The sequence below is a fragment of the Megascapheus bottae genome, chromosome 5 (genome assembly GCF_031878675.1).
Source record: "Megascapheus bottae isolate mThoBot1 chromosome 5, mThoBot2.hap1, whole genome shotgun sequence".
NCBI classification, from domain to species: domain Eukaryota; kingdom Metazoa; phylum Chordata; class Mammalia; order Rodentia; family Geomyidae; genus Megascapheus; species Megascapheus bottae.
In genome coordinates, this window is record NC_143513.1 from 77,753,863 (window position 1) to 77,867,949 (window position 114,087).

Below are 114,087 nucleotides of genomic sequence, written 5' to 3' on the forward strand. Positions count from 1 at the left end.
GAATCGCTTACTGTTGGACAGGCAAAGGTTTCCAGGGAAATGTTTGTCGTCTGAGAAGAAGTAGTACATTCTCCTGACAGAATTCTGTTTGCAGGAGGATGAGGTAGTTCTGGAGTCTGGGCTATGCCCCAGAAAGGGCAGGTCTAGGCAGGAAAGATTTGAGGTAAAGGACTGGAAAAGAAGAAACTATGAAAGGAAAGGTGTGAGGAATTGAGCGCTGAAGTCAGTCTTGGCCAGTCTCACTTCGGGAGAAGTTCTCTATCTACAGCTCTGGCCCAGGCAAAAAGCATTCAAAAGGAACATTTCTGGGCGGGGGACACTTCCCAGTGTGGAGTGTGGCACACCAAGGTGTCTCTGTCTGGATACTTGCCTGTCACCCCATCATCTGCATGGAGGAAAATAGATTGCTCAAAAATGTCCCAGCTTGTCTCTCATTTGGCTTTCCCTGTTGTTGTTGTTTCAAAACAAAATGTGTTATAATTGTTCCACCTTGAAACAGGAAGTAAAAGAAACAGCCATCCACTGGATTTGGGAATGGCTCAGGAGTGAGCAAGGATCCAAAGAATAACCCCATGTTGTTACTTCTCTTTTGGCCTTAGTGTCTGTATCTGTACAATGGGACTAATAGGAACTAACATCTGTCTGGCCGCCAGTGACTTGTGTCTGTAATCATAGCTACTCAAAAGACCGAGATCTGAGGAGCGAGGTTCAAAGCCAGCCAGGCAAGAAATTCTATAAGACTCCTAACTCCAGTTAACCAGCGGCAAAAAGCTGGAAGTGGGAGTGTGGTAGAATCATGGGTTTGTGGTACTAAGGGTTGAATCCACTGCCTCACCCGTGCTAAGCAAGTGCTCTATCACTTAAGTCCACCCGGGATGGCTCTTAAAACGTCAAATGTCCACAACTAAAGCACCTAACCTCCAAAACAAATATTTCAAAGTTTTTATCTTCTCTTTCATTCTTTCCTTCATCCAGGCAGAATCCTCTCCTCGACAGTTAAAATGGGTCAGGGCTGATAGGCCAATGGGCATCTTCAGAAGTCCTCCTCCAAACTGAAGAATGCAAAGCAGAAAAGGGTCTCCTTACACCCAGGCCTCTCTAGGGAAAGCTGCTGTTTGCATCGCCTGTCTAGACTCTGCAAATGAACCAGTGATTTATTCAAACTAACCATTAGTGACAGGTTATGCCCTAAGTGCAGCTAGGACCCTGAGTGAGGCAAAGGTCGATTGGAAAAGCAGTGGCATGCAACTCCCAGAAAAGACTAAGGACCCCATAAGCCTCTTCTCTCACCTCACTATTCAGCAGAATAATGCCTAAATCTCATGCCCTACTCATAGGTAATGCGAAATTGTTTGCTTACCATTGGATTCAGAGGCCCAGAAAATGCCTTGGAAATGTCAAACTAGTCACTTGAATGTCTATCATATAGAGTTCTGCCTCCCTCAACCTTTTCCTCACCTCCATAACCTGTACTCAGGAATAATAGGACTTCTCTATCAACAGTACCAAGGACAGGAGAGGGAACACATTTCTCTGCACTTGTCTAAGGTGTAAAGATAGAAACAAGGGAATAGATAAACGTCAAGTGTGAGCATGATTCTGGAAGTAATTAAGGCACATTAAAAAAAAGAAAAGAAACGAAAACTTTATGTAACTTTGCCAGTCCCTGAGGTATCTTGAAAAGACAGGGTAACTCTTTTTTGTTGTTGTTGTTGTTTTGCTGGGGGTTTTGGTCAGTTGTGGGACTTGAACTCTGGGCCTGGGCACTGTCCCTGAGCTACTTGGCTCTAGGCTAGCACTTTTCCACTTTGAACCACAGCCAGTTTTCTGGTGGTTGGCTGGAGATAAGAATCTCGTGAACTTTTGTGCCCTATCTGGCTTTGAACTGCAATCCTCAGATGTCAGCCTCCTAAGTAGCTAGGATTACAAGTGTGAGACACCAGTGCCCCGCCAAGACAGGGTAACTTTAGCCAATTAGTGCCCAAACAATCTTGATAAATATATCCCAATATCCCAAGCTCCTTACACAAGAGCATACACAGCCTGAACACATGGACCAGGCTGTCTTGTGTAACCTGGAAAAAAGGAAATGTATTGTCTCCTTGGAAGACCTTAACATATCTTTCGATTCCCCATAGCCTTGACCCAAGAGTCACTATGGCATGGCATAGAAAACACCTAGATAGATCAGCCTATAAATTAAGATTAGCAAGATGAACAAATCAACTAAAATTACCTGCCCTACATTAAGGATAGCTATGTGTAGTGTTTTACACTTTCTATTAAGTTTTGCTTGACTTTGGTGAAATTTAATTTAATACAATAAAAATGAAATGTCTCCAAACACTACAAGAGGCTATTTTAACCATTTCTTAATCAATTACATTTATTACAATGCTATTGCCTTCTCATTTTACCCTTCATGAATTCCTCAGTCAATAATTTCTATACCTGTGTTCCAATATCCAAGAGCAGGAACTCAATTTATATTGTTGGTGCTGGTTATATTCATTATACCTAGTAGCAGAAAAAGTTCTGCTACTATTTTTTTTTGCTTACAAAGGTCCATTAACTAACAATAAATCTGACAAGTCCTGATCTAAAGAAATTATTTTCAAAAAGTCAGACATTGTAGCCATCACAGTGGCAAACACCTGTCTAAGAAACCTGGAGGAAAACAGATTCTGTCCTTTAAAAATAATTAGTAAAGAACTGAGGTAGATACTATGTTATCTCTCATCTCTTTTGCTGTCCCTTGGTTATCTCATATTGTTACAGTATCTCACTTTGTTATCTGATATATTGGATTTATTTGTATTTGGTTATTTGAAATTGGATAGGGAAGGGGGGAAAACCAAGAGGGGGGGAGGGTAATGGAGACCAAGACATGTGAAAGGGTATCAATATATGTGAATTAATGCACCTTCTATCTGGCAAATATCATGTAACCCTTTTATTAATTACAATAAAAATATATTAAAAAACAAAAACAAAAAAAAGAACTGAGGTAGAGACCTAGAGGGTTTCATGGTATCCCAACCACCTAAGAAGTCCAGTAAAATCCACCTGCCCCAAAAGTATCAAATACTGTGGACTAAGTCTCCACAATCTCTGGTCCCAGGAAGGGTCATTTCTGACCACTCACTGTTTTAAAGCTTCTGCATCTGTTCAGCCATGCACCCTTCTAGCACTTTCTGCCATCCTCTCTTCACAGTACCATTTCAGCTTGATCTAGTAACAACAACAACGAAATGTATAGAAAAAATTCTTAAGAAAATAAATTTAATTGAGCCTAACGTTGTAAGACCAAAGAGCAACACAGTAGGGTGTTACCAGCTGACTCATAAAGTGAGCCCGGAAGCCAGACATGGTGACACATGCCTATAATCCCATCACAGGATAAAAGGTTATGGTTCTTCTTATCTGGTAAAACGACTAAAAGCAAAAGGACTGGGGTTCAAATGATGAGTACTTGCCTAGAAAGTTCAAGGCTCTAGTTTAATCTCAATTCTGCCCTCTACCAAAAAACTGGGCTGAACAACCTACTTATATAACCAGAGTCTATGGCAAAAGAGTTTGGGCCAATTACTTAGATCTTTGTGCAAATGAAGAATTTTGTTTGCACCAATCACAGGCTTCTGCTGACTAGAAGTGCTCTCCTTTCAGCCTGAGTAGAAATGTTTGCAAGGCCACGTACAGTTATCCAAAGTTCAGGATGGCATAAAGTCTAGTGTAGCCTGTTTACAACAGTCGTAGCTGAGACAGCGCCTTATGGAGCCAGAGTTTTACTTTGGCAACAATCAACTATGGTTTCTGTGTCTGTAAGAGTTTTCAAAGCTGTTTGGGCTGACACAAAGGGAGTCTGGCTGACCGTTTGGCTGAGAGTCCTTCATGTAAGGCAATCAGAAAACTAGGGACTCTCTAACACTGCTTGGCCAAGGAATGAGATTTGACTGTCTTGTAGCAGAATCGTTGTGAGAAATTCCTAAAAGTGTGCCTCACACCTGGAAACACTAAATAGTGTTTATTATTCAGGACTAGGAGCTATTATTTTGATGCCTATTACTCAACTGGAGCCAAAGGCGATGTTTGGACCTCTGGCCACTAGATGGCAACCTCCTCATTTCTGTAGTACACATCTTTTGAGGTGGTATTTGCAACTGGAGATTCAACAAACCACCATTTAAGTACATGAATTAACTGATAGTATGTTTTCCTTTGCCAAAAAGAGAAACAAGGTCTCCTATGAAAATTTTCATTGTTTTCTTTTGAAATTCTACTCAGTAGACTTTCACCCAGGTACTGGCTGTCATATGTGGACATTACTACAAAGTCCTATGTAGAAGCTGCTCTCCATCAAGACATCCCAATCTCTATGATTTGTAAGAATTAAAGTCAAGTCCACTCCAGTCCCTTCAGGGGCCAACTCCCTGTCCTTTGCTGTCCTTTTCTGACTCCTCTCCCGCTAAAGAAGATGACTTCACCATTGTCACATTTGCCACAGAATAACTCAAAAGGGATAATAATCGGTTCAGCAAAGTCAACAGATATTTACTGAGCAACTATATGTATGGTATGCATAGGGATAGAGGTAGCACAGCTCACATATGGAGGATATAAAGATAAATAAGAATTAGAAGTAAGCTAGCTACTCAGAAGGCTGAGATCTGAGGATCGAGGCTCAAAGCCAATCCGGGAAGAAAAGTCCATGACATTCTTATTTCCAATTAACCACCAGAAAACTGGAAGGAGTGCAGTGGCTCAAGTTGCAGAGAAGTAGTCTTGAGCTGAAGAGCTCAGGGACAGCACCCAGACCCAGAGTTCAAGCCCTATGACCTATTCAAAAAAAAAAAAAAGATATAGCTATCCTTATCTGTTCAGAGCCTCAGTTCCTATAGTTCCAGTTAACAAAGTAAAAGAAATGAATGGTGAATGTGGTATAATATGATGCTTTGAGAGGGAAAGACAGGCTACGCTCATATAACTTTTTATAGCACATTGCTAGTACTCTTCTATATCATCATTGGTTATTGTTCTCAATTCTTACTGTCCCTATTTAATAAGGTAAACATTACCATAGAAAACCCACAGCACAGATAGGCTTTTTCAAACAGCCACTAAGGATCTGGAAACATATCTTGTGGATAAGGGAGAAGCTATTATAACCTTTGACATTCCACAAAATAGGCAACATTTATCCTGTGTTGATGAGGACGTGAGGAAACTTTTCATGAGTGTCAGATAGCTGTCATTCTGGACAGTAACTTATTGGCATTTGGTGAAATAAAATACCCACCTACCAACTGACTCAAAGATCTCTTCTTAAGTTCCATCCCAGAAAAACTCTAGCATAAGTTCATGTGGGAACACAATAAGGATTTCCATGAATTATTGTGAGGAAGCCATATGAACGGATCAAGAATGTGTGGTAGATAGCCAGGATTAAACATGCAATGGGCCAAATCAGTGAGAGAGATATATCAGCAGTCAAGTGGGGAGATGTGAAAACTAGACTGAAACAAGCAGCACAGTGTCATTTATAATAATGAAAAGCACATTATAAGAGGTCATGTTTATGCCCATAGACATCACCAATCACAATGGCACAATTGTCTAGGAGACACACACCCCATGGAATAACACCAAAGTTAAACATTTAGCTTCTACAGTACTTGAGTTCAAGTCCTGACTCTACCACTAACTTTCTGTCACCTTGGTCAAGCCTTTAACCTCTCTACACCTCAGTTATTTTGTATGAAAAAATGGAAATTAACAATAGCAAGCACTGTTGAGGGCCACTGTAATGATTGACTGAGTTCATATATGGTACTCAAAAACTTCCTGGCTCCAAGGGCCAACTGTCATTATTATTGATGTTATCCATAAAAGTATGAGCAGGTAAAGAGAAAAGTAAGATCTTGGGGAAAAAAACAAAAAGGAGAAGGTTAGTCGGGCGTGGGGGTCGTATTCCCAGCATTCAGGAAGCAGAGGCAGAGGATCATGAGCCTGAAGACACAATGAGAGTAAGGTAAGGTGGTGCTGGATAATGAGACAATGTCTTGGGAAGAAAACTGTAAGTATGTTACAGTGAGCTATGAATTAAAGGAAATGAGATTCAATTCAATTAAATTAAAGGAAACAACTACTCTCTCTACCTGCAATTCAAGATACATCCATGTCATCCTTCTTGCTGGCATTCACAGCATGTGGATGATACTGATGATTTCAAATACAATATGTTAAGGTGTGTGATGGTAAAATGGCATGCGTGACACACACACACACACACACACACACACACACACACACACACACACACGAGAAACACTTGACCTAGTCTAGAGGTTCCCAGAGGCAATCTGGGAGCCAGGAGTTTGGCCTAGTGGTAGAGTGCTTGTCTAGCATGCATGAAAACCCAGGTTCAATTCCTCGGTATCACATACACAGAAAAGCCGGGAATGGTGCTGTGGCTCAAGTGGTAGAGCACTAGCCTTGAGGAAAGCCCAAGGACAACAGTGCATAATTTAGAATATAGTCAAGCCAGCCAGGCACCAGTGGCTCACACCTGTAATCCTACCTACTCAGGAGGCTGAGATGTGAGGATTGTGGTTCAAAGCTAGCCAGTCCATAAGACTCCAATTAGCCACCAGGAAACTGAAGAGCTCAGAGACAGTGCCCAGGCCCAGAGTTCAAGCTCCATGACCAACTACCAAAAAATAAAAAAATAAAGAAAAAGGAAAAGAAAAGAAAAAGAAAGTAGTCAAGCCCTAAGAATAAATTACTACAATGCAAAGACTCCAGTTGGGCATCCCCACCATTTTTTAATGTGTCTTCTTGGAAGGTAGTCCTATTTCTAAAGCCAGCTGCCTGTACATCATCAGTCAATTGTGTTAAAGTTCTAAAGAGGCATTTCCTTCCGGATTTTCTCAGAATATAGAGAATAGAGAGTTTACTCCTTGATAACACTCATAAAAGTAAAGAAATCAAGATCTGATTTCACAGAATACTATAAAGCAGAAGGGGCAATGGTAATGCCCGCTTTTTACATCAGAAGTCCTTGGAGTAATTGGTTTATGCTGACAACCTACTTACTTTCACTGACATGCCAGTGCAGACTACTAGCCACTTTGACAGAAAGAAAGCCACATAGGAACATTTAGGCACATAGACTAAATCTGTACCTAGAATGTAACTTTTACCCCAAATTGGGGGAAAAGATTAATGGTTCAAGAAATTAGATTTGATATGACAAACCCACAGCTAGCATTATACTTAATGGTAAAAAGTTAAAGCTATTTCCTCTAAAATCAGGAACGAAACAAGGATATCCACTTTCTCTACTCCTCTTCAATATAGTATTAGAATTCTTAGCCAGAGTAACAAGGAAATAAGAAAACATAAAGGGGATTCAAACAGGGAAAGATGAAGTAAAACTTTCCCTCTTTGCAGATGATTAATACAGATGATTCTGTATTTAAGGAGCCCTATAGACTCCGCTCCCAAGTTACTTGAGCTGATACGAAAATTTGGCAAAGTAGTATAGTATAAAATAAACCTTCAAAAACCAATGGCTTTCCTGTATGCCAACAATGACAAATGTGAGGCTGAAATCAGGAAAGCAATATCCTCAAAAAAAAAAAAGACCTTAGGAATTAACCAAGGAAGTAAAGGACCTCTATGATGAAAACTTAAAAGACCTGAAGAAGGATATTAAAGCAGAGCTAAGACAATGGAAAAACAATCCCACTCCTGGGTATTTACCAAAATGTCCACAAACAAGGACATACTAAAGGACATACCAGCACAACGATGTTCATTGCAGTATTATTTGCCATAGCTAAAATATGGAACCAACCCAGATGCCCCTCAGTAGATGAATGGATCAAGAAGATGTGGTACTTATACACAATGGAATTCTATGCTTCCATCAGAAAGAATGACATTGCCCCATTCATAAGGAAATGGAAAGACTTGGAAAAAATCATATTAAGTAATGTAAGTCAGACCCAAAGAAACATAAGCTCCATGGTTTCCCTCATTTGCATAAGCAGTACAGATCAAGATTCTCCTAGAAGATGACCACAATAGATCAACAGCTATGTGGATATGACCATATTAGATGAGGATAAGCAAAGTGAACTCCAGGCTTTCGCTCTCCCTCTCCCTCTTCTCTCTCTCTCTCCCTCTCTCTCTTTCTCTCTCTCTTTCTCTCTCTCCCTCTCTCTCCCTCTCTCTCCCTCTCTCTCCCTCTCTCTCCCTCTCTCTTTCTCTCTCTCTCTCTCTTTCTCTCTCTCTCTCTCTCTCTCTCTCTCTCTCTCTCTCTCTCTCTCTCTCTCTCTCTCTCTCTCTCTCTTTCTATCTCCTTTTTGTTTGGTTTAGTTTCTTTCCTTATTGTTTATCTCATGTTGTATCTGACTTTGGTACCTGGTATATTGTATATAGATTTATTTGTTTATTTAAAATAGGGAGGGAAGGGGAAAAGCAAGATTATTGGGAGGGGTGGGGGCAGGAGAATTGAGAGAAAAGCATTGGAAGGGGTATCAATGTTCAAGAAGTAATGTACCCACTATGTGATGTATGTAACTGTAACCCCTCTTTACATCACCCCGACAATAAAATACAATTGGAAAAATTAAAGTACTTCACTTGAAAAAAAAGGAATGAGGTGTGATCACTAGAGAGCTGAAAATATGGGCTAGGTTTGTTCATTTTTCCTCATAGAATGAATACAAAAATAAAAATACTTGAGAGGCCTGAAATTTGCTTAGGGATTGACCTTGCAAGCAAAGAAGGAAAATAGCAGAAATTCCTACAGCACAATACATACAGACAGAACTAAATGTTCTATTTTCTAACATTTCTGAAACCAAGAGCAAGTAAGAAAAAGTAGATAAGGTTTGGAAACAAAGGAAACAGCTCTCGTGGACTCATGTTAGGTCCAACCAGAGCCAAAGGGGACTGTGAAGGCACACTGCTACCTCCACCACTTACAGAACTTATGACAAGGTCATCATCAATCAAGTGGAGATAATGGCGATGCTGAACAGCCACTGAGAGATGTTCATTTCTTTCAAAGTTAAACACGATGAGTAGTTCCAAAAAATGTGGGGCCTATACACAACAGAATTTTCCACAGCCATTAGAAAGAATAGCATCATTTCATTTGCATGGAAATGGAGGGACCTAGAACAAATATTAAGTGAGGGAAGCAGAGCCCAGAGACACAAACAGCGCATGCGTTCTCTCGTATGTGGACATAGATCTAAAATGCACTGGGCCATGATAAATTATACAAGACTCACACACAGTGAGGCCAAAGAGGACACTCTTAGGAGAGGAGCCAAAGGTGCAATGCCTATGGGCAGCTGATCATATGCAATAACATTTATCTAAGAAATGGAAACTCCAAGAAATGGAAACAAGAGGCTTTGTTCTTTGATGCTGATTTTTCCTTTCTTTTCTTTTTGTCTGGTTTGTTCATTTATCTGCCTTTGGGGAGGTAAAAGGAGCACAAAAATGGAGGGGCACAGGATAAATAAAAGCAGCAGGGGTACCTAGCAGGTACTATGTTGAAAATGAACTATACAACTTGTGGGTGGAGACAAGAGGAAAAACTTAGGAGAGAGTGAGGGGAGGGGAGACATTGTCCAAAAAGAATTGTACTCATTAGCTGACTTATGTAGCTGTAATCCCTCTGTGCATCACTTTTATAGTAACAATTAAAGATTAAAAATAATTTCCATTAGACCAAGTAGTAATTCTACTCCAAGATATAGACACCCCCCCAAAAAATATAAATATATGTTCTGGGACAGGAATGTGGCCTACTGGTAGAGCGTTTGCATAGCATGCACAATGCCCTGGGTTCAATTCCTCAGTATCAACTACACAGAAAAAGCTGGAAGAGGTGCTGCGGCAGTGACAGAGCCCAAGGACAATGCTCAGGTCACATGAGTTCAAGCCAAAAGACAAAATGTATGTCCCCCACCAATACTTAACTTGCAAATATACACATTCATAGTGTTCCACAACTCAGAATAACACCAATGTCTATCAGCTGGTGGATGCATAAAGAAAATGTGGAACATCCACACAGTGAAATATTTTTCAACAATAGAAAATAAGAACTACTGATATATACTACAACATGGATAAACCTGGAAAGCACTATGGCTAATCTAAGTATTCCACTACAAAAGATTATAATATTGCATAATTCACTTTATATGAAATGTCAATAAAAGGGCAAATCTGTAGACATAAAGGAAGATCACTGGTTTCCTGGGGTCATAAGAATGACTATAAACCAGCCCCAGGTAGCTTATGGGATAATGGAAATGTCCTAAGCTTGTATGATCATGGTCATGATCATACCACTATGAAACACATTGAATTGTACACTTACAATGGCTGTATTTTATGGTACATAAATAAAATTGCTGGAAAAAAATGGTCGCTATTCATGGTATTGTTGCTAAGGATTAAACTAGTTAATATTTACAAAGCTTGTAAAACAGTATCTGAAATATAGTATGTTTGGTATGTGTTTGCTAAATAAAAGTAAATATTTGTGGCTATGTGGTTATCACAGTAGCATGTTAAGAACACTTCTTGTATGGTTTCTATGTTTTCTATCCGTCTGAGTACATGAGCGATGGAATGACTCCATTTCTATCAAATGTAAATTTTTATGAAATGACACAAAGCTTGAAATCATTCAAATAGACTATAAAGCTAGTCACATGCCCTAGTCTCTACCTGCCCTGACTTCAGCTTTATCTCATATTGCCCTCTTCCAAATCCTTTACCTGAAGTAAATTTCAATTCCTCAGGACTCCAGACAATAAGCTTTTGTATACATTGCCGTCTCCAAATGAAATACTACCATTTCTCCTGTTGTGCCTTACACTAGATGTGTGTGTCCTAACAAAATCACATGTTAATATCCTAAATCCTGAGCTTGGCACTGGTGGCTCCTATCTGCGATGCTAGCTACTCAGGAGCTGAGATCTGAGGATCATGGCTCACAGCCAGCCCAGGCAGAAAGGTCCATGAGACTCTTATTTCCAAATAATTACTCAGAAAAAGCTAGAAGTGGCACTGTGACTCAAAGTGTAGAGTGAACCCAGCCAAGTCCAAGCCCCAGGACCAGTATAAAAAAAGAAAAAAATATTCTAAGGTCCCAAGTAATACTCTTTTTTAATATATTTTTGCCAGTCCTGGGCTTGAGCTCAGGGCCTGAGCACTGTTCTTGGACTTTCTCAAGGCTAAAGCTCTACCACTTGAGCCTCAGCACCACTTCTGGCTTTTTTCTATGTATGTGGTACTGAGGAATTGAACCTGGGTCTTCATGCATGCTAGGCAGTCACTCTACCACTGGGCCAAACTCCTGGCCCCAAATTTCTGCTTTCTTATAAACTACCTAGTCTATGAACCCCTGTAAGAACAGCATTGATTAAGATTCTCTCCATTTTTCTTATTTTCTTCTTATTCTTCAAGTCTTTGTTTAAGGTCATGATGTCCAAGAAGTTTCCTCTTTTTTCTCATAGTCCTCCATTCACACACACACACACAAACACACACACACACACACACACACACACAACACAACACACATGCATACACGCGCACATGCATAAGTACATTGCACATTAGTTTGTTGAATGTTCCAAACCAAATTCTTCCTTTCCAACTGCCACATCAAGGACCATGTATTTGTATCTCCAAAGTCTCAGAATAGTGAATAAGGCAAACAAGATACTCAGTGGAACTTAGTGCCGTGTTACTCAATCAGGGGTGACTCTGACACTAGAAGACCTGTGACCACACTGTCACCTCAGAAAGGGTTCTTGTGCTGGTTTTCATTTAACCTCCATGCTCACTGCCGGCTTTAGGAGAGACTGTAATACCTGCAGTGCTAGCTACTCAGGAAGCTGGGGTCTGAGGATCATGGCTCACAGCCAGCCCAGGCAGAGACTGCTAATCTCCTTGTTATATTTTCCTCCATCTTCATCTAAATGTAATGATGCAAAGTGGGTGGCAAGGGGGTTATTTGTATCTAGTGAGTAGAAGCCAGAGATGGATACTACAAACGCATCCTGTGAGAACCATGACAGCCAGCTGTAACCAAGAATTAGTTCACCACATATCTAGGGCTGAGGTTGAGAATGATTGCAACAGAATAGTGGTGGAAAATGTGTTGCCTGTGAAATCACCCGGTACATGATGAGACCAACACGTATGTTTTTTGTCTGCTGCTCAACGTGCATCTGCCTGTACTGGTAATTTTCTTTGGACTTCAAATGATATTGTCAATATACAAATGGCCCTTGACATTCCCGCAATAGAAGAACAAATGGAAGTGTTGATTCATGAACAAATGAATCCATTTTTAGACCTGAATTTAAAAATAGTTCTCAAAATTCCTTTCAAATTCTCAGATAGTTTCTGATGAAAAATCTTTCCAAATTTCTTCCCATTTTCTTAGCTAGTTTGTGTGAGTATAACAAAATATCAGATGCAGTTAACTCATAAAGAGAAAATATTTATTTAAACCCCAAATTGTGTAGTCTCATTGCTTTGGGCCTTCGGTGTATACTGGGTGGTGACAGTTAAGAACATGGAGCTGTTGAGATCTAGAGTTAGGAAGCAGAGAGAATAGGGTTGGAGATGGGGGGGGCGGTGAATGAGTTCAGGGTCCTACAATCCTCTTCAAGGGCACATGATCAATGATCAAACGACCTCCCATAAGGCCCTACTCCTTAAATGCCCACAACACATGCTGCTGGGGGACCCGGCTTTTACATGTGCCATTAGGGAGACATTCAACATTTCAACATTCAAATTATAGAATTTTCCCACATTTGAACTTCGTTTCTGTAATATTACTTCCAAAGAATTTATGATGGGGCCGGAGCTTGGCCTAGTGGTAGAGTGCTTGCCTAGAATGCACGAAGACCTGGGCTGGATTCCACGGTACCACATACATAGAAAAAAGCCAGAAGTGGTGCTGAGGCTCAAGTGGTAGAGCTCTAGCCTTGAGAAAGTCCAAGGACAGTGCTCAGGCCCTGAGCTCAAGCCCAGGACTGGCAAAAAAAAAAAAAAATATGATGGGCAAAACATCAAGACTATTTCACTAGGTGGCACTGTGCAGGTTCTCTCCAGACACAGTCCAGAGTCCAGAGTCAGTGAGGTGTCAGTCCTCAGCTGAAGAGTTGCCTCAACTAGACTTTGGACCATTAGCAAAAAAAAAGCGGGGGGGAGGGGGGAGAAGGGAAGGGATAAAAAACAGGAAAGGAAAGAAGAGCGGAATTACAGTGGCTTTAAAGAGCGTATGAAAATCATGTATGATCCCTAATAGGTATTTTTTGTTTCTGTTCAAGTTCATATATACATACCACAGACCCATATCATCATATTCTACCTGTTGTTTAGAATGAAATCTTGTTAACTTATTCCCACTTACACACACACACACACACACACACACACACACACACACACACACACACACATAGAAGGTCTCCAAATCTGATCCTCCTAATTTCCACCTGTAATCCCAGAGTGGCTGGGATTACAAACCTGAGCTACTGTGTTCAATTTCAAAAGGGATTAAGCACACACAAAATCAATACATGTGATTCACTACATCACCAAAATCATCTTAAGAGATATAAAAGAAACATTTTTAAAAAGCCAATATTATTTCATGACTAAAAATTAATAACCTCATTAAAAACCTATAATAATAGCCTCATATCACATTATATTGCGTAGACAATCCTGTATATGTCATCAATTCTTTCATATGCTGAATCATGGCTTGCTCATTTGCAAAACAATGATATAATGTTGAACTGTCCTCCACAGAGGTTGTACTAATGTACACCCCCACTGGTTACTTCAGATCCTTTACATGAATGCTCATACACACTGCGTCATCAGGGTTTGATGTTAGTGAGATTGAGAGATAAAACCAAATTAATGTGGATTTAACTGACATACTTCATAATGTATGAACACAAGAGCTTCTTTAAAAAAATCTTCAATTGAAAAGCATCTAAAATTCATTTCTGTTTCACTTGCCCATTTTTCCACTGGATTTCTTTCCCTTTAATACACTGAACTTTAGCTGTGAGCTTTTTTTTTTTTTTTTTTTTTTGCCGGTCCTGGGCTTGAGCTCAGGGCCTGAGCACTGTCCTTGGACTTTCCCAAGGCTAGAACGTTACCACCTGAGCCTCAGCACCACTTCGGCTTTTTTTGTATGTATGTGGTACTGAGAAATCGAACCCAGGTCTTTGTGAATGCTAGGCAAGCACTCTACCACTAGGCCAAACTCCCAGCCAGCTGTGAGATTTTGATTCACAGAATTTTTTTTATCAGTCTTTATATAACTTACTGTATTTCCCAAGCAGATTTCTTAAAAACTCGTATGCCACTGGATGTGTCAATCATTTAAGTTTCTGCACCTGGCATTACAGTTAGCAAGGCTATCTGTATGTCCAATTTTTATAAACTGTTTTTTCTTTTTGATTGTAATTAATAGAAGGGTTACATTATATTCACCAGATAGATGGAACATTTCTTAACAATCATTGCTTCCCCTTCTCGTGCTTTTGTCCCCATTCCCTCCCCCACCCACTCCCCTCATCTTGTTTTCCCCCCTTCCCTATCCAATTTCAAATAACCAAATAAACATATATATAATATATCAGATAAGAAGGTAAGATGAGAAATAACAGTGCATTAAGAGCAACAGTCACACCTTATATGGCTCTTGTTTCGATATCTTGGAGGTCCTTTCATTTAGCCTCATCCTATATGGCCTCATGTATCTAGTAAACTATTTTTTATAAGTATCTATTTTTAACTATTAAATACTGAATCTGTTTAGAGATAGATGTTCCAAGTATAATATCTGACATAAAAGCCCAGCTATATGTTCTTCACACCTCTCAGATGCTGCAATACCATTTATTCTATAACTCATCTTTGACTTATTTGAAAAAGCAACTTATTTACTTGTGCCAGTATTTCTTGTTTCAACAGTTCTGATCAATATCTCATGTTCAACTAAACAAGCAAGAAGTCAATAGCATGTGACTAACTCTGTACTTCCTGTGAGAAAAAATTGCAAGCTAAGTTACTAAGGTAATAAATTGAAAGCTAGGAGTCTCCTCTTATCTTATCCAACCACAGGAGTCCAATCATAGGAGCTGCACCCAATCACCAATAGCCAAGCTTCAGCCAGCCACAATCCACTGCTGACACTGTTCAAATGAAGGAAAACTCACACCACAATTGTAGGCTGTACTGGTTGACTCAAAGAGGTGACACTGACCAAGATGCAAAATAATAATATTTAATATTTAGTAATAATAAAATGGCATATGAAAGGAGAATGGGGATTTTGCAGTAGAGAACCTTGAAAGTTGCTCCACCTTAACCAGATTATCAACTTCGTCATCATCACAAGTCACACTGATGTCACAGGCTCTCTGGTGAGATGTGAGGAGAAGGACATTTCATCACCATGGTATTCTCCAAAATCCATAACTCCAGTCTACTACTGAGAGAATCTCTGACAAAGAGGAGGAAGTATTCTACCAACTAGCTGATGGGTATTTCTCAACAGTCTCAAGATTATCAAACACAAGGCCAAGAAGTGTTCCATAGGTAAGAGGAGACTAGAGGAACATTAGTAAGAAAACTGAATAAAGTCTGCAATTTAATTAATAACAATGTAGGTATTCATTTCTTAGTTTTATTATACTGTATCTATGTATTATTCACCTTAGGAGAAGCTGGGTAGAGGAACTTTCAAGAATGCTTTCCTCAAATCCAAAACTATTTCCAAGTATAAAGGTTTTTCTCTTGCATTTTTTTGGGGGGGGTCACTCGTGGGACTTGAACTCTGGGCCTGGGTGCTGTCCCTGAGCTCTTAAGCTCAAGTCTACTGCCTGACTCCACTTCCAGCCACAGCACCACTTCCAGTTTTCTAGTGGTTACTTTAGTGCCTGGCCTGGCTTTGAACCATGATCCTCAGATCTCAGCCTGGTGAGTAGCTAGGATTACAGGAGTGAGCCACCAAGCCCGGCTTCCCTTGCATATTTTTAAGTTGATATTACAAGAGAAAAATGAAAGTACAAATTGTTCAGATTCAGGATTTGTTAACCAATTAATTTACAAATAGGTATCATTTCTCATTCCATTTTGTATGTTCTACTCAGTGTTAATCCGTTTTCTATTACTTTAACAAATACTATATAATCAGTTTATATGGGGAAAAGATTTATGTGATGTGAAGTTCAGGGTATCAATTTATATTTGATGATCCTGTTGTTGGGGTGAGGGGGTAGGGGTGCTATGGCAGGGCACTACCATCAGGGAGGAAGCAGAAAGTCAAGCAAAGCCTCCTGACTCAAAAGAGGCAAAGAAGCTGGCCTGGTGGCTCACACCTGTAATCCTAGATACTCAGGAGGCTGAGGTCTGAGTATCAAGGTTCAAAGCCAGCCCGTGCACTAAAGAACGTGAGACTCTTATCTCCAATTAACCACTAGAAAACTGAAAGTGGGGCCATGGCTCAAGGGGTAGGGCAGTAGCCTTGAGCTGAACTGCTCAAGGACAGCTCCCAAGTCCAAAGTTCAAGCCCCATGACCTCTCCCACCCCCCCCTCAAAAAGAGACAACAAAGAGAAACAGATCAGCTTCCTACAATCCCTTACAGGGTACACCCCAGTCCCCTTCGCCAGTGGTAACCTTCACCAAGCCGCCCTTCTTAAAGCTTCCACTATGGTGGCTGTGCTGTTCTGATTATGTAACTCTTTTGTTATCTGTGCCAATGGTTAGGGCCAGTGCACTGTCCCTGAGCTTTTACCCTCCAGGCTGGTGATCTGCCACTTGAGCTATATCTCTACTTCCAGTTATTTAGTGTTTAATTGGAGGTAAGAGTCTCAAGGACTTCCCTGCCCAATCTGGCCTTGAACCACAATCCTCAGAAGGTAGGACTAGGGGCATGAGCCACCATCTCCCAACTGTTTGGGACACAGCCTTTAACATATGGACCTTGGGGAGACATTACAGAGGAACCTGCAGTCTATCCCCCGTCCAGAGACTGGTTTGGTCTTGGTACTGATAGTCTAGAACTATTTCCTAGTGAGATAAGTGAGAAATGGAATCTGTTCTGGGCTACTATATAAAATAATTTTAGGTAAATTGAATGTGATTTTTTTAAAGTTATATATCATTGTCATAAAGTCTCAGCTAACAAGATGTAGTTGCAAACACGAGTTCCCCACTCTTCCGACAACCCCTGCAAGCAGTGAGGTTATTCCTGCCCCACCAGCCCTGTCTCTCTCAGTCTCTCAACAAATAGGTGAACAAACACTTCCTCAGCTTTTGCTGCTCGTGACAAGTGGCCTTCCAGGATCAGAACGCATGTGTGACACACCAGGCATTAACTGGAACTTATTCTCGAGAGACACGGTAGCTTTCTGGAAACGACTTGCTGAGCTCTTCTCCAGGATGCAGTTACTAGATCGATCGGGCCTCTGCACCCCACTTCCCTGGTCCCCCAGAGATGCAGCTGCCCGCGGATTGGGGGAGAGGTCTAGTGGCGGGCCAAAGGCGCACGGCAGAGGAGAGGCCCTGAGCGCGACACCCACCGTCCGTCCCCCTCGCCCCCGATCCACCCAGAACAGGGGCCCAGTGGAGGCCACCGGCCCTCCCCGCCTCGCCTTCCCCGAAACTCCTCCTCTCCCCTCCCGCCGAGCCCCGGGGCGGGGATTCTCCGGCGGCTGCGCGCTGGCGCCCGGGGCGGGGCGCGCTGGGCCGGGGCGCGCCGGGCCGGGGCGCGCCGGGCCGGGGCGCGCCGGGGTGGGGCGGAGCGGAGCGGGCCACGGCGGGCCGGGGCGGGGCCTGTGCGCCCCCGGACCTGGAGACCTCGCGCGTTGTCTCCCCGAGGCTTCACTGTCCCTCGCCTTCACCCGCCGAGGCAGCATGGGGCCCGGGCCGCGGGCCCTGGAATTCTTCTACGATGTCATGTCCCCCTACTCCTGGCTGGGCTTCGAGGTGACCTGGAGGGGCGGGGAGACCCGCCGCGGCCTGGAGGGCGAAGGCACCGCGGGGCACCCACCGGCCACAAGTCTGAAAAGTTCTGGCCGGGCCTCGGGGTTGGGACAGGCAGAGCGTGTCCTGGCTCAAGGTCACTCGGTGCCATCGCTGGCTCCAAGTCCAGCCCAGGCAGGGCGGCTTCGGGAGTTCAAAAGAGCACAGGGGGGTCACTAAGGAGCCGGGGGGAGGGGAATCCAGGCCACCGTGGATGTATAGAAACCATCCACAGGTGCAAAGACCCGGGCATCTGGAAGCGCGGAGCGTGCAGCCTGGGCGCCCTTTGCTCTCGGCTGAGCCCCCTCCCCGGGCCCGTCACTTCTGAGGTCTGCCACAGTGGCTCTCCTTTGCCCTCTACACGGACAGGTCCTGTGCAGATACCAGAAACTCTGGAACATCAACCTGAAGTTGCAGCCCACCCTGCTTGGGGGCGTCCTGCGGGACAGTGGTAAGGCGGGGGAGAGCCCTGAGGCAGGGGGGAGAGGGGCGCGGGAAGGGCTGTCACCTGCAGCCCTGTGAGGGACACCCAAGGCGGGCCTGCCAAGCCCCAGAGTTTCCTCTCACCAACGGACCCAATCTCCACCCCCAGGAAACGAGGCGCCGGCTCTGGTGCCCGCCAAGGCTCGGTACATAAAAAATGACATTCATCTCCTGAAAGAGCATTTCCAGGTGCCCATGAATTTCCCCGAGAATTTCTTCACTGACGTTGTTAAAAAAGGTAAAGAGGCGGCGGGGTGCGACTGGGGTCAGCGGTGAGCAGAGCAGATGACTGCAGGGCCAGGAAGCAGGGACTAACTCGGGCTAAGCGCTGGCATGGGAAAGCCATTGTTGGGGACATAAAGGAGAAGCCAGGCAGGGCAATTCAGTTATGTGACATTTGTGTGAAAGGCCACAAAGTGACTTAGCCCAGGGAAACCCAGCACCTGGGATGAGCTGGTTCCCCAGCTGAAGAGGAAAGAGAAGCCCCACTCACCGTGTCTGTGCACCCCTTCTCCTACCTTCCCCTCCACCCCACACGCACCAGGAACTGTGTCCGCCATGCGGTTCCTCACTGCAGTCAACATGGAGCAGCCACACATGCTGGAGAGGGTGTCCAGGGAGCTGTGGATGCGCATCTGGTCACGGGTAAGGCTGGGCGCTGCCAGTCTGCTGTTGGCAAGCTGGGCTGGCCGCCTGACTTGCCCAGCCACTTTACAGAATGGCTCCCTGATAGTGTCTTCCTGCTGAGTGTTCTCTTCTTCCCAGAATGAAGACGTCGCATCGCCCCAGAGTATCCTGGAGGTGGGTACCGCATCTCCACCCACCGGGGGCACGAGGGAATCTGACAACTGCAGGCTATGGGGGTTAGAGAAGAGACTCATTTTCCCATTGTACGAGAAAGGTCATAGTGATTTGGAGAGAAAGAGCATCTGTGTCTGGGGGGACAAATGACTGAGAAGCTGGAGCAAAAGGATTCTTAAAAGAATTTCTCATCAAGCACTCCTGGTGGCTTACATCCATGATCATGATCCTACTTACTCAGAAGGCTGACATCTGAGGTTGGAGGTTAGAAGCTAGCTTAGGGAGACAAATGTAAACACACAGAGAGTGGTAGAACACCAGCCAACCTTGAGCAAAAATATTAAGCAAAAGCGTGATGCCCCTGAGTCTAACCCTCAGTATTAGCAGCAAAAGAAAGAGGGGAGAGGGAGAAAAGGGAAAGAATTTCTCCAAGGCTAACAAAGTAGTTCAGTGTGAAGGGTGTGTGCTTAGCATGCATGAGACCCTGTGCTCAACCCCTCAACCACCCCCAAAAATGGAAGAAAGAAAAGAATGTCTTATTGTAGAAAGAAGTAATGCAAAGTACAGAATACATGACAGAATATATGACTATTTGATGCAGGGGAAGAGATGATCAACTTTGCAAAACCCCAGATGGGGACAGAACTCAGCCTCCAATGACCAACACAAACTTTACCAACATACACAGAGTAGAAAACCAGAGACTGAAAAGACCAAGAAGGGGAAGGGACAGGAGCCAGAATTATACAGACACCATGGCAGCAAACTGAAATTGCTCAAAACACTAAAATCCATGCCAGAGACAGGGGCTTCAAATACAAAATGTTCAGTCAGGAAATTCAAAACAATACTTTCCCTCCAGTTTACAGGAGAGAGGTGAGGCATATTCATGTTTAATACATGAAATGGTAAACCACACCAAAGTTAAATGTGCACAGAATGCTCAGTACATCTTCTAGTGTCTTTATTTCATCAGAGAATAAGCATAATTCTATTTAACATTTTCCATGACATTTTAAACCCTTTTTTAGTATGCCAGTCTGGGAGCTTGAACTCAGAACCTGCATGCTTTTTCACTCAAAGTTGGTACTCTTTCACTCGTTTAGCTTTTTGGTGATTGATAAGAGTCTCGCAGTTGGGCACTGGTAACTCATGCCTATAATCCTTGTTACTCGAGCGGCTGAAATCTGAGGATCGCAGTTTAAATCCTGGCCAGGCAGGAAAATCTGTGAAACTCTGGAAGTGGAGTTGAAGCCCAAGTGGTAGAGTACTTGAGAAAAAAGCTCGGGGACAGCACACAGGCTCTGAAGTCAAGCACCAGAACTTTCCCTCTCTCTCTCTCTCTCCCTCTCTCTCTCTCTCTCTCTCTCTCTCTCTCTCTCTCTCTCTCTCTCTCTCTCTCTCTCTCTCTCTCTCTCTCTCTCTCTCTCTCTCTCTCTCTCTCTCTCTCACACACACACACACACACACGCCCGGGCTAGTTTTGAACTGCAATCTTCAGATCTCAGCTTCCTGTGTAGCTAGAATTATAAACATGAGCTTACCATGCTCATTTTTAACTTTTTGAAAGTGTAGGTGCATTTCCACATAGCATCCCACATACCAGCCTTATTTTTGCTCGCTTGTCCCTTCCCTTACATTGAGCATTTGGTCTGTGACACAAATCTCTTATTTAACCTGTCGTTGACAAAACGTCATGACCTCCAAAAGTAGGACATCAAATCTCAATAGTAGGCTTACTCTAGCACTACCTGGAACACCCAGTACCAACCCCACTCCCTAGGGGTCTGATGTCATTCTCTAGAAAATGCCCTACCTATGATATGACTTTCTCTTTTTAAAGTAACCTAAGTTGAAAACCACTGATCCAAAACTTCAGCAACCAACCTTAAATGGAAACCTTTATCATCCTCGTGAAACCAGGCAGGTGACTGTAGCCATGATCTTGTTCCAAAATCCAGAGGAATTAGAACCCAGTCCTTGATTCTAAACAGCCTGCGATATTTAGAAATTCTGAGGAGTAGGAAGGAAATCAGTTGGGACTTGAATTCTGGGGACTTGGAATCTAGCATTGCTGCTAACAAGCTCTGCAGCTGTGCACAGGTGACACATTCCAACTCATCTCTTGTGAAAGGAGGAGGTGAGTCCAGCTAGTCTCTGTCCTCTGGCATTCACTTACCTCTGTGCCCCCTGATCTCTCTACTGATCTTAAGACTCTGAGGCAGGGAGACAGTTTCTCTCAACAAGAATAGACTGTCACTTGGGGTGGCTGAAGGCCTTACCAGGAAAACCTGAGCACAAAGACAGAAACAACTGGAGCTTTCTCATGAGCTCACAACCACAGCAAGGATGCAGCTGTGTTCTCTGCCATCCTCCCAGGCTGCAGAGAGAGCAGGTTTGTCTTCAGAGCAAGCTCAAAACTTCCTGAAGAAAACATCTACAGCAGAGGTGAAGAACAAGCTCAAGGAGACCACCGATGCAGCCTGCAAATATGGGGTGAGAAACTGCTCTCAAGTCCCACCGTAAAGGTAGACAGTAGTGTGAGGCACTTCACTCTTTCCCCAAAGTCTTTTCTCCAGTTCTTCTCAACAATCCCCGTTCTTCTCTTTTCCCCTACCTGAACCCAAGAAGGGGAAGGGAGGGGAGGGCAGGGGAGGGAAGGGAAAGGAAGGGAAGGAAAGGGAATGGAAGGGAAGGGAAGGGAAGGGAAGGGAAGGGGAAGACAAAAGCCAGTTACTGTGTTACAAAGGTGGAACCTGAGGCAGGCCAGCTTCTTAGCAAAGATCCCTTCATTGGTTTTTCTCCTGTACCATCCTCCCCATCACATGTTTCCTGGAAGCTCCCCCCCCCACCCCGCCCACCGATACACACTTGGTATATTGCCTTCTCTCTACGCTCAATAACTTTCCTCCAGGCCTTTGGGCTCCCTACCACTGTGGTGCATTTGGATGGCAAAACCCACATGTTATTTGGCTCTGACCGCATGGACTTGCTAGCGCACTTACTGGGTAAGTTCAAGTTTCTATTCTGAGCCTTCATACCACCCTTACTCTCACCATCCAGGAGGAAGAATTCAGAGTAAGTCCTTAGCACTTCCAGCACGGAAGCAGTGCTACTCAAGGTTGGGTATCAGGGTGGGGAGAAGGGTAGGAGGGTGACTTCCTACTACAAAGAAGAGAAGGAAGCTGCTGGAGCTTGAAGGCAGGCACTGTTCATTCTAGAAAGCCCGAGGGCTCTGTGGGACCCTCTCCTGCTGCCACATAGCCTGTGAATACTAATCTTCTTTATCCAGGAGAGAAGTGGATGGGCCCTGTGCCTCCAGCCCAGAGTTCCAAACTCTAAGATTGCCCAGAGTACTGGGACAAACCAGCGACATACCAGCTGCACCACTCCGGGCTGTCTCAGCTGCCTGCCCCTACAAATAGCCCATCATAAGTCCTGGCTGCCTTTACTTCTGCACCTTACTAAGTGCCTTTTGGAGAATGCCAAATCCTGCTTTCCCACAAAATAAAGCTAATGCCAACAGGCAAAATATGACAGTCTGGGTCTGCCCTGTTAGTGTTGATGTATACTTGTTCCTGTAGTCGTATCTGGCCCACTCCAGTGGATGGGGCAAGAACTCTTGCCAGACCTTTAACATCTTTTGGTCCAGGGTGGGAACTGTCCCCATTTCTCTTACTCACCAACCCACTGATCTCTGTCAGGGAAAGAAAACAAAACCGCGTGAGCTTAGCAGCTAACCAGCTTGCCACCTTACCAGACACATGATGTTACCAGGACTGGGCTCAGAAACCCAGTAAGGGAGAACAGTGAAAGGAGTCAGAGGATGGCCCAGCTTGGACCCAAATATTTAATCCAGGTCCAGTGACACAGACCAATAGAACCAGGGCAAAGTTAGTGCACAGAGACTTGGGGAAGTTCCTCACCCCTTCTTAGTTCTTGGCTTACCCACCATGCAGATGCTGAGAGCACCTCTGAGCCCGTTTCTGGCCGGAGGTTCCTAACTCATGTGCCCTCCAAAGTACTTTAGCCTTCCCATCCTCCACCCCCAATTGTGAAACACTATCCAAAGTTAGTGCTTCTGTTACTGCCAGAATCCGTTCATCAGAATCCTGAGTTCCTGACTTTCAACAGCACATACACTGCTATGGGAAATTTATTCTGAAACTGGGCCTATATTGGCACACCTGTTGGAAAGGAGTCCCCAAGGCTTCAGTAGTGCTGGAGGCCTTGAACAGCCAATGCCAGCTTCTCTTTGTCCCCTCCCTCTGGTTTTTCTCATCTCCCATCCCATTTTCCCTTATTGTCTCCCATTACTTTTTGCTTTCTTCCTCTCACTCCCTTTTCCATGATTCCTATATCACTCAGATTTAAAACCTGTGTTCTCTATGCCCAAAGTATAACTCCTCCCTTTTTCAAAGAAGTTTATAACATAAAATTATGGGAAAATGTCCAATCTTACAAACTGAAGAGGCAAATTAAAAAGGTACAGTTCCTCATAGATGAGAGCTGCTGGAGCCTGGAGTGTAGGAAGTTTTATGAATAAAGGTTACTGACTCCACACTGTGGCTTTTGTTTTCTTCTCATTTCAAAAATTGTGATGAGGGTGCCAGTGGCTCACACATGTAATCCTAGCTGCTTCAGAGGCTGTTAGCCTGAGATACCACCTTACCCCAACCGGAATGGCCAACATTCTGAACTCAGGGCAGGGATGTGGAGAAGGAGGAACCCTACTGCACTGCTGGTACAGCCACTCTGGAAAGCAGTTTGGAGGTTCCTGAAAAAAAACTAAACCTTCCCTACGACCCAGCCTTTCCACTCCTAGGCATCCAACCTGAGCATCATAACCCGGCATATGATAAGGACACCTGCGCAGCCATGTTCATCTCTGCACTATTCATAATACCCATGCGATGGAAACAACCCAGATGCCCCACTACAGATGAATGGATACAAAAAATGTGGTGTGGGTGAAGGAGTTTGGCCTAGTGGTAGAGTGCTTGCCTAGCATGCACAAAAACCCGGGTTCAATTCCTCGGTACCCCACATACATAGAAAAAAAGCCGGAAGTGGTGCTGAGGCTCAAGAGCTCTAGCCTTGAGAAAACCCAAGGACAGTGCTCAGGCCCTGAGCTCAAGCCCAGGACTGGCAAAAAAAAAAAAAAAGAAGTGGTGTATATATACAATGGAATTCTGCATAGCCAACAGACAAGATAAAATAATGACATTCAAGGGGAAGTGGATGAAATTAGAGCAAATCAGGTTGAGTGAGGCAAGCCAAGACCAAAGGAACAAAAAGTACATGGTCTCCTTGATATGTGGATATTAAATCCAAACAGTACAAGAGTGATGACTCAATAATCGGGTACTCAAGGTCATTGACATGAATTTGGAGATCTAGATATATAAACATATATATGGAGACATAGACATATAAATCTATGATGGGATATATATTCTATAGACATATTGATAATACTATATAGATCAATAGGTATCTATGACATACAAACTCCCAGCTTACTTTTAATTCTGTTCTTAAATCTATGTGCCAGTGATTGACATAGAGATTCCATTCTTGAATACTTGTTTGTTAAACTTGACAGTTGAAATATGATGTAAAAAAATCAGTGTTAGGCCGGGAGTTTGGCCCAGAGATAGAGTACTTGTCTAGCGTGCACGAAGACCCGGGTTCGATTCCTCGGTACCACACACATGGAAAAAAGCTGGAAGAGGTTCTGAGGCTCAAGTGGTAGAGTGTTTAGCCTTGAGAAAGTCCAAGGACAGTGCTCAGGCCCTGAGCTCAAGCCCAGGACTGGCAAAAAAAAAAAATCAGTGTTAATAAAAGCTTTTAATAAAAAAAAAAAAGAGGCTATTAGGATCACAATTCAAAACCAATGAAAGTGAACGAATCTGAAAGCTTCGTAGTATCTCCAACCAAAAAGCCAGACATGGGCCGGGAGTTTGGCCTAGTGGTTAAAGTGCTTGCCTACCATGCACAAAGACCCGGGTTCGATTCCTCGGTACCACATACATAGAAAAAAAAAAAAAGCCGGAAGTGGTGCTGAGGCTCAAGTGGTAGAGCTCTAGCCTTGAGAAAGTCCAAGGACAGTGCTCAGGCCCTGAGCTCAAGCCCAGGACTGGCAAAAAAAAAAGCCAGACATGGTAGTGAACCAGTCTCAAACAAAAAAAAGTGACAAAAAGAAAAAAGTGTGACTACACAGCTGGGTACAATGGCTGGATTGCACCTTGTAATAGCTACTTAAGAGGCCGAAAATAGGAGAATCATGGTTCAAGGACCCTTTTTCAAACCCTAAGCAAGGTGGCACACATCTGTCATTCTAAGCTATGTAAGAGGTTGAGATTGGTCCCAAGCCAATTTGAGATTTCATCTCAACAGAGGAAAGCCGGACACAGTGGCATTAACCTGCCATCCTACCAACAACAAGAAACCATGCAAGCACATACTGAGCTCTAGCTTAAAAATAACTAGCTAAGGTTGGAAGCATGGCTTAGGGTTATCACACAAACTTAGTGTCAATCCCTGCGTACTTTCAAAAAGTAATGAATTAATAACCAATAGCCTTTCTGCTGCACATCATGATAACCATAGTTAGGACATATCGTATAGGTCCAAATAGTTAAAGCAATGCTTATTAAATGTTATCAACTCCAAAACGGTAGCAACATTATAGATATGTTAATCATTCTACAATGTAAACACATTGTTCCCCATAAACATAATCAGTATTTGTCAAAGATAAAAAAAATTAAAATAACAGTACATACCACTCAGGGGGGAAAGGATATGATCAGATTATATTTATAATTCTGTGAGGTTCCATATTTCACCCTATGCCTCCCATTCTATGCACGTGAAGCCAGCACAGAAGCTTGCAATCTACACAGCCTGTGACCTTACAACTGGCTTAACGCTTCCTGTCACTATGTTGAAATTATAATTTAGAGAAAGTTTTGAGACACAGTCTTACTGTATCCTGGCTGGCCTCACACTTAGGGTTCTCCTATCCCAGGCTTTCGAGTATTGGGATTAAATGCATGCACCACATCTCACTCCTCAGGATTTTTTTAAATTCATGGACCTGAATTTTCACTTTCACTGGACCCACATACTACATGGCTGTGGCTGAGCTTGTAACCACTTAATATATTCAGGGCAAATGCTTCTCAAAGAAATGAAGCAGTGCAAAACAGTGAGAGAAAGGGAAAAACCAAGGAAGCTGCTACAGAGTAGAAGCCAAGCAAAATCAAAGGAACGGAGGGGAATGGCACAGAGTAGGAAAGACTAATGGAGATTTCAAGAATGGATGCTGTTGGAAGGCAGGGAGGATGAGAATGAAAGTGGGGTCTGGGTGGAAGACTGGCATTTGGGGGGGCATTACTCATCATTTTTCTTCTCAGAAGTCACAGTACTTCATTCAGCTGTTCTTCCCAGGCACCAGAAAAAGTGGAAGAGGTAGCCATTCAAACCCCAGGAGGGAGAGAAAAGGCTGGAGGCCAGCGGCACTCCTGCTTACTCATTCCCTGACTTCAGCCCAGCATAGGAAACCCCTTTAATGAATATATGGAAAATGAAAACTCTCGGCTTTGATAAGATCAGCTCATCTTTTGATTTTGTCTTTGTGTGGTTTGTGTGTGAATGTGTGTGCGTGTGTGTACACTAAACAATAAAGATGTTCATAGCATATAGCATATGTTAGAACTAATATATACATATCAGTTATAAGTATACATAAGTTCTACATAATTAGCTATGTAACATTAATTATAGTGTCCTTTAGAAACTAACTTTTTTCTTTTTTTTATTGTAATTAGTAAAAGGGTTACATGATATTTGCCAGATAGAAGGTGCATTAATTCACATACATTGATACCCTTTCACATGTCTTGGTACCCATTTCCCTCCCTCCCCCCACACCCCCCACTAGAAACTAACTTTTAAAAAACTGTGAAATAACCAACCCCTAAATAATTAACTACAAAAGAGAGACAGGAATTACTTACATTTTGAAAGGAATGACTGCACTTTCATGTGATACCATTACAGCAGTGATTTATTTCCACTATCGAGAGTTTCCTTCATTTATCTTAATATTTATTTCTTACACCTACATTTGAAGTAAAAATCAAATACACAAGTCAACATTCTAATAATGGTACCATCTCTAGAGAAAAATTCTACTTCCTTTATCAACTTAGTCTATTTTCAAGGGAGTAGCTGGTTCTAGAAAGTATCAGAGCTTAAAAAAAAAGGCTTGAAAAGGAAGGAGAAAAGATTTGTGCCAGAGAAAGGCAACTGAAAGAGAATGAACCTGGTATGTATATACACGTATTTGTTTATTTGAAATAGGGAAGGGAAAAACAAGATGAGTGGGAGGGGGTGGGGGAGGGGAAGTGGGAGAAAAACATGGGAAGATGTAACAATGTTCAAGAAGTAATGAATCCTTGGGGAGTTTGGGCTAGTGGTAGAGTGTTTGCCTTGCATGCTCCAAGACCAGGGTTCGATTCCTCAGTACCACATACATAGAAAAAGCCAGAAGTGGTGCTATGGCTCAAGTGGTAGAACTCCAGTCTTGAGAAAGTCCAAGGACAGTGCTCAGGCCCTGAGCTCAAGCCCAGGACAGGTAAAATAAATAAATAAATAAGAAGTAATGGATTTACTACATGACGAATGTAACTGTAACCCTTCTATACATCACCCCACAACAAACTTTTTAAAAAAATGAGAATGGAAGGGTCAGAATATGATCATAAGTCATTGAGTCAGTACCTATTCACTGTTAACCAATAAATGATAGGGCAGGTAATTATTCAGTCAATACTGCATGCCAATTACTGAGATAATCCTCCCTGGGGATTCTTGATCCTCACCCTTCCAGGTACTCAGTCCCTCCTCTGAACGCTTGTACCTTGCTTCCAGCACTTGTCACTGTGTACCTTGTCTCCCTGCAAATATGTTGCCTCTCTGCTCCATTGCAGGCACCCTAGAGCATCCACACAGGCAAGTGAAGAATAAAAAAGGAAATTCCCCAATGTAAATCTCACAACGCTTGCTTCAAGTGTGGGGATGTAAGCCCTTCTGCAATGTCAATGACACTCCTACAGTGTCAGAGAGAGACAGAAAAGTGGATTCCTTGGAGGATAATTTAGTTCTCCTTAAAAAACTTTACCTCAGGGTTGGGAGCATGGCGTAATGGTAGAGTGCTTGCCTAGCATACATGAAGCCCTGTGCTCAATTCCTCAATACCACAGTGCCAGAAGTGGCACTGTGGCTCAAGAGGCAGAGTGCTAGCCTTGAGAAAGCCCAAGGACAGGACCCTAGGATTACAGGCATGAGATTCTTGTTTCCAACAAACCACCAAGCTGGAGGTGGAGCTCAAGTGGCTCAAGTGGTAGAATGTTAGCTTTGAGGAAAAAAAAAAGAGTTGAGACAGTGCTCAGGCCACGAGTTCAAACCCCAATACTGGCATACTGGCACTAAATAAGTAAATAAATAGAAGTATTTCTGGTATGTTTCCAATGGCATTCAAAAAGAAGCTCTATGTATCAACTTTTTTTTTTTTTCATAGTGTCTCTACAGGTAGAGTGTGCCAGAAAATACTTGGAAACTGCTTCTGGGAAATGGAACTGAAGGCTGAGGTTTCAAGGTTTAAAGGACACTTGCTCATTAAAATCTTTTTAAGTATTTATCCTCTCATTATAGATTATATTTAATTAACTAAAATAACCATAATTTAATAATATATATTATGTACATAACACTGATACTTTCTCAGATAGTGTCATTAATCATTATTTAATTCTTTCAAATGAGTGCCTTATCTCTCTATCACAAAATCCTGAAGACCCAAGCTAAATGTGTTACCTCTCCTAGGTAGATATGCTTAAGAGATTAGCCTAGGGGTTGTGTACAATATAAGCATACAGAAGTGCCACTGTGAAACCAATTCCCTAGCACAGGATGGTGCCCCCTGCCGGTGTCAAACAGATGTGCCCATTAAACGCAAACCATGTTTTGGTCACAGATCAACAGGCCACAGGAGGGAGCAGGATAGGAAAGGGGTGATAAGCATAGACTTATTTTCACTGATTTACAGTTCAGAAACTGAAGCTCAGAAAGGTTATGTAACTTACCCAAGGTCATACAACTAGGAAGCGGTGTAATTGACATTTGAAACCTGGTTCAGCCATCTCCAAAATACACACATGCCTAACCCTGATGCTTTCTGTTTGCTGGTATTTAGGGACATGTGCATATGGGACTCTGGCCAGTATCAGTAGACATTTCCTACAAAAACAATGCTTCTGTTGTTGTTGTTGTTGTTACTGAGCAACCACACTCACACGTTCTCAAATGTCAGTACAGCTTTAGGCAGCCTTGTGATAAATACCCAAGCTTGCTTGGCTGCCTGAATCCTGTTCACTCCATTCTTTCCTAATGAGCATTGTACAATACGAAAACCAGGAGCGATGGTGATACTATGTATTTATCCTTCAATATCAAAGGATTGACAGAAGCAGCCAAGGTGGTTAATGAACAGAAAAATACGGTCATATTAAAAAGGTCAAGAATCTGAGTTTGTTTATGCAGTAAACAAAATGTGACAAAAAATGATAAACAGATCAGATGCCTGTTACCAAGAATCCAATGAGATTGTGTACTTGAACCTAATCATAATTTCAGCACAAAGATGTGTTAATATCTGTGACTCTCACCATTCCTTTAAGCTTCCTGCTTTGGGTTCTCCAGTCCCTCAGTCTTAATTAGCAATCTGATACAGACTCTGAAATCTTCATTTCCCCATCTTGCCAGATGTATCAGTAGCCTTACTTTACCTTCCAATAGTCTCCATTATTGTCCTTACTGTCTGAAGAGCAGCTTTCCGTTAAGATGCCAAACAGTGAGGAAAATCACAATTAACCAGTTCTTCAGGGAAGATCAGAGTAACAATAACAGTATAGCACACACATTTTGTTAAGTTTCCATTTGCAAGAACAGACAAAACGACTGTTTAGAGGGGGATGACACAATAAAAGCCACAGATCTGGCTGGCTTGGATTGTAGGTTCAAACCTTGACCTTAACCCTGCCATCTAGGTACCTTAAGTTTCTGACTTCATTCATAAAATGTACATGATTATAGTGACTACGTCCTATTATATCATATACATCTTAATTTCTTAATTTGCATGTCTAACAAGTGAACAGTGTACACTAAACATACTACACTTATAAAGTGGACCCCAATTCAGAAATACACAAAATAGAAATAAGCACACTGTGCAGAGGCATCCAAATCTCACCTGCAGCCTGGCAGTCCTCTCCTCTTCTCCTTGTCCTGCTTTCCTATAACTCCTTCATGATCCTCAAGACAAGGTGGCAATAGTGGGCACAGAGAAGCTAGTGAGTCTTCATAGACGTGTGTGAGACAGACAAGTAGAAAGTAAAATAACAGAGTTATATATTCACATTCATATCGTGCTTCAGATACAAATTTGAAGAATTTTTAAAAGGTAAAACTCTTGAGAAATATTGGGCCATATTTGTTTAAGGCAATGAAGACTTGCATATCAATATCTATCAAAAATGGCATATAGCCAGGAGCTGGTGACTCATGCTTGTAATCCTAATGACTCAGGAGGCTGAGATCTAAGGATCGAAGTTCAAAGCCAGACCAGACACAAAAGGCCTTGAGACTCTTATCTCCAATTAACCACCAGAAACAGGAAGTTACATTGTGGCTCAAAGTGGTAGAGTGCTGGCCTTGACCTGAAGAGCCCAGGACAGTCCCTAGGCCCAGAGTTCAAGCCCCACAACTTACAAAAAAAAAAAAAAAGCACACAATTTATTTTCCTCTCCAAACTCATAATTTGACCCCAAAAAGGAGAAAAAAGTACTTCTAAGATGTCCTGTGCATTATTTTGGAATAGCTTTATTGAGATATAATTCACCCTTTGGAAGTGTGCAATTCAGTGAGGTTCTTTTTTAGTTTATTCATAGAGTTCTGAAAGAATCACCAATCTCTAATTCTGAGAGTCTAGTTTTTGTCACTCCACAAAGAATCCCATTAGCAATTAATTATTCCTCATTCCTCCCTCCTCCCTATGCTGGTCCTAGCAACCTATTTTTTTTTTACTCGCGGTATCACTTTTAATGACCAAGAAAATTAAATAAAAGAGTTGAAATTATACCTTGTTTTGATGAAACAGTACATGGTTGTTAGAAACTACTTAAAGGGTGGGAGCACAGAACATGTACTTAGCATATGCAAGACTGTGACACAACATAGCAAAGAGAAAGAAAGAAAAATTACTAAAATAAAGATTATCAACAGATAACATTTAAAGCTTTTTAAAGATACAGAATGATGAATATATCCGACTCAAGTCTGGTTTGTATATATACAGCCTGAAAGGAACTGTTAAATATTTAATGACTACATTAGGATAACTATAAATCATTTTTCTGTAATTTTGAAATATGTTGGAACATTTAATTTTTTAACAAGTGCTATTTTAAAAAACATATAAAATTCTTGGAACAGAGAATATGCTAAATCCTTAGCCATAAAATCCTACCTCTGATTTAGGTTTGGTTCTTACTACAATCAACAAATGTATTTTACTCTCCTCTGTCAATCAAGATCTTTCCGTTACGAAGGTCCCAGTTCTCCCACACTGCGTAAGTAACCCTCACACTGTAGAAACTCAGGTCCACACCCTTTGCTTTCTTGCCCCTTACTTAGCTCTACTTCTCTCTCACTTCTTAACAAAACTCACTAACTTATGATATGAGCCAATGAACCTTTGCCAATTTCCTTCTACTCATACATTAACTGACAAACAAAAACCATGATTCCAACCATACTTTCCTCACTAATAGTAAGTAAATAGGTGCAAACATAAATGAGCTGGATGTTGTGGCCATAGGTCTGATGAAGCAGGAGGATTATGAGTTTGAAACCACTATGTGCTCCATAGCAAGTCTGAATCTATTCTAGGCTGTATAGCTTGCTCTGTATCCTAATAACAATAATAATAATAGTAATAATAACAACAAATATTTTGTTTGGTGTGAAGACAATTGCTCTCTTCCACCACCCTCCTCCCCATTTTTACTTTATATAAGGTACACTTCATGTAGACACTATGGCCAAGCAATCTGAAATTTCACTACCACAACCACCACCACTAACACACATACACACACACACACACACACACACACACACACACCTGTACACTGCTACAACAACCCTGCCTAGCCCCTTGCAACTGTCCCTAGGGATCCCAGGCTGTATTTCTGCCTCAGCATCTACAGTTCCCCTCTGGTGGAGCACAGTCAGGTCTCATTTGGCTCAAGGACAGAGCCCCTCTCAACCTCCCTAGAACTCCCTCACAGACATACCGCCTGCTCCACAACTACAGTGGCTCCAGGATCAGCAGGTACCGTGACACTGCCTGCAAGAGTGACTTCTAGTAAGAAGTTCTACTGACCAGAGCTTACCCTGTGTCAAGAGCTATGTTCATTTCACAGATGAGTGGCATTTGACAACTCCCCAAAAAACTTGAAGTGGAAGAAAAGTACATAAACAGTGAAGTAGAATGTACTAGAAAAGGCAGAAACAGAGGAAGGAAGGATTGTTGTGGTTGCACAATAGGTACCAACTCTGAAGCAGGTATGGCTTGATGGGGAGGTAAATTGTGAAGAATCTAGTTACCCAGCTGAGAAGCTCACAAGAAACTAGGAATGCATGGAGTGGCAGCACAAGCAGGGCACACTGTAGCCACAGCATGGTTCATCATGTGCAAAACACAAAAGCACAGCGTGATCTACAGAGATTCAGTAAGCCTCACCTCTGCTCCCAGTTACCTGGAAAACACTGTATATTCAAATAAAGTATTCACACAGACGGCATACTACTCAGGGCTGTGATTACAAGGTACACTAAGAGGGGAGAAGGAAAAGTTACTTCTACGTTGGGTCCTAAGTACAAAGATCATGGAAGTTGGGGGGGAGCTTTCTTATGAGGGTGGGTGGAGTAGAAATCAAGGTGCATTAGTAGCAGATCAGCCTTGGAGAGAAAGGGAGAGGGAGGAGGAAAGACTAGACAGGAAGAAGGGATTGGGGCAGAACTGAGGGTGGGACCAGTGGGCTCCGCCTCCTCCCCCTGCTCTCCTGCTGGCTGACCTGGTTTCTGCCGGACACCGGTGGAGGAAGGTGAGCAAAGACTCCTGGAGCCACTGTCAGAGGTTAGGTAGATACCCGGGCAATAGGGCCTCTTAGTACCCAAGGCTCAGGGAACTGAAAGGCTGGTTGGGGATTGGGGCTGCCTAAGAGTGATTGCTCTGTGTAGGAGAAAAGACAAGGCCACCCCTGTCCCCATTCTCACCCCCAGACCTTGTGTTGACTCCTGGCAGGAAACTTGAAATCTGAGGCTAGTGAATTAGGTGGATGGATACTGGGGTGCGTCTGTAAGATACCAGGTACAAAAGATCGGAATGTCATGAGGGTTAGAACGCCAGGCCTCTATACCGATTCTTACTGAAATTTTCCATGACTTTGTTGCATCTAAATACACTTTCTCCTTCTAACCGGAGCACAGGCTGACTGAATGGTGAGGGAGATCAGAACACCAGGGACAAGGGTAAGTGATACACCCTCTCCTCTTCTCTCCAAAAAGATCAGGCAGAGGGCCTCTGGGAGGTGGAGGGTGGAGGTCCTTCCAAAGGCCTTACAGAGAAAAGGGCAGGGCCTGCCCCATTACCTGGATTCCAAAGATGCTGATATATCCTGAGGCCACAGGCCTGGTGGTTGTCACCTGATCCTGTGTAGTGTAGAAAAAAGCTGGGAGGGAGGCCATAAGGAGCCAGGCAAAACCATCACACAATAAACCTAGTAAGGCCTGCGAATCAGAACCTCTAGCCTTGTCCCTATGCTTTCCCAAAGACAATGATAACTAAACAGAATTATGGAGCTGAAAGAGACCCCATGGGATTTGAAATTAGAGAAGGTGGAGCCCAAACAGAGGAGTTTACTCTGCTGGTCTTGGTGTCTGACACAACCATGATGCCAAGTGCTGGTTTACACATAACTGTGTTTTTTTGCAGGTGCCCTGTGAGGGGTCATGGTGCCAAGCCAGTTGTGGGGGAGACTGAAGAAACCATTTCTCTTCTTGAGCAGTGCCTCCCTCCTCCTGGGGCTGGTTTTGCTGGGCACATGGCCAAAAGTTGCCCCTGCTGCGTATTTCTTTCTCAGCCTGGCTGGCTGCTTCTTCTTTGCCTGTCTTCTGGCCTGTTCTCTGGAATGGGGGTTCCGGTCAATGCAAAGATCAATACAGTCTATACAGACAGAGAGCCCAGGGTCCTCAGGAAATGCACGGTGAGTTTAAGGGGCCAGGAGGATGTCAGGAATGCACATTGAGCCCCTTCTGCTATCCTTTTAGTTTCTGAGGCACAGACAACTTTATTCTGTCACTGGTCAGTGACAACAGGGGTCAGGAACCAAGAGCGTGGTCTTCTGTGAATAGGAAGCAAAAACAGAAGAGAAAAAAAGGGCTCCTGTCAGCAAGCCATTAACAACATTATGCCTCTTCTTTCAGGGACAATGCAGCTTTTGAGGTACCAACTTATGAAGAGGCGGCGGTGGTGTTGGAATCGCAGGGCCAGCCCCAGCAGTTGGATCAACCACCTCCTTACAGCAGTGTGGTCATCATTCCAGGACAGGATGAAGGACAGCCTACCCAACCAGAGAGGTCTAGGACAGGCCGACTGGACAGACGAGTGGGCTCCGAGGGAACTATGACCCAGGCCGGGAGCCCAGGGAATGCTCTCATCAGCCTCCGCATGCGGGGACCGCGGGTGGTGTCCACTGCTCCAGATCTGCAAAGCTTGAGGGTGACCCCCGCCTCGGAACCTCTTACTCCACCCCCTGCCTACGATGTCTGCTTTGCGCATCCGGATGATGACGATAATGTTTTCTATGAAGACCACTGGACAATCCCCTAAGTGACTCTAAGGATGTAACTGTTTCTCCTCCCAGATTCCATCTCGTTTGCCCAGCATCTGCTCGTGCCTACTACATCAGGAACAGTCTGGACCTCACAAATGGGGCTTTGGGCCCAGGGCCGAGACAGGGCTTGTGGGGTAGGCCCTCTGCGGTGGAGATGTCTGGCAACCTGTGATGACCGACCACCCACTGTCCAGCTGCAGGGCCAAGGGTGAGGAGATCCGGAGATGCTAGGGAAGAAAAGAAGTAGCACATGCATGACAGACAGCATTTTCCCATCTGTTCCAGAAGCCGGGTCTCTCTTCAGAACTTCTTCGTTAAGGGACGATTCCCCTGAGACAGTGGATCGCTTTGCACAAGGCCGCGCTGCTGGTACGTCCCATTAAATAACCCAAACAGCTCCACCGCCTACTGTGTTTTCAATACAAGGTAAATAACCCAAGAAAAGGAAACCATGCCACCCACACTTCATTGGGACCACGGATGGACTTGGAGGGTCAGCTGTGCCTGCGGGCAGGGAGGCCCGATCGCGACCAAGCCAGCCCCGAGAACACCCGGAGGAGCGCCGCCCCGGCCCCACCGAGAACGAATCGCTATGGGCGTGGCGGGAAGAGCGGGAGGGGCCCGAGGGAATCGACAGCCAATCGGATCCCCAAGATTTCTATTTTTCCCGCCCCTTCCGGTTCCATCCTAAGCCGCCCCGTACCGCCTTGGACGGCGCGCTTTTCCCAGAGAGCGTTCTGCGCTTGCGCACGGCAGCGGCGAGGTGGTAGTGGGTGGGGCCTCTCCCCAGCCTGGCGTCAGGAGGGCAGGACGCATGCGCAGCGCACGTCAGTGGGGTGGGGACGCGGAGGAAGCGGCGGCCTCCGGTTTGTTTGGTTTGTGGGCGGTTCTCTCACAACCCCGGGAAAAGCGGGGTTATGGCGGCGCCGCGCGCGGGTTCCCTATCCGCCCTGCAGCAAAACGGGGTTATGGCCGCTGACCGCAGGGGCAGGTGAGAAGGGACACAGACCCAGAGGGCTGTGGTGGGACTCACGGAGCGGGCCGCGGCCGCTGACCGCGGACAGGCCCCGCCGGCCCCGGCCCTCGGGGCCCCGCCGGCCCCGGGGTCCCCGCTTCCTGCCGCGGGCGGGTCCGGGACCGAGCCCGCGGGTGGTTCCCAGCCCCCCCCCCCCGCGCGGGCGGCGGGCGGACCTCCGGGCCTCCGCCCCAGGGCCCAGCCCGCCCCGGCCTCCCTTTGTGCAGCTTCTCCCTGAGGGTCCCTCGGCGGGGCTCCGTCTCTCTCTCTTCCTCTTCCTCCCTTTAAACGTCCCCCGTCTGCTTCTCCAGTCCCTGAATCCCAGGAGCTGGGGTTTCTCTCTTCGGGAGACCCGCAGACCTAGGTGCTGGGCCGGGTGTGCGTTTGACTTGATGGCTGTCCATCTCCCGCCCGGATTTCCCTGAAAATGACCTCCATATATATATAGAGAGAGAAAGCATTGCACACAGGCTCTGGAGATATATATTGAAAGCATTGCACACAGGCTCTGAGATTGCACACAGGCTCTGGGATGGATGTATATATATATATATGTATATATATATATATATATATAGAAAGCATTGCACACAGGCTCTGGGATTGCACACAGGCTCTGGGATGGATGTATATATATATATATATATATATATGTGTGTGTATATATATATATATATAGAAAGCATTGCACACAGGCTCTGGGATTGCACACAGGCTCTGGGATGGATGTATATATATATATATATATATGTGTGTGTATATATATATATATAGAAAGCATTGCACACAGGCTCTGGGATTGCACACAGGCTCTGGGATGGATATATACATATATTGAAAGCATTGCACACCGGCTCTGGGAGATATATATATATATATTGAAAGCATTGCACACAGGCTCTGGGATATAGATAGATAGATAGATTATATAGATATATTGATAGCATTGCACACAGGCTCTGGGATTTGAGTTCTCGGAGAGGGGAGACTAGCAGGTTTTCTGGGTCCCTTGGCCCCTGCCACCCCCACCCCTGAATGACAGGACCCTAGAGGACGCACTATAATGAGTCCTGGCACCGGGGAGACCTTTAGAAGGACACAAGATCAACAATTTTGAGAACTCTTCCTCTTCCCACGGGGGTCCCAGAATGCAAGATGACTAGAAAAATGGACACTTTCAGAATCTCCTCGTATAGAGCTGGGGAGATGGATGGAAACTGGTGAGAAACGGGAAAAGGAATGACATTGACTGAGATGCCACCCACTCACACGTTGACCACTGACACCTTGAATGGAAACTCCATTGTACAACTACTTAAAAGACCATTAAAGAAAAGAAAGACTTTATGTAAGGAGTAAGAGTGCCGTGTGGACGGTGCTTCACATAGAAACGAGTGGATGGTTGGGTGACAGTTCATGCCTGGAACTAAAGAGAGTTCAGAATTGGGAGTCGCTGAGTGAGTGGTGAGTCTGGATGCAATTGCTGAAGGCAGAAGGTGTTTGCTTTGGGATCCCTGGTACAGGATCAAGATTAGACTAGACCCAAGTTCCTCTGAGGAAAATTATAGTTTATAGGAGGCAGAGAATTCCTAAAGAGAGTAGGGTGTGGAAACCAAGGAAAGACAATTTCAAGGAGTTGATGTTACTAAACTTAAAGAATTCTGCACTGTTGCTTATATGCCCTAAGGAAATACCCAGCAACCAGCACTATCACAAGTATACTAGAACTTCTGTGGGTCATTGTTACAGTTTTGATGCCTTTCAGCTGTGAGTTGTTACTGTTGTTTTGCTGAGAATGGGACTCGAACTCAGGACCATAAACTCTCCCTTGGCGTTTTCACTCAAGGCTGGCATTCCACCACTTGAGCCATAGCTCCAGTTCCTTAACGTGGTTCTTTGTGTACGTTTTGTTGCAGCAGGTCTTAGTGAAGGCTTGGGAGTGACAGTATTCTGAACACCTCTGCTTTAGGATCCCACTTTTGGCCTTCTTGGGTCTCTGAGTTCCTCCTGCTTTTCTGAGTACATATATAAGCCCGGGGCATCAACATTTCACTGAACTTTGAAGATACATGTTTTTCTTCCACATTTCATTGTCTTTGAAATCAAGGTGCACTTAAAAACAGGTTTAAGGTTATAAGTGAAACCTTCTGTATCTTTCTCATATGGACCCCAGGCCCTGAATGTGATCATGTACTTGAAAACTAAGGAAACTGAAGAGCTCTGAATCTATGTGTATATTAGCTAAATAGATGATGTGTATTAGATCTGGGTCTTCTTAGTTCACAAACAAATTGGTCTTTGTAGCCATATTGCTAAACTAAGGAATCTTGGAATAAAGTTTTCTCTACTTTTAATTAAATTACTAAAATAATTTAACCATTACTTGCACTCACCCTATGATTTCAAGTTTCATTGTGTTTGTCATACGTTTCTACTGTGTGTGTGTGTGTGTATGTGTGTGTTGTGTTTTTAAATCATACTTTCTACTTATCCACAACTTACAGGATTCTGATAATTTCTAGTGTTATTTCTTGAGGATCTTAAGCCTTAAGAGTATTAAGCCTTGCCATTTAGCCTTACTTTTTGCTTTTGTATTAAATTTTTATATCTCTTGCCTAAGATTATGTTAATTGTAAATTAATTTTAGATAAATAATATGAAGTGTTTTCTAAAATTTTAATTGAAATTGGCATATCAAAGGAATAGCCTTATTTTTCTTTAATATATATCTGGTTGTATATATTATTCTAAGCAGGATAGACATTCCCCTGTTTAATCAGACCATCTCATATGGTTGCAGTTAAACATACTTGATAAGAATTATATATTATTTCCCTATGTTAGTGTGTTAACTACTTAGTAGAGCTTGATTTTAATTGGACTCAATAAAATATACCTGATCTTGGGAATTACTTCTATTCTTTGTGTTATTCTTTCCTATGCCTCTTTCACTCTATATCAAACCTTGTACTGCATAGCCTTTCTGTTTATCTCCTGTCTGTAGGAAAATGGGAGTTTGTGGTATGCATCCTGATCATCAAGAAACTCTGAAAAAGAACCGGGTGGTGCTGGCCAAACAACTGCTGCTGAGTGAACTGCTGGAACATCTCTTGGAGAAGGACATCATCACTTTGGAAATGAGGGAGCTCATCCAGGTATGGAGGTGAAAGAGAGGCTCCAAGAAGAGAAATGAGTCTTAGGGGTAGGAGAGTGCATGACTGAGTATGGAACAGATACAGTGTTTTACTATGAAAATGGAAATGCCCTTCCAACACTAGAGAGTTTGATGGCAAATGTATGCAGTTCTAGATTAACAATTAACAAGGAGGACAGCATCTGTAAATCCTTTCCTGGAACAAGAAATCTTAAGATGGGCGTAGTCCCCACTTAGAAAGCACATGTGGAAATATGGGATTCCAACTGGATAAGTAAATAGGTCTTCTGTTTTATTCTTGTATCTTAGGCCAAAGTGGGCAGTTTCAGCCAGAACGTGGAACTCCTTAACTTACTTCCCAAGAGGGGGCCCCAGGCTTTCGATGCCTTCTGTGAGGCGCTGAGGGAGACCAAGCAGGGTCACCTGGAAGATCTGTTGCTCACCACCCTCTCTGATCTTCAACATGTTCTCCCACCGGTACGGAGGCCTAGATGTGTGCTCTCTTAAGGAAACCTTGGCTAGAAAAGGGTTTTACTTTGGAGGGGATGAGGTTGGGAGAGTGTTTTTGTTTGATTTGTACTGGACCATCTCCTTTCATGCTGCATCCCAATTTCTTACAGTTGAGCTGTGACTATGATGTGAGTCTCCCTTTCCCAGTGTGTGAGTTCCAGCCCCCTCACAAGCAACTCCGCCTGTCTGTAGGTGAGAATTGATAGGGTAAAGGAGGTCTCACAGATTGACTTACCTGGTTTTGACTGTTACCTGGCTTTTCCTATAGGATGAGGTATTTCATACTGGGAACAGATCCCTCAGTGAATTTGTTAGGAGCTAGGGAACAGTATTTGGGCCTCATTTCCTTCAATCACAGACAGTATTCAAGATATTTGGCCCTTTGAGCAATTTATACAGGTAGGAAATGTCTACACATGATTGAACAGTCTTAAAAGTTGAAAAGACTGCATTTGAGACCATCAGCCTGTCCTCATCACCTGGCTTTTCTGAACCAGTGCTTTCTGTCATTCAGGAAATTGGTCAGAGAAGCCAACTGAAGAGAACCTGGTAGTATGCTAAAGCTAACAAGAGCCTCTACTTCATGGGGCTTACAGATGGGGAGCTTCCAAAACAGCAGTTCAGAGAGTTGCCTGTAAAGTTGGGTGAGGCACTAGGATTGATGTCTACATTTATACTAGTTGGTTGTCTCTGCTTGTACTATAGATACTGTGGAACACTCCCTAGATAATGGAGATGGTCCTCCTTGCCTTCAAGTGAAATCTTGTACTGCAGAGTTTTATCAGAAACACCACCAGCTGGTAAGTCTTGTATAACAGAGAGAAGGCTGTTGGGCAATGAGGTACCTTTCCAGAGCATCTGATGTAGTTTGCATGTGTGGTTCCTTACCACCTTACTATTCAGAAAGTCGGTGTTGAGAGAATGCCGTCTGGAAGAATTTCTCTGCTTTCAGGGTTTGTTTTGGTTTTGGTTTTAAAGATATGCCTGGACAAGGAATGTGGCTTAATGGTAGAATGTTTTGCCTAGCGTTCATGAAGTACTGTGTTTGTTTCCTCAGTACCACATAAACAGAAAAGACCAGAAATAGTGCTGTGGCTCAAATAGTAGAATGCTAGCTTTGATCAAAAGAAGCTCAAGGACAGTGCCCAGGCCCTGAGTTCAAGCCCCAAGACAAGAAAGAAAAGGAGGGAGGGAGGGAGGGAGGGAGGGAGGAAGGAAGGAAGGAAGGAAGGAAGGAAGGAAGGAAGGAAGGAAGGGAAAAAAAACCAAGCCTAGTCTAGCAGGGGAATCATAATTTCTGCCATCAAGAAACTCTTGTCTAACCTGCCTTCTTTCCTTAGGCCTACAGATTACAGTCTCGGCCCCGTGGCCTGGCACTGGTGCTGAGCAATGTACACTTCACTGGAGAGAAAGATCTGGAATTTCGCTCTGGAGGAGATGTGGACCACAGTACTTTAGTCACCCTTTTCAAGCATTTGGGCTTCAGTGTCCATGTTTTGCATGACCAGACTGCACAGGTACTTGAGGGCTAGAAAGACTGATACATATTTTAAAGGGCTGGGCTATACTTTGATGCCAGACTCTTCTGCTCCCATGCTTGCTGGGTGTGTCTTACAAGTTGGTTGCTCATCATACTCTCTACTTGCTCTGTTATATTTCCCTCCTTGCAATCTAGTAAAAATGATAAGGCCCGCCAGCTGTTTCAACACTGACATCTCAAGACTAGCTGTGCTTTCATGAAGTAATAATAGTCCAGGGCTAGGTTCTTACTTTTACATGTTCAGAAACTTGATTCTTAGTCACTCAGGAAGTGGTGAGACACAGATTTGCCCTAACCAACTCAGAAAAGATATTTATAAACCAGGACTCCTCAGGACTTTTCTTAGTATCATTACTTAAGAGATGAATTAAAGTTTAACTGATTACTTGGGCAGATACAATTCTTGCAAAGAAAATTTGCTTAAAGTATTCTTGTAAATACTGTCTCATGACAGTATAAACTGTGTACCTTTCTCAGTTGTATGGCTACTATCTTTGAGTAGATCACGTCTGGATTAGATTCTCACAAATGATAAGTGTTTCCTGATGGGCTGTTTCTTACTACAGCTCTGTTGTGTGTCTGCTTTACCTTAAGATTTCTGTTTTGAAGCTGGTTGTAGCCTATTTGCAATTTATTAGTACTATTTTGGTTCCATTATAATACTTATTTAAACTTAACTTGGTGTTGTCAGTGGTGAAACAAAAATTCTAGGAAATTCACTTTGACCTGTCAAGGTTAGAGATGGTTGTGGTCTTGATTGTGTGTTCAGTATTTGTTTTGTGGTCTTCATTTATATCTCACCTGTCCTGTGTCTGTGGAAATAGTTACATATTTGCTGTATGTTAGGTATAGCATCAGTGGATGCCTAGGGCTGTCCTTTATGTCCCAGGGTTTTTCTTCCTGTTTGCTAGTAATAGATCATTCTAAGTAGTAAAGTCACCCTTGTTCCAGCGATGATTTTTCTAGCAGTGGCTGGAACAATCTTTATTCATCAGGAATTGAAGTTGGTTACATGATGTCCTGAGAAGGTCTGCTAGGCAAGAGAAAAACAGGGTAGCCTGCCCACCTCAGATGCTCCCTAACAAAATATACGCTGTGTATTTTTCCCCAGAAATTTTGGTCTAGGCATTCCTTTTACTGGCAGTCTATTAGGTTATGGCTTTGTAAATTGTTAATGGACAAGAGATCTTACATACCTGAGACTTAAAAATGCAATACTGAGTCACCAAATTGGCTACATACTGCTGACTTTTTTAACATAAGGTGCATTTGGTGAGTCTGTAAAGCAACTTCATAACTGCTATTCCCATTTGTAATAAGTCTAAGGCTGATTCAAGGGCCTATTGAATCTCATTCTCGTGTGACATTCTGTAACTAAAATTAAAGTAAAGTTAAATTTCAAGTATCTTAAAGAGCCAAATTAGCTACCAATTTTTTTTAATACTGGCATTGAGTTCAAGGGACTTTAGATAGATGAGGGAGTAAGTTTTTATATCAGCAGAAATTTGTCTTATATCCTAAGGCCAGACAAGATCAAAGTCTTCTGTAGGAGCTAAGAGTAAGAACTACCTGGCAGATGTGGTCAAAAGAAGGAAAGGAAGAGGAGAACTTCCGGAGGCTAATCAAAGGGTTTGGTGAAGGCATGGTAGGCGAGGGGAATGGTGCATAGGGGAAAGCCAGACAGTTGCAGTAGATGTCATGATGTAATTCTTCAGGCACCTGCACACTGCTCTTCTCTGGTGACCCCTTGTAGAGACTATTCAATAATTATTTGGTGAACAAAACCAGAAAACAGAACCACAAATCTTAAGGTCTAATAGTCAAGTGAACCCTTGATGGTGCTAACGAGGGAATACTGGTTTGTTGCTGGCCAAGTCTGTTTTTAGTGTTTCTCTTGGTCATTAAATTCTGGTGTGTCTACCTCAGGAGGTTAACACACCATGTTAGGACATGAATCTCCATTTCTAAAGCAGCACATTTCTTTTTTGTAATTGTTGCAGTGTTTTCACTTGCTTTGTGTCACCGGCTGCAGTGAAAATGTACAGTTAAGCAATAGGTCATCTCAAGGAAGTGCAGCCACTCATACAGTTTTGCCAGTCATTTTTAAGGGTTCACAGATTCTCACGTGTCTCAAAAAAAGCACACTCAAAATAAAAGAACTGTGCTATTTAATTTTATCAGAAATCCTCTTTTTCTCCCAACCCTCCTCCCTGATATTGGTGGGATTGAACCATGAGCCTGTGTTTGCTAAAACAGGCACTATACTTGAACTATACCTTTTTTTTTTTTTGCCAGTCCTGGGTCTAGAACTAAGGGCCTGTACACTGTCCTTGGGCTTTCTCAAGGATAGCACTCTACCACTTGAGCCATAGCACCACTTCCAGCTTTTTTCTGTGTAAGTGGTACCAAGGAATTGAACCCAGGGCTTTGTGTACGCTAGGCAAGCACTCCACCACTAGGCGATGCTCCCCCCTTCAAACTATACCATTTTGTATTACATGTGGGAAAATTCCTAAAATAATTAAAATTTATGTTTGTTGAATGTGTATGCATTTTTGTCCTGTACTCATTGTTTTCTGTCTCCTGACCTCATAATTTCAGAGTTCAAAATACAAGTGGCCAGATTTGTAATTTCTATTGCATTCTTTGGGCAAAATTAATTTATTATCTATTAATACAGCCAACTCCATAAGAACATCTATATATTCCCTTGAAATTATATATTTTATAAACAAAGGACCTTAAGTTACTAATATGATTGGCTTCTGTTAGCCCAGAAAGAATACATGCATTTCCAATAAAATCAGTTTCTCCATTTCCATTGCAGTCTTTCAAATTCTTTATAAAATTTTTAATCATATAACAAATATGGAGATTAGTGGGTATTATACTCTAAGATACAGAGTCAGCTGGAGGACCTGTTAAAACAGTTATACTGTTAAAATAGTTTGCTGTTGCCAGTATTTCACATTTGTCCCAAGTTCCTAGGCAGTGCTGTGGTGGCTCCTTTCTGCTCGGAATATCACACAGGTGTGCTTCACAATGTGAAATACACATGTACCAGAACTGTGGTACTTATCTTCATGTGTCCTTCAAGGTCAAAACAAAATGAACTGGTTCCTCTGTTCCACCTGTTCTGGTGGGAGACTCAGATATCCTGAAATGCTGAGGAAGCTTAGGGTTAAAAATTGTTATAGTGGAGCCAGGAGTTTGGCCTAGTGTTAGAGTGTTTGCCTAGCTTACACAAAGACTCAGGTTCGATTCCTCAGTCTACATACAGAGAAAAAGGCTCAAGTGATAGAATTCTATCCTTGAGAAAGTCCAAGGACAGTGCTCGGGCCCTGAGTTCAAGGCCTGGGACTGCAAAAAAAAAAAAAAATGTTACATTGTTAGATATCATATAACTTTCTGATAGAAGAACTGAATGCTTAAATTAAGTATAAGGCAACTTATAAGATAAATAAGATTCTTAAGTTGGACTCTTAAGGTTGAACAGTAATAGGTTTCTTAGGTTTCTTCCTTTTTTTTTTTTTTTTTGCCAGTCCTGGGGCTTGAACTCAGGGTCTGAGCACTGTCCTTGGAATTTCTCAAGGCTAGCACTCTGCCACTTGAGCCACAGCACCACTTCCAGCTTTTTCTATATATATATGTGGTACCGAGAAATTGAACCTGGGCCCTCATTCATGCTAGGCAAGCACTCTACCACTAGGCCAAACACCCGGCCCCCCTTTTTTTGTTTTTAAAAAGGCATTATTAGGCTGGGTGTAATCCTAGCTACTCGGGAGGATCTGAGGATAGTGGTTTAAAGCCAGCCCGGGCACTAAAATCCTTGAGACTCTTGTCTACAACTAACCACTAGAAGACTGGAATGGCGAGCTGTGGCTCAAGGGGTAGGGTGGTAGCCTTGAGCTGAAGACCTCAGGGACAGTGCCCAGGCCAAGTTCAAGCCCCATGACAGACCAGGAAAAAAAGGGGGGGGCATTATTACACCATTAGACATGCTCGTAATAATGATATATTTGTACAGTTAAAAGTAACTTTCTATGTTGTCTATATATTCTACATATGTTTCTATATTGTTTCATTTAATCTCACAAACTAAGAACAAATTGACTTGTAATTGCTTACAAAGTGAAAATTGGAGTTTAGAAGGACTGAATATGTTCTGCCTTATGAGTCCAGGGATCAAATCCAGCCATTTGTGAAATCATTCATGTTCCCTGCACACAAAACATTTTACACAGAAGTTGTCATTGCTTCATGGATATTTATGATCCCCAAAAGAAAACACCAGAGAAGTGTTGCTGTTCTTTACTATCATGGCACTTGTTCCCCTCTGCTACAGAGCAGTTTACTTTTCTGTAGCTGAATAGATACAGTCATTACTATATCCTTTCTTTTTAAGGCCCCTTGCTCTAAGGAAGGATCTGTTTGGTCAGAATTGACTTGCACGCATAGCCTTGTTAGTAACTTGCTGTAACCCAAGAGTTAAAGTCTCAGTAAGTTTGCAAACCTATGCTCAGAATTTTGTGTCATAATTCATGTGCATTTTTCTGATGAGTACATAGATTTTTTTAGCTTCTTAGTAGGTTAGGTCTCTGACTTCTCATGTCACTGAGCACTGGAATATACAAAACACATTTTATCTTCTAATAGCTGAGGGTTTTTAAAGTATTTTTTATTTTTATTAAATACAAAGGAGCAGTTCCATAAGTCAGATTGTGAATTCAAGGCACCTTGATCCACATCACCCTTTCCATCATTCCCTCCCGTCTTTTCTCCTCCTGTCCCTACCATCAAGTGACTAGTGCAGGTTTCACATTGTATACATTGATTAGAACTGCATTTGCTCACCCTCCCTCTCTTCCTCCCTTCCTTCTTGCACCCTCCCTCTCTTCCTCAACCTCCCACAAGCCTGTTTTGGCTTCCTGGTGTTCATTTTGTAGCTTGGACTTTTAAACAGAAAACCAGAGATGGTTGCTTGTTTCAGTGTTGTCGTGAGCTATCCTAAGGGTGTGTGTCTTGTAGGAAATGCAAGAGAAACTCCAGAGTTTTGCACGGTTACCTGAGCACCGTGTCACGGACTCCTGCATCGTGGCTCTCCTCTCGCATGGTGTGGAGGGCAGCATCTATGGTGTGGATGGCAAATTGCTCCAGGTGTGTTTAATGTTGCCCAAGCTGATCGTTGGCCTGGGCCGGTCACCTCCCGCAGATGTCTTTCTAATGATAGCAGCTGGCTTTCTAACCTCCCTTCTCCCTTCTCTCTCTGGCAGCTCCAGGAAGTTTTTCGGCTCTTTGACAACGCCAACTGTCCAAGTCTACAGAACAAGCCAAAAATGTTCTTCATCCAGGCCTGCCGTGGAGGTGAGTGCCTGGCAGGCCAGCACCTGGGTGGCGGCTCCTGGGCAGCCTCCCACCAGCTCTCACTTTCCTGTTTGCTCCTCTCAGGTGCTATTGGATCCCTTGGGCACCTCCTTCTGTTCACTGCTGCCACCGCCTCTCTTGCTCTGTAAGTGTCTCCCAATGCATGGGGTGTGCGGGGACTTGGGCAGCCCATGGTTCAGGCTGGTCAATCTCTGTGCACCACCATATCCTGTTTTCAGGATCTCCTGTCAATGTCTACCTTTTTTTTTTCCCCTGAGAAATGGATTCTTCCTGCTTTGTAACTGTGGCTTACCCTTTTTGTTGTAACTCATTCCGATTAAGGATTTGCTGTCTGTCTTTTTCCTATCTCTTACTTTCTTGTCTCTTTTCCCCCATTCTATCTGCTTTCCACTTCCTCCTTGTACGTGTGTGTCCACCTGTGCTTCCATTCTTGCCTTCTTCCTTCGTCATTCATGGATCCTGCAGGATAGCAGTACAGAATCCTTATCAGCCCTGGAGTCTTTCCTCAGCTGCTCTGTCCCTCTTCTTTCTTGCTTGTAGTCTCTTCTACCCCTTTAAGAGCCAAGCCTCTGTGACAAGGCTTAGAAGACACACAGGCCTCCTTCTCATCCTGGAAGAAAACAGTAGTAATTAAGAGTTCTAAATTTGGAGTCAAATTCTCACTCTGCTACTTAGTAATTATGTGGATTGGAGAAGCTACTTTGCATCCCTCCATCTCAGTTCCTTTCATACAAAATGTGAGCATTTCATATCATTATACCTTATCTTGAAGTTGTGATGATGAAATGGAAGCACTTACTTAACCCTGTACCTGGCTCATAGTAAGTCCACAGAGAACGGCAGCTGTGACTGCCCAGTGTGACCAGTCCCCTCAAGGGGCTTATGGTTTGAGTAACAGTATATTTTGTCCAAACATTCAGGTGACTTATTTTCTCCCTGTATGATAGTCAATACTGTTTTCCAAATCTAATATCAAATATCTAAAATTTTCTTCTACTAAGGTCCTGCAATGTAACTAGGACTGCACTGCACTTCTGCTACTCCTACAAAAGCAAGAGAAAATATAATCCCTAAAGTGCCTACCCATTCTTCAGAAAACGAAAGCAAGTACACATGAAGTCAGTTAAAACTAGTTTTTAAGCAAAGGTGAAATTAGAAGTGTATATGTGAAGGAATATGTCATCATAATAGGTCATTTTAAGAGAGGTTAGTTGTGGATAGGATAAGACGTGGACCCAGGATATATGATTTACAGAGGTTGAGGAGGGGGAACAGTGAGTGGGAGCGGAAGAGAAGAGAAAAGGATGCATCTCCTCTATTATATAATATCCTAGATGCTCAGATCTAATTAAAAATCTGAGCATCTGTGTAAGTATGCAGTGAAGTGTGGCTTATCACAGGAAGTTGAGCAGCTAATTACAAATCTTTAGTCACAGCTGAGATTTTGGACTTCAGATAATGGTATGGAACTGTTAGATGCTTAAGTAGGAAATAATGTGATGAATTTTCTGGAAATGTCACCGCAGCACACAGTTGCACTTAGGAAAGAGCATGTGAGGGTAGGAAAGAACTTAATTTTTCATTCATTACTGTCTCCCCAGGCCTGGAGCACTGCCTGGCACATGGTGGCACTTATAAATAATGAATGAATGGATGACAGTTTTATCTGTCCAGAAAATTATAACAATAATACAAAAATCAGAAAAATGATATTATGAAGAAAAACCAAGTAGCACTTCCTGAATAATAGAGCTATACCTTGCAGCAAAAGACAAATTCCTGTCCCTTGAAGGACATGCTTAGCTTGGCCTACTTTAAGAATCATTGCCAGCAAAACATTGCCATTTCCTTCTGAGCTCAGATAAGTATACCCACTGGATCTAAACAGGTAGAAATGGTTATTTCCTGGAATAATCTAAATCTTTTGCATTGCTTCTCCAACTTCTCTATAAAAATTATATCCATTTTAGCCAGGGGCAGTGGCTCGTACCTGTAATCCTAGCTGTTCAGAAGGCTGAGGTTTGAGGATCCTGGTTCAAAGCCAGCCCAAGTTTATGAGATTTTTATCTCTATTAAACTACAGAAAACAAACAAAAACCAGAAGTGGAACTGTGGCTCAAATGGTAGAATGTTAGCCTTGAGCAAAAGTTGTTCAGAAACATTGCCCATGCCCTGAATTCAAGCCACAGGACTGGTACCAAAACAAACAGTCCTTCTAGCAATGAGCAAGAAAGTAAGCCAGATTGTAGGGCCCTTTGTGCAAGAACCTCCTCCCGCCCTAAGAGAGAAAACGAGGCAGAGAAGAGAAGAGAGAGGGTATGTTTGTACATACACACAGAGAAGGACAGAGCCATACTAACTAGTCTTCCTGCCACCTGGTAATAGAGTTAGCATCGGTAAAAGCCTTGCCCTGGTTGACTCTTGTTAGATTGTAAACTTAATAAGAGCAGTAATATTTTTCCCTCACTGTCTATAGGTCTTACTGAGGAGTGTTGCCTGGTACCTGGAAATTGATCAATGAATTTTTATTGAATTGGTGGATCTTTGTCCATTTCACCACAGTTCTTCAAATATCTTCTTTGCTAGACCCTGAATACATATCATCAAGCAGGAAATACTGAAGGAGCCTTACCTTTGGTGTATTGATCTGTGTATCTTCCCTGTCTCCCTTTTTACAGACAGTACCCTTGCCTAGCTCCAAGAGAAAACAGCAACTGGGAGTTCTTCAATTTTGTAGGCGAAAATCATCAGATGATCCCAATTTTAAGTTCTCCCTTTGAATTTTTCTTCTAAATCTTGAATGTTTGTGATTGTTTGACTTACAAAATTGATAACCAAGTAGTAAATGTTTTAAAGTAATCAAAAATACCTTGGAAATTACTGATCATGCTTAATTTTACAGTTTTGGGATTTTTTTGTTGGTTTTTACTGACAGGATATTTTGAGATTGTGGTTTTTAGTGAACAGATGTTTCTGTTTTGTTTTGGTTTTTACTTAAGTGACGAAAATGAATAATGTTTCATTGTATGATGCAGTAAAAAGCTCTGTGACATTCAGATCTAACTGAACAAGTAAACTATAGACTTAGATCATTTTTAATTCTATTTACAAAGATTCCTTAAGTTTGACACCTGCCTTATTTGGCACCACAAATGGTCTGACCTCGTGTGTGTGTGTGCATGTGCTTGAGTGCAGTGCCTCGCCTGCAAAAGGCACCCTCTGAGGACTGGACGCGTGCATCCTGGGAACGTAGTATACATGTATGGTTTAGGGGAACTTTTTTGTTTGTTTTAATCCAGCAGCAGTAGGTTGGAGGCAACAGCTGGAACAGACTCTTCCCAGTCATGGTTAGGGAACTTGGGCTTGCCTGGGACAGGCCCATGAGACATGAGGGAAAGTAACATCTTTGTCCATTCTATCTGCCTTTCTGCAGATGAGACTGACCGTGGGGTTGACCAGCAAGATGGAAAGAACCATGCAGGATCCCCTGGGTGTGAGGAGAGTGACGCGGGCAAAGAGGAGTTGCTGAAGATGCGATTGCCCACCCGCTCAGACATGATCTGTGGCTATGCTTGCCTCAAAGGTAGTCTGAGTGCAGAGATTTTTCTAGTTGGAGTTTTTTGGGGTAGGCTAACCGGGAACAGCACAAAGTGCAGTGCAAGTGCAGCTGTGACCCTCATGTATCTGGTTGCAGGGACTGCTGCCATGCGCAACACCAAACGGGGTTCCTGGTACATCGAGGCACTCACTCAGGTGTTCTCTGAGCGGGCTTGTGACATGCATGTGGCTGACATGCTGGTTAAGGTAAGTCAGCTCGGGCCACCTCCACAAGCCTTTGCATCTTCGAAGTGCTATCCTCCTCTCCCACCCCCCACACTGGTTTCATAGTCCCTTTTCCATGCCCAGGGGGTTGTGTCATGTAAGTACAAAGCAGTCTCAGACTGGATCGTTGATTCTGCCTTCCCAGGTGAATGCCCTTATAAAGGAGCGCGAAGGCTACGCCCCTGGCACAGAGTTCCACCGATGCAAGGAGATGTCCGAGTACTCTAGCACTCTGTGCCGTCACCTCTACCTGTTCCCAGGACACCCTCCCACGTGATCCACCTCCCTGCTGTCCATGCTGTTGGGAGCCATTGGACCACCTAAGGCACAGTGGAGCCTTTTCTTCAGGACGAATGGTTCCGTTCTGCCCCCTCAGGGATGTGGGACTCTCCAAGGCTTATTTCCTATGCCCATCATCTCCGCCTTGGTATCTGCGTGACACTGACTCCAGGTAGAGATGGCGACTCTGGCTGCACTTGTTGCTGGGATTGTTTTGTGTGTGGCCTGGCAGGTGATGTGAACACATTGTGGTCATGCAAAAGGGCATGTTGACCTCTGGTGTTTGTGGTATTCTGTCCTCGTGACTTTTAGATAGCACTTTTTTTTTTATTGCTTTCAGTTCACACACCTCAGAGATCATTTACTTTTTTCATGTTCTAGCCTCTTTTGTCCCATGGTAAAAGTGGACGATGGCACTGTTTAATGTAGGCGTTTTCATTTGACTCGAAAAGGCAATTGTGACAGCATCACCCTGCATCTGGGGGTACAGAATGGGTTCCTGTGCCTCCTCGCCAGGACTGCAGGCCCAAGAGAAAGACAAGCTTCTCAAAACTACTGTGCTCCTTTCAGTTCCAACCACTCAGCCCTTCCAACAGAACCTAGGATCTGCATGCCTTGTATGTAAATAAAGTGATCATCCTTGGTTAATCTTTCTCTGAGCTGTTACCCTTTCAGGAGTGCCAGCATTAAGCTAGGAAGAGTGCTGTACCTCCTCACACTGTCACCTGTGATGAGATGGCATTCCCATGCAGTCAGCTATGCCTGATACCTGAATTTTTGCATAAGCTTTCTAGTTGTTCGCTCCCTGTTTGATCTCATCCTGTTCAGTGCTGCCACCAGGTCTGTCTCAAATATTCCTGCACTTAATCTTTACTCTTTCAACTGAGAAACTTCCTTTCTCTCTGCCTTTGAAAGCTTCCTGTTCTTTAAGTCCTTCTTTTGTATTTCCATTCATGTCTTCTTGTAGTCTGTCCTCCACATAACAGTAGTTTTTGTTTCTTAAATATAAATTAAATCCTTTACTGCTTGGAACGCTTTGACATCCTGTTACATCTCCTCAGATCCACACTCCCTACTTTTATTTGATCTGGTTCTTACCTTCTCCTTGCACCTCATTTAATGGTAATTTCTCATGGTGCTATAGCTCCAGTGACCTTGATTTCTCAGGTGTTATATGTTCTCCATCTCACCACAATTTTTTTTTTTCCTTTTGCTGGCACTGGGGCTTGAATTCAGAGGGTTACACTTGCTTAGCTTCCTTGCTTGTGGCTGGTACTATACCACTTGAGCCATACCTCTGTGTGGCTTTTTGTTGCCTGGATAGTCTTGTGGGCCTTCTTGCATGAGCTAGCTTTAAACTGTGATCCTCCAGATCTCAGCCTCTGGAGTAGCTACTGTTATAGGAATAAGTCACTGGTGCCCAACTTCCATCTGCGCTCTTGAGTAAGAGTGGCAGCTTATCTTCAAGTTTGATGGGACCTTCCCAGGCCATTCTGTCTGCAACAATCTTCTTTATCTCATAATTATTACATCCTGTTCATTGTGTTTACTACAAGCTGTAATGATGTATTTTCTTGCTTTACTTATTTTTACCTTCCTTTCTTGCCTATAAACTGGAAGAGAGTACAAACCCTGCATTTCTTACTCATCACTATATACCCAGAGTCTAGCACTTATTAGGTCTTCAATAAATGTTTGTTGAATGACAGAAGGAGTCAAGTACATCGAATCCTGCTTTTTGGCAGAATTTCCCATTTGATATTATGCACAGTTTAGTATTTTCAGCCTATGTTTTTCTGAGTTATTTTTATCTACTGATATTTTTAGATCCTTGAAGACAAGTGACCTGTGAGACAACTTCCTTCATATCTCCCATGGTGCCTAGCAAAATACTAGGCCCAAAGTAGTAGTCAGGGTGCTCAATTAATATCTGTTCCTTGCTTTGAAGATTTGCTGCCAAGTCCTGCTTTGGGGTTTGTCAGTCAGTATAGGATGGACGTATTTGAGTGGTAGAACTTTTCCACTTTCCACTGCCAAGATTTTATATTGCCATCAGGTGCCAAATAAATGTTGATATTTGTTACAGAAAAATGTATGATGTCAATTTCTATCGATATTCATCTTCTGGAAGCCTACATCCTTCAGTTTCTTTAGTTGTCTCCTTCCATCCACCCCACCCCCAATGCCCTGCCATTTCTCCTCTCTGCACAAAACATAACCGGAGCTGAAAACCTTATTTTCTAATTGTTCTTTTGTATGTGTTAGTTGGCCAGAGAATTTCTCATGGTCAGGTAAGATAGAAGAGTTAAGCAAGCAGTGTTAGTTCTGGTTTATCCGATTATAGGATGGAGACTGAAGTAATAGACAAGGTTAGAATAGGAGGACAAGGGAAGATAGTATTTTTCTTTTTGCTAGTCCACAGGCTTGAACTCAGGGCCTAAGCACAGCCTTTGTGCTTTCCTCAACTCTAGTGCTCTATCACTTGAGCCACAGCACCATTTCCGACTTTTCTATGTTAACAAGAAATCGAACCCAGGTCTTTGTGCATGCTAGGCAAACACTCTACCACTAGGCCAACTTTTGGCCAAGATAGTAGGATTTTATGTAGCAACTTGGTCCAAGATAGATTTAAGATTTCTCTAGGGTAGACAGATAACAGAGAATCCTAGGACAGTCGAAAAAAGTTACCAGTAGACTGTTAGGTTGAGGAGTACTTGGCTCATTCATAGAAAGGTGAGTGGCTGGCTGGCACTTGTGCTAGTGACAGTCTAGAAAGTGGAAACATTCTGTGGCAACATTGGGTAAGAAACAGCTGTGAACGTTGCTGAGGAATACAGAAGAGCGAAAGGTACTGAAGCACATCACCCGATAATAGTGCGTTTGGTGTGAAAGAACATTAGGAACAAAAAGTATGAAAAGCAGTTGGTTTTATGCTGCTGAGTAAACATCATCTCAAAGACACAAAACTCTAGGAAAGGTTAAGAAGTTACTGAGTAGTGTAAGCGACTACCCATTTTTAGGGATAGGAAAGTTTACGAAAGGTCGATGAGTGGGGAATTTCAAAGCCATGTCTGAGCTGGAGTCCATGTCCTTGCCACCCGCCCTTGAATTAGGGTGTCAGGTTGAATTTCACAGCTCTGTTCCCTTTGCCCACTTACCTCTGCCAGGGGATTCTCTTCTAAAATTATCCCCCTCCCTGGGCTGGAGGCTGCCCTCTGCCACCCTTCTCTATCCTGTTTTCTCAAGTGAAAGGAAAGCAGGAAGGAATGAAACAAGTAAGGTATCAGGTGAGAGTGTAGTTTCAAAAGAAAAGAGGTGCCTGAGGAGGTAGACAAGGTAGTAGCTGCAGTGCTTGGTCTGTTGTAGGCACTGAATGTGGAGTCTTCCATTTTAATAACAGACCCATGAGGGAAAACATTTTCCCATGTTTTCCCAAAGATTAAGAGTCTCAGAGACTTTGAACTACCAAAAGAGAAAGAAATTCAGTCTTAAGGGTATGAACTCTGAAACTTTTATATATAAATCTCATTTTAAATGCTTGCTCTGCCTTTAGTAATTTTAGAGACCTGTGCCAAGATACCCAGTAGCCTTGGTTACCCTTACTTAAAAATAAACTTGATGGAAGTTCATGCCTATAACCCTTGCTGCTCAGGAGACTGAGATTTGAGGGTCCTGGTTCAAAGCCAGCCTAAGCAAGGAAGTCCAGGAAATTTCTCTCTGCTTAATAAACAAAATAAGCTGCAAGTACAGCTATTGCTCAAGTGGTTGAGTGCCATCCTTGAGGGAAAAAAAAGCTTAGGGACAGCTCCTAGGCCCTGAGTTCAAACTCCAGGACCAGCACAAAAACAAAAAATATTTGTGCTTTGAATGGTACCTATGAGAATTAAATATGATTAAATTTGGGAAAAGAATGCCGTGTTTGTAAAACCTGAATGGAGTGCTACAGGAAAGACATGATCGGTCAGGTATGGGAAAGAATAAAGGAGAGCAAGGCTAGTAAGGAATAGAGAAGTAAACAGCGAAGTCTGCTGTAAACAAAAGGTGTCTAGAAAAGCAGTAGTTGCTTTGCTGAAATTGCGGCAGTGAGCATGGATTCCATGCTTCCTGAACACACAGAAGGAAATAGATGACTGAAAACACGAAGTATGACGGTCGTATTTAATCTTCTGTACATTGCAAGAATATAACAGAAAGGAAAACCTATGCACAAAGTTTTTGCAGGGATGCTCTCCCAACCATCACCAGTATCCCCAAGACAGATTTTCCCCTTCTTGGATCCTTGTATCTTGCCTACTTGGTACAACCCTTCAGATCACAATCCATATGCTATAGACTTTAATCTTTTAATATTATAGACCCATTGAGAACCTATTGAAAACTTCAGAAGAAAAAAATGTATCAATCATGCCTATTTACAAATTTGCTTTCAAGTTTAGAAGCTTCCTAGGACTGCATAGCAGTCTGTCTCTGGCTCTCCAAATCAGAACCTAAGCATTAGGTCCAGTGAGCTGTTAGAGTGAAGGATAGGCCTGGTTTATATCTAGGTTTCTTTCAGGACAGCATGCATGAGATTTACTAATTTTGAACATAGATCATTTACTCTCGCAGAGTAGATAGCATCACTAGCAGCCTGTGGTTGTCCTTAATCCTCCTCATTTAAGACTGGGTTCAAGATTGTCGTTGATGGTGAGCTAGGAAATTACATGCTTCCACTAGGTCTGGCCGAGGTGAATAGCTTCACAGTCCTGCTGTGAATGTTAGTCTGTGACTGAGCTGCTCTGTTTTTGTGACTTGATTTAGGAACAGTAAGGAAGCCATAATTGTATCTGATGCTTAGTTTTAAAAGTTCCTAATTTGGTGGGGGAGTGAAGGAAAGGGTGACACTCCAGAAACAGAAATGTACTCATCACCTGACTTATAAAATGATAAGCCCTCTGTATAACACCTTAATAATAAAATTATGTATATGTATATTTTTAAGTACCATATAGAAACACTATCATCAGAGAGCCTGATTTCACAAACAGATGAAAAAAATCTCTTTCTGAGGCCCTTCTCATTTTGGTAATGTTCCTCTACTCAGGAAGCTGAGATCTAAGGATTAAGGTTTGAAGCTAGCCTGGGAAGACAAAGTGGAGGTATGTCTCAAATGATAGAGGAACAGCCTGCACTAAGCTAAACAAGAGATTTGGGCTCTGCTTTCAAGCCTTAGCACAAGCACACTCGCGTGTGCGTGCACATGCACACGTGCACACACACAGAAGTACAAGTTATCACATAGAGCCTTTAATCCTCAGCAATCCAACATTTATTATCTGTAGAGGATGATGAGCCTTGGGATTCATGCTAGAAAAGATGCTCATTTTTTTTGTTGGTTTAACCTTATTGGTATGTAACTAACAAATAGGAATTATGTATATTTAAGACATAAAGGTGTATGTGTACATTGTGAAATCACTGCAGTCAAACTACAGTCAAGGTAGTTAACCATCACCTCACAGTTACTTTTGTGAATTTGTGGTGAGAACTCTTAAGATCAAATATTTTACATTGGATATTTGCTACCCTCAGCAAACTTCAAGTATTAAATATAGTTTTGAGAACTAGTCACTCTTCTGTATGTTAGATCTCCAGAACTTAATTCATCTGGAATGGGTGAAACTTTGTACCCTTTGTCTAGTATCTGTCTACCCAGTATCCACTTCTGGCCCAGCCCATGGCAGCCACTCTTCTACTCTACTGCTGAGTTTCTCTTTTGAAGATTCTATCTGTAAGTGAGAGTGTGCAGTAGTTAAATGTATCTGGGATGTTCTACATAGCCTACTTCTTGATTCATTCAAGGCATAGCTGACAGATTCACTTTTATCTGAATAGTAGCCCATTGTCTTAAACACAGTATTTTCTTAATCTACTCACTCACCTGTTGACAGATACTAAGGTTATTTCATATTTTTTGGATACTGCTATAAGGAACAAAGAAGTACATTTACCTCTTAAAAGACTGGGATCCATTTTCCTGTGGAAATACTATTCCTCTAGAATACTACTGCTGAGTCATATAACAATTCTAGTTCTAATTTAGTTGGAAATGTCCATCCTTTTGTCCATAAGGACTGTACCAGTTTCTGTTCCCACCCACAGCAGTTTCTCCTCAGTCTCTCCAGTTTAGTCTTGGTCAAAAATGAGTACCCATTCTAACCAATGTGAAATGATGTCTCACTTTGGTTTTGATTTCATTTCCCTGGCAGCCAGTGATACTGAGCACTTACAAAAGGTATTGTCAGTGAGTCTGTCCCCATTTACTATGGGCAATTCCATTTAGCTTACCTTAAAATTAAAGTACATGTTTAGGGTCCATACCCTGCAGTTCCTGAACCTGCTTGGTGATGGATCCTAAACCTCACTTTTCTTCAATCTAACTTTTCTTCCATAGTGATTTTAGAGGGAAAGAATGTCTTGGGAAAATTGGTGGGGGTGGGGGGGGGGAATGTAATGCTAGATGGAGTCATTTGGCCTTGGGAAAAAAATTAATTTATGGACCAGAAAAGGGAAGACTAGATTACTTCATCATATTTGGATTGCCAGACTCAATGTGAGAAACATTCCTTCCCTTCCCACCACCAGCTTCTCTATGCCTCTGGTCTACTTCCCTTCCCTTTTCTCCTGTTATCTAACCTACCCTAATAAAGATGTCTTGGGCACCACAATCTAAATGGACCTTCAGCCTCTCCTGTAGAGCAGAGCTGGTAGTATATCTGGCACATGTGATTGTGGGAAATTGGAGCCATCCTGGGACCCAAGTTATTACCTTTGCTTCCCACAAGCATTCCACACCCAGTGGATGATAAGGGGGGAGCACCCCAGGGTACATATTGGCAGCTTCAAGTAGACAAAGGGACTGAGAGCTGGAGGAGAGAACAAAGTGGAATGGATGGGAGATGACCAGATGTTCAGGATCCAGGACCCAACCCTGCAGAGACACCAAACTAAGAACAAGCCAACAGGGAGAGATGGCTGAGCGACGCCAGCTGATCTCCCAGGTGAGTTCACTTGTCCAGTGTTCCCAGACCTTTGAGAGACTTCATTCAACTCCACTGCACCCTTTGCCTTCTACACACAAAAGCCAAGGTAGCTGTCTTGGAGGGGCTCCAGGTGCAGCCTGGAGAGCACACTAAGCAGTTTCCCATCCTGATCTGGGTGATATTTATAGAGGGACCAGTTTCCTGGAGCTGGAAGCCTACTAGTGACTAGGGAGGGGACAATGCTGCTGGCTTGCAGAGGGAATTCCCTGTGGGGCTGTCCCACAGGTTCTCCCCACCCCCATGCCACCCCCTACTGCACTCACACCTGCTTCGACCCCAAGCAGATCAGATGTGGCAGTGGAGGGGGGAAGTCATGTGATGGAGAGGCGGCTATAAATAGCTGGAGGTGGGCATGCTGCCCCAGACGCCTTGGGGACAGGCGAGAGCAGCAGCTTAAGGAGCTGCACCAGGGCTAGAACAGGGGCAGGCAGGCCAAGGCCTGGCCTGGGATGTGAAGAAGCCACATGGAGAGATCCCAGTCCTTGCGGCACGGGGGTGAACAAAGCTGGTGGGGTAGCGCCCCCCAGTATCAGTACGTGCCCTTTGAACACTGCACCAGCTACGGACTGCCTTCAGAGAATGGAGGCCTTCAGCACCGCCTCCGAAAGGATATGGGCCCCCGACACAATGCCCACCCCACACAGGTAAAGTTTGGGCAGGGAGGGGAGGGGTGGGGAGTGAGACTGCGCGGCCAGGGCAAATCTGTGAAAAGAAGGAACATTGTTTATCTCCTTTAAGTACTTGGTAATGTGTTAACAATCTGAAAACCCTTTAAAGGTCTGATATCACTGAAGAATGCATTTAGAAATGTATGTACTAATAATACGTAGCCTGTACTAATGGAATAAGCGAGACCAGCGGAGCCACACATGCACATAGAACTCAGACTTATGTAACCTACACAGTGATTCTGTGGGACAAGGCGACAGGTGTTTCACGTGCCTTTCACCCACATGAAGACAACATGGGAATTTCTGCCAAGTGATTCTCCTCCTCCACACACACATACACATCTACAGAAGGCAGGAAAAAGGGAGTTGGGATGAGTACAGAAAACAAACTGAGTAGCTTATGAGGTCAAAGATTTGCTAGGGGTCAAAATGAGTCGAGAAACATACTCCAGCTTTTAGGGGCTGAGATGTCACTTGGTGGGAGAGCACTTGCCTGGACTGCTGAAGTGTATGACCTTCAGTCCCCAGCACTCCAAGCTTAAAAAACAAAACATGTCCTATGAAATGTAAAGCACACAGAAAGATGCTGAGCTCAGTACAGGGGTAGGTGTCCTCCAGGGTCTGGGAATGGAGATGTGCAAAGAATAGAGTGAGACACAGGATGGAGGTGACTACCAGGCAGAAGATGAAGGTTCAGAAAATCCTGCAGGTGTCCAAATGGAAACCAGCAAGGTGGAGTGGGCAAATGATCTGAGCACTGGGTCCACGGCTCCATTTTCAGTCCCTCATAATCACAGAGGCAACATGAGGAGAAGGGGAAGGAGTCTGTGAAGCAGGACAGAATCAGTGCAGGCTACTTCTCACTGTTGGGTGGAGGTGGGGTGTCATTTCTGGAGGAGGAGGAGGAGATGACGAATTAAGCAAAGCAGTTAGAGCCTTTTCTGGTGACAGTGGGGGCACTTGGTGAAGCAGTCTGATGCTTCCCTTAGGAAAGAAAAGCAAGTTGATTTGAGACATAGCATTCACCTAGTATCCACAGGAATTTATTAGGTTTTCTTGGCTTAATTTTTATCATGGAAAATTCCAGTTACACAAAAATAGAAGGATAGAATGAAACCCCAACCACACAACAGTCATCAGTACATTTTCAAGACCGTTGAGGCTATCTTTTTCGTTCCCATCCACTCCCACACACACACATACACACACACTAGAGTACGTTTCATACTTTTCATGCTTTCCAGGCATCCTTCATACATCAAAGAAATGAAGGGGGTTTGATTTCTCCCTTCTTCTCCTGTAACTGCCATGCTGTGGTGATTAGTGCTAGACGGCAGGGTTCATCTGGCTTTAATAGTCTTTTCTCTGCCCAGGTTTTGGTAGGAAGTACCATGCCCTTCCCTAATCTCTGCCAGCCTGAACACCTCAGGAAGCCAAGGCAGCCCCAGTTAGTTACCTGGCCTTCACCGGTAGTATTTTCCACCTCTAGATCCCAGGCAGGGCTTGGAGGGAAACACTGCCCTCCATCTCTAACCCCATCCCAGGAAAGGAAATAGGCATGAGCAGGCAGTTACTTGTGTGTCTTTAGGACCAAGGCGTAAAACACTTCTGCTCATATTGTGAAATCAGATCTACCCAGACTCAGAACCAGCAACATTGCCTGGCCTGACCCTGCTCCAGAGGACAACTTAGTGTAGCAGAAAGGGACAGACAGACTCAGAGCAGTCAATGCTCTTGCACACTGCACAGATATACTGGCTACCCCCACCACACACACACACACTCACCTTGATTTGGGAAGAAGTAGATTGACTTACTTGATCAGGCCTGGCTCCTGTTTGGGCCTACAAACCCTGAGAGATTAGATGGTTGAGATTCTGGGACCCCTAAGTAGATAAATGAGTTATCTACCCAGATAGAATATAAAAGCAAAAGCCATCTGCTGGCTAGACCACTTTGTCCTTTCCCTGCCCATGTTAGGATCCCAAGTACAGAAGCAGAACAGCAGGCAAGATCTGCAGAAAGTGTAGCGTCAGACAGACTACAAACATACAGCCAACAATGATAGATGCATAAAATGTTCAGGTGGTACAAATGCCCAATCTGGACACAGTTCTCTGGATATCTTCTAAGTAGCAACATGCCTCCTTAAGAAAGGTTACCATGGGCCTGAATCAAAGTGAGAATAGACAGATGGGGAAAAACATGAAAAAAATATGTGAATCAAGAGTGGAGAGATGAATATGAGAAGGAGCACAGCATCCAGAACAGCTATCTCTCCTTTACTCTGTGTGATGTCCTCTGTCCTTTGAATCTATGTGATTCCTGTGTGTTCTTTTTGACTCCAATAAGACAGTGCCCATTCTTCATCTGTTCAGATTTATGGCCATCACAAAGAGCGCTACTCAGACAAGGAGCAGAATGTGGGGATGCCCACGAAGATGGGCTCCAGTTCTACAGTGGACAGCAAGGATGAGGACCACTATTCTAAATGTCAAGGTGATGGGGACTGAGGAATAAAGAAATCTGGAATAGGAGGTACCAGGCTTAAGAGAATAACTTGGATCCCCTGTTATACATGTACCCCCTGCCACACACACACACACACACACACACACACACACACACACACACACACACACACACACACACACACACACACACACACACACACACACACACACACACACACGCCCTATAGGTATGGAGGAAAAGGTACCTCTCCATCTTACATTTCATTCCCTTTATCTTTGGCAACCTCAAGAAACAAAAGATTCAGAAGGGACTTCATAGGGTAATAGGGTTTGGGGTCTTCTGAAAAGGCATAGGCAGCAAGGAACAGATAAAGAGAAGTCCTAGGCCCAGTTCCTCCCCTCTACTCAGCCACACTCCCAGAATAGTGACTGGTGAGCTGCTTCTCTCCTTGTTCACCCTTCCCTCTTCCTAGGTTGTATTCACCGCCTGGAACAAGTGGTGAGAAGGAAGTTGGGGGAAGACTGGATCTTTCTGGTGCTCCTGGGTCTACTGATGGCTCTGGTCAGCTGGTGCATGGACTATGTCAGTGCCAAGAGCCTTCAGGGTAGGTCCTCCCTGGACCGCTACCTTTTCCACACAGAGGCTCTTCCTGGAGTTTCCATGTGTTTCCATCGGGATGTGTTTGGGCAGGGGATGCTGGGAGGAGGGAATCAGGTGGGATTCTGCCACAGGACAAGATCAAGCCCACTGATACCTGAGTGCCAGATGCAGCACTGCAATCACTTGCTTCCACCCAAGCTATGGGGGCTCCTCCTTTGAAGTTGCCCACTTATTCCAGTTTCCATGGGCTTCTTTCCAGCTTCAGAGCTGAAGGCCTAGGCAAGCCTGGTGGGGCACACCTTAGCCTCTATCAGGGCTCCAGCCTCCTATTCACTGTGACCTGCAGGCAGCTACCGGATACCTTTGTCAGAGAATGTAATGGGCACTTTGCTTCCTGCAGCTCAGACTTCCCACATGTACTATGGAGTCCTGATCCTGGGAATATGGACAGGCAGGATGTCCAGGGAATGAGGGGGCGGCCAGTATGTTGTCTGCCTCTGTGTGTGGGAGTCGTCCTCCTCCACTGCTTCGCTGATCCAGGTGCATGTTCCTGCAGCCTACAAGTGGACCTACGCCCAGATGCAGCCCAGCCTCCCGCTGCAATACCTGGCCTGGGTCAGCTTCCCGCTTGTCCTCATCCTCTTCAGTGCCCTCTTCTGCCACCTCATCTCTCCCCAGGCTGTTGGTGAGAACTTGCTAGGAGACGCCACACAATCGGTTCCCCTCTGACTCCTGTCCTCCAGTCCTGGGTGCCTTAACCATGGTTCTCCCCTCCATCGCCTCTTTGATCCTTCCCAAGCCCATTTCCATTTTCATCCCCCATATTTCCATTTTCATCTTTCATGTAACCTTTCACGTGAAACTGTACGCAATCCTTTTGAAACCATGTTCAGGCTCTGGAATCCCTGAAATGAAGACAATCCTTCGAGGGGTTGTTCTGAAAGAATATCTCACACTCAAGGCCTTCGTGGCCAAGGTGGTAGCCCTGACTGCAGGGCTGGGCAGTGGCATCCCCGTGGGGAAAGAGGTGGGTGTGAGTGTGGATTACTGAAGCATGAACAGAGGGAGGGAGAAAGGGAGGGAGGGAGGGAGGGAGAAAGGGAGGGAGGGAAGGAGGGAGGAAGGGATGAGAATGAATGAGCTCAATCTAGAGGGCGCTCTGGGAGCAAAAGTAGATCAGTAGACCAAGAAGTAGTAGGGAGGAGAAATCTTGGAAAATTCCTCTTCCCGGGGTGGAAGCTGGGGAACCTTAGGATATATCAGCCTGGACATGGTTCATCTTTGGGGCTGGCAAACTCTGTGCTGTTGTCTTATACCACTGTGGGATGTTGGTCACCAGTATCCTTGGTCACCAGCCCTGAATACCCCATCTGTGACAGCCAGAATGCCTCCAGACATTGCCAGATGTGCCTTTGGGGGGATGGAGGGAGGAGGGACATGGAATCTCCTGTGGCTGGGAACCTCTGCCTTAGCACAAGTCCTGACCCATTCCCTGTTCTCATAGGAGAAAACATTTCAAAGCTGTATTTCATTCCAAGTAACATTTCAGGTCTCCTACACAGCCCCCCTTTCTGTGCCCTTCTGCCCAGTGCTGACAGCACTCCAGCCAATAGCCAGAGGCATCTTTTAAAAGTGGAGTAGGTCCTATCTGATCTCTGGTCCAGAGCTTTATAATAGTTTTGCATGCTACTTATTCTGCACTAACCCCTCTTGTCTGTCCTGCCTCCCATCCCTCAGCCACTCCCAAACTTTCCCTTAGTCAGACTTCTGCATTTTCTATCTCCTCTGCCCAGAGCACTTTTCTTCCTGACACTCAGGTCCCTCAATCTCACATCACTGTAACTGCCAGAGGCTGCCCTATCCATTGCTCTCTCTTCACTCTCCCTCATTTGCCCTGTAGCCCTGGGCATTGTTTGAAAAGGTAAGGCATTGAGCTTTTCATCCCTCCTCTCTAGTATGAAGCCCCTAAATCACTGTCGGGAGTAGAAAATTCTAGATCTGTGAAGCTGTAGTCTCCCTTCCAGGCAGTTCTCTCACCTTGAGCCATGCTTTCCCACTGTCTTCCAGGGCCCTTTCGTCCACATCGCCAGCATCTGTGCTGCTGTCCTCAGCAAGTTCATGTCCATGTTCTGTGGGGTCTACGAGGTAAGGCTGAGACAGTGCGGTACCACAGGGGCTGTGGGCCAAGGACAGCAAGCCTCATGTACACAGGGACCTGGGGGTGACTGCCTGCTCCTGCTCCAGGCTGGCTGTGGTGCTGAAGGGGCGTCTACTAACCCACGCTCCTGTTCTCCATGCCCTGCCCACTGACCCAGCCGCACAGTGCCTCTGTCCAGGCTATGCCTTGCCTCCTTGTGCCCTGCCCTTCCTGCCCTGTGCCTCTCTGTTCACCTCCACATTCCTTCCCGAACAACCTCTGAACTACCCTTCACAACACCCTGGCCAACACCTACCCCCATCCTCCCCTCCCACGCTGCTACCCCCTGTCTGGCATGCTTCTCTGTTGCAGACCATGCCTGGGCAGCTTGACCTCCTGGTGCCAGCCTGTGCGGTGGGCGTGGGATGCTGCTTTGCAGCCCCTATCGGAGGCAAGTTTCACTTCCTCCCTACCTGGGTTGCCTGAGCTGGATGTGGAGGGGAGGTTGGTTTAGCGTGGAGGGGACCATACTTACCCAAGGCGCTGGTGGACGGGCATTCAGGAGTGACCTTAGATCACAGCCCCTGGTCCGCAGGGACCTGGATTGTTCTGCCAAAAGGCTGTGTGTTCTCCTGAGACCAGTTGTTACTCTTCTGTGTGAAGTCCTCACCTGCCTCCTTTGCTATGGCCACTTCTTACCATGAATACGCACCTCTGGTCTCATCACTACTGATTTACCTTCCCTGTCCAGCATCTATTTGTTTCACTTTTATTTCCTTCTCTGTTGTTGGCCTTGAGCCGTGAGGTCACTTCCTGTGTGCTAAAGTTCACTGTTTTTTTTTCCTGGCCTGGGTGTTAGAGGAGCAATCAAACCACAGTGATTTCCTATGACCGAAGAAGCCTCTCACTCTACTTCCTCTCCCTTCCCTGCTTGTTCTCCTCCCCTTTCTCTCTCACCTGCCCTTCTCCTTCCACCTGTCCCTCTGTCTGTCTCTCCCCAGTAGCAGCCATATTATTACACTGACATCCTGACGGTGGGCTGTGCTGTGGGGGTCGGCTGCTGTTTCGGAACACCGCTAGGAGGCAAGTGTCCCCTCCTACAATGGTCCACTTGCTTGGCCTTGCTTGCTTGTTTTTGTCAACCTCACAAAGTGCTAGAATTAACCAGCTTCTTATTACAACCAGAGCAGCTAAGTTTTAATGAACGTTTACTCTGTGCCTGGCCATGGTCTTTGCGTTCTGCATCGATTCATATCTCACGCTGTGAGTGAGCGAACAGATAGAGGAGAGATCACAATTTCTGTTGTTTACTTGGGCTGCAGATCCCAGGATTAGAATCAAGACAGTCTTCATGTTTCCCATTCTTAAATTAAAACCTATTTGAATTATTGATGCTTTTGCCCTGCACGTATTGTATCTTATTAATATGACTCTATGTACTTCCTTCTCCAGGGGCAACTTAACATCTTGTTGTGATTTATTAGTGGACAAATAGTTTGGGTGGACCTTATTCATTCAGATTAGTGGTGAGCTTTCATGTGAGTAATCTTCAAGGGAGTTTGGTTTTTATTATCTTTAAGTAGTTGTACACAGGAGTTACCATTCAACAATGCAGTTTATGAATACAATGCATCTTGACACTATCATCCCTTTCAACATTCTCATTCATCCCTCTCTATCCACCCCTTCCCTCACTCCTCTTAGTTTTGAAGGATATTTGATCCTCAACTGCAAATTGCTTCTTGAGAGCAATTTACAGGTTATGTTCAGCTCTATCTATCCACATAAGGAAAATAGTGATCTTTCTGATTATTACTGTTGCTGTTGTTATTGTGGTTGTTGTTGTTTTGCCAGTCCTGGGGTTTGAACTTAGGACCTGAGCACTGTTCCTGAGCTTCTTTGTGCTCAAGGCAAGCACTCTACCACTGGAGCCACACACAGCGCCACTTCCACCTTTTTCTGAGTAATTTATTCAAGATAAGAAGCTTATTTACTTTTCTGCCTATGCTGCCTTTGAACCAGGACCCTCACATCTAAACCTCCTGAGTAGCTAGAATTATAGGCATGAACCACCAGCACCCAGCTCAGATTTTTTTTTATCATGTCTAACTAACAAATAGACAGACAGTTATATGTGTTGATTCATTAAAATCAGTGGTGGCTAGATTACCAGGGCAAAGATTGCATAGATTATTCATCAGATTCACTGGTAATATAAAGAATACTAAGTTGATCATTGAAAAACACAATTTCAGGAAAGGCATGTACTTTTTGAATGTCCAGCTACTAGAGGTTTCTTTTCAGTTATGAGCATGTAATCAGTCTGGTCACAGAGGAGACTTCTAGATAGCTAACATTGCTTGGCTCAGGAGAGATGTATGGGTAAGAGTTCAAAACTAATGGAAATGCTAATGGAAATACATTGTGCTAACACTGCCCAGGCATTCAGTGTAAGGAGCAAATGCATCCACTGGCATAAGGTTTGTACCTCAGTTATCCATTGTAGTCATTAAAGTCATTAGTCTCTATCCATGGAGGAGAGGATGTCTGAATTTCTACGTATGGTAGTGATCACATTTACCTTTATATATACTTTAGACTTCCAAATTATCGATCTGAAAAATTCTAAGAAATTGTTGGGTCAGATTCTTTTAAAGTGAAGAAAGTGTGTTATTTCTTCCCCAAAGTAGAACTTCTGACATAGACAAGGACCAAGAGGTCATGTATAGAATTTGGGAAAGGCAAAGCCCTTCAGAAAGCTACAGATAAAACATCACTCTTGCCAAGTGCTGGTGGCTCACACATATCATCACAGCTACTCAGGACACTGAGAGCTAAGGATCACAGTTCAAAACCAACCTGAGCAGAAAAGTCTCTGAAACTCTTATCTCCCGTTAATCAGCAAAAGCCTGAAAGTAGAGCTTTAGCCCAAGTGGCAGAACACCAACCTTGAGAGAAAAATCTCTAGGACAGTGCCAGTTCAAGCACCACTACCAGTACATACACACTCCCTCATACACACACACACACACACACACACACACACACACACACACACACACTCCTCTTGACACAATTGTTAAGCACTTAGAAGTTAAAGTGACATACTCAGACTGTTTAAAATGAAGTGGCAAATGATAAATATTTCTGCAAGTGGTATTACTGAATTTTTACAGATATATAACAATTCTGAAAGAAAAGTTAAGACCATTAACTATAGGCAGCCCCCTGAAATGTTAACTGTCTCTTTGCCAGGGTACTTTGCCAAGTACTCTCAGGATGCTTCACAGGTTAAAAAAAAAATCTGAGCTGGGTGCTGGTGGTTCATGCCTGTAATTCTAGCTATTCTGGAGGTTTAGATCTGAGGGTCCAGGTTCAAAGGCAGCATAGGCAGAAAAGTAAATAAGCTTCTTATCTTGAGACACAGAACCACTCTGCCAGAGATATGTCTGTATGGCATCACAGGTAGTGCTGGAGAGCCCTCCAGGCCACCTGCCGGAGCCCATAAGGCTTAAAAAAAGAAACCCTCTCTGACATGTGGTATAGTTTCTAAGTAGAAGTTTCTGAGGAAGACAGGCAAGGTATTCTAGACAGAAGAAGTGAGCTGAAGAGCTGTCATTATAGCAAGTATGTGCTACTACGAAAGACTGTGTGAAAGGTGCAGCCAAGTCCAGACAGATCAGTCGTGAAGGTCTTCATGGGCCATGTGTAAGTTTTTCTCTTGAGGCTAGATCCAAATATATTTCAGACAGCCCAGTTCTTCGTGGTGTTAATTGACTTAATAGACTAAAAAAAAAACTCGAAAGGTCAAACCATTAGAAAATGTTTCATTGAACAGATAGTTAAAAACTTTGAAGACTGGAAAAGTTATCAGAACATCTGACCTACTGAGATGCATTGTGAATATCCAAAACATGGTTGTAGATGTTTCCACTGAGCAACTCATGTAGAGCTGCCTCATGAGACTTGTATGGGACTTTGGGAAATGCCATTGTGGGTGAACTGAAACCACGGAAAGATTTTGAACAAGGAAGTGACAGAGCTAGCTTTGTGTGCCCATCCGATCCCTTCAGCTCATGTGGGCAGGGTAGAACTGGTCTGTGGATTAGCAGGATTAATCAAAGATTAACTTGAAGACTATTGTCCTAGACGTGAGGCTAAATGATGAGAGACTGACCTGGGCATAGGAAGAAGAGATAGAAAAGAGGATGATGAATGGAAGTGCTAAGGCAGTAACACCAGCATGACCCAGTGATTGATTTTATGTGAGAGTAGGAGGGATACTGGGAAAGAAAGGATTGCGACTGCCACCCAAATTGCCAACAAAGGCAACTGGGCAGATAGTAGTGTTGGGTAACTATAGTGGGAAATACAGGAAGAGAAACATCTAGGAAGAGTTGCTAATTTTCACGTGGATTATGTTTAAAGTTCCTGTGGCATAGCCATGTGATATCAAGTAGGCCTCTGACTGATGAGTCTGAAACCCAGGAAGTGGGCTGAAAGATATAAAGGTTTGAGAATCAGTAGCATGTAGGCTTAATGACTCCAAGAAGCATAAATGAAGTTAAAAGACAAAGTATGTTTATGAACAGTGAGAGTAGAAGATTTAGGACCATACCCTGGGTTGGACAGAGTCACCAGAACAGGCAGAGAAAACAGAATCTCGAGTTGGAGAGGAGAGCCACGTTCCAAAGGCCATTTGCGTTTTTAAAGAGTTTGTTTCAGCAGCACATTACATGTTTGGCTCAGACTAATATTAAAATTAGCTCTCATTCCTGAGCATACAGCGACAGACAGCTAAGGAAAGTGTTCCACATCTGTTTCGTGGGAAAGAAAACCTAGGATTTCAAACAATAAATAAATAAATGAAAAGTCATAGAATATTCATAAGTTGGATAGTTTCTCCCAGGCAAGTCAAAGCTGCCTTTCCTTCTGTTGCTGGCAAAGAAAAGGGGCTGGAGACCTGCTCCAGTGTTCTGTCATGGCAGCGAGGTGTTTGTCTTCCATGGTGGTGAGATTTGAAGAGCGGGATAGGAGGGGTGGCTTTCGGAGCTCTACCTCAGGTTTCCTCTCACTTGGCTGCATTTCTTCTCTTGTTCTGTACATCCCTAGAACAGGCATTGAGGAGCGTCAACTCTCCCAGCCACTGCCTATGGTGCTGGTTTTCAGGAAAGTCCTAGTTTTCTGGGGGCTCAGAAGTCTCTGTAAATAAATAACAAGATCTGAAAGGGGCGAGTGCTTAGTCATCTAAAAATCTGAGGGAATGCAGGTGGAAGGTTTCTACCTGAAGAGGGAGTTTGACGATTGATTTCTAGAGAAGGTGACATGAGAGTTGACCAGAAGTTCCCTGCCCACACTCAACAGTGGCTTCATGATGGAGAGCCATCAAACCACCAACCCACTGTGGGACTCGGGTGATCTGGTGACCATCCCCTCTGCAAGAGAAGCAGAGGCCCTGGAGAATTTGAAAGGTGATTTTTTAGCATAGGACAGACGAAGAAAATTCCTAGCCTGCGAGATGCTGCCTGAAGGGGAAAAAAAGGCAAGTGGCCAGTCCTGGGCAAGGAAACTTCTCTTCACTGTGGAGAAAGAGGAGGGGACTTCTTGCCTTGTTAACATTCTTTTCCTTCACGTTGATCTCATGTCCATTCATAGTATATGATAATTTCCCCTGATTATCCTTCATGGTACTTGATAAAGATGAGGCTTAGCCAGGTTTCCTGTAATTGTATCATCAATTTTTACTTTGCATCTACACAAAGCCCAACCAATCCTATTCATGATACATGAAAGAATTTTTTTTCTCTGCATGTCTTGGATGCTAGTTTTTATGGCCCTATTGGCATTCCTTACTTTGTCCTTGCCATCTCTTGTGCTTGTTCTATACATCACCTCTTAACTTTCTGCATGTCTCCTCTGAAATAATACTGAGAAAAATACAATTTGGCTAGAGCCTGAACTCAGGACCTTGGTGTTGTCCTTTAGCTCTTTTGCTCAAGGCTGGTACTCTGTTACTTGAACCATAATCCCTCTTCTAGTTCTGTGCTGGTTAATTGGAGATAAATGTCTCATAGACTTTCTAGCCTTGGCTGGCTTTGAACTGTGAACCTCAGATCTTACCCTCCTGAGTTGCTAGGATTTAGGTATGAACCACTGGCTTTTTTTTTTTTTAATGAAATCCTTTGCATTCTTTTCTTTGAATAAAAAGAGAGTTTTGTGTTAAGCTCCCTCTTATTTTTATTTATTATAAGATTGCCCCAGGGAATGGAGGAGATGGGCAACTGAAAGGGAGTATCAATGAGTCTGCAGGATCAGCTGAGCAGCTGCTCTAGAGGCTTTCTACCTTTAACTGTTTAGCAGAAATTCCAATTGCCTGTGAATCTCTGTGGGTGTCACCATTATGAATCCCATCCAGAACTATATTCTAAGGAGAAGAGAGATCATAGCCACTTAATCCTGTGCATGTACTTTACCCCCTCCTCTCTGACCCTCATCCTTGATCTGAAAAACAAGCAAGCAAAAAAAACCAAAACAAAAACCTCCTAAGCAAAACAGCACAGGAAGGTATGTGGAACACCAAAACCTTTTATTTTTCCACCATTGCCTCCCCTACCTTCAAGTGTCAGCCACAGTGCCCAGGTCCCAGTGGTAGTCGGCTCCTGATTCTGCTTTCCTGCCCTTCCAGGGGTGCTGTTTAGCATCGAGGTCACCTCTACCTACTTTGCTGTTCGGAACTACTGGAGAGGATTCTTTGCAGCCACGTTCAGTGCCTTTGTGTTCCGTGTGCTGGCTGTGTGGAACAAGGATGCTGGTAACAGGGAGGCCCCACGTGGAGCTGGTGTGAAATAGAGGTGCTGGTGAAGGGGCAGGACGTGGGGTGGGGGAGATTCTCAGGGGTTGCTTTAGAAAACAAATAGGTGGTGTTGTTTTGGAAGTGATGTGAGTTCCAAAGATAGAAGACAAGGATCAAGGTCATGGGATAGGAAAAACATGATGGAGTCATTTTAGTGCATAGGAAGCAAGATTTAAGAGGCAAGAGAAATTGGCATTTGAGAAAGGAATATGAGAATCCTTGAAAGTGGTAACTTCTGATTCCTGTCTGGCTTCCTGTGAAGTTCCCAGTCTAATTCTTGCCTATCTGCCCTACAGTCACCATCACAGCTCTGTTTAGAACCAACTTCCGAATGGATTTCCCCTTCGACCTGAAAGAACTCCCTGCCTTTGCTGTCATAGGGTGAGTGGGGTCATTTGCTGAGGGCAGGGAGCTGGGAGTGGCCCCAGGCAACTGACTTGGAAGTGGGCCTAAGCTTCAAGGAAGTTGGGGTTCACCTGGGTAAATCATCAACTGTGTGGAAGCTAGGGAGATAGAAAAGGCGGAGGCTGGTATTTTCTATCGCTGCAGTGGTTGGGTCTGAGGGTTCATGGTCTTGTGTGGAAAGAGTTCCCGATTTATAACTTGCACCCTCAGGATTTGCTGTGGATTCCTGGGAGCTGTATTCGTGTATCTTCATCGCCAAGTCATGCTTGGTGTCCGAAAACACAAGGCCCTCAGCCAGTTTCTGGCTAAGCAGTGAGTCACTGCCCTTCCCTTGCCCTGCCCCCCTTGCTTTCTGGTTTCTCCCAGAGTTCCTCCCTTTTTATCTTTGTACTAGACATTAAATGCCTTTAGAAGGCTATGATAAAACTGTGGGAAGCTGTGGTACTGTAGGTGGGAGAGTAAACAACACGAGCTCCTCCCCACCCTCCAACAAACTCTCCCCCCAAGATTATTCTTTTGTGAAGAAAATTCTCTTTGTTAAAAAGAACTGAGATTGCCACAGCTTGCTGATGTCTGGTGGTGTCCGGGGTGAATGTGCAAGGTTGGAAAAAAGGCTTAACTCTGTTTCTTTTGCAGCCGCCTGTTGTATCCTGGGATTGTTACCTTTGTCATTGCCTCCTTTACCTTTCCTCCCGGAATGGGTCAATTCATGGCAGGAGAGGTCAGCTGTAGGGGAGACTGAGGGTGGAGGTTGGGTCACGCCCAGCCCCTGAACACCAGGCAAAAAACACCGAATCATGAGCCTGAGAAATCGTATATCCTTGAAGAACCTGTGTGCCCTCTGCTTCTTTCTGTCACAGCTGATGCCCCGAGAAGCCATCAGTACCTTGTTTGACAACAATACCTGGGTAAAGCAAGTAGGTGACCTCAAAAGCCTGGGCCAGTCGGCTGTGTGGATTCACCCCCAGGTCCACGTGGTTATCATCATCTTTCTCTTCTTCGTCATGAAGGTACTTCCTCCCCTTCAGACTGCCCAGATTTTGGTTTCTACTTAAGAATCCCAGATTTGGAAAGGACAGAGCTTGAGCTGGTCTTCATCCCATTTAAGGAGCAATCTGTTGGAAACCATAACCTCAACAAGTTGTGCCTCCATAGAAGTAAACCAAAAACTAGGCTAATTCCTCCATTCACAGCCGTGTAATGTTTGTCATAAAGATGATAACTCTACTAATAACTCCAGTCGTTATCTTAAGACATTTCTGCAGACATGTAAACAAAGACCAGACAGGGATTAGCAATGTAGAGAATGATGTAAAACTCCCAGATTAATTAACCAAATTCCTCCCACATATTAGATAATTAGGTACTTCAGTCTCCAAGTATCTAATTGTCATTTTCATATAGTCTCCCTCCCCCATTCTGTGAGTAATCTCTTTTTTATAATTTCAAAAATGATCAAATATTGAAATTAATTTTATCAGTGATAAACAGAACTTTTACAAACTTTTATTGTTCTCCAATTAATTTTGCCATAATCAAAATATTTTTTCCTCACTAAATAAGAAACAAAATGGATCCCATTTGCATCATTTTCTTTTTCTTATCTATCCACCAAAGCTCATGTGCTTCCTAATAAATGCCCTGCGTAAAGACATTTTTAAAATTTTTCATTCCTAGTTCTTAGACCTATTACAATTCTTTTCACCTTAGAAAATAAATCTTGTGATGATTTTCCTTTTACTAATAGTACATGTTGCCTAAATAATCCAACATTTTTTCAATATATACGTCCTCACTTAACTTTCTTGCCTTAAAATACCTGAATAACCTACTAATCTATTTACAAAACCATTTACAAACCTGCATGTGAGTCAATATGTTATATTTGTATCATTTATTACAGTACAGTGAGCTCCTCTGTTCATTTAGTCAATAAATGTTTTTTAAGCACTTACTATGTGCTAAATACATAGTCTTTAAATAATGATCTTTGGCTAATCTAGGCTTATAATTTAAAATGATTACTAAAAAGTTTCCTCCTTTGTTCTTCATTGTTCAGTTAATATTCTTTTCAATGACGGTATGACTAGTTAGCAGGTCCTTCCCACACCAGGTATTGACTCTAATTTTATGTTCTCCGGGTTTCTTGAAGCCCTATTTGTCTACGTTTTTTCCAGTCCACTTGAGGGGGGGGGCGGGTCCTTGGATTTATAACTTCCATATTTTATGCTCTCCATTTATTTATTTAATCCCTTTTATTTTTTTCTTCAAGATGTTTGATACTTTTGTCATACAGGAGTCATATCAGGGATTTGATTTCTGGGTTTTCATTGCAGTATCTGTCTCCTCTTAATTTATCAACTCTGACTTCCTATATTGAGTCTACAAACTTACTTGCACTAATCAAGTCCAAGTTTTGATGATATTTAAAAACTTCTCCAAGCTGGTCACTGGTGGCCCATGCCTGTAAATCCTAGCTACTCAGGAGGCTGACATCTGAGGACCATGGCTCAAAGCCAACCTGGGGCACAAAAATTCATGAGTCTCTTATAGCCAACTAACCACCAGAAAGCTGGAAGTAGTGCTGTGGCTCACAAAGTGGTAGAGCACTAGCCTTGAGTTGAAGAGCTCAAGGACAATGCTCAGGCCCAGAGCTCAAGCCCCATGACCGACAATAAATAAATAAAGCTTCCTGTCTAGTAATGATTACTTATGATTTTAGATATTCCTCCAGACTGAGCTAGATGGTAACTTTGGGATTGTGTATACTAGTAAAATGTCAAGATTTTTTAAATCTTTTTTTAAGAATAAAATACTATATATTTCTTACTAAGCTCCTCCCACCTCCCCTGACTCCCAGTTATGTATGTGAGTTCCACTAAACAGATTAAACCTCATTTTGAGAAATCTACCAGAACTTTGTGAAAGGACTTTAATTTCTCACTGAATATCCCTGGTAGTGTTTATATCAGAAGTGCATTAAAAAAAGAATACATACTTCCTGCACTATATTTTAAGCCTAGCAGTTTGCTGAACATCTGTAATAATCTCCCGTATTTATAAACATAAAAGCATCCATTGCTACAAACGCCTGCATTGCCTGGATGTCACTGCTCTCCAGCATCTACTGCCTACTAGCCAGACTCACAAACATACCCTAATATTATAATATTAGGGATGCAGAGCCACACTAAAGGATAAAGGTGTTCTATTCGCCAGTGGTATCAGGAAATAACAGAGACACATTGTTGAGATGTATTTTGGCTCAAAGTTCTGTATATCCAAGGCGAAGGAACCCTATCCAATGCTACCAGAATCTTGAAATAGGGCAGGGCCATTGTATGGTAAGAGAAAACACGTGTGTGTGTGTGTGTGTGTGTGTGTGTGTGTGTGTATTCTTTTCTTTCTTCCCTTCTTTCTTTTTATCCCTCTGTCTATTTATTCTGGTAGTACTTGAATTTAAACTCAGGGCCTTGTACTTGCTAGGCTCATGCTCTACCATCTCTAGCCCTTTTTCTCTCTTGGGAAGTCAGGAGGAGTCTGTCATGAAACTTCCTAACTGATTTCCAAAGGCTTCACTCTAAACACTGTAGTCAGATTAAGTTTCTACCCTCTTAATATTTCACCACGGAGATTAAATTTCAAAACATGAAGCCTTGGGAATACGTACGCCATATCCTAAACCATAGCAGTAGCGAAAATTATTTTTCTACAGTTGGATCTGAAGCCTAGGCATGTAAGGCTCACAATACAGGTTTTTCATAGCATTTGTGAAAGGAATTTCTTTAATCTAAAGACACAGCAAGCTATCATCATAAATTATAGGATTTACAATGAATATAATTCTAACTTCTCGGGTTTCCTTTTAATAAGTCTAATGTTATTACCTGGTATCATTAAGTTCTCAACATAGCCAATTCTTAGCATTTCTGTAGAATTCTTTTTCTTATAAAAAAAATAGTGAATTCTGTGATAATAGGTGTCTAATTTCCCAGTTTTCTAGAATTGGGTGTTTGAGTTATTTGCATTCCATGTCTTTCTTTATATGCTTAAAAGTTTGCTGTTCATGTGTCATTCCTTGTGCTGCCAGAGTTGATAACTTTGGGGCCTTGTGATCTTGATTCTATTCTCATACATATCTGGAGGATTATCTCCTTCATCCCCTGGAAGCAGGCCCGTCAGTAACCTATCATTCCTATTACTGGAGCTTTACCGCTAACTGACCCTACAGAGTGCCTTTTATCTTCCTCATACTTATTCTAGAACATGGTTTATGATAGTTCAAGAGCTTTTAAACTTTTAAACATCATAATCACTTAAGAAGCTTAAAGGACAGCGCCTACAATCCTGTCTCTGGGTAGTCTGTTGCAGTCTCCTCTCAGAACGGTCTGGTCGTTTTTACATTCTAAATAAGTTCCCTGCAGGAGCAAATATTAGCTCTGAGGAAATTCTTCTACTTTGCATCACTACTGTTTGACCAGCCTCTCGCTTATCGTTCCTTCCTTCCTTCTGATCTCTACAGAGCACTGCTAGAGCAGAGAACAGAAATAACAAAATACACTCTCTGCCTCAAGGAACTCAGTCTGTAACGTCTTCATTTGCTTTCATCTCTTCTAGATAGTCACATTCTGACCTAAGCAAGCATAGGTTTGGCTTCATCTCAGTGTGGAATGAGTCTTCATCATTGCCACATAGATGTAGTCTTGACTAAGAGGCCTTCCTCCCCTCCCCCGTCCCTTTCCTTCATATATGTATATATATATATATATATATATTTTTTTTTTTTTTTTGCCAGTTCTGGGACTTGAACTCAGGGTCTGGGCACTGTCTCTGAGCTTCTTTGCTCAAGGTTAGTACAAGGTTAGTACCCTATCATTTGAGCCACAGTGCCACTTCTGGCTTTTTCTGTTTATGTGGTAGTGAGGAATCAAACCCAGGGTTTCATGCATGTTAGGCAAGCACTCAACTATTAAGCCACATTCTCAGCTTTGCGAGAGGAATTCTTTCTAGAGGATTCATAAAATAAGTAGTTTGTTTCTCATTAGGCTACAATGAAATTGAAATGACTTAAAAATATACAAACTTTAAACTTTAGTTGTTATCATCTCACTCCTAATTAGTTTGAGATTTTTTTCTATTCCTTATTTTGGAGGCAATATGTAAATCTGCTGCTTAGTTTACAAATTATGTTTCATATTTTTATTACTTCTCTAGATGTGTTAAAGTTTAAGCATTGCTCCTTTTCTGTTCTGTTTCTTGATTCTTTTGTGTTCTTTATCTTAGAATGTATATACTGTTTTTGCTAAAAAAAAAAAAAAAAAAAAAAAAAGGACCCAATTACTAAAATACCCCTTATAAAGTTGACCCTGGAGACTGTTTCTGTTATATTGTCTGACTAATCAGTCTCTAATTTGCCATTTTAGTACAGCCAGCACAGACAGATCTCTTTTTTTTCTGGTAATGGGGATCAAATCCACTGCCTAAAAAATGCTAAAAATGTGCTCTGCCACAGAGCAATACACCCACAGTCTCCAGATCTAATTTTTGATCCTTGTTTAAGATACTTTGATGTCAAAATCAGATAACTCAGGCAGAGGTTCTCCTGTGAGGATTGCCTCAGATGAGGCTTGCTTGATATCAAATCTAAGTTAGTCACATAGTAAGTCCCTAGTACTTTGAGGTATCTGCCATTTAGAGCTGAAGCTCCTTCTCAAGAATATAACCTGACCTGGAAAAGGAATCCTGTAGCTCCAAGAGTCTCAGGCTAGTCTACAGAGGTGAACTATCTGGACTGAGAATACAGCAAGTGAGAGTCCTTTGGGAGCAGTGAATGAGGGACCCTTTGGGTCCCTATTCCTTGTTTCAGGTTGCCAAAGGGAAAATATACTCAGAGTATGGTTGGTTCATGCTTACCATCTGGAAAACCGCTCTTACCCCAGAGCCGTGGGTGATTACTCACTCTAAAAGAGCCAACTATCTTGGTTCTAGAGAAAGACACACAGGAAGGCCTCTTGAAGGATTGGCCATCTCAGGCTTTCTGTAATGACTCTGGAAGCCAGAGGAAAGGGTGAGGGCAGAGTCGAGATGGTTTTCCTAACCTTTATTTTAACCCTCCTTTGTTCTTCTAGTTTTGGATGTCTATTGTAGCCACCACAATGCCCATACCCTGCGGAGGCTTCATGCCTGTGTTCGTGTTAGGTAAGCACCTTGCTGAGTGCTAAATTATAGGGTGGCCGAAAAACACTGGGATGGATGCTGCGCGTTTGGGTTCAGTTTTAAGACCCAAGGGCAGGTTTGCTTAAAAGCTTAGAGAATACCTGGACCTTGTAAAACTTCACCATTTATTTTCTCTCTAGGAGCTGCATTTGGAAGGCTGGTGGGAGAAGTCATGGCCTTGCTGTTCCCTGAGGGAATCTTATTTGATGACATCATCTACAGGATCCTACCAGGGGGCTATGCGGTGATCGGTGAGACACACTCCTCCCCTCCAGCAACCAAAAACCACATTCCCCAAATTCTAGCACACACTGCCAACAAAGCTCCATTCCAGACTATACCATATGGTCTCTATTTAATACTACATAATTCAACTTCCATTCAAATAATGAACCCTTGGCTCTGCCTCTCAGGAGTTTTTAATGGAACATCGGTGAGCCTCAATGTCCTCACGTGGCAAAGGGATTAATAGGGATTAAGTGGGAAAATAAGGTGAACTTAGTCTGAAATTTGTCTGAATGTTTTGGTAAATGATTTTTTTCCTTCCTTCTGAAGAATCCTGGCTCAGTATACTCAATCTGAGTTGTGGTATGGAATTATTCCACATTGGTGTGGAGTAAGAACACATGGAGAAGGACTGAGAAACTTGATCTCTAGGCTTTCCCTGCCACTTGTTACCTTGGTTACCCTGGAGCAAAAGAGTTGCCCTTCTGAACCTTAATTTCTTTGTTCTAAAATGACTTCTGAGATAGAGCTGTATCTAATAAAGTGATCAGTATTGTCTCCAGCATTATTATGCCCATTCCTTCCTTCGCCTCCTCAATAAAATCCTATAACATATAAGGCCAGTCCTTTCTTAGGTGAAGGAGAACTAACCCATTTTATAGCTCGGATGGTACCCAACTCTTCCATTCTCTTCCTTTTACAAAAATTTCATTTATAAATAGAAGTCTTACCTCTCAGATATCTCTCCCCATCCTCACTGGTGGACATTTCTCTGTGATGATTTCTTTTCTTTCTTTTTTTTTTTTGCTAGTCCTGGGCTTGGGCTCAGGGCCTTCAACTTTCTCAAGGCCAGAGCTCTACCACTTGAGCCACAGCACCATTCCTGGCTTTTTTTCTATGTATGTGGTACTGAGGAATCGAACCTAGGTCTTCATGCATGCTAGGCAAGCATTCTACCACTAGGCCAAACTCCCAGCCTGTCTGCAATGATTTCTATTGTATTCTGCACCTAATCATGTCATTCTTCCCTTTATTTCCCTTTGTAGAACTTTTACTGTTATGTGTTCACATTTGCCTTTCCCAACATTTTTTTGCACAAGATATCTCCCTCATATTTAGATAAGATATATAATTAATCCATAAGGAACTACCTGGGTGGATGAGAAAGCAACTAGGAATATGCAAGATAGATTCTATCTTCAGTGAACCTCTGGAATCATAATGTTTTAAATCTTCAAAGGATTTAGAAATCATTTAACAAAGGCTTCACTCTGTAGGAGAGAGCGTAGGATTCCCAGGGAACTAAGCTCTGTCTATACAGCTGAGACATAGAATCTGGACCTGATACAGGTCTTATTGCCCTCATTCCACAGGGCAATTCTTGGGGCTTCACTCTGTCCATTCATTAACTGTTGGCATCATAGCCTAAGGTAAAATGTTACCACTGGATTTTCAAATGTGCAATTATGAGTGATTCAAACTTCCGGAAGCAAAGACTAGATCACATTACAAATTAATATTTGAATACACACAAATATTTTTAGGACTTACTGAAAGCTGTAGGATTGTAGCCCAAGAGTGTTTGTCTGTGAGCCAGCAGTCTTAACTGGTTACCATGGGAGTGCTGGTACTGACCAGGACCTTGTCTCCCACTCTGTGCCATTCCCATCTCACCCCCAGGGACTATCCACACTCAAAATGGCAGCTCTAACCCTGCGACATGTTGTTGTCATTCCAGGAGCAGCAGCACTGACGGGTGCCGTGTCTCACACGGTCTCCACAGCAGTGATTTGCTTCGAGTTAACGGGTCAGATCGCTCACATCCTCCCCATGATGGTAGCTGTGATCTTGGCCAACATGGTGGCTCAGAGCCTGCAGCCCTCCCTCTATGACAGCATCATCCAGGTCAAGAAGCTTCCCTACTTGCCTGACCTTGGTTGGAACCAGCTCAGGTCAGGGGCACTAGCTGGAATTAGTTTAAATTGGATGGGAATTGTGAAATTCTAAAGTGGAAAATGAAGTTATGGTTCATGTCGGGAAACACTGCTTTCAATTCTTTCCATGATTCCATGTGATTACTAAGTACTGTAAATGACCAAGTGCATGGCATACCGCATGGGAAGAAGAAAGGGATAGGAAAGGCAGAGGCACATATAGTGGGGCTAACCCAGTATGCTTCCTTCTTCTGTAGTAAATTTACAATCTTTGTTGAGGACATCATGGTACGTGATGTGAAATTTGTTTCGGCTTCTTGCACATATGGAGAGCTGAGAACCCTGCTCCAGACCACCACAGTCAAGACTTTACCACTGGTGGATTCCAAAGGTCAGTGGAGAGAAAGGAGGCCAATGCCCTACTCCTAAAAAGGGGACCCAGATGAGGTTACATAGAGACAAGGGAAGCACTGCCACATGGGCCTGTTTTTAGGGCCATCTAACCTGCTATGTGAGGACCAGCTTGTGCTCAGTAGAGAATATGGTCTTCCTTTTTTTTTGGTCAGTCCTGGCTTGAACTCAGGGCATGACCACTTAGACTTTCTCAAGGCTAGAGCTCTTCACTTGAGCCACACCACTTTCCAGCTTTTTCTTTGTATATGGTACCGAGGAATCGAACCTGGGTCTTTGTGCATGCTAGGCAAGCACTCTACCACTAGGCCAAACTCCTGGCCCAAGAATATGGTCTTTCTTAAAGAAGGAAAAGTACAGCTGGAAGTACATGCATAAGAACACAGTAAAGAGAGAGAAAGAGACAGACACAAACACAGACACAGACAGAGAGAGACAGAAAGAGAGAAAAGAAAAAAGAAATACAGTAGAGTCCCATTCTTTATGGCAGTTCTATTCTATAAAATCTCCAGGCACATAGAACTAGCAAACATTATGCTAGACAACCACTCATAAGGAAAATATCACAATATATTTTTTGAGACTCTATTCACACTATTATTGTCAACACATAATTGTCGGTCAGTGTGTGACTGAGTTTTTGTGGGTTTCTGTTTCAGAGCTACTTTAGTCAGAAGATGTTGAATTATTAACTTCGAGCTCCCTGCCAATGACCTTATAATCATGCACTAATGAAGCTTACCCAGCACATGTTCTTATAAGACATAACATAACTTTCTCATGCTTAGCAACACTAGACACTATTCCAGCACTACTGCAGGGAGTACATTTTAAATGGAAAATCACCATACAGCCAAAGATGTAAAAAAAAAAAACAAAAAACAATCTGGCAGTAAATAGGCTACAACAAGAACACTTGTTCATAGTGTTCAAGCTGACAGGAGATAGTTGGGTACTGATTTATTTGACATGCACTGGGACATGTAGGCATCAGGCAGTCAAACTTTTGTCACTCAGGGCATGTCTGTGAATGACAGGAAACACAGCTCTTACAGTGATTAGAGCTTATAAATATATTTTAATAAGGCAAATTTACCAATAAGATATGCATAAATAGTATAAATTAACTATAAATCACAAGGCCTTTTCTACTTAACTAAATCATATGTGTTCTTTAATACCTAGCCTAAGGAGGAAAAAATATGCCCTATAGAGTAATGAATGTTTGAGTAAATAGCACTTTCGCATTTGTCTTCTTATCATCTTCCTTGCCTCCTTTTGGCACTTCATCCTGCTTTAAATCATCTCATATTGTGGCTATGTAGTTATGTCTTGTCTTTCTCACTAGATTGAGTATTCCTTTATAGAAGAGACTAAAACTTCTGTATGTCCAGAATTCTATGTATTGCCTGAATATTCTATAAATATTTCCCTCTGGCTTGAATTAGCACAATTGGGAAAATTTATGCAGGGCTTTTTGGAGCCATTAAAATTGAGAGTTTGGATTTCAGGTAATCAGAGCCTCTGACTTTCTCAAATTAGATTAGTTCAAATATTTTCCCTCAGTGCAGACCCCATCTAAGGAGCTCCCAAAGCAATGGCTCCCCACCAGATCTGATGTGTTATCATGAGCTGCAGGCTTAACAGTAAAATCATTGCAGCACCGCCGCTGCAACTTCATGGTCTTAAAAACATACTGAGACTGTTCGTTGTTGTAGCAGAATGCCTCCTTGGGAAAATCAGGCATCTGTTCACATCCTAGAAGGACACGGGATCTTTGTGTGATGAAATGTGAGGGGTAAAGGATGCTTTCCTTGTTTCTTTTGTAAGGCAGAACACATGATGCTTATAATTGCTTGTACACTGTTCTTTAACCCCAGTGTGTTCACATCTCAACCTAACTGAAGAGCTTTTCCTCCTTCATTTTGTTTGGATCTGGTTGATTAGACTATTTTAATGTTGAGTGCACCTATTTGCAAATATCTATGCAACGGTAGCATCCAAATAAGAACCCCTTAGCACCAAGAACTGTGGGGTCTGTGAGTGCTCCCTGGGTGAAATAGGGGGGAGTAAGGTTAGCCCTGCAGGGCTTTAGGGAGGAAGACAGCGGCTCTGAGCTCCTGATGCTAGAGAGTGTGGAACATGTGCTCAAGGAGCCCTGATGTCTCCCAGATTCCATGATCCTGCTGGGCTCAGTGGAGCGCTCCGAGCTGCAGTCCCTCCTACAACGCCACCTGTGTCCAGAGCGGAGACTGCGGGCGGCTCAGGAAATGGCAAGGAAATTGTCAGAGCTGCCCTACAATGGCCAGGCCAGACTGAATGGGGAGGACCTCCCTGGCATGGCGCCTCGGAGCCGGCCAGAATCCTTCGCCTTTGTGGATGAGGATGAAGATGAGGACCTCTGTGGGAAGACTGAGGTGACCAAGCTGGGAAAAGCCAACTGGAAAGGACAGAATGGAGCAAGGAGAAAGGCATCAGCAAGGGTTACCAGCCACACCCCCACCAGTTAGTGATGGCTGGGCTGGGCTGCACAGTGGCTGGGAGAGGAGAGGAGTGGGAGAAAAGTAGGTACAGAGGTTCTCCCTGATAAAGGTAATGCCAGACTTTGAGTAGAGCGCCAGAGACTAGAGAGGCCCCAAGAGATGTTAGTGTGTATGAGAATCCAGGGGACATGGGCATTCTGAGCTGTGGAGCCAAAGAGAGTTTCCCCAAGATCCTCTAATACGGGCAGTGAATTATCTAACAGCCTCTTCTTTGAGACTGAGAAATTTTGCTTTTCTTTTAGCTCCCTCCTCCTCTTCCTCCTCCTCCTCCTGTCTATCCTACTGCTCCATTGTCTTCTGAAGAACCTAATGGGCCCCTGCCCAACCACACACAGCCACCAGAAGCCCCAGAGCCCACAGGTGAAGATCTCCCAGCCTGCTCCTGAACTGGTACCCTGTGTGTTACGTCTGGGCTCGCCTTACCTAGGGGCTGCACCTCTGAGGTGGAGCAGGAAGGGGATGGCAGGAAGGGGTCCTTGCGGATCCATAGGACACAGTGCTGTCCCAGGGAGTCAGGACGTAGGTAGAAAAGAGGTATCCAATGGGGTGAGACACCCGTGGAGCAAGCCCTTTGGTGTCATAGTGCCAGAGGCCATCTGAGATCCTCTGGGCCATCCGCTCCTACTTTCCACCCCTTTCAGGTCAAAGAGGCTCCATCTTCCAGTGCCTGCTACATTGCTTGCTTGGCAGAACTCGCCCCATAAAGAAGAAAACAAGCCAGGTAAAGGGGACATGTTTACAGGCGGGTGGAAGGACTGAGAAACTGGTTCTTTGTCAGGAGGACAGAGTCCCTATTAAGAATGATGACTTCAGGACCTGCTGCATTAGGAATAAATATTCGAGCTCTGGGCTCCTGCTTGCTAGATTTTGGGCTGATGGTGCATCCTTCTGTGCAGAAGTAAATTTTGCCTTGCTGAGACAAAAAAAAAATGATGACTTGGACGTTGGTGCTGGTAGCTCATGCCTGAAGTCCTAGCTACTCAGGAGACTGAGAGCTGTGACAGCTCAAAGCCAGACGAGGCAAGAAAAGTCTATAAAACTCTTCTGTCCAATTAATGACCAAAAATTTTTAAGTGAAGGCTTAGGTAGTAGAGGACTAGCTTTGAGCAGAAAAGCTCAGGCCCTGAATTCTAGCCCTAAGACTGGCATCAAACAATAACAACACAAAGATAAGTTTGAACCAAGGCTTCTGTGGCCCTGTCAGGGGACATGATTACTGTTACCTGGAGAACTATGACTAGTATGTAACAAGCATGGTCTTGTGTCTTCTCTAGGACTCACTGGATTTAGTGGATAACATGTCGCCTGAAGAGGTAAGCTAAGAACAGCAGCTAAATAGGTTGTTATAGCCAGTGAAGTCATCATTACTTTTTTCCATACTTTCTTTTTCTTTTTTGTTTCAATTTTTTTTCTTTCTTTTAACTGCCAGGGTACTGTATAGAGGGGTTAGAGTTATATTAATCAAGTAGTGGGTGCACTACTTCTCACACATTGATATCCCCTCTTATGTTTTTGTCCCCATTTCCCTCCCCTCACCCCCTCCCAATCATCTTGTTTTCCCCTTTCCTTTCCCTATTTCAAATAAACATATATACAATATATCAGGTAACAAAGTCAGATAACAGTAACAATATGAGATTAACCATAAGGGCAAAAAAAGAGAAGAGAAATAACATAGTATATTAAGAATAACAATCACACAAAATAAAGATCTTGTTTCCATATTCTAGAGTTCCTTTCATTTAGTCTCATCATATATGACCTTATGTACCTAGGTTTCAAGCTATTTGTAATCCTCTTCTAGGAGAGTCCGAAACATGTACTAATTATTACAAATGAGGGAAACCATTGAGCCTATATTACTTTGGATCTGGCTTACTTCACTTAATGATTTTTTCCAATGCTTTCCATTTCCTTCAAATGGGGCAATGTCATTCTTTCAGATGGCAGCATAGAATTCCATTGTGTATAAGTACCACATCTTCTTGATCCAATCATCTACTGAGGGGCATCTGGGTTGGTTCCATATCTTTGCTGTGGTCAATAGTGCTGCAATGAACATCTTTGTGCTAGTGGATTTTGTATGCCCTTGTTTCTTGACATTTGGGTAAATGCATTTGGGTAAATGCTGGGTCATAGGGGAGCTCCATGTTTAGTCTTTTGAGGAATCACCATACTGCTTTCCAGGGTAGTTGAATGAGTTTACACTCCCACCAACAGTGTAGTAGTGATCCCTCCTGGCCACATCCCCTCCAGCATCTGTTGTTATTAGATTTCGTAATCATGGCCATTCTAACTGGAGTGAGGTGGACTCTCAAAGTTGTTTTGATTTGCATTTCTTTTATGTCCAGAGATGTCTAGCATTTCTTCGTGTGTCTATAGACCATTCTAATTTCCTCTTCAGAGAAATCTCTCCTTAAGTCTAGCCCACCTTTTAATGGAATAGTTGTTTCTTTGAAGATTTGTTTTGGAGAGATTCAATTTTATACCTGTAGATATATTTTAGATATGAGGCCCTTATCTGTTGTATGACTAGTGAAAATCTTCTCCCACTCTGTGGCTTTTTTATTTGAGTTGCTAGCTATGTCCTTTGCCATACAGAAGCTCTTCAGTTTAATGCAGTCCCATTTGTCCAAACTTTCTTTAATTTGTTATATTTCTGGGTCTTTATTAAGAAAGTTTTGACCTGTGCCAAGAAGACTTAGTGTATCTCCTATTCCTTCTTGTAAAGTTTTCAGCGTATCTGCTTTTACCTCATGGTCTTTGATGCATTTGGAGTTAATTCTGGTGCAGGTTGACATAGAAGGATCCAACTTTAGTTTTCTGCAAGTGCTTAAACAATTCTACCAGCACCCCTTGTTGAAGAGGCTGTCTTTCTTCCATCCTATTTTTTGACTTCCTTATCAAAGATTAGGTGGCTATGGGTCTGCGGGTTGATTTCTTGGTCTTCAGTTCTATTCCATTGGTCCTCAGGCCTGTTCTGGGGTACTGTTCCCCAGTATCAAGTGATTTTGATTACTATATCTCTAATAAAATCTAAAGTTTGGTATTGATATTCCCTCAGCACTGTTCTTTCTGCTAAAGATTGTTTTTGCTATACAAGGCCTTTTATTATTCCACATGAAACTTTCGATTGCGTCTTCTATTTCCTTAAAGAATGACATTGGGATATTGATGGGTATTGTCAGGATTACATTTTAACAGTGTTAATTCTTCCAATCCAGGAGTATGGAAGGTTTTTCTACTTCCTTCATTCTGCTTTAATTTCCTTTTTCAGATTTTTAAAGTTTTCATCATAAAGGTCCTTTAAATTCTTAGTTAATTCTTAAGTACTTTATTTTCTTTGAGTCTATTGCAAAAGGAGTTGCTTTCCTATCTCACTCTTCTTGTTGTTGGCATATAGGAAAGCAGTTGATTTTTTTTCACTTTTTTTGCCAGTTCTGGGCCTTGAACTCAGGGCCTGAGCATTATCCTCGGGCTTTCCTCAAGCCTAACACTCTACCACCTGAGCTACAGCACCATTTCCAACTTTTCTGTGTATGTAATACCAAAAAATCGAACCCAGGTCTTTGTGCATGCTAGGCAAGCACTCTACCCCTAGGCCAAATTCTTGGCCCTCAAAGCAGTTGATTTTTGAGGGTTAATTTTATACCCTGCTACTTTGCCAAAGTTTCAAATCAGCTCAAGCAACTTGGGAGTGGAGTCTATAGGGCTCTTTAAATACAGAATCATGCCATCTGCAAAGAGGGAGAGTTTCACTTCCTCTTTCCCTGTTTGGATCCCCTTTATGCTTGCATCTTGCCTTATTGCTCTGGCTAGGAATTCTAATATATTAAATAGGAGCGGAGAGAATTGGCATTCTTGTCTCGTTCCTGATTTTAGAGAAATGGCTTTAGCTTTTTGTCATTAAACATAATGCAAGCTATATGTTTGTCATATTTACAGCCTTTATTATACTAGGAATATTCCATGGATTCCTAGTTTCTTCAAAGCTTTTAGGATTAAGGGGTGTTGGATGTTGTCAAATGCCTTTTCTGCATCTATTGAGATAATCATGTGACTCTTGTCCTTGCTCCTGTTGATGTAATGAATTACATTAATTGATTTACATATAATCAGCTTTGCATCCCTGTGATGAATCCTGTTTGATCATAGTGTATAATTTTTTGATGGATTGTTGAAGATAATTCATCAGTATTTTGTTGAGGAGTTTTACATCAATGTTCATCAAAGAAATGGGTCTATAGTTCTCTTTCTTTGATGAGTCTCTGTCTGGAATAGCTGTGTTAAAATTTCAAAAGGAGGGGCTGGGAGTTTGGCCGAGTGGTGGAGTGCTTGCCAAACAGGCACGAAGACCCAGGTTCAATTCCTTGGTACCACATACATAGAAAAAAGCTGAAAGTCGTACTGAGGCTCAAGTGGTAGAACTATAGCCTTGAGAAAGTCCAGCAAAAAAAAAATTTTCAAAAGGAAAACATGCTGTCATGGAGCATGGAGGCTACTGCACTGAACCTGTCAGGCTTTGAAGACAGGGGGCAATGGAAATGTTAGGCAGTAAGGCTGGGAAGAAGTGTGAGCAGAAAGAAAATAATGGCAACAGATGCCTGCTTCCTAAAAGAGGTGATTATCGAGTCCATGAGAAAAAAAAAAAAGCAAATGCTGAGTCTATGTGTTTGTGAGGAGCAAACAGAAAGTAGAACAGTGATTGGCTGCCTGTTCAGAATGGTCCCTAGAGGTCGTAGAACAACAACAAAAGTCCATTAGCAACTATTCATGCAGTAAGAGAGTGCAGGCTGGCTGCGAAAGCTGAAGTGGTAGTAAAGCTCTGAAAGTTTGTAGCTGACAAAAAGCCATGCTGGATGCCATTATAAAAATACACATCTTACTGGACATCCAGAATAAATATATTCTAAAAACTAGGAGTCCTGTAAGCTTGGATGAAAGACGGTAAGTAGAAAGGAAGGAAAGGAGCCAGGCATCAGAGGGTCTCACTTGTCATCCTACTTACTTAGGAGGCTAGGCAGGAAAATCTATGAGACTCTTATCTCCAATTAACTACCAAAAAGTTGGAAATGGCACAGAAAAGCTCAAGGACAGTGCCCAGGCAAAGGGAGGGAAGGTGGGAGGAAGGGAAGGAAAGGAACCTTCTTCCCCTAGATACTCCTTGAAACACATAAAGAGGCATTCTGTCCTGTCCATAGCAGAATTAGCTGATCCATAACTGTATTTAAATATTTTGTGAGGTTGTAACATTAATAATATGTGTAAATATTTCTTATTCCACCAACAAAAGTGAAATACAGCTAGTGGATGGATCAGAAAGGCTATTGAATAATGGCTGGAAACAAAGTACAGCCAGGTATGAAAAGAAGATAGATCTTGTAAGTCTAGCTTATATCTTTCCTCAAAAAAGACTTAACTACCAAGTTCTGTGCTTGATATACTTTGGAGGGAAAAGATCCAATAAGAGTCAAAATGCAGCATATTTCGAGCGCAGTTTTCAGATAATAACCTTGGTGATACCAAGATGTTGATTTCTGACAAAAAATAGTATGGGGGTAGGTCACATATGGGAAATAGGGAAAGAATTCAGTTCTAAAAGAATTCACCGGAAGTCGCTGTTAGGATTTGTTTAAGTCTGTCTGTTATATCGAGTATACACACAGAGCTCTGTCCCAACTCATGCTCAGCTTACCACAACGACCAATACCACCATCTTCCTCCCCGCTGGAAAGAAGCTGAGGCTTCCGTCCATCACTGCCTGTGGAGCTTCAGACAGATGAGCAGCACTGCTGTCTCCAATTGTTCATCCGTAAAATGAAGATAAAGATGGGGATTGTTGAGGGGGTTCAGTGAGCTAACACATGTGAAGCAATAGAAGGCCCGTGACAGAAGACGTTGCTGGTGACCATTCTCTGAAAATTCTCTGCCCTGCTGTTACACAGGGGAAAGACAAAACTGGAAGCTGAAATGACCTTAGACAGGACCAGAATGACAGGGTGATGAATGCAAGCCATCGTACACCTAGGCCGAAGCCCTGTCTACCGCGTGCCTGCAAAGTGGTCATATTCCCCGCTGAGAGATGTATAAAGTGCTTATGAATCTTTAGGTCAGGAGAATGTGCGTTTAGAGGCTATGTGACTGACTGGGTCCAGAAATGTCAGTCAAGGACTGAATCGTGGAACAGATGCTTGCCTGTATTGATATTCTCTGAAGCTTAGAAGTACAGATTTAGACAAATAAGGAAAAGAAGAGGCTCAGTACAATGTCACTCAGAAAGTACTGATGGGTGAACTGTCTGTCAATTGTGGTAGCCAGAGACATGGTGCATCTGGAATCTTGGGGATCTGAGTGTGTTTATCTGAAGCCCAAAAGATAAGAGGATGTTTCTGTCACAGAATGAACAACAAACAGAAACAAAGACTTGCTCAAGTCAGCTAAGTGCCATGTGAAGATGGAAGTCTGCTCCAAGTCAACAAATAGTCTGGGAGCTTTGCTTACAAGAGGCGATTACCTGGTTTCCTCAGTCTTCAACAAATGACAACCGGCACAACATACTACTCTCCAGCAGGCGGAAGAAAGACAAACCGTGGCACAAAGCTGATTGTGACCAGCGCTCCATTTCAAAAAGATGGAAGCTGAAGCAGGAACGACACACAGTGTCGTCAGGCAGGGTCGGGAACAGGTGATGACAACAGCAGAGACAGTGGAAAAGGGCCTCTGAAGAACAGGAGGTCGTGTGACTGGAGCCAGGGAGTGGTGGGAAATTAGACTGCTTGTTTGAGGGCTCAAAAAAAAAAAAAAGAAGATGTGGAGGAATGGAAGAAGGAGCCCTGTTCTAGGTACCTGAAGGAGAAGTTGGGATTTCAGGTCTGATCAGGGAGAACAGGGATGGGACTGTCCCCTGGAAGAGTATCTGATGGTTCTTGCGTAGTGCAGGACCCAGTCACAGCGGTGGCAGAGGCCTCCGTGAGACTGGCAACATTCCTACTCTGCCCCCTGCAGATCGAGGTCTGGGAACAGGAGCAGCTGAGCCAGCCTGTGTGCTTTGACTGCTGCTGCATCGACCAGTCGCCCTTCCAGCTGGTGGAGCAGACCACCCTTCACAAGGCAGGTCCCCGCTGACTGCTCAGGGAGCAGAAGGGCTGGAAGGCGAGGTGTGAGCTGACCTGTGTTCTCCCCACCCAGACTCACACGCTCTTCTCACTCCTCGGCCTCCATCTTGCCTATGTGACCAGCATGGGGAAACTCAGGGGAGTCCTGGCACTGGAAGAGGTAATCTGAGGTGCTTTCTGAAAGTTTCTCCAGGAGAGCAAGACTGCAGAGCCTGTGAAGGCTACAGTCATTAAGGGGAGCAGGGGGCGGGGTGGGGGCTGCAGGTAGGAACCTGGATGGGCTAAACCAGAGTCACAGTGCATAGGCACAGCTTCTTGTCACGTGCCTGTTACTTCCGATTTGTATCTTTTCCCTTTCTTTCCTGTTGTCCATTTCTCCATTTCTCCCGCCTCCTGTTGCCTCTCAGTCTTCCATTCCTGTTTCCTCTTGTGTCTGTTCTTGTCTGTTTCTTTTCCATTAGCCCCATCTTTTTGCTTTTCCATTCTCAATCTCTTTCTTCTCCCTATCTTCCTTAGCTACAGAAGGCCATCGAGGGCCACACCAAATCTGGGGTGCAGCTCCGCCCTCCCCTTGCCAGCTTCAGGAGTACAACTTCAACCCAGAAGAGACCTGGGGGTCCACCCCCTCCTGCAGAGGGCTGGAGCCTGCCACAGGATGGCCCTGGATCCCTTGCAGCAGAGGACTTGGCTCCTGCCTCCCCAGAGACCCCTGTGCCACCCTCTTCCCCCGAATCCCCTCAGTCCTTGGCTCCACCCAAGGCAGAGGGAGAGCTGGAAGAGCTGGAGCTGGTAGAGAGCCCAGGGCCCGAAGAGGAGCTGGCTGACATCTTGCAGGGCCCCAGTCTGCGATCTACTGATGAGGAGGATGAGGATGAACTAATCCTATGACCACCAATCCCCTCCCGGGTCCTCCTCATGAGGTTTTTAGGGCCCAAGCCAAAGGGTACACTGGTGTGCAGCAGACTATCCCAGACTTGGAGAGCTTATACTATATCTTGTCCTTTCCAGGGACTGTTAAATTTCAGAGTGATCATCTTAAAGGAGGCATCTTGGGCAGGGAGGGTCCCCACAGAGAAGCAAAAGCCCCTTGCTCTCCCGTAGGGCTTTCTGGTTTTGCTTGCTGTGTGGATGGAGTCCCCAGCCCCCTCCCCTCCCCACAATTCCCAGGGTTCTTGACCCAGTGCTGTTCTGGCTTTGTCTGACTATCCTTCCATTTCAGTGGGGCAGGGGTGAAGGGAAGTCCAGAATGACTGTGGCCCACTGGAGGGGAATGTGGTACCACTGTGTGTCTCCACACTGTCCAGAGCTGCTTCTCTGGGACCCTAGACCCCTGTCCACCTATGCCGCTCTATTCTATCAGGACTGCTCCAGGTCAGGCTCATTTCTAGGGCAGGAGAAGCCAGCTGCACACCCCAGCCTCTGTCCTCGGCTTCAAGCACTAAAATGTGGATAAGACAACTGTCAGGTGCTGCTGCCTGGAAAAGACAAGGTGACTGAAGGCTCTACAAGGAAGGTGTGGGCTTTTATGGCCCAACAACGATGGCCATGTTGTACTGGCTGAAAGCCCTCCTGCTGCCCATCCCAGATTCGTGGTCCCTCATTACTTCCAGCTAGCCACAAGATCACACATCTCCCCTTTCCCCTCTGCAGTGACCCACTTGTCCCACTCTGCCCAGGAGCGATTCCAGCAGTGGCAGCTCCTGGGAAGAAGCAGGTTCCACCAGGCAGGGATCGCTCACACCCAAGGTCCTCCTAGAGTGGCCCCTCAGTCCTCCTGGGGTGGAGAGTCGGGTGCCCTCTTGGGGTGGCAGACTTGGGGCAGTCACAATCTTGTCCTCTCAAATCAGCATCAGGAAGAATGGTGGCTGTGGCCCATGCCATTAGCTTGTCTTCCACAGAAAGAGGGGCCATGTGCTCTGAGCCTTTGTACACACCCAGCTACCCGCCCCCCCCCCATGGTGTGTTGTTGTTGTTGTCATGAGGCTTGAACTCAGTGCCTGGATGCTGTACCTAAGCTTTTGCACCCAAGACTAGTGCTCTGCCACTTTGAGCACAGTGGCACTCCCAGTTTTCTGGTGGGTATCTGGAGAGTCTCATGGCCTTTCTGGCTTGGGCTGGCTTTGAATCTCAATCCTGAGATCTCAGCCTCCTGATTAACTAGACATATGCCACCAGTGCCCAGTCCTACACTCCGGGCTTTTTATTACTCCCTCCTTGGATACCTTGCTTAGTTCTGCAGTTGTGCTTTCCATTTAGCATTTTTTTTTTTTTTGCCAGTCCTGGGCTTGGGCTCAGGGCCTGAGCACCGTCCCTGGATTTTCTCAAGGCTAGGGCTCTACCACTTGAGCCACAGCACCACTGCTGGCTTTTTGCTATGTATATGGTACCGAGGAATCGAACCCAGGTCTTCGTGCATGCTAGGCAAGCACTCTACCACTAGGCCAAATTCCTGGCCCCTCCATTTAGCATTCTTATCCTGTCACTGTACACTGTACACTGTGTCTAGGCCCAGTGTCCTCTAAGCACCCCACCCCCCTCCAAATAAGACACTCACAGTCAGAGGATGCCACCACATTCTGTTTAGTGTCATTGAACACAGCCTCTGGCCCTTCCCAGCCTCTTCCCTTCCATCTCCCCAGGCTAAGAGATGTTGAGGCCTGGGCAGGATTGGCAGTGAGCATCCAAGCCCATGCCCACATGTATATAATCTATAATATTTATATATATATTTATATAGAATTCTCTCTGTAATATATGTCATAGAGTCTCTCTTGGCCTGGGGTGGGAATGTCACATTAAGAAAACATGCTAAGACTGGCCTTAAAAAAAATGGCTATTTCTCAGATCTGGAAGACAGAAGGTGGGATATGTAGGTAGGACAAGGAGAAGGTAATCTCATCCACCAAGATTCCCTCCTTAATAAATACAAGGATAAGAGGGAAGGGTAGGGGGATGGAAGGGAAGGAATGGAAGTTTGGATTTTCATTTAATAAAGTCAATTGAAAATGAAAGTGCACCCCCCACCCGTAAAAAATCATTTTCCAAGAGCGGTTTCATTCACAGGAATATAAAAACAGCTCTGCTCTAGAGCTGCTGTAAAACGTGCTGCACAGCCTTTAATCCCAAAGGAAAAGCAACCCTTCCCACCCACCCCAACAGCTTCTTCCTGCACATGCCCCACCCTTCCCCTTGAAATAGGCTAGAAGCAAACCCCCATGCACCCTGCCCCAGCACCAAAGAGGTGGTCCCTTTCTCCAGAAGATTCCAGAGTGGTCCTGGCTTGCTCCCAGGGTCTTCCCTCTCTCTTTAGAGTAGGGTGGAATGCCTAGCTAAAGGCAGGCTCCCACCTGACCTCTCTGAGGCCATGCACCAGTTGCTGGAGAAGCCAAGCCCCTGCTCAGGTGTGAACCCAACTAATCTTCAGCTCTGTTAGTACTCTTGCATAAGGGACCATTTGGCTTCCGTGAGAAAGGGAAGGAGGAAAGAAATCAGCTGTAGTCTGCCCTTCCTAACTCCCTAGGGCCCTGAGCAAAAGAGAACTGAAAGGAATAAACTCACTCACTAGACTGGATGTCCATTGTGATCTGGAGAAGGAACATGACACTGAGGGGATAAGACAAAGAGAAGATGTTTGCCTTGACAGGATGGGTGGGACAAGAAGAAGCAGATCCCCTGGGAGGAGGGCAGCATAAGCATGCAAAACCCCAGGGGCCTGTGGCAGGAGATGGGGGCCAGAGACAGTTGCCAGGATGGGCTGGCTAGCCCTTCCCTGGAAATAAGGCCCTGGTATGCAGAATCACGACACATTGCAAACAAGAGGTATCTGCTTCCGTTGGGGGCAGAATTAGATGAGGTAAGTCACTGTTTACCTACCTTGCCTTGTCACCTCCCCTCCGATATTCTCCCTTGGTTGTTTTCTCTTTCCCCAGGATCACCACATTGTCCCCTCCTCCCCTGGAGGCCTTGGGACACCTGCCTGGGTTGCACTTCAAGAGTGAGAATATGAGAGTATGAACTTGATGGACAGAAACATCCCCATCTCTCAGCTTCCTTTCAAAGCCAGGCTTGGCAGAGGGGAGGCATTTAGGATTCCTGACTGTAGTGGGACATGAGGCCTTGGTGCTGGAGCCTTTAGACAGATGAAAGAGGGAAACAGGGCCATGAGCCTTAGGCTCTGCCCAAAAAAACCAGAAAGGAGCTGCCACTGCAACAGAAGAGGCAAAATGTCCCCAACCCCTGCTCTCATGGACCCTCACTGAAGTACTGGGCGACTTGCTCCTCTTGTCCCCAGGTTCCACCGAAAATGAGAATGGAGACTGGATGTGGGCAGACATGCGCTTGCCACATAGCCAGCTGCCCTGCAAGGAAGAACAGGATGATTCTTTCTGCTTCTTCCACAGGGTGGTCTGGGGAGGAAGGAGGACACATCCTCAGAGCTGACAAAGGGCAGAAGAAACCAGTGCCCACTCTGCAAACCCCACTACCAGCCTAGCCCCACCAAGGTGGTGACAGCACCAGACCCCTCCTCCCCCCTGCTCAACCCTGAGTCCCCAAGAAGTTATAAAAAATGTAGAAAAGGCAAAGAGAAAAGTGTAAACAGCTCCAGAGAATTAGGGATGGGGGGGAGGCCGAGCCCTCACATTCCCCCCTCTGGTGGGGAAAGGGCATCCTGTGTCAATGTATCTGAGACTTGTCCCTACACCCTCCTAGGGGCCAGGCCCAGGCTCTTGGAGCAAGGGAGAGGAGAAGGGGGAAAAGGTGGCAGAGCTGGGCTGCCAGCCCTGCTGGGTCTCTTCCCAGATCCTTGGGATCCTCCTTTCAGCCATGGGATAGTCAAGATCCCAGAACAAGTGGCCATGTTTGTTCTCAGGCTCATCAACGGCCCTCTTGTCTCTGAGCAGGCCTTAAGACAAAGAATCATGCTTGTGCCCCCTACAAACCCCAGCTAATGCCAAGATAACTTCCTCCCTGGCTTCTGATAGCAGAAGCCAAATCCCCCGCTGAGTGCAGGCTATCCACTGTGGATGCAGACCTGCCCATCAAGCCATGCCTGAGCACTTGCCAAGCCATGTTCCACAGCCCCCGAGGTCTGCTTCTCACAGTGGGGATGAGCTGGGGCCACAGCCAGAGAAAACAGAGTCAGAAAAGCAAGAGTGAAATGGAGAAAGGAGGCATTCAGACAGCATAGCCAAGCTCCTGAAAGACGAAATCAGAGGATGAAGAACTGAGATCCAGTCTCCAGTATAGTCATGCCTGGGCACAGACCCGGGAGTCCGCAACCACCGCTCTTCTCCCACACAATGCCAGGGTTACAGCCATCTCATTGCCTGGGTCTCAGTTCCTAGACCCGTGGTTTCTCAGTGTAGGCTTAGATCAACCGCCCTGCTGGTCTTCTACTTTCTGGGCAGGCAAGGGCTGGAAGCTCCAGGTTCCCTGCTGTCTTCTGCCCAGGTTCAGCCCTGCTGCTGGGACAGGGAAGGGTGTGAGTTACAGCCATGCCCCTCATGAGGGAATGGGGTACAAGGAAGCTAGTTGTTGGCCTCGCACTCTTCCTCATCAAAAGACTGCACACCCGAGGATGTGACGTCAGACACCTTCCGGCTAAGAGCAGTGGACATTTCAGGGTCTTCTCGTGGGGAAAGAGATTCCAGGTCCCGACATCCTGCATCCTCTTCCTCCTCGGTGGTCAGAGGCCTCTTCTCCTCCTCAGCAGGGCCCATGGCCAGGTCCACCCCGCCCAGACCTGGTGCCCAGTTAGTGTCTCCCACCAGCAAAGGCGGAGGCTCTTGAGCAGAGTATCCTGATGCAGGCTGGGAAGGCCCCATGTCATGCAGGCTGGGCTGTGAGTCATCAAATGCAGGGCCAAGATAGGATCCTGTGGCTGGAGAGGCAATGAGGGACTGGTCACTGGCTTCCCAGGCATCTGAGGACCCCAGACAGTACATGCCCTGGGATACATAGGAGTGAGGCCAGCCATCCATGGGGGCTTGAGCGAGGGCATCTGTGAAGGGAATGAGGAAGGTAGGAGGGGGTCATAGGTCATTGCAGTACCCAGAGCCCACAGAACAGAGGCCAAGACACAGAGGGCACACAGACTAGGGAGAACATTGAAAAGCTGGGAAAAACAAACAACAAACAAACCATACATAACAGCCTTACAAGGACAGAGAAGAGAATATAGCTAGGAAGCCTGTTAGGCCCCAAGAGTTGCAATGTGGAACCATCTCTCACCCTGACTCTCCATCAGCTCCTGGTAATTGTCACTGTAGTTGCAGCCCAGTGGCTCCTGGGTGGAGTTGACACTCAGATCTTCACCATCCATGGAAGACCAGGCCATGAGTGTGGCCTCAGAAATAGCAAACTGCTCCATGACACCTAGGAGAAAGAAATGCAGTCACTACAGGATTCCTCCAAAAGACAATTCCATTGAAAAAGAATGCACATTGCTTAAATTGTTGTGAACTTTCTAGTAGCCAGACTTCAGAAAAACTAGATGTTTGGGTACAGAGGCTCAGGCCTATAATCCGAGAAAGTTGTTAAGACCCATTTTAGCAAATAAACTGGACATAGTAATTTATGTCTGTAATCTCAGATAGCATAAATAGGAGGATCACTTTTCAGTAACAACTCCTCCCCTCTTGCCAGGCACCGGTGGCTCATACCTGTCATCTTAGCTACTCTAGGGACCACAGTTTGAAGCCAGTCCAGGAAGGAAAGTTCTGGGGCTGTTCTAGCTAATTAACAACCAAAAAGCTGAAAGCGGAGCTGTGGCTCAAATGGTAGAGTGCTAGCTCTGAGTGGAAAAAAAAAAAAAAAAGCTCAGGGACAGTGCCCAGGCCCTAATTTGAAGCCCTAGTACCAGTCAAAACAAAACAAAAAACAGCAGACGCTCCCATCTAAACAATAATAATAACTTGTGGCAGGGTGCTTAGTCATCCAATGGGAATTCAAATTCCTATACTGCCAGAAGAATAAATGAATAAAATAAAATGAGAAGTACAATTAATTTTTAAAATGTACCACAACTAGTTACCTCAGTATATATCAAAGATTCTTGTGTCAACAGATAACCACTATAAAGCTTAGTGAGATCTTTTGTATTCTTTTCTTTCTTTGAAATCTGGCAGGTCTTCAATAGAGCACGCCATCACTGGGATGAGAACAAATTCTAATGTCCACAGGGACCATTGGCTACTGTACTGGACAGCACAGCCTTTGTTTATGCTTGAGACAAAGCAAAGCTGTGGGGTACTTTCTAGAAGGTCAGACTTCCTAGATGGACTCCTAGAGGAAAGAATTAAGAATCTTCTGAGGGTATCCTAAGGAGCTCAAGTTAAAGATTTCCGAAAGTTTGGTGGTTTTTTTAGAAATGGAACCTAATTGGAAGAAAGCAAAGGTAGTTCAACAGAGGATCCCTGAGGGATTCCTAAGGACCCGTAGGTTCACAGTAAAATAAAAATCGGAAGCTCCAGGGATGGGAAGAGAAATGGGGTGCATTACAACAGCCAAAAGAGCCGTGAGGCCCTTATTCTGGTCAAAATCATGAGTAAATTAAAGCTGAAGTTGTTACTGCCTTGTGTTATGTATCTGCCTCCCTGTCCTGCTGCTATTTTCTCTACTACCTGTACTGCCAGACCTGTCTGTCCCTCTCCCTAGGTATCTTATTGAGATCTGCTGCTAGCCCTGCACTCAGTACTCCACACGCCTGCGCTGGAGTCTAGGGTTCATCCTCTTCTGTAGAGTTCCACCTCATCTCCACATTCCCTTCATCACTAGTGATGGACACAGTAATGTAACCAGTGAGTGAATTCATGACAGCAGATGCCAACAGACAGGCCTAGAGAACAGCCCTAGTATCTTTCTTTCGCTTCTAGAAACATGAGTAGAAGCAAAGCCTTTATTTATTTATTTTATGTTATTTTTTGGCCAGTCCTGGGGCTTGAACTTGGGGCCTGGGCACTATCCTTAAGCTTTCTCAAAGTTAATGCTCTATCACTTGAACCACGGCACCACTTTCAGCTTTTTTCTATGTATGTGGTACCAAGGAATCAAACCCAGGGCTTCATGAATGCTAGGCAAGCACTCTACCACTAGGCCACATTCCTCGTCCAGAAGCAGAGCCTTTTAAAGCCATAGCTCCTACGCTACTAGGACAGGCCTGCACAGTAGCCAAGAAAGCATCTGGAACTGGTGGATTCTTGTGAAACCATATTATTTCATTTTCTGGAGTTATGAGGGCATTTTTTTTAGAATGAACAATCAAAATGCTTAAAAATGAGAGATTGTGGGAAATGCAAGAGATGGAGATTGCTACGTAGAAAAAGCCAGTCCTGCCACAGGGGAGCCCATTGAAGGGTGAGTCTCTGACCACCCCCAAAAATGAATCTCTTAAGGACCTGGGTACAAGTACCTGCTAGGAAACGCGCCTCCTTCTCGCCATCGCTGAGGTCAGAGTAGGCATCTGTGTCCCTGCGCATGGCCTCGTGGCTGTGCTGTGGCTGAATTGCTGGGGTCTTCCCCCAACCCTGCCACTCGATCATGTGGGCCACCCGGCCCTGTCCCATGGCTGTAGGCTTTGTCACGTGGTCCTTCATACTCCTTGAGATCCCTAAGGGGCCAGACGGACCCACATCCTCCAGATTAACACTCAGTACCCATAACCGCCCCTCCCCATGCTCCCCATCCCAGCCTCCCACCGGACTCCACCTCATAGAGAAGACAATACTGACAGAAGGGGCAGATGAGGCAAGGCTACAGAATCTGAAGAGTCAAGACTTGAACCAGGGGCCTGTTAGCATTTCCTACTAGATGCAGCGCCCGGCCAAGAGTCTCACCTGAGAATGATGACTTAGCCAGGGCCCCAATGCCATAGGCATTAGAGTTCCGCTTAAGCTTCGGAAGGATGGATGTGGTGTCCTCCATGGAGAGCTAGGAGAGGGAATGGAGGGAGAAAGGAAGGGGAGTAAGAAGATCCAGGGTGTCTTATAGATGGCCTCTTTGCCATGGCCTCGGGGAAGAAGGATACAGAGAAGGGCCAGTGAAAAGAAAAAACACAATACCCGTGTCCTAAGTGGGTATATGCCCACCCGACTTTGAGAAGTGGAAAATAGGGAAAGCACAGTGCCTGCTGGAGTCAGGCAGAGCCATGTCCCAGAGTGGCCAGGGAGAGAAAGGAAGAGAAATGGACAAAGGAGAGCCGAATCAGCCGGCAGCACTCACATTGATGCCGTCCCAGGAGAAATCCGTTCTCGTTTGCTGTAAGAGAGAGGAAAGGGAATGGTATCCCAGAGACTTCCAGAAGTCTATCAACCCCACCTTCCTCGGAGGAACCACCGGAAGGGTGCCAGGTGATGCAGGCTTTCCTGGGGATCTCAGTGTGCACGGTTGGATGTGTATTTCCAAGAAAAGCCAGCAGCCATGGAATAGAAAAGGATCTGTCTGAAGGAGTGTTTGGGATGTGGCCATGGAAGGCAAAGATCAGGCAGCCAGAGACTTCCAAGATTTTTTTTTCCTGGTGGTTCCTTTGGCAGCGGGGTGGGGGAGCTGCTCAGAGAGCCTCACCTCGGTAGAAGGCCGATGGAGGCTGCTGCCATGCAGAGAGCTGGTGCTATCGACGTTCATCTGATCGACATCCTTCAGGCCCTTCCAGTCCACTGCAATCACCTCGTTCCCTGAAGGAGACAGATAGTTAGTTCCCCCTTGCTCTTTCCTATAGGGTGCCAGGCCTGGTACTGAGCTGAGCCAGCCACACCCTGTCCCTTCTCTTAGCTGCCAGACCCTCTTCTTATTATCCATTCCCTTCGCTACCCTGGCTGTTCCCAAATTTGGGGTGAGGAAAATAATCATGCTGAGCCGAAACACTGGGTTTTCTCAACTGAGAAAGTTGAGCCAAAGTTTTTCCTGGCCTTTCATATTGTTTCTCTTTACATTGGAGGGAGGAGGGTAGCGGGCAGAGGTTGGGTTCAACAGAACAGCAATTCTCCATTCTGTCCTGAGAAGTCTTTTCTGGGTTCCATATAGGTCTAGACTTTCTTTTTTTCAATATCAGTTCTACAAACAAGGCCAGGACATCTCTGGAAGGTGCTTCTCTGTGCCTGGGCTTCATAGTACTTGGGAGTGACAGGTGGAGATGAACGTGATAGGGCCTGCCAAGAGGAGCTCTTGGTGGAGACGGAGGCAGGATGGAGGTGACAAGGAATTGAGTCTGCTCCCCAAAGCAGTGAGAGCAGAGCGGATCAGATGGAGACTTAGGGAAGATGGAGGATGAAGAGGGGAGGGAAACGAGGACTTTGTGAAGTAAGAGTTATAAGAACAGGAATTCAAACATAGAGAAGACAGAAGACAATGGGAGGAATAAAAAGGGCTGACCAGAAAAGCCAGAGGCCGGGGGAAGGACTTCCACACTGAATAGAGAGCTTGCCTGCTCACGCATGGAAATCCTGATCAGAACTTCTGGGGTAGTTAGAGAATTCACAGATCCAACCACAGTGTTTGCCCTTTGCCCTTATAGACAGGCACCACACCTGACGCGCTGTGATTCTAGGTTTGGGGGGTCACAGGTCCTTCTTCCAACAGGGTGCCCTAAATGGGGTGCTGGGCAAATGAAGGCATTCCAGGCTGGGCAGGTGCAAAAGGAAGGAAGGGATGGCTCTGCTCTGGAGCCCGCAGACAGACACGGACGCGTGAGACAGGGCCTGTGGCTGGGAGGGGAGGCGAGGGCCTGGGCGGGGGCGCAGAAATCAGCCACGAACCACCCCTGAGAAGAGGGGGGGAGAGGGGTGGCGGCCCTGGAGGAAGACCGGGCAGAGAGGGGGCGGAGGGGGTGGAGGTGAAGGCCGAGGCGAGGGGTCTCCGTGGAAATACCGCGCGCCTCAGGCCGGAGAGTGGGTTTGTTTGTACGAATAACACGAAAGATTCTCCCAGCCTGAGGTCGCGGGCGCGTGGGAGGGAGGAGCGGGGTCAGGGAGGGGAAGTGGGGAGCCGGGGAGACAACTGGGTTGAAGTGCGAGGCAGAAAGAGGGTCGTGGGTGCGTGGGGAGGGGAGCAGGGGTGGCGGGGGGGGGGGGGCGCGCGGCTCGGGACCCCGCGCCGCCGGCAGGTGCGGGCGGCCCCACCCTCCGGCTCGGCCAGCGCCCGCCCGGCGCCCTCCCTTGGCCCCCCGACCCCGCCCCACCGCCGGGCCCCGACCGCCCCCGCCCCGGGGGAGATGCACGTGAACAAAGCCTCCCGGGGGTGGCGCGACGCCGGGAGCGGAGGGCGGCGGGAGGGGAGGGCGGGGGCAGAGCGCACGAGCCGGCCGGCGGGCGGTGGAGGTGGGGGCGCCGAGCCGGCTGGGGCCGCGCGAGGGGCGTCTGGAAGAGGGGCTGCCCCGAAATGGGGCGGGGGGGAGGGGGCAGGGGGGAGGACGGAGGGGAGGGAGGGTCGGGAGTAGGGCAGGAGACCCCAGCCCAGGGCGGCAGACGGGTGGACGGACCGGGAGGAGAGGGGCCGCGCCGGCAGGGAGGGTGGTGGGGAACAGGGAAGGACCCGGAGGGGTGGGGAGAAGAGGAGGACGGGGAGGTGGAGAGGAGGGAAGGACCGGGGAGATGGGGAGAAGGGAAGGACCGAGGAGAAGGGAAGGACCCGGAGGGATGGGGAGAAGGGAAGGACCGAGGAGATGGGGAGAAAAGGACCCGGAGGGATGGGGAGAAGGGAAGGACCGGGGAGAAGGGTAGGACCCGGAGAGATGGGGAGAAGGGAAGAGCCTAGAGGGATGGAGGGAATGGAAGGACCGAGGTGATGGGGAGAAGGGAAGGACCGAGGTGATGGGGAGAAGGGAAGAGCCCGGAGGGATGGAGGGAATGGAAGGACCGAGGTGATGGGGAGAAGGGAAGAATCCGGAGGGATGGAGGGAAGGGAAGGACCGAGGTGATGGGGAGAAGGGAAAGGACCCAGAGGGATGGAAGGAAGGGAAGGACCGGGGAGATGGGGAGAAGAGGATCCGGAGGGATGGGGAGAAGGGAAGAATCCGGAGGGTTGGAGGGAAGGAAAGGACCGGGGAGATGGGGAGAAGGGAAGGACCCGGAGGGATGGAGGGAAGAGAAGGACCCGGAGGGATGGGGAGAAGGGAAGGACGGGGAGATGGGGCGGAGAGGTGGAGAGGAGCGAGGACGGAGCGCCGCGGCTCCGGCAGGAAGGAGGCCGGCGAGTGAGGGCGCGGGCCGGGCGGGCGCGGACCGGGGTCCCCGGGGCCGAGGACGGGGTGGGGGAAGGGCCCTGCCCCCCGGCCCGGCCCGCGTCCGGCCGCCGTACCCACCCACAGTCCGCGAGCCGATGCAGCCCATGGCTCCGCGCTCCGAGCCCGGCCTCGCCGGCTGGGGCGCGCGCCGGGGGCGGGGGGGAGCGGCGGGAGCTGCGCCGCCGCCCCAGCCGCTCTGCAGCGCCGCGGCCGTCTCCGCCCGGCTCCGCTCCCCCTCCCGCCCCTCCCTCCCCACGGCAGCCGCCGCCGCCGCCCGCCCCCCCCCTCCCCGGGCTGGGCTCGCGGCGATGGGGAGGGGGCGGCCCGGGGATTGGCTGCGCCCGGAGCTTCCCCGCCCTGCAGCCCCCCGCGCGCCCCGCACGCCGAGTTCCCCGCCTGGGGTCCCCGGGGTGGGGGCGCCCCGGCGAGGTCACCCTGGGGTACTGGACTTGGGGGGGCGCCGGGGGGAGGAGGGGAGCGGAGCCGGGGCCGCACTCGTGTGTTTCCTCCCCGGCGGCCTCCGGGGCGCGCGCCGGGCGTGACGGGCTCTGCGCCCCGCGCTCTCCGACCGCGGGGGACGCGGGCCGGTTTCCCCACCACCACCACCACCACGCCGGCCCGAGCAGGGGCGGGGAGGGGGTGGAGAGGCGATCGCTCCTCCGATCAGAACCCAGGCCGGCCGGACACAGTTCCAAACCCACCCAACTTTTCTCAGCCTCGCTCCCCGGGGAGGAGCGGGAGCGCCGTGGCCAGCCGGCCGTCCAGGGTGGGGTGGGGTGGACGGCGCCCACCGCTCCGGAGCGCGCCCGGGCCGGGGCGGCACCCGTTAGCAAATGCTAATGTCGGGCGAGCCGCGCCCCGCAACGGGGCTGCGTGGCCCCCGCGCCCTGCGGGAGGCCAGCGGGTCACATTTACTTATGAAAAGGAAGCTACCTCCGGTGGAATTCCGAGTGAAAACCTGGGAACAAAGAGTCCATTTTCTACTGATATCACACACAAAAAAAAGCCTCACACCTCTTCCCTAGAAAGCCACCCAGGCCCTCCCGGGGGACCCCAGGTCCAGAGGCTTTGAGGGGGTGAAATGGGTGGGTTTCTAACTCAGGAACCAAAGCTGAGACTCGTGGTCGAATTCCAGATCCCAGGAGTGAAATGGTGGAGGGGAAACTGACTTTCGGGCTAGGTATTGGAAAACATTACTAAGTGTACGTCTGTAAAATCCTGGAGGGGAAGAGAGAGTCATCAGTTACAGGCCTGTAGATTTTTTTTTTAATTTCATTAAATTGAATATAGTTTATGGCATGCGCCATACTTCAACGGTGGAGAGACTTGCTATTCTTTCTCCTGTATCTACCAGTGTTGATTACACCACGAGAAAGAAATGTTACATCGTTTCAATACTCTTAGAATACATTGTCTAGCTGCAAAGGAGAAAAAAAATAGGGATGGCAATTAAAAAAAAAAGAGGAATAAGGAAGGAGGGAGGGAGGGAGAGATATAACAACTAAGAATGGCCTCTAGTTCTCCAGCCCTCTCCCTACCAAACCCCTTATTTAAGCAGAGAAGTGTGGAGTTCATGGGCCACATGACCTTACTGTTTATGTCTTCCCACACTAACTGCTCTCCCTTACATATTTGTATTTTACGCCATTTACCATACCATGATCCAAACATGGGCACAACCTACTTCTGTGGTAGCCTTTGCACAGCAATATAGGGCTAGATCTATCCAAATGATTTAAATCAAATTAACATGAGAGATTCCAGATCTTGCAACCCCTGTCCTATCTCACATTTGTTCTGAAGGTATTTCCAGCACTAAAGCAGAATATCTTGAGCTCAGTGCACATCAGCTTTCTTCCAGCCACTTTTCTCCATGTAGACATTCTTTCATTTTCCTTCCCACCTTCGGAGTTCCAGTGGGAATCTGAACAATTGTCCTGGGGGACAATTTGATAGTACTAACCAACCAAACCCCCAAATCCTTAATATAGGCATTGCTTTGGTAGTTGTTTCTAAACTCTGATACAACCAAATCATTCTATTCTAAGGAAATTAAAATAGAATGTGGGGCCCTGGAGTGTGGCCTACTGGTAGAATGCTTGCCTAGCATGCACAAAGCCCTAGGTTCAATTCCTCAGTACCAAATACACAGAAAAGCCAGAACTGGTGCTGTGGCTTAAGTGGTAGCTAGCCTTAAGAAAGCTCAAGGGTAGTTCGCACAGGCCCAGAATTCAAGCCCCAGGATTGGCAAAAAAAAAAAAAAAAGGAAAGAATGTGGACCAGAATTTAACCCAAGGAATTGATTGTATCATACTAGACAATTAAATTTGAGGCCACGTCTACAGTAAAATAATATGCAGCCATTAGTAATATTTTATCATTGTGTTGATGTAGAAAATGATGCATGCTATACTATGGTATTAAAAAGCAAGCTATAAGAATTAGAATACACTAATTTTTGCTTAACACACACACATTCTTCCTGCCTTTCAGCTGCCTTTGCATCTCAAGTAATTTATGGAATTTCCCAAGGAAAGCCTGTTTTACAAAGCTCCAACCCAATGCATCGTTTACAATTTGATCCTCAGCAAAATCATATTAATTGGAACTTTCCCAAAGTCTAAAAATACAAGACTTGGACAGAATGTTTCTGTATGGCACTGGTACTTCTAATGGGTCTCCTTAGGGACAGAGTCCCAAGGTGAAATTGAGCCTCTCTTCTTCTCTGTTGTGACTGATACATGTCTCTGTCTCCTGTGGTAAGTACTTGCACAAAAGGAATCATTTGAATCCAGTGGGCAGTACCGTTCATGATGTGATTTTTTCCCTCAGATCCATGAACAGAATGAAGATTCTATAACCTTAGGCCGGAAGAATTGCATCTCTGTATCCACCAACCTGTAACTGAAATGTGTTGTTTATCTCAGTTACCCACATCTCACAGCAAACTACAATAGTCTTAGAAGCACTGGATTATGTCTTTTATTACTATCAAAACCAAAGATTTGATACTACAAGACAATGCTTGTAGAGTTGGTTTTTTTTTTGGGGGGGGGGACAGTCCTGGGGCTTGAACTCAGGGCCTGAGCACTGTCCTTGGGCTTTCTCAAGGCTAGAGCGCTACCACTTGAGCCACAGCACCACTCCAACTTTTTTCTGTGTATATGGTACTGAGGAATCTAATCCTCTTTGTGCATGCTAGGCAAGCATCTACCACTAGGCCAAATTCCCGGCCTGTTTTTTTTTTTTTAACACCATTAATTATGTTTATTATCTAAATATTATGATAATTTTGGACCTGCCTTTACCTCTGTGAAAGCCTTTCATAAGAATCAGATATATTACTAGATCATAATTCAAAAATAACTATGGATTTTCATACATGTTTTATTTCACACATTTAATATTATTCTGAGAAGCAAACATGGTTCTTACCCTGGCAATGAGCTTTCCAGATTGCCAAAGGGGGTCAGGGCACAAAACAACTTCAGAATCCTTAAAGTATAAAAAAACACAACTGGTGGAGAAGCTTCTCATTTTTCAGGGGATTAATCTTATTCATAATCACAATCAAATGATCCAGTGAGACACTGGAGTCTTCAAGAGTGACAGAAAGTGCTTCCTCTCATTTTCAAGACTGAGAAAGAGTAGTACAGCTCAAAGGGGACCTTACCTCCATGTTCATCTCAGCCAATAGAGACATAGCTCCTAAACCCCACAGTTCAGTATCTATTTTGTTTTCAAGGGAGGCATTATTAGATCACGGTGGAGAAGTTCCACTGTGCATTTGATCCACAGTGTCATATAATTTTGAAGACTTTTTTTGTTGACTTTTTGTTCCCTTTTTTAATACCATTCACTTCTAAATCATTTTGACTTGGTATTCACCTTGTCCAAAATTAGTATTGCTACTCCTGGTTGCTTCCATTTCCTTGGAAATTTTTTTTTTCACTTTAAGGTGTTTTTTTGTCTTTGTCATTGAAGTATTTCTGATAGGTAACAGGTAGGTTTGTATTTAAATTCAGTCTACCCACAGGTATCTTTGGATGGGATATTTGAGAACATTAATGCTTATTATTAGTATTGAAGCATATATACTAATTCCTGCCAATTTGCTCTTATTGTATATGAGTCTTCCTTACTCCTTATCTTCTAATCTAAGGAGATTCATTCTTTGCTGTATTTTCATGATTTGGTTCGTCTATCTCTTCTGAGTTGGATTCCTTTAACTATTTTCTGCAATGATTTTTAGTGGTCATGAATTCTTTATGTTTTGTTCATCATGGACGGTTTTTATTTATCTTTCTATTATGAAAAATAGCTTTCCTAGGCAGCAATTTCATTTCACAGTTATTTTTAGAGAGTGCAACAGATTTTATGCCCTGTGCTTTTAAAGTTTCTGTTGAGAAATCTGATTCTAAAGGATTCACTTTGCTAGTTGACTTTTCTCTTGCAGCTTTCAATTATTTTTCCATCTATATGACCATAATATAATATGGCTTAGATAAGTCGTTTATTGCTCTTTTTGTTTGTATTTCTTTTTTTTGCCAGTCCTGGGGCTTGAACTTGAAGGCCTGAATCCTTTCCTTAGGCTTCTCAAGGCTAGAGCTCTACCACTTGAACCACAGCACCACTTCTGGCTTTTTCTATGTGTATGGGACTGAGGAATCAAACCCAGGTCTTCGTGCATGCTAGGCAAGAGCTCTACCAGTAGGCTAAATCCCCAGCCCTTGTTCAGATTTCTAAAAGCTTATTGTACCTAAATGGACATCTCTCAAGATTTGGCAAGCTTTTCTGCCATTACTTTATTGAATGTTTTCTATCCCTTTAGCTTTCACATCTTTCTTCTATGCTCATCATTTATGTTTGGTCTCTTAAAAGTGATGCCCTCTGAGGACTTGCACGATCCATTTATATCTTTATTTTTTGGTTTTTTTTTTTTTTTTTTGCCAGTCCTGGGCTTGAGCTCAGGGCCTGAGCACTGTCCTTGGACTTTCTCAAGGCTAGAGCTCTACCACTTGAGCTTCAGCACCACTTTCGGCTTTTTTCTATGTATGTGGTACTGAGGAATCGAACCCGGGTCTTTGTGCATGCTAGGCAAGCACTTTAACCACTAGGCCAAACTCCCGGCCCCTATATCTTTATTTTTTACCATGAAACTTTTAGGTTTTTTATTAGCTTACATTAGTTATATGGCAGTAGGAGAGGTTTCAGTTCCATATTTACTTTATATTTCCACCAATTTCATCTCCTATGTTATTCTCCCTTTCCCTTTCCCAAAACAGTTTCCACTGACTTCATTGTTCTACTTTCTTTCATGATTGCAAACAATCTGCTTCATTGTCTTTTTGTTAGCCAATGTCCTTCCTGCTAGTACTGACAGAACCTATTTCTCTTGCCCTGACTTGCCATCCCTTGACTGATCAACAGCTTTCATCTAGGCTGTTAATGCTGTCTCATTCTTTTCTTTCTTTTTTATCTTCATGTGATTTTTCTATTACTTCTCCTATGTCTTCAAGTCATGGTAGTGTGTCTTTGAGTGATTCGGTCTATTGGCTACACTTTCAAAAAGGGTTTTCTAATTTGATTTATATCACTTTTCCAGAATTTTCCTTTTTTCCCCAAGATTTCTATATCTTTATTGAATTCTGCAGTCTTTCTTATTTCAGTCAAATGTTTATTTTATTCTGAGTTCCTACAGTGTGTGCATATGTCCTCTTTAATTTCATTTAAACAAAATCATTCTTTTGAATTATTTGTTATTTCATCCACTTCATTTTCTTTTTTTTTCTTTTTTTTTTTTTTTTTTTTTGCCAGTCCTGGGCTTGAGCTCAGGGCCTGAGCACTGTCCTTGGACTTTCTCAAGGCTAGAGCTCTACCACTTGAGCCTCAGCACCACTTCCGGCTTTTTTCTATGTATGTGGTACCAAGGAATCGAACCCGGGTCTTCATGCATGCTAGGCAAGCACTTTAACCACTAGGCCAAACTCCCAGCCCCATCCACTTCATTTTCATAAGACTCCATTCTTGTGAAGTTGTTATCTTTTAGGAGTAGTCATGGTGCTTTGTATTTTCTTTCATATTTCTCATATTCCTGTTGACTTACATGTCTGAGATCAAGTCATTGGTTCAGAGTATTTTTTAAAGGTTTTCATTAACATTCATTAGTTGTACATACATATATGTACCCAGATTCAAACTTCTCTGTCTCTGTCTCTCTCTGTCTCTCCCTTCCTCCTTCCCTCCCTCTTTCTCTTTCTATCTCTCATCCCTTATTTGGGAATTTCAAACACTTGGAACCTTTCAGTTCAAATATTTGCAATGCTCAGCCAGTGGCAGCATGGCAGGGTACCATTTCTCACCACTGACTCTGGGGAAATATCTCAGTAGATAAACATTCACTCACATTAGACCTGATCCCCAGGAATACTCAGATGGAAGAATACTAGCTGGAGTCCCCCTGGTGTTGGTGCCATAGTGGGTTGAGGCTAAGGCTATTGAAAGGCCAGTGGTCTGCTTCTGTGGGGCTTTCACTTTAAAGGCTTCTGTCTGTGCTAGGAGCTTCTACTGTCCACCAGAAGCTTTGCAGCTTTTGCATTAGAATGGCTCTCACTTTGCTCCCTGGGCCCCTGATTTGTGCCCCCAGGAGGAGCAAGCATCTAAGCCTTACATCAGACAGTGGGAGAAGGAAACCGGGTACTGGATTCCACAGTTACAGTGGAAAGCTGAGACAATCTGCTATTCTTCTCAGCGCTCCAGAGGGTGGTCATTCTGCCAGTCATCCTCCTTTCCAGAGAAGGTGGCACCGCTGCCCACTGTACCCTCTTCTTTCCGAGCTCCCTGCTGCTTATACTTGTCTTTGGGTCCATCTCAGACCCTGTCCTTTCCCCAGCCGCTTCTTGTAGCCAGACTCTTGCAGGGTCATCCAAAGTCATGATTGTTTCTTGTTTTTACATTCCTCGAGTAGTTCATTCTTGACCAATAGGCTCCCTTTAGGATAGCACCTCACTCTAATTCTCCTCTCCAATGCTAGCCTGGCCTGGATGGGTCAAAGTCATTGTATCAAATCCTCCACTGGGCTTGAGGCTTATGGGAGAAGCAAGACTATTCTGCAGCTAGTTTTGTCGGTCTGTTTTCAAGCTGCCTAGCTTACCACGTGGTGGTAATTTCACCTTTTTCCTCTTATGGGGAGCCAGCATTAGAACTGCAGACTCTTTCCTTCTTTATTCTGTTGCCTTTCTATGTCTTTGTACTTTTTAGCTGTTCTAGCCTTCCTTCATAGTTTCCAGTGCTCTTCCCTTTTCTATCTTTTTTTTTTATCACCATGATATTTTTCATTCACAGAGCTAAGTGAAGAAAGCTTCTGTTCTGCCTTGTACCCTCCCTAGAGCCTGATGATTTATTTTTACTATGAAGTCTTATCTGCCTGAAACGTCCTTTCCTTGCACTGGTCACTTTTCTCGCTGGTGCCTTCAATATATAATGGGTAGATGTGGCTCCAGTTTGTCATCCAGTCCATAGAGAAGATAGTTTTCTGATGAATAAAGAGCAGTGGACACACTGGGCATTATTTGCAGTTACAAGTAGAGATCAAATTTCTTGCTATTCTTTCCCAGACAAGGAAAATCTGTCTCTCAGATTTGGACAGCCATACAGGTAGATGATGATTGAACTCTGACTTAAATTACACACACACACACACACACACACACACACACACACACACACACACAGTTGACTGTGGGGTTTGAACTCAGGGCCTGGTCACTGTTCTTGAGTTCTTTTGCTCAAGGGTAGCACTCTACTACTTTGAGCCATAGCACTACTTCTAGTATTGTGGTAGGTAATTGGAGATAAGAGTCTCACCGACTGCTTCTGGAAACTTGCTTTGAACCCCTATCCTCAGATCTCAGCCTCCTGAGTAGCTAGGAGCTACCACCATCCACCTAGTAGCAGAAGATTTTGAGTTCAAAACCAGCTTGAGCTTCGTTGGATACTCTATTTCAATTTTTTTTAAAGCACTTCAGGTCTTATTCTTTGACTACCATTCTTTTCCATATTTCATTAAGCTTCCTCAATAATTCTATTAGATTTTTTAAATGGTTTCCATTATGACATTAAGAATGTAAAAATAAACCCATCCCTGATCCTTTCTTTTTTTTTTTTTTTTTGCCAGTCCTGGGCTTGAGCTCAGGGCCTGAGCACTGTCCTTGGACTTTCTCAAGGCTAGAGCTCTACCACTTGAGCCTCAGCACCACTTCTGGCTTTTTCTATATATGTGGTACCAAGGAATCGAACCCGGGTCTTTGTGCATGCTAGGCAAGCACTTTAACCACTAGGCCAAATTCCAGGCCCCCCTTCCCCGATCCTTTCCTTACTTACAATACTGATAAACTTCTTGCTGATGCAATAGAAGAAGAACAACTTTTTGAGGGAATACATCTCATGTTATGTGATATTACCACAGTAGAATTAAAAGGAAAAAAAAAAAAGAGACCATTCTTCGCTCTAACTTAGGAGTTCTAGAACTATCTTTTTCATTCTTTGTGTTTAAGAATGGGTGTGTAATTCTGGCCTATGTGTTCAGGTCCTTGTTTGGTTTAGGTTTTGTGTCTGTGATAAGCTGATGATAACAAGCCATTACATTCTTGAGTAGGTATCCACCCACGAGCTGTCATTCAGCTTGTCAATCACAATTATCCTGCCTCAAGTAGATCTATCTCAATGGCACAATCTGAAGGAGACTGTACACTTTGAACTTTTAGGTGCCTCTCTTTAAATTAAAGAATGATTACATATAAAATATGCATTTGTTTTTTTTAACTTAAAAATCCAAAGAAAAAGGGCATTTATCACTCTAGTCCTAGGCTATTTATATTTTGGTGTATCCTCTTTTAAATATCTGTGTGCGTACATATGCAATGAGTGACTAGTGGTGATAGAGGTTTAGTGAAAGTATAACATCATGTTAGGGGAAGGAATGCAGTTCCTTTAAGGTGGGAGCTGGAACTTGCCATTTGATCTTTCTCCTTGTACTCAGGTTCCTTCACAGCCAAGCTCCTAAAGGAGCTATTAACACTTCCTTTCTCCAATTCCTTCCCACCATGGAATCCCTTCTTTACCAAGCAGCACAATTTCTGGGTCATACTTGAAGTTCATTCTCATTAACTCTAAAATGAGCCTGGACCAGAGGACTGTGTATGTTTTCTTCAGTCTAAGTGTATGGGTGCAGGCCCAGAGTTGGTAGAGTCTAATCCAGGAATGGAGTGTGTAAATACCACAGAGTAAGAGACACAAGGAAGTCAAGAACAGATGTCAGGGTGTGATTGAAATGGCTGACCAAAGAATTGAAGTTGCCAGAGGGCCTGAGGGGAGTAGGTTTAAAGGAAAGCATGCACAAAGCGTAGGTCTTCTTGGATCCAAGGTTATTCCAGTAAAGGTAAAGAAGGGGAATGAGCTGGAAAATGGTGGAGGGGGGAATGAGGAGGTTGCTTGGAGAAAAGAAAGATTCAAATTAAGATAGTGATAAGTGAAGTAAGTCAGGCCCAGAGACGAAGGATTCATGTTTTCTCATATATGTGGAAGCTAGATTTAACTTACAAATTCCTAAGTATGTTGCATGGTTTGCAAGTGTATATAAATTTATTAACTGAAATATGGTAGGTTCAAGGGTAATCTCAAATACCAAAATTCAAGTTCAGCAAAATAAAACATCAGCAAATGAGTACTCAAAAAGGGATTAGGTGGGGTCAGTGAGGAAGGGGTAGACAAATGAAAAAGAAGAGGGGAAAACATAATATATCTTGTGTACGCATGTATATAGTAGAAAATGAAGAATAAAAGAAGGGCTACATAGGGAAGGGATGAATGAGAATGCTGAAAGGTGAGACATTAGGATACATTGTATTCATAAACTGCTTCCTTAAATGGTGACTCCTTTGTACAACTACTTAAAGACAGTAAAAAAAAAAATCTTAAAAAACGTGATGGAACGGGTTGCAGGGTGGTGGCTCATGCCTGCAATCCTAGCTAAGCAGGAGGCTGAGATCTAAGGATCAAAGACCTCACTCTAAAGGACCTGAGACTCTTATCTTCAATTAGCCTATAGAAAACGGGAAGTGGGGCTTGGCTCAAGGGTAGGGCGGTAGCCTTGAGCTGAAGAGCTCAGGGTCAGCGCCCAGGCTGAGTTCAAGTCCCAGGACCCACACAAAAAAAAAGTGATGGGATGCAAGAAGGTCTATTTGAAGCTGTGCTGGCCAGTGTGTTAGCTACTAGCCCAGGGTGACCACTGACTACTGAAATGGGAACAGTCCAAATTGAGATGTGCAATCAGTGTAAAAGCACCTCAAATTCCCAGTACGTAACACACCATGGAAACTATTGGTGAGCGTTTGTGACTCATAACTGTAATCCAGACTACTGGGGAAGACAGAATTCAGCTGGATTATTGCTCAAGGCCAGTGAGGGTAGTCAGATAAATAGTTCATGAAATCCCATCTCAACCAAGAGCTGCATCACATGACATGCTCCTACTATATCAGTCACGTGGGGGACAGGGATTGAACATATCACCACTCCAGGCCAGCTCAGGCAAAATGTTTGTAAATTCCCATCTGGCATGTATCTGTCATCTCAGCTATGGTAGGAAGCGTTAAAATAGGATTGCAGCTGAGCACTGGTGACTCATGGCTGTAACCTTTGACACTCAGGAGGCTGAGATCAGAGGAACAGGTTCAGAACCAGTCCAGGCAGACAAATCTAAGTGAGTCTTATCTCCAAATAACCAGCAAAATGCTAAAACTTCAAGTGTAGCCCAAGAGGTAGAGCAGCAGCTTTGATCAAAAAAGCCAAGCAAGAGCCTGAGGCTCTGAGTTCAAGTCCCAGTACCAGCATAACAAACAACAAGTAAAAAAGAGGATAATAGGGGCCGGGAGTTTGGCTTAGTGTTAGAGTGCTTGCCTAGCATGCACGAAGACCCCAGTTTGATTCCTCGGTACCACATACATAGAAAAAAGCCAGAAGCTAGAGCTCTAGCCTTGAGAAAAATCCAAGGACAATGCTCAGGCCCTGAGCTCAAGCCCAGGACTGGCAAAAAAAAAAAAAAAAAATGGATAATAGACCAGGCTAGCTCCAGACAAAGAATGCAATCATAGCTCAAAAATTAGCTGAGTTCAAGGGCTGGGAGTTTGGCCTGGTGGTAGAGTGCTTGCCTAGCATGCACAAAGATTCTTCGGTACCACATACATAGAAAAGCTGGAAATGGTGTTGTGGCTCAACTGGTTGTGGGCTAGCTTTGAGGAAAGCCCAAGGACAGTGCTCAGGCCCTGAAATAAAGCCCAGGACTGGCAAAAATAAATAAATAAATAAATAAGCTGAGTCCAAAGGGCAGGAGGCGTCTCTTAAGTGGAAGCACATCTGCCTAGGAAGCTCTGAGTTCAAACACCAATCATGAAAAACAAAGTCTGTTGGGGAAGCTATTCGGCTCTCTCACTAATATTTAAAAAATTACCAGCCATATATTGAAATAAAGTATTAAAATAGTTACATTGATTTAAGCTACATTCTTAGAATTAATGTCACTCATTTATATGTTACTTGTTAAAAATTATGTTTGTGACTCATATTTTATTTCAGGAGCATAGTGATGGTAATAAGGGGAGAGACATTCAAGAAACAGAATGAAGGGAAAAGGTGGATCATCGATGTGAGGACCGAAATGACAGGGAATTCAAAGTGGAGTCATGTTGGAGTGAGTGACAGTGAACGAGAACGTGACATTGTTGGAGAAATGAGGATGTGTGCTCCAGGGTGATAGATGACTGTACAAGTAGGATTGTGTGATGAGACCATGAGTGGTTTGCAAGTGGATGAGCTGGGGGTAGGCACACTGATGAGCAGGAAAATTGTGTGGACGTAACAATGAGGACCTGAAGGATTATTTGTCTGGGCATCAAGTCTAATGCTGAGAAGGTTGTAGTGAAAACACACTTACTGCCACTTGCAAGGACTCGAGGAAAGAACTGGACATCTATGTTAGAACAAGGAGGGAAGAGGATACATTTTTGCTGGGACTAGTCTG

At 44.4% G+C, this 114,087-nt stretch overlaps 5 protein-coding genes across 9 annotated transcripts; 4 read left to right on the forward strand and 1 right to left on the reverse strand.

The window, feature by feature from the left end:
• The first annotated feature begins 17,893 nt into the window (after positions 1–17,893).
• On the forward strand, positions 17,894–22,925 carry Gstk1 (glutathione S-transferase kappa 1). Its single transcript, XM_090333442.1, has 8 exons — positions 17,894–18,068; positions 18,474–18,555; positions 18,697–18,825; positions 19,132–19,232; positions 19,353–19,388; positions 21,768–21,884; positions 22,303–22,396; positions 22,681–22,925. The coding sequence occupies exons 1-8, from the start codon at positions 17,997–17,999 to the stop codon at positions 22,728–22,730; spliced, it is 681 nt and encodes a 226-aa protein (XP_090189568.1). The 5' UTR covers positions 17,894–17,996; the 3' UTR covers positions 22,731–22,925.
• Positions 22,926–34,011: 11,086 nt separating this feature from the next.
• Tmem139 (transmembrane protein 139) lies at positions 34,012–36,139 on the forward strand. The gene is made up of 3 exons (XM_090333445.1): positions 34,012–34,055; positions 34,519–34,789; positions 35,010–36,139. Exons 2-3 carry the CDS (start codon positions 34,536–34,538, stop codon positions 35,413–35,415), a joined length of 660 nt encoding a protein of 219 aa, XP_090189571.1. The 5' UTR covers positions 34,012–34,055; positions 34,519–34,535; the 3' UTR covers positions 35,416–36,139.
• Position 36,140: 1 nt separating this feature from the next.
• On the forward strand, positions 36,141–52,479 carry Casp2 (caspase 2). Of its 2 annotated transcripts, XM_090333443.1 has the most exons (11): positions 36,141–36,410; positions 39,439–39,589; positions 39,898–40,065; positions 40,209–40,290; positions 40,804–40,898; positions 41,439–41,615; positions 46,667–46,795; positions 46,912–47,002; positions 50,457–50,606; positions 50,718–50,827; positions 50,991–52,479. In XM_090333443.1, exons 1-11 carry the CDS (start codon positions 36,337–36,339, stop codon positions 51,120–51,122), a joined length of 1,359 nt encoding a protein of 452 aa, XP_090189569.1. In that variant the 5' UTR covers positions 36,141–36,336; the 3' UTR covers positions 51,123–52,479. The 2 variants fall into 2 exon arrangements, with proteins under 2 accessions (XP_090189569.1, XP_090189570.1); XM_090333444.1 differs by lacking the exons at positions 50,457–50,606; positions 50,718–50,827; positions 50,991–52,479 and adding an exon at positions 47,087–47,151.
• Positions 52,480–58,655: 6,176 nt separating this feature from the next.
• Positions 58,656–91,728, forward strand: Clcn1 (chloride voltage-gated channel 1). 2 transcript variants are annotated; one of them, XM_090332427.1, is made up of 24 exons: positions 58,671–58,850; positions 61,256–61,376; positions 61,825–61,956; positions 62,509–62,637; positions 62,846–62,979; positions 64,020–64,097; positions 65,094–65,172; positions 70,775–70,900; positions 71,239–71,323; positions 71,558–71,659; positions 71,984–72,068; positions 72,208–72,357; positions 77,476–77,545; positions 77,704–77,814; positions 79,527–79,740; positions 79,980–80,113; positions 82,306–82,550; positions 82,612–82,638; positions 82,919–83,036; positions 83,318–83,397; positions 83,951–83,989; positions 89,682–89,786; positions 89,865–89,951; positions 90,308–91,728. In XM_090332427.1, exons 1-24 carry the CDS (start codon positions 58,671–58,673, stop codon positions 90,677–90,679), a joined length of 3,003 nt encoding a protein of 1,000 aa, XP_090188553.1. In that variant the 3' UTR covers positions 90,680–91,728. The 2 variants fall into 2 exon arrangements, with proteins under 2 accessions (XP_090188552.1, XP_090188553.1); XM_090332426.1 differs by lacking the exon at positions 82,612–82,638 and having other exon boundaries at positions 58,656–58,850.
• A 2,295-nt stretch (positions 91,729–94,023) lies between these two features.
• Fam131b (family with sequence similarity 131 member B) lies at positions 94,024–102,180 on the reverse strand. 3 transcript variants are annotated; one of them, XM_090332430.1, is made up of 7 exons: positions 102,087–102,180; positions 99,353–99,462; positions 99,011–99,046; positions 98,626–98,719; positions 98,202–98,399; positions 96,023–96,166; positions 94,024–95,672 (listed from the first exon to the last, which is right to left on the reverse strand). In XM_090332430.1, exons 1-7 carry the CDS (start codon positions 102,112–102,114, stop codon positions 95,320–95,322), a joined length of 963 nt encoding a protein of 320 aa, XP_090188556.1. In that variant the 5' UTR covers positions 102,115–102,180; the 3' UTR covers positions 94,024–95,319. The 3 variants fall into 3 exon arrangements, with proteins under 3 accessions (XP_090188556.1, XP_090188554.1, XP_090188555.1); XM_090332428.1 differs by having other exon boundaries at positions 94,024–95,792; XM_090332429.1 differs by lacking the exon at positions 102,087–102,180 and adding an exon at positions 100,220–100,300 and having other exon boundaries at positions 94,024–95,792.
• Positions 102,181–114,087: the final 11,907 nt, after the last annotated feature.

Bases quoted from the DNA above. Each gene is read 5' to 3' on its own strand.
- Gstk1 (XM_090333442.1), top strand. From the start codon at position 17,997: ATGGGGCCCGGGCCGCGGGCCCTGGAATTCTTCTACGATGTCATGTCC. The intron at 18,069-18,473 runs GTGACCTGGAGG...CTACACGGACAG, and splicing joins ACTCCTGGCTGGGCTTCGAG to GTCCTGTGCAGATACCAGAA. The intron at 19,233-19,352 runs GTAAGGCTGGGC...TCTTCTTCCCAG, and splicing joins GGATGCGCATCTGGTCACGG to AATGAAGACGTCGCATCGCC.
- Tmem139 (XM_090333445.1), top strand. From the start codon at position 34,536: ATGGTGCCAAGCCAGTTGTGGGGGAGACTGAAGAAACCATTTCTCTTC. The intron at 34,790-35,009 runs GTGAGTTTAAGG...CTCTTCTTTCAG, and splicing joins GGGTCCTCAGGAAATGCACG to GGACAATGCAGCTTTTGAGG.
- Casp2 (XM_090333443.1), top strand. From the start codon at position 36,337: ATGGCGGCGCCGCGCGCGGGTTCCCTATCCGCCCTGCAGCAAAACGGG. The intron at 36,411-39,438 runs GTGAGAAGGGAC...TCCTGTCTGTAG, and splicing joins GCCGCTGACCGCAGGGGCAG to GAAAATGGGAGTTTGTGGTA. The intron at 40,291-40,803 runs GTGAGAATTGAT...CTTGTACTATAG, and splicing joins GCAACTCCGCCTGTCTGTAG to ATACTGTGGAACACTCCCTA.
- Clcn1 (XM_090332427.1), top strand. From the start codon at position 58,671: ATGGAGAGATCCCAGTCCTTGCGGCACGGGGGTGAACAAAGCTGGTGG. The intron at 64,098-65,093 runs GTAAGGCTGAGA...TCTCCCCAGTAG, and splicing joins TGTTCTGTGGGGTCTACGAG to CAGCCATATTATTACACTGA. The intron at 77,546-77,703 runs GTAAGCACCTTG...TTTTCTCTCTAG, and splicing joins CATGCCTGTGTTCGTGTTAG to GAGCTGCATTTGGAAGGCTG.
- Fam131b (XM_090332428.1), bottom strand. From the start codon at position 102,114: ATGGGCTGCATCGGCTCGCGGACTGTGG. The intron at 99,047-99,352 runs GTGAGGCTCTCT...TCTCTCTTACAG, and splicing joins TCCATCGGCCTTCTACCGAG to CAAACGAGAACGGATTTCTC. The intron at 96,167-98,201 runs GTACTTGTACCC...TCTTTCTCCTAG, and splicing joins GGAGGCGCGTTTCCTAGCAG to GTGTCATGGAGCAGTTTGCT.